The following is a 144,179-nucleotide window of genomic DNA, read 5'->3' as shown; positions in this document are numbered from 1 at the left end:
TGTTAGACAACTTGTATAGGCACAGACATAAGACACAATCCTGGCATTGTTAAAAACTGCATGACAGAAAGATTCAGGATTTCAACAATGCTGAAATATATAGGATATTACAGGATTATTTAAATAAATTACGGGATACACAAACCAATGGCAAAACTATGACACTGCCCTCACATGCAAGATTACAAAAATGTCTAAGAGCATGAGGCAGAGAGAAATCCCCAGGAGGATTTTGAGGATGATAAATAGTCTGACATAATAGAGAACGAAACCAAATGACATGAAAATTAACATAATTTATTATGCACTCTAGGACTAGAGGTACAAATGAAGAAAGGGAGGAAACAAGGGAGAAAGTACAAGAACCACCAAGATATTCAAGTGCTAGGACTACTTAATTTAGGCACCAGTCTCATGAGCAGTCAGTCATTGAGTTTCCACTGGCTACACTTCATTCAGGTTGGTTTCAGGCTTCAGAGGCATAGGCAATAGAAAATCTCAGGCACAGAGAAGCTTTAAGCTGTCTGAATCTCATTTTTGGAGTTTCAGCACTCTCATCAGATAATCATAGAATAAGATCTTCAGCCTTATTCTGGTACCTCTCTACCACAAGCAGAGGCTCTGAAAGCTTCATCTCCAGGAAGAGGATGATTCGGATCACTGTTACAGGCAGAAGACAGGCATAATGCTACTTCTGAAGGACCTCTGCAATTCGGAGAGTGAGTGTGCACTAAGAGGACTCAGTGCTGTGCGGCCATAGATAACAAGGAGTGCCATGGTCAGGGTCATGGCTTTGCAAAGTTTCCAGGCCATGCTGCCACTCATAGGGCTGCCCAACAAAAATGCTGTCATTCAGATCTATAGTAAGGTTTAACTCATACCATAAATGTGTCTATCTCTTAGTGAAGCTCAGAACCAGAGGACCTGAAAGTCATGGTTAGCCCAGACCATGACTGTAAACTTTGTGAGTGAAGAACAGGATCTCACTATAGTTTTTACAAGACCACTTAGAAATGTGTTTCTTGAAGAAACCTAGTGCAGTCTTCAATATAGTTATGCACAGATATATAACCATAAAAATATTTAGTTTCCTTTCCCAGCTCTAATTAAAACAGGGACTGGAGTAAATTTAATTGCAGAACTCATTTGGCCATTTAAAATCTAATGTAAATAATAATATAATACACATACAGAATGCTGCGATAAAATGAAGGAATAAAGCAAAAAACATGCCTTCGCAGCTATGAGCTCATCTAACAACAATGTCAATGTATTTTAGGATCTTGTTTCTTAACTGAGGGGATCAGGGTGTAGTTTTTCTCTCATCTACATCAGGTTTGAAGAACTGATTAAAAATACTATGAGAGAATCTTGATGCTATTTGATAAATCTAAAACACACAGACATTCTGAAGTATTTAATATTCAGTCCTTTCAGAGACCAAATCGGTGTGTGGTTTGACCTACTATACAGGTTTTATTTACATAATTAATTAGCTCAGAGCTTAGAGAATTAATCAGCTCAACAGTTACTATTATGCAATTTATAAAGAACACTATGTTTATGCTTTAACAGTAATGAAATAATTAAGGAGAATGTATAAAAATAGCTTTTTCTAAGAAGAGCAGCAAGCACTAACCCAGGTTAACCTCCTGCAACAAGATCTTTTGATGGCCTGCTCTGTGTAGATAATTTTCACAGCTGATTCCTTGCAATGGTTTTTTACACAGTTGGGAGCAGGGACATCAGTTAATGCCTGTTCAATATGGGAAATAAAAAAGTCTGTTAATAAAAATACTGCAAACATTAAAATACACAACCTTACCACTCAAACATTTCTGGGTTTAATTAGAAACAAACTGCCAATTTTTGTGATTTATGCAAAACCACAGTATTAGAGGACCTTGAAGCATGTACAAGGAATTCTATGGCTCTCCCCATGACACAGTTCCCAGCCCTTTATGACTCCTCCAGAGAACAGCAAGGCTTCAAATTGCTTAGGCTCTCTGATGGATGTCAGGTGATCCTGCAGTGACTACAATCTGCAGTCACAATTTATTTTGGAAAGGACATCTTCTGCCTTTCCCAGACAGTATATTTACAAACAAATTAAAAATAGAAGACAATTCAAAACCAGAAAAACATGTACAGGCACAGAATTTGAAGTCTGTAGTACAGACTTTCAGATAGCATTTGACAATGAGGTCAAGATAGCTCCAATTAAAAAAAAAAAAGGGAATGAAGAAATGCAGCTTTATACCATTCCCACTTCTTAAATTTAACTGATACACAAGCCAGCAAAAGAACTTTCCAACTTATCCTATAGCAGCAGTACTGCAGAACCTCTTTGATGAAAGAGAAGGGCAAAAGGTGCCTCTTCAAACAAGCACTCACAACTGCTATTATTCTCTTCTCCAAGAATGTAATTCTTTGGGCATATTCAGCTAAATGTATTGCTTTACAAAATTATAAAATCACTAGCTGGGTAACTGGAAAATGAGACTTTCCAGAGAATGTTGAGTTAGTTGTGAAAAAGAAAAAGTGTACTGGAAAGCTGTATCTGAGCAGGAGCCACTTCCACCATGTTCAGCCGCCTTTTACACCTGTAATCTCTCTTCCACACATGTAATCATCAGAAGTGAATCTGAATTCAGCCTTAGCAGCCTCACGAGCACTTCCAACAACTTCTTTTGCAAGCTCTCTAGATTCTGATACACAGATTGTGTCCTGAAAGCAGTAGTGCACTTAAGGAACTGCGATACCAAAACGCTAACAGAACAGACAGAAAATGCCAGAGCTTTGAGCCAGTGACAAGCAATTACCTCCACCAGCCGTCTGAGCTCAGAACCTCAAAGTTCCTCCAAGATGCACATGTAACCTTTTTCAGTATGACAAAGTTCCATGTCACTGATTTGGTGTCACGTATTTTGAATGTTTAGCAGTGCTGGTTACAAGGGCTGCCAGTTAATAAATGCAATTTATCAAGATAAAGCTACACTTTTAGAAATACGTATTTTTTAGAATAGGATGAAGAAGCTTGTGAGTTGAGACAAAGACAGGGAGATTCCTTACCAGTTACCACCACAGGCAAAACAGACTGGACCTGGAGAAAATTAATTTAATTTATTGCAATTAAAATAGATTTGAGTATTGAGAAACGACGAAAAAAAAAATTAAAGCAACCTGCTACCCTTCCCACAGGCTCAACTTCACTCCTTTGTTCCCAGCTCCTCTACCTCCTCCCGTTCATGCCTTCATTCCCAACTCCTCTACCTCTTCCCCCATGAGTGACACAGGAGGATGGGGAATGGGGCTTGTGGTCAGTCTGTAACAGCTCCTCTCTGCCACTCCTTCCACCTCACACCTTTCCCCTTCTCCAGCATGGGGTCCCTCCCACGGATACAGTTCTTCAAGAACTGCTCCAGTGTGGGTTCTTTCCATGGGGCACAGTCCTTCAGGAACAGACTGCTCCAGTGCCAGATCATCTCCGCAGGCTGCAATCCTTCAGGGTATACTTGCTCTGGTGTGGGCTCTCCGTGGGCTGCAGCTTCCTTCAGGGCATGTCCACCTGCTGCCGTGTGGGGTCCTCCTTGGGCCGCAGTGTGAATATCTGTTCCATCATGGTTCTCCATGGGCTGCAGGGTAACATCTGCTTGGGCGCCTTGAGCATCTCATCTCCCTCCTTCTATCCCGACCTTGCTGTTCACACTGAAGCTTCTCACACTTCTTTTTTTCCTTTCCTCCTCTGCCTTTGTGTCATTTTTTACTTTTCTTAAATACACTTTCCCCAAGGCACCACCACCTTGGCTGCAGGACTCAGCTGTGCCCTGCAGTGGGTCCATTTGAGCCAGCTGGAACCAGTGGCGTCCAGCACAGGGCAGGCCTGCCCTCTCCTCACAGAGGTCCCCCTGCATCCACCCCTTGCTACCAACCCCTGTAAACCAAATACAATACCACTCATTAAAATGCATGCAATAGAAGTTACATAAGCTGTATACAAAAATTATATACATACTATTCGTATGAAAAAGGAAAAATATCAAATAAGTCTAATATATTTCAAGATTTCAAGCAGGCTTTCCAATCCACTAGACCACCACAAAAATTGTAAATCCCCTAGGGACAACATCAGAGAGCAACTTAAGATGCAGTCTCTGTGGATAATACTGGAATAATACTGGACCTGCCAGATGCAGCAATCTGGGTGACAGAATAGCAATAATATTCTCAGATGTTTGTAAACACTCTACAGAGTTGAGCCTCTGTCTGCATATTAGCAGATGATGACTTTAGTGTCCAGAATCTCAGTTTGAGCACAGATGCCAGGCTTACCCCTGAAGGGTGTTTGCTGACTGCAGCACTGATCTCCCAGATCACAAACCTGAAGATAGATTGTGTGGTTAATTTTCTTTTAGTAGTCATGTAAGGTAGAGGGGAGAGAAAGAAGCATTTTTCACCTGACTTTTGACAAAAAGAGGAAACACACACCAAAAAAAAAGCCCTGAAAGCACAATATCACAGAGACCCCACCAACAGCTGACAGGAAACTCACTAATCATATTTTTAAAAATGTTAGTCCACCTCTGGAATTTTCTGGAGAGAGGAAACCTCCGTATCATACAAAAAGTTCAGTGTTTGATATGTGTAGCACTACAGCGTAATGGACGAAAGGAAAAAAAACTTTGGATGTATCTACTGCCATGAGGATAATACAGGCAGGCCTGAATTCATCGTCTCTGTTTTTACCTATTTCCTTTGTTTCCAGGCTTCCTTTAATCTTTCTGCCTTTAGACTTATAAATGAACATTTCTCCTCATCTCGCATCAATCAGTTTTTTAGGGAGAAGTTAACTGAATTGAAGGAATATGTATACTTTCTATTTGCTTCTCTGGATTTGCCATACACTGTTCAAACACATCTAGGCCTTCAGCAGGGCTGTAACTTAGATAGCACCATACGTCTGGGGATGTGCAGACCAATAGTTTATCAGTTTGTTAATTAAAGTACAATTTTATGGGGCCCTGTGTTGTTTAAATCCTAAAAGAGGTATGCATTTCTTCAAACAATAACAAAATTTGTGTTGTATTATCTATGAAGACTGCAGTTTTGGCTTTCACTTCATATGCTACTATATGTATTAAAAAAAAAATGAAATCTTTCCCAATAAATAGTATTTTTATAATATTACCTAACTTTAAAGAATTAAAATAACATATGAAGAAACTAACTGAGCAGTAAAACATACATAAAGATTTATGCCTTTTTTAGCAAGGCAGTTAGTTACAGGATGGATAGTAGTGCTCACAATTAAGAACTACAAGAAAGAAACACAAGTTGGGATGTATAAACTGAACACATTTTAAAAAATAACTCACTTCAGATTAATGTATTACATTGACTTGACAATTTAGGGACTGGATCAGTCATATAAAGAAAGATAAGTTTTTCATTTTCACATGTAACTTGAATAATTTTCAAAGGATCAGTAATATTAGCTTTAGTTATGTCTTCCGCATCTTCAAATGCATGAGCAGAGAGAAAGGAAGATGGTTTACAAACATTTGGCTTTAAAGCAGCATGAGGTTGTTCAGGAAGTGTTAGAGGTCTTATCCTATTTGTTCTTAGCAGTTGTGCATTAAAAATAAAGCAAAATACATAAACTTGCAGAGAAACACAAGAAACGGAAAACTGGTTCAATACACAGGAATGATATGCAGCATTTTGATTAATTCATATTAGTAGCAGAGGATGAGTATTTGTTTACAAAAAGATATAACCAAGGAAACATTATAAATGGAGGAAACAAAAGTAACTGGAATTGATGGTGTTTAGTAATTCCATTATAAACTTTTGGTTTCAGTTAACTTGTAACTTTACCATTAGCCCTGTTTGACAAAAACTTTCCCTTGGAGATACCTAAGCTGGGGTAGCACTGTATGAGTACTGCTGTGAAAGTGATTTAGAAGTCAGACACTAGCAGCAGCACAGATTCAAGTTTAGAATGGAAAACAAGAGTTAGGGCAAACGCTTTGACAGTTAACCTTTGCTAACTTCTGACCTACTACAGTTGAATTTCTAATGCCACTCCATTAGACCGTACGAGCAAGTGCACTAATGTTTCCAAAGCTAATACAGTATGCTGCTGTCAGAGCATATGCTACATTGTCTCTTTGCCCAAGGTGAAATTACTTGTGGAAATTTTCATTTGAAAACAGTTCAGCTATTTCCAAGGACATACGTACCTAGCAAGAGCCTGGTTAAAAATGAATGAGAGGATATGGTTCTTCACATAGGAAGAAGTAGATCTGTGGAAACGTTTGCCAAAACATACTGCAGATGCTAAGTTTACATGGGTTCAAGGGGAGGTTGAACAAGTTTATGGAACAGAAATCTGTAAGAGGTTACTAAGTACACACAAATGACATCTGGCTCAGAAAAAATGTACCAAAGCCAAGAACTTCAGGCAGCTGGGAGAGTGTAAAAACCCAGGTCTGCCCTATGCTTCTGTGTATCCAATGTCCTTACCATAAGAGCAGCTTTTGAGACTAGTTGCAGAAGTCTTGCAGGTTTCTGCACCATGCAGGGCTACCAAGAGCAGAACAGTGTTCACTGTCCTTTCTACCTCTTACGCAGCCCTTTGATGGTATCTGCCCTTCATTACCTTTCACAGCCCAGTGCTGCAAGTTCCTGAGCTGGCTGCTCTAGCCAGTTCTCAACCCATCAACACAGACAAAACAGCTTAAAGTGTCAGTAGCAAGAAACAGACCCTGGCAGAGGTCTATAATATTGCAGACTTGAGACACATTTAATTAGCCATAGTCACTTTCAGAATAAAAATAACATGCTCAATTACTGTGCAGATCTGATCTCCTAAACCTCCAGAAAGTACTGATTCAGGAACTGAGATTTCCAGTTCTGAGCACTGTACTTATAAACACCTGTATAAGTGTACTGTATAAGTGCACTATACAAAGAGAGTGTCACCTCCTCCTCTACTGCCTCATGCATAAAGGGCAATAACTTCTTGTTTGCAACTGTTTCTTAGTACAAGCAGCAAATATTTGTGCTGTGATGTAAAGGTTATTGGTCCCCTGTTCCTTTATCAGACACAACAATGACTTTTTGCCTATATGAAACAGAAATGTAGAGTTTCCAATTCATATAAACTATTATGAATCTTGAGATTGGGCAGCAACATTTCAGTCAGTAACTACGTTAGTTATATACTGCAATTGAAGTGTAGTATGTGCAATACATTATTGCTGAGCATATGCATGTATGGAAAACAAGGTTTTAGTATCCTGCAAGGAATATTCTTTTGTGGCAGGTAAGATCAGAAACCATTTAAATTGAAATACAAACACTTTTTTGATCTTAGCTTGGTGGGTCCAGTTGAAAATTCCTTTAAATTAGAACAATCCTTAGCTAACACACATTTGCCTTATAAATTCATTAAAAACATTCTGTTAAGAAATACTAAAGAAGACATCAGCATGTTGCTGAATATTATACATTAAAAACATCATTAGTTCTACTGACCTTTGTTAGCGACTAGAGAAAAGCTCCCAGTAGGCAGCACCAGGCCATCCCCACCCAGACCTCGGCACGGAATATTACTCAGTAGTCCAGTGAGTCACCATCAGTTTTAAAAGAATCATTCTGACATTTGTCTTAAAGTTTTAGACTATAAATGCAGCAGATCCCACTGCAGATCTTTTAAAACATATTAAAGCCTTTAACATACCAAGGGTTCCACACTTACAGCTTGCTGTCTCTTCCTTATTCTGTCCTGTAGTTCTCTGTTATGCACAAACCTCAAAGCACCTGCGTTCATTGCTGTGTGTTTGGGAGCCATACAAACCAGCCTTTCCCTTGGCTTGCTGGCATTATTGATAGTACTAAGTAGCTCCTCATTTGAGTATTTGTCACTTCTGCAGTTCTCACTCATGGATGACCAAGGAGAGAAGGATGGCAGGGAGAGCTTCTTAGACACCATTACCTGCAAATCAAACATACATTATCTGTTAAAGAAAAAATAATGAGGTTTTGGCAACTTCAAATCTAATCTGTACAACTTTAAATGCCTAGATACTATCTTCCTCCATAGTTGTACTGGTTTTGGCTGGATAGAGTTAATTTTCTTCACGGTAGCTTGTATGGTGCTGTGTTTTGGATTTGTGCTGAAAATGGTGTTTACAACATAGAGATGTTTTAGATATTGCTGAACACTACTTGCACAATGTCAAGGCCTTCTCTGTTTCTCATGCTGCTCCACCAGCGAGCAGGTTGAGAGTGCACAAGAGGTTGAGAGAGGACACAGCTGGGACAGCTGACTCCAGCTGACCAAAGGGATATCCCATACCATATAGCATCACACTCAGCAATAAAAGCTGGGGTAAAGAAGGAGAAAGGGGGGGACATTTGAAGCTGTGGTGTTTTTCTTCCCAAGTAACCATCACATGTGATGGAGCCCTGCTTTCCTGTTCCTGGCTGAACACCTGCCTGCCGATGGGAAGGAAAGAATGAATTCCTTATTTTGCTTTGCTTGCACATGCAGATTTTGCTTTCCCGATTAATCTGTCTTTACCTCAACCCACGAGTTTTCTCGCTTTTACCCTTCCAACTCTCTCCCACATCCTGCTGCGGGGGACTGAGCAAGTGGCTATGTGGCTCAGCTGCCTGCTAGGGCTAAGCCACAAGAATAGTTCAAACAATTTTGCTGTTTAATTTTGCAGCAGTTAAATGTCAAATCTTCTTTCTTCTCTTTTCAAGAAGATGAAGTCTACAAGTGTACATTTTCCAACTCTGTCTCTTCTGACTACAGAGAAGCCCCTCACAGCCCAGTCCAGAGAAAACAGAATGGCCTGGGAGAGATGTCTGCAAAGTCAGAGTCTTGATTAATAGGTCATTGATTTTACTTTGTTAAGGACCTCTTTCTGTGGGTGAGATGAATCAAAATAGTCAGCAGGTACTGCTTGAAAGTCAGAGAAAATTGGCGCACCCAAACACTGGGGCAGGGGGAGTTGCGGGTGGGGGCAGAGAGCCTAGCTGCCTACATATGCGAGGGCAAAGGAGATGAAAGCACCAGGGTAAGCACCCTCACCACCTTGATCGTGTCTGTAACCGGGATGTGGGTGTCACACTTGCCGCTGATGGGGGTGTGAGGCTGAGCCTCCTGGTTACATGTACAGGAGAAGGAGGCCTACAGTTCCCGGCGGCACTCCCCTGAGGATATCGGCGGGGCTCTCTCACGACAGGAACACCGGCCATCTTCTCTCCGCAGCGGCCGGGCCCGGAGGCCTGAGGTGCGGGTGGGAGGGGGGGCCCGGAGCGGGGCTCCCCCACTGCGGGGACAGGCGCTCCCGCGCAACCCAGTCCGTGCGTTGCCAGGCAACGGCGCCCAGCGCTTCCCGACAGCCTTCGCGGAGGAGGCGGTATCGTACGGCAACCGTAAACCACATTCCTCCTGGTCATCACGCACCTGCCACCTTCAACCAATCAGAGGCGCGCGTCTCCGGCTGCCCGGCAACAAGCTCTGCCCCGCAGGCACTGCGCCGCCTAGCGGCGCAGCGGGTTCTGGCGCCTTGAATGGCGGGTGGCAACGACGGCGGCCTGGGAGGGCGGCAGCACCTGCAGACTACCAGCATACCGGAGCTGGGCTGAGGCGTCCGCCGTGGACATCTGAAGTGTGAGGCTGCGTGTGAGGACTGGTGAAGACGTCAATGTTGGGCAGCGCCAGAGGGAGCAGAGCTGAATCTGCCCATGCCGGTTGCGCACAGAGACTCTGGAGAGCAGAGGGGTTCTGGCCAGGGCCCAGCTCCTCGCTCCCTCAGTTACAAGCAGGCCTGCCTTCCTGTGGCAGATGAGGCACTGTGTAGCTTTGAGGACTAAACACAGATCTAGGAACCGCTTGTGGAGACCTGTGACAGAATACCAGTGTTTACCACAATAATTAAATTAGTGCATTAATCCAACAAAAAGCAAGTCCATAAAATTACTTCTGGAGACTCTTTTTCAAGCACAGCCATATTGTCAGGTTTCTGAAAACTGAAAAAAGCTTTACCTGTTTTCTTTAATCTCAAGAGGCTTCAGTGTAGCTAATGGGGGCCTATCAGAAGTTTGCTGAAGATGGCATTTGTGTGACCAAATACTGCAGCCTTGCCTTTTGCTTTGAGATGGAGGGAAATGTTTAACGCCACATCTGGAAGGCAGAACCTCTCTGGGCCCCAGAGCTTTGAAATTCAAAGGACCTGGAGAAGGCACACCAATCCAGAAGGCATTGGACAGGAGGACATGCACTGTGTAGATATGTTTTGCCTGTTAATTGACAGCTGTTCAGGCCTTGAGCATTTCTGACAGTGTGCGTAGATTTATGACCCAGACAGGCTGTATTTGAAATGCTGCATGACATACAGAATCAAGATGCAGCATATGATTCCACTGGGTGAATAGCTGATTCAAATCCCAGATATAAAACCCAAGAAGAGCAGTAAAATCAAAGAAACACAACTGATAGTTTTTGTCAGCACATCAGGAAGAAAGTGATTTATCTTCAAGAAAGGCAGTAGGGCTGGGAGTGGAAGTGGTTTTCTTTCACAGGGGGAGGAGGTAATAGCCTGGGGTCTCCTAAAGTAGGGTCACAAGTATACAGGCAGCCTGATGCCTTCCTATGGTCAGGATGGAATTCAGAGCACTTGTGGTTTGATTTTCTCTGAAAGACTGATGATAAAAGTACTTCGAAGGATTTGTAGATGGGTAAGACTTCACTTCAAGGTATCCCTCACAAGAGGAAGAGCAGTGGTCTGGCCAGGATTCAGGGGAATTGGCTGCCAAGACTGTACACTGCCCATTAATTCCCCCAAACACATGATACCTTGGAAAGCTGAATATTCTGAGATAGACTTCCCATCCTTAATACAGATGATGCCTCTAATGGTTTTAGTCCCTAAGTGTACTTTTCTCCCACATGATTTTATCACTCCCATCCAAGCACTTATATATTTAAGAATGTAACACCCCCATGTGGGAAGGAAGCACCCCTAGGTCCCTTCTTAAGAAAACGGACAGCAAGGCACATATAGAGCAAAACTACTTGTCTAAAACAGTTAAAAGACCTGTGCCCGAGCAAGGATCTGAACAAAGTACTTCAACTTCCCATTTCAGTGCTTTAACCATATATATTTTCTTGTCCCACAGACAACAATATGACAAACAGAACAGCAGACATAGCACAAAGACACTCTGTATGGTATAGAAAATGGTGAGGATATTGTGGAGGCTTAGTAACAACTTTGGCATATTCACCTGAAGTCCACATATTTCCACCCTGGGTAGCACTGCTTCCTACAGAAGTAACAAAAACCAGAGTGAATATTTTAAGAAGACAGTTAAGAATTTCCTTCCAAATCACCATTCAGGGACTAGCCAGGCCTGAAGAGTGGTGAGAAAAATAAGAAGAAATAACTGCCGGATAAAGTGAGGCAGAGATATATTTGTATTGCCAGCTGAAATAATTTTGGAATAAGACGCCCATAGCTTGTACCCAGATTAGCTGTTCCAAAGTCCTCAAGCAATCTTTGCTCCCTTTTGCATGATGAATATAAACTTCTAAAGCACGTGGGGAACATCTAGTGTTAGCTGAGGCATACTGCATATTCTGGCATCTTCGTGAATGGCTAAACAGCTGAATCACTCATAATCAATGACTATAAAAGAGTTCCTATGAAAACCAGGTCTTCTTACCTCAGGTCAAGATGAAGTATCCCAGAGATCAGGCAGGCATTACCATGAAAGGCACACATCATGTATTTGCTTGCTTTTTCTCAATGCCTGAATGCTGTTAGTGTCAGTTCTACTGGTATCCTGTTTAGACTTAGTAATAAATAAACAATCAGGAGCCTTCGGAAAGCAGGCTAAAGGAACAGTCTCAACTCAAAAGTGATGTGTTTTAGATAAACAAGTTTCTTAAGCAACATGAGTAGTGCTATGTTGGACTAGCTACAATGAATAGCAAAGGTCCCACCTTTTAACCTGCAAATCCTAGAAAGTCTATATGGAGGCATGCAGAGTGTCTTTCTCCAGTATCAGTCTATGGTGATGGCCGCAGTCCAAGAAGCCAGAAATACGCTCATCCTGCCAGAGAGGAGGAGAATTACTGCCCTGCAGAACAAGTCTATTACTGAATAGGAATGGATGGATGGCTTGATTAAGCAGGAGGAACATAAGAAAGGAGGGCGTGCATAGAGCTTGCTCAGAACTTCAAGCAGGGAATTAAGAGATCATAGGGGATGATGTGCATGCTCCAGACATGCTCTTTAGGATGATGGGGAATGGGAGGAGGCTGTGTTGCAGAGGAGATCATTCCAAAGCCAGCTGATGCTGGCATGCAGAGGTCAGCACAACTCAGACCCTCTTGCTACCACAGGAGCCTTTACCCCATTTGGTGACATACCAGTCAGCCCATTTTCTCCCCCTTTCTTCTCTTGTCATGTGTGACCTTGTCACGCTTCTCTAATGACCATCTTTCTTCCACAGTGTGACAGCAAGGCCCTAGGACCAGCAAATGCCTACAAACTTTCTGAAGGGGGTTAGCATGGGCCAGATCACAATCAAGCTGTGGCTGAAAGGGCTGTTTATTTCTTTTACTGTGTGGGTCCAGCCTTCCCCTGGTGCTCCAGAACAATCATTTGTCTAAGCTGGTGAGAATCTTTCCCTTGCTCTGTCTGGGGACCAAGTCCTAATACTTGGGGAGATATTTGGGACCCCAAAACTTTTTATCCAGGCCTCAATAGTAGACAAGACTCTGTTCGCTCAGCATCACATTATACTGACAGTGCTTGTCTGCTGAACCCCAACAATCTGGTCAGGCCAAACACTATATTCACTAGTTTTATATCACAGCTCTGTACACAGTTAGGAGAATAAAATGTTCTTTACCTTGCCATTTGTTTCCAAGAGAAAATTGGTGGGGAAGGAGAAGGCAGGATGTGCTCAGCTGGTATTATTTCCCCAAACAAAATGTGTTGGTATGGCCTGAGACTAACAGGTCCCAAAGTCCAAGATATATAGATACCTACCTCCAGCAGGCACATCCCATATGCTGCTCATGTGGTGCCTGCAGACCAAAACAGCAATTGCTTGCATGGCAAACCATAGGTGTATGAGGTGCTGGGAAAAATGCCTCAGCTCCCTGTGTGGGATAATGGCTGAGGTGACTTAAAAATTAGAACTTATATTCACACTTTTAGGTAAGGCACAGCATTGAAGAAGCTCCCCAGGTGGAATGTGGCTGACATGTAAGGACTCCATTCCATGGGAGTTCCCTAGGCCTGCAACCTTAGATGTTGGTAACGCCAGGGGAACTTGGTGTGCTGACTCTAAGAGGCGCTGCCCGGAGGGTGGAGTGGTGTGGAGATGCTGCGGCCAGGCTCTGCAATAATAGGGGAACTTAAAGGTGTCATGGAACTGGTAAGCTGCATATTTACTACCCTGGGCCAACAGCCTGCCACGTTTTTGACAAAATGCTGTCCTTTTGGTGAACTTTGCTCATTATAACATCATTATAATACCAAAACACACCTCCATCCCAAAAGCTACCCGCCTCCAAGGTGCGACCACCCCTCACTGAGCTTGCGCTTTGAATTTTTCTAGCTTATACCTTTAAAAGCGAAGCGAGAAAACTTTACACCAATCCTAAACAAAGGTATGTATGACTAGAGTCACTCAAGCTCCACCCGAAAGGTGAAAGATAGTATAAAATAGCTTAAGAGAAAGAGAATGTTAGGGAAGTACTACTTAGAGAATGTTAAGGTTAGTGGTACACCATCATGTACCACTCTGACGTTTGGGATCAGTCGACGGGCTGAGCCTCTCTTCCCCCCCATCGGGACGCCTTTGGGTAAGAGTCGAACACTTGGTTATATCAAGTGCCTCTGCGGAAAACTTAGAAATCTCTCTATATATAGAGTCGCTTTATTATCTTTAACGTGTTTGTGTCCGGCCGTGTTACTCATATTCTTGATCAACGCGTTGTGTCCGGCTGTGTTATATACATGTTTGTGTCCGGCCGTGTTATTCATACTCATATTCTTGGTATTTGCATGTGCTTTGCAGACAGTGAATTTATCACCGGTAATCCAAAGAATCTGTGTGTCTGTTGCTCTAATAAACTGCACTCTTCACTGCTCTGGCCGTGATAGTTCCTTCAACACAACCAGACTGGGGGGTGTAAAAATTAATGCTGTCGCCTTAGCGAAAGCCCTGAACTAATGAGTGGCTATACACACAGTCCTTAGAAAATAAACTGTTGACCAAGTCTGAGACTAAGACTACACCTAGCTGCACCTAGGCTCCTCTCTGAGAAGGAGTTTAGAAAGCAAGGGGGTCCTGTCTGAACCTTGTGACTCAACGGGAGGGTTCCCCCCCCCCCCCGCCACTCCTCAGACTCCTATTTGTATGTAACAGTAACTCTTAACGAACGCAACACCCTGTCCCTGGGGAGACTTATCCCTGTATCTGCTCTGGGAGCCAGCTAGCAGCCACACTCCCAGCAAGCCATACATGGTTCGCAAGCTCTGAGTAAGCTACAAATAGAGATCCTGAGATGCTGTCATCAGCTTCCTGTTTCACACCACCTTGATGCAGCCCATTTGGCTCAGTGCAAGGTGCTGGTCAGGAGGTCAGCTGCTCAGCTGACAGCTGCATCAGGACATGAGACGAGCTAATAGCTTCAAGTGTCATGCTAGCCATCTTTACAGCATCACCTGCAGTTTGTCCTTCCATGCTGCATTTCCGAAGACAGGGATACAGTTTTGTTTCTTAGTTTTAGCGCCATGGACTTGGTTTCAGCAAAGGAAGTTTTAAAATGTGAATTTGATACATTTTGTGCCCCGGACTGTGCTCTTGCTGTGACACAAATACAAGCTGCCAACAAAAAAAATCACTTGTCTTTCTGTCATTTTGGTTAGAGAATGTCCTGTGCAGTAGGTCTTGTAAGGGCATGTGGAAGGTAAGAGCCTCTGTTCATTAAGGTTATCTCATCAAGGACCTTTTCAGTGCAAAGGGGATAATAAGTAAAAGAGGAAGTGATAAGCAAGAACGCATAAAGACACAAACCTGGTACAAACAGATAAAAGAGATGATGCCAAGGATTAAAAGTTTTTAGTTACTAATTGATGGATGACTGCGGGAAGCTCCCTGGCACAGTTTTGGAGATGGCCACCTGGACTTTGTAACTGATAAGAAAGGGGAAAGAAGAGGAGTGTGAGGATTTGAGGTATTCAAGGGGGGCCTGAGGGACTATGCAAAATTTACAAAGAAATATTAAGTGGAAGTGGACTGGGGAGGAACAAAGCGGGGGAATAGCCAGAAAGTGGTATAAAAGGGCCTGTTGCATGTAAAGCTTTCCTGGTCAGTACGCTTGTTTGACCACACCCTGTGCCTGATCACTGCAGTTGGTCCTAACTTCTTATTAAATCCTTTCTTAACTACAGCAGGTGGGGGTCTTGGCCACCAGCCACTGGGATGGGAACAGCGTGTGTCCCGAAAACCAGTAACTGGGAGGGACTAGGGAGAATAAAGTAGGTGAGGGGCTCGGCTCCAGTGCCTGGAGTGGGACCTCAAGTCACAGGCACATGTGCCTGGCACCAGTTGCTGTGAGGCGGAACAGGGTCTGTATCTTACACAAACCTGCCATGTGCAGGGGTGGGGTGTACTTCACTGGCAAACCTCAAGCTGTACCAATGAGCAAGTAGGAGGTGCTGGGCCTGGGCAGAGGTACCAAGTAGGTACCTGTGCTGGTAAGTGAGGGGATGGTGAGGGTGGGGTACCTGTGAGATGAGTGTGTGAGTTCTGGATCTGTTAGCTGGACGAGATGGTGAGTAGGAGACCTGTGAAGTGTGTAAAAGGATTCAGGATCTGGGTGGGGGTGTTGGATGGACAGAGGGGTGAGCCATGCCAGTACAAGCCACAGCTGTGTGTGTGCTTATGAATTGAGGGGAGAGGGAGCGCACACGCTTTCACTAGTGAACTTCCATCTTTACCAGCTGAAGAGGAGGAGAGGACTTGGCTGTCTGTGCTTATGTTTCATGTGAGTCCTGTATGTGGGTGCCTTTGAAGGCAGTGCCTTGTCTGTGGCGGTGCGTGTGACCCACCGTGTCAGTGTCCTCTGTGCGTCTGTCTGTCTGTCTGCGATATGTGCTCAGGTTCACTACTGGTTGAACCTGCAACTGGGAAAGCAGCAGCCACATCCCTCAATCTGGGACAGAGACCCCTGGCTCCCTGGAGCAGGCTCCAGTTGCCAGGCACGAGGAATCCCCAGGCTCTGGAGCTGCTAGAGGTGGTGGCCACTTATAATACTGCTTAACATGTGTCCATGCATTTCAAGCCTAAATTCTAACTCACCTCTTGATCTCCCAATTTGAAGGCTAGCCTCATCATATCAGAGGATATAAAATTCACTAAAACTTCCTTCATCCTTAATTTTCTAGTCCACCAGTCAGTCTGGATTGAACCGTATTTCTTTTGGATACGAGAGGTCATGAAATAACAGATTCCCCAGGGAGGTCTGGCAGGGTATGTGCATCAAGACAGAGGTGATACAGAGCATTATGCATTATGCTTTTCCACATAAAGAGCAGACTGGCTTTAAACACCTCTGGTTCTACAGCACACTTAATCTGAATTAAAGAAACAGAACTAATGCATCAAGAATTGCGGTCCCCAAATTGCAAGCATGAAGAAATTTCAAAACAAATTTGAGTTTTAATGAAATTCAAGTGTAGGAAATTCCAAGTCAGATCTTGAACACATTACCAGAGGAAGTCACTAAGACTAAACAGATAAAAAATTCACTGAAGAATTGGGTATTTGAGGAATATTCAGCTTGATATTAGCAGCCACCACTGAAATTTTTGGAAAGGGTATTTTTGTCATTTTCCAGGCTGTAAATCAATCTCTGTACTATAGTTCATCACTGACACCTGTCTTCCTGGGCAAATTATTGTGTGTTTTTTCACAGTGGGTACAAGTAAATGTTTCCTGGATTATCAGTTTCTATTCCTGCTGTCAAAGTGCTGAACTGTTGAGAGAGAGGCTGACAGCTCTTCTGTAAACTGCTTTATTTGCCAAATTTCCTTTCTAGCTATTGAGTTCTTGGGCTAACCACAAGTGACGTTTTCAGAATTCTGAACACAATTGATTTTCCTCAAATCTGAGTCTTACCATGTAAAAAAACCTCCAGCATTATGGCTTTACCTCCCAAGCAGATAATGGACAACTGCACCCACAATAATCAATAAATAAACAATGCTGTGAATTCAGCTGAGTAGAGTACTTTTATTCTGTTTAAACTCCAACACATCCAGGCAATTCAAGCTTGAAGAAGCTTGAGCAAGCTTGGAGAGGCTCTCCTGCTAGCCTGTGACCCTTCAGCAAAATATGAATGGATCCTGGGCCACGTTTGGTGATTTCTGGTGGCAAAGACTTCATATTTTCTTGTATCATGGTGAATACGAAGAAGTTTCACCAGAGTGACATTGGTCCTAAGTCACCTTCTAGGGAGCAAGTTCCTTTGCAAAGCACCATTTTCATGATTATATTCTAATGCTATATGCAGCACAAATTTACTGGTGAGCAATGTAGGCTACAGAGGAAGTACACAACACTGCAGAAAAGAAATAGTGCTGCATGGCATTTAAGAAGCTAACATTTCAGCATAAGTCTAATGTGGGGAAAACAGCCTATGTACATGCACGTCTCACAGGAGCCTGGATATGGGTTGTCTACTTAGTAATGGAAATGCCTAAGTTCTTCTGAATGGATGTGTTTGCACAGTAGCAAAGTGCTTGGAAACGTTAAAGCCCCAAGACAAATGGCTGTTTTATGTGGCCTGCTAAGTACTGATCTGTAACTGCTGTACTTATGTTACAAATCTTTTTACCTTTCATGACAGGGTAGGAGCCTGATATTCAATGTTCTTGTTGCTTGTAGCATTTCTGCTCCAATTCTTTTAATAGCCTTTGTCTGTTTGATCCACTTAGGTGTGAGTTTATATACTTGAAGCTATATTGTCAAATAATCATCCAGTATGTTACAAAAGTCCAGCACAAAACTTCATGTGCCTTCCACGTGGAACTGAGGCCTGGCACCCATCATCGGAAGGTCTCAGAAAATTGCCTTGCCCGCTAGCAAACTCAGGGGCAGGCCAGTGAGTTCATACTTACTTACAACATTCCACTATGTTGAAATCATACCTATGAAATGCATTACCTGGGATGTTTTCAAAAGCCATGTACCAGATGAATTCGGCACATCATCACAATAACATAAGGTGTGACTGCGTGCAGCAGCACTCTATTGCAATGCAACTTGAAAAGACCGGGCTTATGTTCTTCTATTGCTAATTTCAACATAATCAAAATATCTGATTCTTACTATTGCTTTAGAAGGGGCCACCTCCTTTCACTGAACTCTACAAAAATGTTTTTAAGATTACAGTGAATACTTACTAAATTAATAAGAGGGGCTTTAAAAAATTCAAAACTTTGCTTTCTAGAAGGGGGAAGGAGATGAACACTCTATGGATTTTTTGATCTGAAGTGTTCAGTGCAGCTTTGTTAAGAGCTCTATTTCCCTATTAATCACAGGGTCAGAGCTTCTTTGTCTCTCTGAGTATGTCTATACCACCTGCTGCAACTCCATGAAGGGAGTTACCAGCTCTCAGTCCTCAAGGACTGTGGCTCCACCAGCAGCTAATCAGACCAGCCTCAAGCTGGCCCACTGTGCCGTACTGAGAAGACATACTGAGTAGGCAAAACCATCTCAGACAGTGTACATTGTGTCACGTGCAGTAACTCTGAACTCCCAGTACTGCAAGTAGGCAAGGTCTGAATCATTCAGCAGGCTGATCATCAGTGTTGTTTGTATCTTTTGAGATACTCTGCCACCACTTGATAACCTCAAACATGTCCCAGAAATGTTTACATGTTGAATCCAGTGACTATCAAATACACAGTACAGAAATGGCTGCGGGAAGGTGGCCTTCCAGCAGCTGATCACAGCTGTCCCTGGTAGATGCTAGTAATCAGCTCTTAAGCCATGCTCACCCATTGCTTAAGAAACATTTATACAGTTCATGCACCCTAAACAGAGAGGAACTATCTCCCCCCAGTTAACTTCTCAGTGGGTGCTAGACTGCACCTGAAGGAGCTGTGGCTTCAAATCCCCCCCAGCAGAGCGTGAGCTGAAAACAGGTCTTACCCAATATTTTAGCCCTAGAGCTACCTGACAGCAAAAAGGCATTAGCTCTGCTCCTTGTTTTGTGCGGACCCCAGAGGCAGTTCCCACACTCCGTGTCTACATGTAGAAAGCAGGTCCCCTGACCACCTGCTGGTACTGCCTAAAATTGCACAAACTAATTCAGAGCCAGGGTGGAGGGTGCAGAGAGGAGGAGTAAGGAGAACTGAGACAAAGCACAAATAGTAACATTTGCCAGGAAACAAAGGCAAAATATTGTTTCCTGTCTTCAGCTGCATAAACTTATAGTAACTTGAAGGGACGGTGTTAAAATAAACAAAATGAAAGAGATAATGCACAAAAGACCTGTAGTCATTTGTCACAAGCATCTGAGAGAGAGCTGTGACAGCAAAGTATTTGTCATCCTGCCTATTCAATTATTTATACATCTACAGACAAATTATATCAAGACACATCAAATGACATTTTAAAATCCAAAGCTTTCGCTTTTTGCAGTGTAGGAGGGAAAAAACTCTCCATGGGTTTTGTGACCTGAAGGATTAAGTGACTTGAGATACAAGTTGTATAATCAGAGGTAATTTAGCCACGGTCAAATAGAGTGTTTGCAGGGTGGAGGTTTTCTGAACTGTTTGATGCCCAGTTCCCTGGACACCAACAGGAAACAGCTGGCTGTTTGAGCACTGGAAAACCTAGCTCTTGGATAAGGCATAGCTGAACACTGCTGGAAATAGACATATGGAAGGACACACACCTCAGAAAGATTCAGGGGACCAAAGGCAGGAGTCTCAATTCTCTGCCTAGACCATAGGTGTCTTCAGAGCAGTCTTCAGAGTATAAGTGCCAGATGGCTGTTACTATTCTGAAGCACAGGAGAACACCCAGCAACACTGTGTCCTTCTAATTTTATTCCATTTAACCCACTTGATCTAGCTGTGGCCTGCTTACAGGCAGGAGTGTTAATATACCGTGATAGAGACTTTTTCCAGCCTTTACTGATACATACAGTGTTCTCGATAAGGACAAACCTGCACCATAACAGAACTGTGATCTTGAAAGGCAAATTAATTTCAGCACGAGACCTGACCTGAATAAACCTCATCTGCATTCACTGGTGGTTACAGGATAGCAGTCTGGATGAAGTGGAGTAGAATGGTAGAAAATGGTGATCAGTTTCACCATTTCACCATTTCATCATTTCACCATGTATATAACAAGATCACCTTTTCTTTTATTAATTTTCATGGCTTAGATTTTATTTTTTGTGACAAAGGGTAAATGACATGTTTTGTCCACATTTTCAAGACCACAAGCCACTGGAGAAATAAATCTTCTAAAGCACATTCCTTGGTTATCTAAGTAAGAGATTTCAGCCTGATTTCTACACACTGACTGTGTCACAGTGTTTTAAATAGCAGATCAAAAGGGGACATAACAACTCACTGAACTATACCAGCTTTTTATCTTACTTACGGAGTAATTGCAGCTTCAACTCTACTGGGAGAAGAACAGACCAGCCACGAGACTACCCTGGTGTTTGAAGAGAGGGCTCTACTCTTTCAGTGCCTGGCTCTTTTTTCACCAGTTGAAGAGCACCGTATTTTCCCCTGAAGCCTTGTTGCAGAGGGTACAAAAGGAGCACAGAGAAGAAAAGAAACAAAATGCTTAGATTTCTTCATTTCTATTTATTTACCTGCCTCTGTAACTCCCACACTTTTTCCCTCTAATCCATTTTAGAAGTACAATTTTGGTATATGAATGGTTAAAAACAGAAAAAACACCCTCTTTCTAAAGTTTCAAAGTGAAAGGAAACAAATGTGAAGCACTGAGAAAGGTTTTTGGCATTACTCTGTGTTCTTTTATGCTACTGCACCTTTAAAATAACAAAACCATGAAAGCTCCTTAAGGAGTGTCAGAGGTTAGAGTGAGGTAATCCACACAGTTTATGCATCCCCTCTCACATTTTTATAATTATCGCTTAGAAGGGATGTGTACATTTTTAGACCCTATCTGAAGAACAAGGATTTTTTTTTTTTCTTTCAGTAATTTTATTTTTCACATCCTAATCTGAAAGAGTTTGAAAGTAAACTGGCACTGGATCCCCAGCTTGCTAAGGGGCATTCACAGTTCACAGAAAAGCTGTGTCAGATAAGAGCACATTACTGTGTATGAAAGCACATTGAGTGAAGTCATGCCTCCTGCAATGCTTCGCAAGAAATCCCAGTTGCTAACCAAATATCGTATCAGAAAATAAAGCTTCAGTGTATTAAAAGCGATGAGCAGCAGAAAGGAAAAACTGAAATTGCAGGAGGTAGCTGTTGGAAGGTCAACGAAGTTCAAAACAAATGGTGTCTAACGCCTGGTCCATTTCTTCAGCAAGTAGAAATAAAGTGCAAGTGCTGACTATCTCAGGAAACAGGAATTTATAAGCAAGCCCTTTTCCCAAGGAGGATGTTTGTCTGCCTTTTTTTCCTAGCTATATACATAAATGTGAAGTTTTATAATAATTAAAAAGCATATATCATAACGCAGTAGTTCATTAGCAAAGCTTAGTCAAGCAACAAATATTCACAAGAATTCACAATACACTGCTGAACATCAGTGATGGCTATAACCTATATTCTGTAACATTACAATTTAATCCAGGGGGTGTGTGGAATTATATTATCAAACCAGTACATTTTGGAGGGGGTAGGTTTTTAATTTCTGCTAATAACTTTGCCAATATCGGCCTCCCAACAAAGACAGAGAAATCTTGACCACAAGGAACCCATGGCAAGAGTCCAAGTCATCTCAAAACAGATCTCTTCACAGAGAACATCGGAGAGATGATTTATGAAAACAATTTAAGCAGGGAGGGGAACAGCAAAGTGCACAGGCTAATTAGTAAGTATAAAGAATGCAAAAGGGAGACCAGGATGTTCAGATATAACAAAGAACGCTTTGTTATAGCACTTAGAGGACATGGAGGCACCTAGCTCAGGAGACAACAGGAGATTTCAGCCCCTGGACTGAAGAAAGAAGTACCTGCACCTTCACAGTGTTTTTTGAATCAAGTCTGCTACTCATCACGAGCCTGACTGAATCTCAATTGCAAGGCAACAAAAGCTACCTCAGCTGCTTGAGGGGGACAGAGAGAGGGACAGTGAAATCTTCCAGGCACATGATGGGAATGCTTGCTTTCCTGACGCTCTGTGGCCCAGAGAAGGGTGGTACCTGAGCAGACCTTGGCCATTAGGATGGCTCCTTGGCCTGTTCCAATTCTGGCAAACTTTTCTTGTTCTGGAACTAGAGAGGAACAATTGGACCCAGACCTAGCACTCCCCAGTGGTCACTGTAAACAGCTGAGTAGCATGTGCAGCTGGAGTGAGGCTCTGCTCTCCATACCAGTCACAGTTTCAAGACCTTTGTGTCCCATGGCCAGTCGGCAACAACTGGTCTGGAAGAAAAAGTGAGGGGCAGGAACCACCAGTTTAGATCACAGGTATCAAGCCAAGCCCGTGAGACCCTCAAAAATACCTTGAAAAAATTTGATTACTTTGCAGAAAGACTCCCAGGATGCAGCCTCTGTAGGCACACAATCCATCACAGTTTAAGGACATCTCCATTTCCCTCACACAGCCAGGTACTTGGAAAGAGGTTACAAAATTAGTTACACCACCAAAACTGAATTATCCATAGTGCCACTTCAGGTCTCTGTTATTCCTGAGTGTTTTATAATTACTCTTTCCTCATGCCAAACTAAGAAAAACATTTGTGGCTGTTCCACTCGCCTCAGCCCCCCTCACAGAGGCGAAGCTCAGGGGCAACCATGGAGGAGGGAACAAAGGGAAAAGTCAGCCTGTGGCTATTTTACACAGCAGCCTTTGTCTTGTAATGGAGAAAAAAAAATGTAAGCTCTGCCTTCAGCCCCTTCTCCCAGTGCTTCCAGAGCCCTTTGGACCTGTGCCACACTTCATCATGCACTTCTGAAGGACAGAGGACAGGCACAGGAGAAGCAATACAGGTGGAGGAGAAGCAAAGGCTAGCAAGTGGCAGAACACACTCTGACGTAGTGTTTTTGGTGGCCCCCTCAGATGCACTGGTAAATACACAAGTATGTTCTCAGTTTGTCAGGCCTGCAGTGCATCTTTACAACTAAACCATCCCCCACCTGATCTGCTCTCCTCAGGTCATATTCAGGCCAAGGAAAATAGCTCCAGACCCACCAGGTCTATGACAGTTTACACCAGTGAAAGACCAACCTGAGAGAGAGACAGGGGAGAGCACATCCCCAGCCTGGCTGCTGTGTAAAGCCAAGGAAACCAGAATGCATTTGGGACCCTGAGGTCTTGTAGTATTCCCTATAGGAAGGAATATACGATGAAATGGTGCTGTCTTCTACCCCAGCCCAGATATATTTCGTTCCCCACAGTGCTGCTGCAAACTGCAATATTTAGCCTTTCTTTTCTCTGTTTTCCCCAACAAACTGAAGCTTTGTTCAGGTTCAGTCCTGAAGGGGGACTGAAATTTGAGATGAAGAGATGAAAAGCCTGTTAGGAAAGCTGGAACCATTTGCTCCTCCCCCTCCAATGTGCAGTAGAAGGATGAGAAAAAGAGGTACTTCTTATAGGCAATGAAAAAAGTAGTGAAACACGCGTACATGCATAGGAACGGAAAACTGAGGGTTCGTTTTCTCACTGGGGCAGGTGACTGCTGTGTTTCCAAGGTACCAGGCTCAGCATATTGGCTCCAAGCCCTCCCATGGATGAATCTTATGAGACCTTCCCAGGCAATGAAACCTTCCCAAGAGGAGGGAGGGGTATGTTGCTCACAAAATGAGTCAGTGTGATCACAAGAGGCTGTCCTGTACAAAGACAGAAAACCATACATCACGACTTCCAAGCTTCCTACATCCAACAGTCAACAGCATATCCTTTTTAAGTAGATGGCAAAGGACTCAATTTGGAAAGTCTAAGAATTTCCATCGAAATCAGTAGAAAACTTGCACAGATTTCCTAGAATGAAGTCTAACTGTGCAGAAAAGGAAAAGAAAGTGCTTTCTCCCCAAAAGGGAATCCAGCTATAAAACAACAATATATTCGTGATTTGGAAAGAGAGGGAAAACCTGCACCTGGGCTTCTCCAATCACCTCTTGAGAACTTCTTATTTTGGAGGCATCAAACAATATGACTGTGAAGCTCCCCAGGCAATTTTTTTTTTTCTTAAAAGTACATTAGTTTGTGCTTACGAGACTTGTACGGCCATTGGAGGTTCAGGTGTACCCATCTTACAACACCACCAAACAGATGGCAGAAACATTCTGTTCACAAGTCTTTACTGTTTTATTCCATTGTAGAAGGTGTTGTCATGAACCTTTATATGTAATCTGGAGCCCTAACAAGCAAGAATTAAAAGCACTACCAGTAGAGACATAAAATACCAACCTCTCTTTCCCAGCTGTGCTCATATGACCAAAATATTCTGTTCTAATAAACAAGTTAGTGGTGTGTAAATCCTCTTACAAGGCACTGAAGGTGAAAAAAATGTAATTTAGTTGGGCTCATACAGCTAAGCAACAGCTATGTTATAGCAACATTATAATTTCCCCAAGGCATTATGGGATAACATGAAATCATTCTTCTGCAAGAGAAGGATAAATAACACTTTCATTAAAATATCTTCTCCTGTATTGGGTAGGTCAAACCAGTTAATAGTGTTAATGATCCAGATTCAGGAAAAGGAGGCAGTTTAAGAACACCCCAAAGAACAGGTGTCCCACTCAGAGTCTTCCATTTTTGTTTTTTTCACATAAGTTTCTTTTTTCCTTTTTAAGGTGAGAGCCCTGCCACTTGGCTCCCCCTGTGTTTCAATGCAGCTTTGTCATATGCAAGTCAAAATCAGCAGCGAGAGGAAGAGAGAATGGGAAAGCTGGTGAGCGCTGCCAGTATCTGCATGAGCGTGACTAGACCGTCCGTAGCCCCGGGGCTGGGGTTCAACCGTGATGTAGCCATTAATGATGCGGATCCGGGGAGGAGGGTCGGTAGCACTGCAAGGCAAGAGAAGAACGTCAGTCCAGACCCAGTCCAGAACTGCCCGATGCCCACAGAGGAGGAGGTGGTCAGCCTCTATGCCCCACTGTCAGTCTTCTGGGCTCCTGGGAATGGTCTCTCATACCGGTTCCATGCTCACCAAAGGACTGCGTCTCCTAATGGCTGCCTTGTCCCTTCCTCACAGGTATAGGCAGCTCCCATGCCACCCCATGTGGATGAGGGCGCTGCCCAGCTGAGCTGTGAAGCAGTCTTGAGGGGGAACAGGGAAGAGATTGAGAAGGGTGACAACAGCACCAAAACACCTGTTCTGTACTCAGGTCTACCCAGCCAGCCTGCCCATTGCTGCCATGCAATCGGTCAGGTGGGTAAGATGACCGTATTCCTAGAGCCCTCCAGCCAGCCTTTCAGCTAAGCAGAAAATATGAAGAACAAAACAAGCTTTGTTGCAGAGGAGTGTCACTGCAGCAACACTTGCTGAGCACAGCAGAAGTGAGGCACCTGCTTTCAGCTGAATCTGTACGTGCATCTTAGCGTGGACCAAACTTGTTCCTATACTGCAGGTTTCCTTCCACAGGTCAAGAATTACAAAGGGCTTACATTACATGCTTTAAGGAGAGGAAGAGCCACTTCCAGAAACACATCCTAAAGTCAGTGTGAAAAGATCACCATGTCCCAGAGTATCTCCCAGTGGTAGTGAGGACTCTGAGGTGGTGATGAACAAGAACTGAGTCAGAGCCTACTTGATGCTGAACTCCCATTATGGCAACACATGATGGAGGAAAGAAATTTGTATCTCCAGGCTGCACCAACTGTGCTGAATTGGGCGAGCTCCCACAGCACGGCAGGTCAAGAGTCAAAAGGGCCAGATACTACACAGGTGTTGTTCTCTTTAGCCATGGATTGCAAGCCATGCTTGACCCCACAGCTGTAAGGCTGACATACACCCCAGGGCCTCATAGTGCTGTGTGGAACGAGAAGACAAATTCGGGCAAAATTAAAAGCAAGTCTACCTGCCAAATACAAAAGCAGAGTAATTTCTCTTGCACCCACTCTCCAGCTGCTGTGCACCATTCTCACCTTATTTTGGCCAGCTGCATTAAGCAAAATCGCTTTGGGAAATTGAAGGCAATTAGTATCCTTTTTAAAAACACTTACCCTTCCATACCCAAAGGCCCCCACAGAAGGTTTCAACAGTAACTGGAGGGAAGCCAGCTGGCAGCTCATCAAAGAAATACAGCTGACAGCTGATGCATACAGGAGCATGAACCAAAGCAATTCTGCCAAGCCCACTACAAGACTGTATTAAATCACTTGAGCTGCACCTTTCACTTTTCCAGGCTCACAGGAGGAAAGCTGTGAATGGCCCACGCATAGGAAACCTGACAGCTTTACCTGTGCCTGGGCACCCCGGGGAATGCTTATAGCAAGGGCTGAGACTTCCAGTGAGACGTGCCCTGCACACATGTGAGCTTGAGCTGAGAGGGGCTAGACTTAGGCGGGGACACATCGCGGCTATGCCACGAGGTGGGGCTGTCAGCTCGGCCCACGCCTGCCCAGGCAGCCCGCAAACGGCACTTGCACACGTGGGTGTCAGGGCAGAGAGGGTGGCGATTCCCCCTGCTTTAGAAAGACTAAGTCCAGAGCACGGGTGGGGGCTGTGCGTGAATGACAGCTGCCTCTCTGACACTCTTTTTACTGCTTTCCCTCTGCAGTAAGGGCGCAGCAATCTCCCAGGCAGCAATAAGCATCCCTTGTCTTTCCCAGTACTGTCGTGCCAACAGCTCCATCTCCAGAAGTGCAAGATCTCTGCTACTAAGGGCTCACCCCTAAAAAGATTCTGTCACCTAGCACCTGGGTAAGCTTCTAGCACAAAGGATGACTTAATTTGTAGGGGAAGAAAGGAAATATTACAAAAGAAGAAAAGGAAAGGAGGCATTTGCTGCTCCCATATTTATGCAGTGGTTTCCTAAGCTGCCATCATTAGCTTGGCTTTTACCTCACTGTTGCCTTGCAGTACTTGCAATCCAGTATGTTGCCCTAATGTACCTCTGATTTAGTCATAGTAGCACATCCTCCCATCTTCCCTCTTCTTCTGAAGGCACTGATGTGTATGTGTATCTCACATCAGGCTGCCCATTGACTCCCAAGCTTCACGGGAACAACTGCGTGTGATAAACTGAACATGTCAGTGTGCAGGCAGGGTGGGAGCTTGAGATCATAAAGACTCCAAATCCTTCCTTAGCATTTCAACTAGACTGTCAACAGAAGCTCCAACAACCCATTCACAAACAGCTAGTATCAACTACATTAACAGAAAGTAAATGATACACTAAAATACAAAATCAAATGTGATCAATAAATGGATTTGTTGTACTGGTCCGTCTTGGAGTGTGTGTAGGTCTGTCAGTGGGCATGCAAACCTCCATGTGCATTTGTCTCCCTTTCTCTCCAAACTACTCACACTTAGGTTGGAAGGAGGAGCAGAGAGAGAGCACAAAACTACTCTAGAAAAGAGGAAAAGGAGTCTGGTCTAAAAGGTCTGAGAATGGCTGAATGCTTGGAACAGAACAACAGCGGCTGCAACCACCTGCAGCCAGCCTGAGCAATGTATTACTCAAGGCAGTGGTACAGCTGGGACCCAGGGACCTGATAGGAGAAGCACAGGAAAACCCTGATATACTCAGTAGCTTGGGGAGCAGGAAAGTATATTCTTCAGAGAAAAAAAAAAAGAATGTAGAGGCTTCATTTCGAGAACTGATGACCTTTCTCCATCATTCTGACCTGTCTGGTTATTCACAGTATGACAAAAATAAAATGCTTTCAACTTGAGTATAGCAGAGATACAAACAGAGACGTAAAGTACAAAAGACAGCAGACTCAGGTCTGTGTGTTATCTGACAGGAGGGCAACATTAAGGTACACATTCAGCCACAGGCCTAAGTATAGCTAGTGAGGGAGAAGCTGGCTTTTTTTTGCAGGCTGCTGTAGTTCTTGTAGGTGAGTAAGCTCTTCTGGGTGAAAACTAGGGGGTATGTGTGAACCTTTGCCCCACAACACACTCCATTTTTTATATTAACTCCATCATCCATTAGGTTGTCATCCCTCTTTCCAGATCTCCAGTAATGCCATGGGGCTTTTTAAGACTGGAAGAAGACAGAGACTGGAAATACTGCATAAATATTGTCCAAATGCAAGGAGCACATATGCCAGATATGACAGTTTCCACATATAAAGCAGCTCTTGGATAAAAGTCCAAGGCTTTGATCTGTACCATCTACCACTGGACCCAGCCTTCTGTGATAAAGAGGACTACCATATGCTCAGAATCCCTCAAGCGCAAATGCAAAATGGTCTAGACAAGGCTTCCACTTGTATTATGCTTAATTTTTCACAAACCTAACCATGCAGAAGAAGCTATTTTGTCACTAAAAGCACAAGCAGCCTTGACTAAGCGTTTCGGCAAGAATCACTGTGAGGGAGAAGGTCAGATCCTGCCCTCAGCATGTACCTAGTCCCTGCAGAAGTTTGGCGTACTGGATTAATCAGTCTAAGTTAAAGACCAGTTTGCATGACAAACCCTCCTCCCTCCCCAGCCATTAGCTACCTTTCTTCAAGGCGAACCCAGAGGTCGTTAAACTGTCGCAGTCTTTGCTTCTTCTGCTGCTTCTTCTTCTTCTTTTTGTACTTCCTGTCTACCTTCTCCAGCATGTCAATGCCATCAGGGTGCAGCAGGTGAGGCAGGAGCTCTTCCTCCTCCTCCTTCTGGGGGTGCAATGGCAGTGGGAGCTCCTGGGACATGACATAGGGGCTGTGTGCCGGTGATGATGACGAAAAGGCTAACAAAGTTTTGGGGGGTTTTCTGCTGGAAGAAGGAGGGAACACAGATAATATTTGAAAGGGCTTTGAGGCAGAATCTTGGTACAGATACCATCAAGGCACATACAAAACAGGTGTTTCTCCCTGACATATTGACTGGATGCTTATTTCTCTGCCTTGTACTCCTGCCCCCTCTTCCTTAAGTCCCTATTCTGATCAAAATAGTTCTCTTTAATGAAAAAAGCTTTGGAAAAAAGGTAATCTGGAACTGAGGAAAGAATGCAGTCTGGCTCGGGGTCGAATAACTCTTCAGAATAACTTTGTGTACCTATAAAGAGGCAAAAAAGGAATCACCATCAAAGTCAGAGGAGGTCAAACCATACTCCTCTAGTCTGACATACTGCAGAACACAGACCAGATTATTCCTTTAGGGCAATTCCTGCCCAGAGCCAACTAACTTGGGGGTCAGGGGGAAGGGGCAGGGACAGGATGACTAAGGCACCCTAGCTGAAGGAGACAGTGTGGCTCCTTCAGCAACAACTCTCACTGGTGGAGAAGGTAAGTAATAAGCTAGTCACTCAGCAGTGACTATGGTCACGGCTGCAGAAATGCATCTTGCAAATTATTGTCTTTGAGGGGAATGGCTCAATATACCATTAAGAAATCCTTTGGGCCATCTAGTCTACAGCAACTGGAAGCAGACTAGCTGTCGCAGTGCCAAGTTCACCATCATCTCATTTTCTCTTTCATGAAGCCAGATGGTACAGAGCAGTGAATGCATAGCCTTTATAAAACATCAGGTCAGGGCACATGTCTGACACATAAGACCAGAGCTGAACTCACTATTGTGGCATTGACTTCTAGTGTAAGCATTTACTGCCTCCATGCTGATCTGCAAAAGAAGATAATGCTGTCCTGCCACTCAGATAAGCACACCAAGGAGCATGAAATGGTAGTTTTAAAGGGTTGTATCAGACAAGTATGGAGGTACACATGGAGGGGAGGAGGCTGAGCATCGCAGCTCTCCCACAATGCAGAAGTGAGCTTTGCACAGATTTATAGCAAGTAATGAGGGAGCAGGAGTCAGGCCTTAGGCTTTCTGGCTGCACAGATCCTGTATTAGTCTGGCAGCATTATCTGGACTTTTAAAGCAGCTCCACCAAGTGAGATACTGCAGTGAGACTATGTGCATGCACGAACTCTCTCACAAGGCAAATCTTGGGAGCTCAAAGAACCACTCACTCGAGCGCCCAGAAAAAGCTCTAAGGGCTACACTTAATCAGCTTCATGTGAAGGTGATACATTGAAGAAACAAACAATCGGCTCCACTCTGATTACTCAAGCTCTGTTTCATTATACTTATAGCAAGCAACATCTCATCTATACTCCAATGCAGGCAGTCTGCAGTCCCCTATCTACTCATGGCTTTGCTGGCCCACACTTCTCCTTGTTGTTTGGACAAAGTGATTCCCCGTCTTTACTCATTCATGAGCATTTTGGACAAACGCACAAACTCAATTCACTCTGTGGATAGACAGAGCACAACACAAATATCTTACTGATCTTTATGGCTACTGCATAAAGAGAAGAGATGCAGCAGTCTTCTGTAACAAAACAAAATTGGAGACTGGCTTGGACTGAAATTCAGAGATGTAACAGAAGACCACAGACCCCTGTGCAGAAACCTGGCTTCAATCAGTGAAACCTTCCCAGAACTATAGCGTGTTTCCTTTCTGCCTTGCAATGGCATCAAAAGGAGGAGGTCCAGAAGGAGACATGTTTCAGCATGGTTGCAGTTTTCAAGCTGTCATCTCTTTGATGGAGAATAAAGAGGGTCCATCCTGGAGAAGGAGAAATGAAGCTGTGGACAGGAACATGAGGGAGAGAGTAGATGGAAAATGAAGAGAATTTGATCTTATTTCCTGCAAAGAAAATCACAGACTGATCCTGTGGTGAACTTTATGTGACGCAGAATGGGTCTGGGGCTATCTATCTCTTTCAAAATCCTTGTGATTGTCACACTCTCACTTTACCACACCTGAAATGTCATGACCCTTCGACTCTCCTCCACAACATCTTCACATCACCCACTCTTTAACTCTGCCTTACAGAGTGACTCCCCCAGTTGTCTCCAGTGACCTGATTTGATCTTTCTGAAGGTCCTCTGCTTATGGTTCCCTTTTCCCCAATTTCTCTTCACTGTGTCTGTTCCTTAATTGTGAAAGTCACAGAGTGGGCACCAGCCCTCCCCTGTAGATTAGAGCACCTTGCTACCTGCAGCTTCCCCTACCAAACTCATGGCCATAGCATGCTGGAGCTCAGCATTACTACAGGCACAGCCAGGATGACCTCCATCCTGCATGGCCGGACATTTATTCTGATACCTGCAGCCTCAGAACACTGTTAACAACAAATATTCATATACATAACCTCCTTTGCAACACTTCCTGCAGGTAATTCTTCCAGGGACCGACTAAGCAACCACAGGAAAAGGCACACAGATGCAAAAGCACATCCTTCTTCCCCAAGGCCAGTTCCCTCTCCCAGCACAACAGCTAAGGGAGGAGTCAGGAAGCACCTTAATTACAGCTGTGATTATGTGATGAATATTTTACAATATATATATGCATTCTAAAATCAGGAACAACAGTTAAAGCCCAAAATAAGACAGTTGGAGCTTGATTGAACTTACGGCACTATTTATAAACTGTCCTTTGTGCTGCTGTGTGGTTGGAGCACCTCTTTTGCCTTCCTTGCCTTAGCGACACCACAAAGAAGGAGCCCTCTGTGACGGATGCACTCCTGTTTGAACTAACTGACCTTTGGTCCACGCAGATGCTCACCAAGTAGGCCTAACTGAAATTAATCCTATTGTGTGAGGCTATCAGTGAGAACTCAGCACCAAATGCCCAAAAAAAGGTTTGGCTGGAGACTGGGCTGATAAGCAGCCAAAACTGCATTAACACAGCAGAAAATGTGACTACAAATCAACCACTTTATATTATAAATAACTGCAGCCATCAGGGCCTGTTGAGCTCTCCCTCCATAGCAGCTGGCTGCATGGTGGTGATCTTCCCTTGAGTAGGGACGCCTCTCAAGGTTACCCCCTGAGGCTGAGAGATCCCTTACCTGACACCAGACATCAATGGGCTGGTAAGTGACAGTTTTTGCATGCGTGTAATATTTTGGATATGTATAGTAAGCTTAAGTGATCTTTGTATCCCGTACTAACTTTAAGTGTAGTAGAGTGTTGACCGCCGATCCATCTGTATTTATTAAATATTTTACATACCTAAATTTACTGATTAGAACTCCATAAACTAACTACTAGATCAGATCTGTCTGAGTCATCTCTGACTCTTCTCCTGGGACACTCTCTTGCCTCCACGCTCCACTACAGGCATTCACTGCCTTTCCCCTGCAGATGGGCAGGACACCTCCAGCAGCCCTGTCTGCAGGTGAAGTTGTGCAACTGTTACAGGAAAACATGCATAATGATCCTGCATCTTTCTGTGTTCCTACACACACACACCTACAAGATACCTCAGAAGGGACCTTCTTTTTAGCCAGAGTACAGGAAGCAGCAGACTGTGCTGCTACTGCACAATATCATGTTACAGGGAAGGGAGACAACTGCAGACTTCCTCATCCTCTTGTTTTAGGACTGCTCAGCTAATATCCCCTACTGTATCCAACAGCAGAACAGCCATTTGAATGCTCTGTCTCAGTTCAACCACTTGCAGGTTTTTCCTTTCTCAATTTTGTCTTGTGAAATAGTCCATGGGTACTGACTGGACTGTGTGCAGCACTGCTATCTAGGGCAGTAGCTGGATATGGTTCCACATTTATGTGGGCTGGACTGGGTTTATTGACACAGACTGGTATTTGCTCCTAGAACAAGCCCAAGATAGCAATCAAGTGAAACCTCCCATCATCTTTCCCCCAGGACTCTGACATACTCTTGCCACAGGTCTTTCCCTCACCTCAAATGCTCTTCTTCTGCAGAACTCAGATTTTTCTTGAAACTCGTTTCATATTTTTAAATGTTTCCAAGTCATCCAGAAATGTTGACACCTTTTCTCAAAGAAAACACTGAAGTGCCATCTTCTTTATCTTCTTCACTCAGCTTTAAAATCAAGACTCCAGGAAAGATGTTCTGCCCAGTAGTCCTAATGAAAGGTTTGAGATGCAACCAATGCCAAACTGAGGACTTTCAAAGGCACAAGAGTCACTGGCTGGACAACAAACTCCCATGATGTGGTCAGAGAACGGGGTGCCCAGCTACCCTGAGTATCATTGATACCTACCTTCCTAATGGGTGAAGATCTAGCCCTCCTTTCCACAGTTCTCTGCCCTTGGTTTCCTTACAGCTACACCTTTACACAGCAGTATTGGATTTTGTTTATTCTCAAGCACATATTAAGCTCTCTTTCTTTAAGCTTTAAGAATTTGCTATGGCTGTTTTTAGGAATACCTAAGCTAAGAATGTTCTGGGGGGAAAAAAAACACAACACAAAAATATCGGTGCAGGCAGGTTTTTGATTATCCCCATAAACACTGATACACTGAATTGCCTAGCATGGCTTAAGTGTTACAGGATCATTAAGTCTTGTGCTTAAGCACAGGGGGCTTCTCCATGTCAGACTACCTGCCCATTGGTGGCAACAGGGTTAGGGGTTGCGTTGATGTACTCATGGGGTTGAGTCTTGGCTCAGTTTGTTTCAGTGCAAGTAGAGTTAATGATGTATGTCCATGTCAAAAATCACAGCAAAACAGTGACCTGCCAGAGTTTGAATCTCATGTTCTGGAAAAGGCAGCAGAAGTGGTGCAAAGAGAAAGGTGAAGCAACCAGAGTATGAGAAAAATGTTATTACTTTGCACCACATCTGTGGAGCCCCTGGCACAGACCAAGACTCTGCACTGTGCCCCCTGCACAAAAAGGTGTCGTCCTGCCCGAGAAGCCCCTATCAGAAAAATGGGAGAGGAACAACAGAGATGTAAGCAGTGAGGGACAGCATGCCTGGCACAGAGGATAAAAGGGAAACAGTACCATAATTGGGATGAAAACTTTTTTCCACTGTGGTCTTTTAGCAGTGACTAAAGGAAGAGCGAGGATATCTGAGAGACACAAGAGCACATGTTTGACAAGAGTCTGGAGAAGGGGAGACAAGGATTGCAGAGGCTAAGCTGGTGGCAAGAAGTCCAGGAAGAGGTGAGTCAAAAAGCATGTGTAATTCTTGGCAGAGTGTGGAGGAGGAGATATTTGGCATTCTGTAGTTACTGAGACTATGGGGATGGATAAAGGCACCCAGTGAGAGATAAAAAGAGGCAGTAAGGGTATATCCCAAAGGACAGCTGCAAGATGAACCAGAACAGCAAGTACCTTGGCTTAAAAATGCAGAAGAGAGCAGGGGACATGAGAGCAATCAGTCATGGGGACGGCTTGCAAAGAGGCTGGGTGGACTCTGGGCAGTCAGATTCCAGGCTGAGAGAGAGCAATCAGAAAGAATCAAAAATAGCAGTGTAAGAGAAGGAGAGTGTTAAAAAGCAGGGTAGTCAAACACTTAAAAGGGAGGAAGGAGGAGCCTGGAAGCCTATGTGGTATGAGACAGCATCCAGATCTGATGAACCAAGCATGCATAATCTATGGCTGTTAGTCTAAGAGTTGAAAACTTACAGGGGAGCAAATATTTTTATTCTATTAAAACAAAACAAAACCAAAGAACAAAAAAATCCCCCAAATAAAACACCAAAAAACCAAACCCAAACCAAATAAAATCCTGTTTCCAAACTGGTTCATGGAAGAGAAAAGCAAACTGCTGGGGAGGAGAGAGCGAGCCCAGCTCACTGTTAGGTCTAGTTCCAGCTGCCACTACTTCTTCATGATTGTTTACAAACCCACCCTCCCAATGGCTGCTCAGCTAGATAAAAGCATGCATTACTTGTTGATGGCTTGTCCAGCTGGAGTGTGTTCTACCTCGTACCCTTCTCTCCTCAAAACATCAATCACTGTGTTGTTGCCCATGAAGTGACCTGCAGTTAAGAGAAAAATGACATCAGAACTCAAAGAGCACAGGGGAAGAGAGAGAAGAACAACAAAGTCCTTCCTCATCACAGGAGGCATGCCACACTCAGGGCCGACAATGCTTTATCACTCCCCACCAGCATGCACCAGAAACACAGGATCTCTAATGAATGATTGCTGAACTTTCCCAAAGTCACTTCAGTTACCACATTCTGCCTTTCTAAAATGCAGGTCTGGTTGAAATGACTCTGATCCCGCAGGTTGTTGCATCAGGCCACTGTGGATTTCTTGGGGCAGTAAGAGATGAAGTTGGGAGATGCCTGTTCAGGACCAGCACTGAGTCTACAACTGGTGGTGGTGCAAACCAGATCAAAATCTGGCTGCAGTGCGTGCATCATTTTAACATCCTCTGGCATCATAAAGGCACTGAAATGTCAGTCAACATCGTTAACAATTTTTATATGATTAAGTATCATCCAACTGCAGAGAATGGAAAATAGCTCTGAAAGCCAATGACTTAGATCAACCCCTTACATTCCTTCAGTATAAGCCACCAGGAACAGAAACTCCACTTCAGTCGTGTTGACAAAAGTTTGAGAAGGACTTAGCTAGCTCTGCCCTAATTCTGTGATTTATGTCTCCACTCCATTTTCAGACAGATGTGGTGGCTGGTCAGCCCATAATTTAGCATCATAGTGAATAAATGACTACTCAAAGGGTGCAGGATTTATTCCTGAAGGACTGTATGCTCTGCACGCTGACTGACTTCACCATCACTCTAACCCCTCATCAGACAAGGCTGCTGAGAAGCAGATGGACAACAGAGGCCTTGCACAATCCCTCACAGATCTAGCTTTCTTGAAAACATTTGTTTATTTAACAGCCTACATTAATTAAAATTAGGCTTGAGCAAATGACTTATTAGAGTGCTCCCTTGCCTCTGTAGATGTAAGCAGTGCTAAAACTGATAAGTAACTTCAGAAAAACTGTTTTCTGCTAATATTCTTCATAAATACATGGGAATAAAACCACCAGAATTATTCTAGTAGCCAGGAAAAGCAAGGAGATAGAAAGGGAAGTCCAATGGTGATGAGATTAACAGGGGACTAAACCCAAGGCATTTATGATTTTGCACTCCAAAATGGATTCAATAAATTGGAGCACAAAATTCTAGTTTCTCATGCCACAACAGAAAAGGGCTCATGAACTACCAGCTTAAAGCATGACAGTTGGATGGTATCATTTGAGCACAGCCATTTATCCGATGAAGTTTCCCCGAGAGCCTAAGAACACAAACAGACCTAGATCAAATGAAACTTTTTAACCGAACACTGCAATGCACACCTATTGGGTACCATATTTTCTCACTTAGTAACTGGATTTTCCCCCAGCTCCTCAGCCTAACTTTTGCCTTCTGATAGAGTAAAGCTTGACCATTTTGTGGACCTAACCTAATACTGTTGGTATCTGTTGCTTGCCAATGGTTCAGCCCCAGGTGCAGTTAACTGAGAATTTCCTCATGTCAGCAAAAAGACCGGATGCAGCAGGGAACAGGAATGACTGTAATTAAACGTTGTAATTGAGTAAAATTAGCCACTGGAAGGCCAACATTAGGTATATAAGGTGCCAGACCTAGTTGCTATCTCTCACCTTTAACACAGAGGAGAGGTATGTGCAAAGGGAAGGGGAAAGGGGATTCGGTCCTCCTCCCCTGCCTCCAGACAGCAGAGAAAGGGGTGCTTCCAAAGGGCAATCCACCCCTTGTAAGTGAGAGTGAGGTAGGAAGGACAACTCAGACTTTTAAAGAAGTGCCTCTCTATTGATGAGGACAGGGGCAGTGTATAGAGCAAGTTCACACTAGCTACCCATCTCATGTGGGAAATGTTGGATGGGCTGAGTCCCATCCTCAGCAGTGAAAAACAGTGCCAAGGCTCTGAACTCATATTTTCTTAATCCAAGTCCTTCAGGAGGAAAGAGTCAAGACAAAAAGATAAGCAATCTATAGGGCAATCTATAGTGTTGAAATAATTTTCCTCGTGCCAGTTTAAGAGCTTACAGTCTCACGTATTTCAAGAGTGAGCTGTTGAATAGCTGGTCACATCACACCATCAAACGCACGATAATCTTCAGCTACTCTTGCTCAGAGCAGTGATTTGGACTGGTACGTAGGAAATTACTGTAGCACATGGATGAATCCCATTTCAATCAGTCAGCCTGCTCAAGTGATTTCCTGAAGCTGGGCCTTAATCTTCTTTTTAATTTGATGGAGTGATAAGAGTATCTTTTATATCACAATTACGTGTACAGGCCTTCACAGGGAGCCTTTGCTCACTGTTGCTGATGCAATGAGTTATGTCTGCATGTGAAAGAAAAATAGTGTGCTAATACTGAGCAAAAGAGAACAGACCAAATGAATAGATATGTGTAAAACAGATGCATACAAATACAAACAAGCATGTCATATTAGATTGTTCACAAGAAGTGATCAATCAGGAGCCACTCAGGCTAGGTACATAAAAGGATTAGGAGATGTCAGTGTTTGCCATCCAAAAGGTGGGCCACGTGTGCTCCATGAGACAGAGCTGGTCTGGGGCTCAGCAGACCTACAGGCTCAACCTGAGCTAAGTGCAAAATGAAAAAAAGACAGAAGGGTGAGGGTTTGAGGTACAGGACCTCAACAGGAGCCTCACTTGAGTCAGCACTTCTGTGTCTTTTCTGGGAACTGTCACAGAAAGAACTTGGTGGTGTGTGAGAGACCTGATCACCAAAAGCAACTGTAAAAAACATGAGAAAGATTCACTCTCCAAGGTTTAAGATCAAGCAGCTATGCTGCAAGGGAGACTTAACCCAAAGTCACATGACAGGGAGCAGGCCTCTTTCACCTGTTTTCGATTTTAGCCTAACACACTTGAATGCCCCCCAAAAGAAAAGCCCCAGGCCCTGTCCCATCAGAAAGCCCGGTCCTTTCTTTCTGTACACAGCCTGCATTATCCTCACACCACTAGGTGAAGAGATGCCTCTGAGAGGTCAATTTACTCTGGCAGGGGGTGGGGAGCCATGAATCTCTATTCTTCTGTGTTCAAGCTCAAAGAGAAACTAAGAAGCTGTTGTGTGCACCAGCTCAGCCATGCGCTCTACTGGAAAGTAAATAAGACCCCAGCCTTTAATCTGTACTGAAAGGAGGTGGTATGCAGGGACCGCAACAGGCAATACGCTCAAACAACAATGCTGTTTGACTAAAGTGCACTTGCAGACTAGTCCACGCACTTGGACATGCGTTGAGCACTCCTGACCCTCCTCAGTAGCAACACCCAATCTTGCAGAACACAGGCTACTACTATTGCCATGAAATCCATTTCCCCGGCTTGCAGCTTTTACTGCCAGTGCACGCAGAGTTGTTTTCATCTAGGTAACAGTGCTAGGACTGTGGGTTTCAGCAGAGGCTCCTAAACCCAAATTTGAGCCATTGCGAGGCTGAAAATTTTCTGGATCTAGTGAAATGAATGAGGAAATACTGCACAACGGAAGTTCTGTTTCTGTTCCTCAATTTTTATTTTTCATACAAAGCAAGGTTGTAAGACTGAAGAAAACTATGTTCCTCTCTGAATTTCAACAAAATCCACAATTCCAAGCTGATACACAAATCTCCTTGACTTTCTCTTAGTCATGTAAAAGGAAACCCCAAGCCCACATAATTCTTTATGTCTGCTGTGTTTTCCTTAGTAGAAAGACGGCACTTCCCATCTGCCCCAGAAACATGCCAGGACCTCACCATCTACAAATATCCCAAGACAATGAATCACTGCACATACATGTAAAGAAACAAAAATGTTTGTTAGGAAACCTGATCTGGACTGCTGACCTCCAAGAAGTGGTGGGAACAGCTACAGCACATGATCATAACAGTACAACCACAAAATAACACAAACGATTCTAGCCACTGGGGACATCATAAAGCAGGATGTTTATCTCTGACTGGGCTGAGAGTGCTCAGATGGGCTTCTGGTGCCAGAGACTCTATGGTCACTGAAAAAAATATTTTCAAGAACATTTTAGAGGTACAGATCTTACAATTATTTTATAAACTTCCTGGAAATGCCCATGGCAATGATCATCTGCTATGATTCTTCTTAGACTGCTTCCAAGAATTATATAGATGAATTCATATAACATGCCCCAGAAGGGTGAACAGGACACCTGTAGGTGACTGGATTAGAGCTATTGGCCTGTAAAAAAGGCATGACATGAGGCTGCTGACTACACTACCCACGAAAAAAAAAAGAGAAACTTCAGCAAAAGTTATCAGTTAACTGTGAAACACAAAGGACAGCTCACCCCTCTCTATATGCCTCCCATGGCAGGGGTGTTCTCCTACCCTTTCAGTAATCAAAGTATCCTCCAATAGCAGTCTGTGAGCCAATAAACCCATGGAGAAGGGTTCAAAACTGCCAGTGCTCCCTCAAAGAACGCAAACACAAGCAAAGGAGAATTCCTGATGGCTTGGAGAGCAGGGACATACATGGCCCAAGTCAGTCCCACAGGTATCTGCAGTGAAGAGCTGAAAGTTCAGCATGGCAGATCCAGCCAATGACCTAGAGAATGCAGAGTACTGTCTTAAATCATTTCACTGGATAGAAGCCAAAGTGCAAAACAGACATCCTACTCCTCCTACTGGTCTGGATCACTTTAGCGTGCATCAGCCCATGAGGTGGACAAAGTGATCCTTATTAACATCAGGTACCTGACGAAGCTAAAATGAGTTCCTGGAAGACATAGCTCTTAGGACACGACTAAGAATGAAGACACAGAAAGTACTCTTGTGGCACCCCCACCCACAGTGTTCCCACTGGCAAGAACCCTTACAGAGCAATTTTCTTCATCCCACTCCATAGTGTGTTATTCCCTGAAAGGAGCTGAAATGAGTGAAACAGAAGCAAACCTGTGGAAAGAAAAGGATGCTCCTCCCTATCCCTAAATCTCTACTTAGTTTAAGCTTTTGGCACAAGGACAAGGGACTGCTCATGCTCTGTGAGGCATGACAGGCAAAGCCTATTTTTCACACATATCACAAAATGACCTCACTGCTCCCATAGGTATTAAGAGAGAGGAGAAAGATGACCCTAACCACGTCTTACCGGCAGAGCTTGGCAAGCCATATTGGAGGCAGTCATACCATAGCAAGCACAGAGAGAGTCCTCCGCTTTCTGTAACAAACTTACTACCAAACCTTGTTTGCAAAAGACCCTGTGCAAAACTGCAGGGGACTTCCTATATGGGCTGACAACATCAGCAGTGGCAAACATTCACAGCTGAGCACCCTTGAAGAAACCTGTACTTGGTGTTCAGAAATCCAGGGGCAAATTTCATTACTTTGCCGCATGCATACACATGGTTATATTTTTTAAGTACATGTTGGGATGCAAAACATGGAGTCATTTTAACCCAGTTAGTAAAATTATGGAGGGAAAAAAGCTAGACAAAATATTTCATATGATCCAAAGCAAAAGAAGAAAAGCAGGTGATGTGATCAACTAAGTTACAGATTAGTTTCCTTTAGATGCATGCTTTCTGTACACACTGTTCAAGAGGAAGACACTGCTTTAAAGCATGAGCACCGTGCACCCACATGAGGTGAGCTCGCACTTCACTTCTCCCAGAATCAGAGGGAGGAAGTCCTGTGCAGTTACACTAGATAATCCAAACAACATATGGAAAATAGGGGTCATTGATAAAGTAGCTGGGATTCCTGATTTGGGATTCCTAAGTTAAAACAGTTTCTCAAACAGAAAACATGTAACACTAAAGCTAATAGAATCTTCTTGCTTCTAATGGCATTTCCAAGTCAGGAAGAGCTCAGATACCAGAACACAAACCAAAGGACAAAGAGCATGGTATTCTCACAAATTTAGTGCGACTGAGTGAAGAAAATTACAAAAATTTAAGGGGATGGGGGCAGCCCTAGGGGTATCATAAGTGAACTTAAAGATTCCTCAAATTCACATGAAGTGCAGGAGTATGAGGATGTATAAGGAGTATAAGGAAGTATTACAATACTTCTGCATACATGGAGGTCAAATGCCCTGCAAGCAGCCCTCCCATGCCCTCCAATCTTTTTGAGACTGCAGACTTCCAAATGTACTCCTTCCTGTGATTACCTGTAAGATGAAATATTACTCCATAAACACTGAACTTCAGGTTTACTCCACTGAGGCCAGGACAAATGTTTGTCTTCAAAAAACATGATTTCCTTCAAATCTCTTTTTTAGTATAAAATCTTAGTGGATCATACTTCACCACCCTCAAACCAAAGGGGAAAATCTGGTGGGCAGGACTGTGCAACAGTGGCATTCTCTATGCCCAAGAAAATATTTTCACTAGACATGGAGAGACTTAATGAAAGAGCTTCAAACGTACATTCATTCAGGAGGAAACAAAAAATAACCTTCCTTTTAAATAAAAGTGATGTGCTTTGCTAATTAACTCACCTATATGGAATTACTAGGACTCATTTTCCACATTTGTTTGTAACAGAATCATGTAAACATGAAATCCTTCTCAAAATAGTTGATGATGAAGGCCTTGCACAACATGGGAAAAATTGCCTAATACCACGGAAAAGAATCATATGAAGTTACAATTTGCATGAGCCAAAATGAAGGCATTTTTCTTGTGAAAGACAACAAGACACTCTTATCTACCAGGTTCTGTCAAAAACTAGGTCTCTTAAATGTATGACCTGAGTACTTTTTGGTCCTGGGGATTCCCATTTTTACCTTTGGGCAAAGTCAAACTTCCTGATAACTACATAAATTGAAGCTAGAAAAAACTTTTCCACTGATTATAAGGCCAAATTTATATCAAAGTTAACATAAGGAGAAAGTTTACAACCATATATCGTTTACTTTGTAAAAACTGAATTAAAAGAAACAGCTTCTGTTCAGGCAGCCTAAGCCACTGGGGCTCCATCTGCCCTGGCATTTACTGAGAGTTTTCCACTGTTGAAGCCCTAGGCTCATTAGGCAAGGAGACCCTCACACAGGTGAGTGGCTATGCTAGCTGCCAGCATTACACTACCAGAAGGGAAGGAAATATCAGTGCTATGTCTGAGCTGCAGTACTCACAGCCACCTCTGCCGCTGGACCTGCTCGCATTCCACACCACTGCTTCCTTTCCAGAAAAAAGGTATTAAGGACTTGAAATCCCACTAGCTTAAAACATACATTACAAGATGAAAGTTTTTCTACTGTAGCTGCCCAATAAAGGTAGCAACGGGTAAACCCCAGCACAGATAAGAAGCTGATGGTCACCAGACTGTGAGTACCTAAAGCAGAAACAGCACAGTTGTTTGACCTGGCTGATTTTGACAGTTGCACTAATACATTGGAACAGAGGCTTCTGCCTCTAATGCAGAAATGCAAAGCTTTCCTCATTTCATGTGTCACAGATGTCAGGAGGAGTGCCCTTCACGTGAACCCTGGGGCTTTGGATGTGGGTCCTGCCTCCACACAACATTATCTATCCCCTTTGGGGGTTGTTGTTCTAATAAACCCTGTCATTAGCATTCTGCAGACTCAAAGAGGCTACTAAGGAAAACAGTCTCAAAGCTGCTGGGTTGTATCTGGCATTCTCAGATTACAGAGGTACAGGCACACCTTCAGGGACTCAGCCTTTCCTCCCACCCAAGGAGGCTAAAATGATGCCGCATTCCAGAGACAGAAGAAGCAAGCAGGCAATCAGCAAGCCCTTTGTGCCTAGGGAGAAGTGAGGTGGCCCCACAAGACTAATTTAATCTGTTTTATCATTATGTTATCTTTCTGCCCCCCCCCTTTGTCCTCTTCCAGGATCTGCCAAGATTCAGCTTCTTGTGGATTTTTCAGGAACTTCCTCATTATGTATTTCAAATCCTTTATATGAGGCATAGATAAATTTACACTCCCTGTGCACACCCACATCTCCAGTCCCAAATGTGCACTGATGGCAGGTTCAAAGTTTCCATGCTGGGTTCTGAATTCCTGCTGAATTTCAAGGGCAAATTATATCCCATTTACCTGGGCAACTTTCACATTCCCGTGGCAGGTTGTTGTTTGGTTTTGTTTTACAGGTATAAACACCTGCACAAGATGAACAGAGACATCCTGGGCTTAGCACTGTTAATTATTTTTACAAACATTGGTGACAGGTCCTTTCTCCAATCTTTTCTTTTCCAGAGACAATAAATCTTGTTCTTGCATAATTTTCCATCCAAAAATGCCAGATGGAACAGCAAATTTCAAGAAGTAACAGCAAACAGCTCTACATGGAAACACCACCTAGCACACCATTCAGGACAGAGACTCAGCACAATTCCAGTTTCCCCTGGAAATCTGGTGTTTGGTTTTGTTTCTTTTTTTTTTGCTTTTTATGACATAAGGGGCAAGGGAAAAGGCACCAGACATGCCTGTGGATCCAATGCACTTGGCACCTGAGGCTGACACATAACTGACCAGTCCCCACATCCCAAGGACTGCCTCAAAACCAAGAGAAGTTGGAGAAAGCCATTTGGTGGTCTATGGCAGGCTCTGGAGTAACCATAGGTGGTACCATGTTCTCTCTTTTCCTTGTCCAGGTGGCTAACATGACAGGTTACACACTTATCTTCAGCTCAGGGTCAATTATGCTTCTGCAATGATGTCCAAATCCTTCTTCTGCATGTTGTTGGATCACACGTCAACCATCCAAAAGTTAATTTTAGTTTAGTGAGTATCAGTTGACTCAGCTGCTGGGAGGAAGACAACTAAGATCTGGAGCTCTTAGCTGAATTGCTAATTCAGATATTGGTTCATCAGTCTGCTCATAACAATTCTTCTTTCTGGGAGGTCTTGCAGGGGGTGGGGCTAAAGACTGAGAAAAAAACAGCCAGTCCCTAGAGGTTTGAGTCCATACAGTCTGAGTAAAGCTGAATAAACACATTCATTATTTCCTTTAGTAATTAGAAGGAAATGGTAGCCGAAGAAGTTTTCACCATCATCCTTCTTTTCTTAGTGTTAATGGTGGCTTGCCAACATCCACTATACTTTAAAGCCTCAGAATGATGCTTTCTTCAGGAGCAGCAAAGAAAAAAGAGCTCTGAGAGAAAAAGGAATTTTCCAGTGTTTACAAGATTAAGAGGACCAACTTCTGAAGTTGTCACATCAGCCAGCGTCTCTCAGTGAAGTCAGTCATTTCATCCACAGGGATATAAGGCATCTTAGATCCCTCCATGCTTCTTATTCATGAGCTGGCAATTCTGGAGTTTCTCAGCTGTTCAAAGAGGCAGGAGAGACTGGAGGGAATTTAAACTTGGCTCCTAGAAACTCTGGCTTCGCCTGAGGCCTTGCCTGTCATAATAAAGTCAGGATCTCATGCCACTAAGTATGCTTCTTCCTGCGTAAAAAAAGCAGCCCTCTTTTTTTTTTCCCCCCTCTCTTATTCTTTAGCCCCCCCCCTTCAACAGAAACCATAAGTACGCTAAAGCAAACAAGCCATGCTCACCCTGGGACAAAAGTGACCATGCAGAAGGAAAGGCCATCTAGAGTTGAATCTAGTGAGAAACATCAAGGGAAACAAGGAATGCTTCTGCTGATACCTCAGCAGTAAAATGTAGACTAGATAAATATCAGCCCAGTGCTGAAGGGGGCAGGAGACCTGGTGACAAATAATATGGAAAAGGCCAAGGTATGCAGTGCCACTGTCACCTTCTTTACTGGTAAAACCAGACTTCAGGAATCTCAGGTTCCTATGACTAGAGGGAAAGTCCAGGGCAAAGAAGGTTCACCCTGGGTGGAGAAGGATCAGGTTAAGGAACATTCAAACAGACCGGACATGTACAAGTTCTGATAGGATACACCCACAGGAACCGTGGGAGCTCGCCACTCTCCATCATCTTTAAAAGGTCGTGGCAATTGGGGAAGGTCCCTGAGGACTGGAAGAAAGAAAGAATTGCTCCTATCTTCAAGAAGGGCAAGAAGAAGGATCTAGGAAACTATGAACTGGTCAGCCACACCTCTATTCTTGGGGAAGGTGATGGAGCAAATTATCCTGCAAACCATTTCCAAATGTGTTAGGGATAAGCAGATGACGGGGACTGGTCAGAATGGATTTATGATGAGTGAATCTTGGCTCATGAAGTTCAGCAAACCCAGTCCTGCACCTAGTCAGGAATAGCTTCAGGCACCAGGATAGGCTGGGCACCAACTGCCTGAAGAACACATTGGCAGAAAAGGATATGGTGTCCTGGTGGACATCAAGTTGGCCTTGAGCCAGCAACATGCCCTTGTGGCAAAGAAGGCCAATGGCCTCCTGGGCTGCATTAGGAGGAATGTTTCCAGCAGATTGAGGGAGGTGATCCTTCCCTGTTCCTCAGCCCTGCTGACATACATCTAGGTCCAGTGTCTAGCTCTGGGCTCCCCAGTTTAAGAGACATGGGCATACTGGCAAGAGTCCAGCAAAGGGCCACAAAGATGATGAACAATTAGAGCATTTGTCATATGAGGAGAGGCTGAGAGAGCTGGGACTGTTCAGCCTGGAGAAGAGGAGGCTCAGGGCAGTATAATCAATGTATAAATACCTGATAGGAGGTTGTAAAATGGAGCAGAACTTTTCTCAGTGGTGCCCCATGAAAGTACAAGAGGCAACAAATGCAAACTGATATACAGGAAATCCCACTCAAACATAAGAAAAAGCTTCTTTACTGTGAGAGTGGTTAAACGCTAGAATAGGTTGCCCAGAGAGGTTCTGGAGTCTCCATCCTTGCAGATACTCAAAACCTGATCAGACTCTGTCCTAGGCAAACTGGTCTATATGATGCTGCTCTGAGCAGGGGCGTGGACCAGATGACCTCCAGAGGTGCCTGTCAGCCTCAACTATCCTGTGATTCTGCCAAGGTTTAGCCAGTAGACAAGCATCCTTGTAAGACTTGTACAAGTGGTAAAACTCTCCACAGCACAGTAGGACAATGCAGCCCTCTCTACATCAATGTGCACCTCTTGGACAAACCAGAAACCTACAGTGTTATCTAGCTGGCTGTCTATGGAATCACATGTGCCATCACTTACTTTGGCTTAGCATTCAGATCCTGAACGCTCCACTTACAGTTCAGAGAAATTAAAAATGCATATAGAAGGAAGATTTCTTGGGAAAGATTATACCTGGCTTTGCTTCACACGTTGTTCCACTGGCAACAGGAAGTAAGTCTGGCTTGTAACTCTAGTGCCACCATACAAAAAGGCCACAATTAAGATAAAATCCTTACTGAACCTAGAGGAATGCTGCTGGCATTACCATCTCTCTCTTCCCACACTTTCCTCTAATTCCCTCAAACATACTTATTTTGGCTTGAAACTTTCCATGTTTGCACTTTGTCCAGAAGCAAAGCTTTTTGAATAGTTTGAGCAAAACTTGTTATTTTTTTCCTCTCCACTTCTGTGCAAGCTTAAATTACTTCCAAACAAAAATAGTTCCAGAAATGAGCTCTGACTGTGAAACATTTTCAACAGAATATAGGGGGAGTTTGTCTGATCTGTTAAAATGTAGTAAAAACATAAAATATGCTGGATCTAATGATCAAATGTATTACATTCCAAATTATCACATGTCATTCCATGTAAGAAATCAACATCTATAGACGTGCAGCTGTATTAAGACCTGGAAAGAGATATGAGATTTTTTTTGCACAATGTATTACACATCTCTGAACCACATCAATCCACTTGGAACATAAAATAAATCAATCTTTTCTGATTTTCACCCATTTAAAATAAAAATACAAAGAGTAGTTTAAATAACAAGAGGGGGTATTTGTAATACCACAGTCACCCACAGACCATGACCTTGTTTGGATATAATTGATGATAAAAGTGTTTTTTTCAGTGGTGTTTGATTAATGGAAAAAATTGAACTTTCCTTACAAAATGCCTAGCTCTTTTATAAATAAAAAGCACTGGGTGAAAAAGAAACAACTAAAAGTCTTCTCCCCCTTCTAAGCTGGAGACCCTTTGATATCCTACTACCATTTTAACACAACCTCGTCCTGCAGTTTATCAGCCACTGCTGGGAAATACTTTTTTCACTGGTGGCCAGGAGAGGGAAAACCACAATGCAGTGATGATTTAGTCCCATTCGCATAGCCTTCCTTTTTCTCCTCTTCTTCTACCTTTTGCTGCAGCTCATTCTAACCTGCTTTGTGCAAGCTCTTTCCTGGAACCCTTTTCCAGTAATTAACAACAGTACAATACTCAAGCAATTCTCAAAACTGAACACAAGACATTTGTTCATCTTCACTGCTTGCTGGCATAAAAATAAATCTTCCACATACTTATCTATCACATACAGCAATCTGGATAAACAAAAGGCTAAATTAGCTTGCTGGAAAACAATAAAAGCCTGCACTCATATTTGTAACGTGCACTCAGAAAACCTCAGAACTGTGTAGAAATTGATCTGCTTTCTGCATTATATCCTGTGATGTTACTTATCTCATTTAGTCAATTAATACGAAACAAATAAAAAAAAAAAAAGAAACCCCCATGCAGTCAAACAAGGGGATAATAAGGAATTGTTCTGCTAAAAGTGGGAGGCTGGCATTGTCCTTTGAGCAGAGCTATTTGGAGGAGCAGATGAGAACAGAGGCCGAACTGGTATCAAAGCCAGACTGTAATTAGAGACAATGTCAAAGTTGATCTAGAGCCCCCAGAGAAGACAGGGAACCTGTCTCGATTAAAAAGTATGATGGAAAAGCATAAGAAGAGCACTCCTGGTGCTTGGAGATCAAGCCATGTGCACATAAGCCACACATCAAGGGTGTTTGTGTAGGCCCAAGGCTCCAGGCAGCACTGCAGTATAGCAGTGCTGAGTGAATCCTAACTCTGCTCTACTCAAAGAGGCAATCAGGGGACAAAGAAGGAGCAACTGGGAAAAGAAAAATAACAGGAAGGAGGAAAGCGAGAATCTAGAAAGCCTGGGAAGGGTTTTAGGACTGTCATGAAGGTTGAGGACAAGAGAGATTGGGAAGGACAGTAATCTGTACTGCTCCTGCAGTGCTTCTGGGCTCCGGGGCAGAGCTGTGCACAGTAATGACAATGAAGACAGTCTGGGGCAGAAAAGTGGGAAGAGAAGGAAATTGATGGGAGGGGAGACAAATGACACAAAGGCATCTTAAAGACATGTGATTGTCCAATGCAGCTGCTGGGATGCAGGGTGTGTGTGCAAGGAGGGCAAGAGGCACTCTTCTCTCAAAGGATCCTGCTCCTGGGACAGCGCAGACTCAGAGTGACACTTGCATACACATCCATCCATCTGCATGGGCTGCTCATAGCTCAGTTGTGCCCAGTTACTGGAGCCCCAATATCTGTGACTAGCTCCTGACAGAAGACTAGCTACCTGCAACTGACACAACTGGCACTCAGGGCTGACATATGGGCTGGTCAGGAACATCAGTCCAGCAGGGACAAGTGTGATCAGAACACATCAGCAGTGGAGTACAGCAAAGCCCTGGTCTTGGCTTACAGACATGACCAAAATCTACATAACCTGCGTGTACTTCACTGTCCCTCGTAACACGGAGTTGCACAGAGCAGTGACACTGCAGGAAGATAGCGCATTACAATCTTCACGCATGCCTGAACAGACATTATCAGCCACCTTTCATTACCTCCCTGCCCTCACACACAGGATCCTTGTTATGATAAGTTTGTAACCACAACTCCCTGCTGAAAGTGATGAGATTCTCACAGACTTTGAATACCAGTGCTTTTAGAGTGTTTAAGTAAATACTTTCCTTGCTTTGTCTAGATCTTCCATCCTCACTAAAGCAGTAGCCACTGAGACGAAAGACATCACATGGATCCTGACATCAGTTGCAGTTCTCTCCCTTTCCCAAGGCCCATATGGTTCATGTTGGAGAGGATGCGATACTTCTCTGGGAATTAGCACCTGTCTTTTCAAAAACTGATCCTCACTTATTCTCTTCCCTGGAGCTAGAGCAAAGGATGGGAGTCATGGCAAACCAATCCTGTTTACACCCTCCACCCAGCCCTAGTCTGAAGTGTGGGTGTTAACCTCACTGAGTTGGACGCGCTGCTGGATGGGCCTATGGATTCCTGCTGGCTGCTAAGAGGCAGAAAATGAAATAGGTTTTCCCCATCTGAGCCAAATGCTCTGCTCCAAAACAGTGGCAGACAAAACTTGTAGTTGTGGAAGTGCAGTGAAAGAGGTAAGGAGCCGCAGCAGGAGGAGAAAGGTGAGAGTGTGCCTTGCCTTCTCCCCTTGCATTTATTGAGCCCCTTAGATTCACACAATTTGGCATGTTATTCTTTTGGATGTGTTCTTGAAAGGTTTATTCAAGCACTGGTGCAACCTCTGACTTGCTACCTTTCATCTCAGCTCCCTGTTTCTCCTACTCATCTGCCTTGGTTGGCCAGAGCATAAACACTTATGTCCAAGAGCTGTTCCTTTTGTGTATGCACTGTAGTTGGTTCAGTATCTTTGGCTATGCATATAACAAGTAAGTCTGTAACTAATAAATATTGCAATCAATGCACACACTGTGACCTCCTTGCGTACTGAAGAAAAACACTCTCCTACACTGAAAAAGTTTTCCTACTAGAGTACAACTTTGCCTACTAGGCCAAACGTTGCCTACTAGGCCAAACTAGGCAACTTTGCCTACAACTTTGCCAACTTTGCCTACTAGGGCAAAGCTATGTTCTGTGTCCACCATGGTAAAGGTACTGACCCTTCTTTAAACTGAGGCAAGTATTTGTAAAAAGCTTCTAACAGCTGCGGGAAGAATGTGTTCAGGTTGAAGGGCACCTCAATCACATACCAGCTCCAAATGCAAAGAAGAAACTCTTGTCTGGGTACTCTTCCAGCAGGTCCTTCACCCGCCTGCCCATTCGCTCATTTCGCTTGTAGATGAGCTCCTGACGGAAGTAGCTGTCTATCTCTTGGGCAGTAATGCGTTCATGGGCTGGAAGCGTAGCATTAATGAAATTTGGGACCTAAGGCAGGAAAAAAAAAAAAATGCCTTCATGAAAGGGGCATTTATTTCACAGGCAGCCATCATGCACAGGCACTTTGCTCCATCACTGAATGTGGCAATTGCCTTGTCCCACAAGGCACATCCAGTAGGACAAAACCCAAAGAAAGCTAAAAAATGATTCAGCAAACTTCTAGTAATGCATAGTGCTCCATTTCTCTCAACATATCATTTCATAAGCCAGCCAGCTGCATCTTTTTTGATTCAAAGTCAACAAATACTCTCAGTTTGCCACACTGTAGATCCCAAATCGTGATTGCTTGGCTGAAGAAAGTAAATATTTGCCTCTGGCTATCTTTAGCTACATACCTCTTCCTTAAATTGCCATAGGTATGACATAACTATAATGATAATTAAACTCTTCTAAGAGAGTTTGACTGGTATCAGACCCCTCAGGCCATCAAAGAATAACTATGCAATTTGAACTAGTTAACAAAAACATCCCCAAACTTTCCAAAAGAAGGAAGGCCAGATTTTGTCAGGAAAGAAAGTATTACCACCTCTAGTTCCCATGTCCTCAAGGTATCTTTTAAAATAGTGGCTTCCTCCCCTGGGGCCCCCAGGATAGCTGTGGCTGCACACTACCCTGACCTCTTGATAGTGGAGAGAAATGTGGCTCTGGAGTTGCAGACATCCTGGCTTCTGACAAGTCGCTTTGGGCATTGCAGCTACAGGAATGGTTAAAAAAAGGGCCTGCAAGCAGTGGTTTCTGGGAAGCAGAGCCACTAAGCCAGGTGCTTTCCCTTGCAAGCCTGCAGCTCTGGAGCCACTCAGAGAGTACTAACACATGTTTCCAAAGGTTTCTTAGCCCACAGTGGGTCATCTACTGGGCAAGCATGGGGTCAAATACAATTTACAGAGAAGTTCTACTTAAAAACATAAGCTGATAAGTGTTGCAGGCTATTACTACTCAGCTCTGCTGTGAGGGAGAGTGCCCTGCGGTGGAGCCCCTCATGTAAGAAAAGGGCACTTGCTCCCCCAGAGACATGCATGTCTGGGTGAGAGCTGTTCTCTCCAAGGACCTCAAGGCAACACCAGCTGTCTGCAGTCTGTAACACCTCAGCAGAAGAGCAATGCAGTATCTGTATGCTCTTACAGTGCTGGCCTCCTTTGAGAAGCCCTTTGAAATCTATGAAGTGCACTGTGTAAGAGCTAAGCAGTGTTAGCGACCAGGTTGCCTGCACCTGTAGGCTGAAGGGTGTGCAGGACAGGAAGGTAACAACATGCACGGAAAGCTCAGTGCCGGAGAAGCAAGGGTTAGTATGACAGTATCTCCAGTTCTGCAGTACTGCACCATATATATCAAAAAGCCATAGGAAAATAGTCATCCAGCAGGGAAAGCCCAGGTACCAACACCCACTTGTTCAGCACTGTGAGGCTAGAGCCTACGTTTTCATTGATGTGCATGAATTGCCAGGCAGTACCTCGCGGACAAGAATAGAGAGGCCTGATATCTCAGCCTGAGGTTAGCTAATCTAACAGCCCAAACAGGCCAAATTGGTCCCTGCTGGGCATTTTCTTGTGGTTTAAAGATCAGAGCATTGCATTCCACTGTGCTGCTTAGGAAACCGTCTCCATAAACCAAGTCTGTGAGGCCTCAGAAGGTTTTCTTTTCCTTAACATTCAGTCTAAATCTATCTTTTCTTTGTTTCACTCCATTTCTCTTCTTTGGACCTTGCCCATAGTACACAATCATACTGAAAGGGGACATTAAAAAGCTTGCAACTTGCCCAGCCTTACACAAGCGTCCAAGTCACGAGTGCATTTCTCTGTCGCTATTTGCACAAAAGAGCCTGCTGCTGCTCTCTGTTGGTGCTAAGTTCGCTGGTACCTAAGCTAGCATAATTCCACAGGATCCTTAAGAAAATAAAGGATTAACTCATAGAGCTTTGACGCTAAAGCAAACATGGCACTCGCCCAAAAGGGAAAGCCAGGTGTCCCTTCGCTGCTTGCATGCAGCAAGACAGCGGTGAGGTGGTGCAGACTCCTGGGACAGGAGGCGCAGGAAAATGGACGCTCCAGGGAGCCAGCGATGTGCCCTTGGCCCTTGCATACAAAGGACCTGTCTGAGAAGAGACGAGCATGAGTGAGACAGGGGTTAGTGCTACGGGGACGTGTGCGTAGTACAAGGGCTGTGGCGGCAAGACTCACTTGAGAAGTGTCATGGTTGAAGATGATGGAGCTGAGGTCCCCACAGTTGTAATGCTTGATAAGGTCTTCTGTCGTATAGGGGATCTGGAAACTGCCTGCTCGGAGGCTCTCCTGCTGCAAGAGAGTCTGATTCAAAGCAAAGACCACCTGAGGGAGGGGGAGAGGGAGGAAAAGACAGAGTTCCTGGTGAGTTCTCGTCTCGCCCGGTGAGAAGGTCACAGATATAAAGCCGCCCACCGAGGGCTCTCCGTAGCTGCTCCCGCTCCAAAGCATGCCAGTCCACGCGTCGCCAACCTGTACCTCCTCCAGGTCTGCAGATACTCACACCTCAGGTCCCACTGGCCTGCTCATAGGGAACTGACTCACCACACGTAACTCCAGGAGGCTTTGCCCATGACAAGATTAACACAGAAGATACAAAGGGGCAGACTGAAATAGGGGCAGTCTTGCTCCCCTAGACAACAGTTTGCCTGATCGCCACAGAGCCATCACCACAGAGTGGCAGCCACCCTCCCCTCAGGTGAAGTCTGAGGACAGCAGCCCCACAGCAGCCCAGCACGCTCCCCTGGCTGACTGCCTCTGCAGGCATGGGGGCTGCCGCTGCCTGTGCTCCCTCCTCCTCCTTGGCGTTCACCTGGGAACACAAACACTCCCATTCCCTTCACCTCAAGCTGAACCAGCATGGCTGCCAGAGCTCCCACCCCCAGGGAGCCTTTCCCTTGGCCAGAAAGGGAGGAGATCAGCAGAGGTCTCCTCCAGGTGTTGCTGCTTCCCCACCTCCAGCACAGCATCGCTCTCCCAGGGCAGTGGCCTCAGGGCCTGACCCAGAGAGAGCTGCCACTGCAGCTGCCTCCTGCCTGCGGCAATGCACACCCCATGAGGATCACCACCATTTAAAGGGCACAAGAGAACAGTTTGGAGCAACACTTCACAGGGGCCTCTGGAGCCAGACAGACAATGCAGCACCTCTGCACCTCTCCCCAGCTGCTCCAGCCACTGCAGCAGGCAGCCACCGAGCCCCAGAAAGGCAGCGAGCCACGGAAGGGCTTGGGGCAGAGCTCCCCAGGCTGAGCATGGGATGCCACTGGGAACATGGGTGGGGCGCAGAGCTTGTTACTCGCCCGTGCAGACAGCAGCTCTCCAAAAGCATGCAGCAAGTATAACACCGCCATCTCTCCTGAACACAGCGCTTACTCAAGCTACCGCTGGTTTGCACACCAAGCCTAGAGAACTGTAACAAGCCTTCCTACTACCTTCTGGCTTATTTTTTTTATTTGTCAAGGAAGTAAACTGAGAGATATTGCTGAGGTCTTGAAACACATTTCAAAAGTTACTCTTGGGAGAGTTATTTTCCAAGCTCTGGTGACCCTCTGCAGCCTGATGAGGGCTCTGTGTAATTAAATCCTTCTGGATATTTGTCTTGAACACCATCAAAAGCACTCTGGAACCAGAGGTATTCACCAACACCATGAAACCCATACATGAGTAAGCATACTCTTAACGTACTGAGATTATGTGAACCAAATCTTGGGATTACAGCACAGGGCAGATGTGGGAATGAACAAGTGCAGTTTTTCCTCCCCCAGTACAACAACCTGTCTCCTACAGAAAGGTGCGGGTCGCACCACACTTGAAATCACACTGTCCCCACTACAACTAGAGCTGCCCGTCTGGATCCAAACCACTGTGTATTTAACCAAATATGAAAACACATAACTTAGTATTAGTTCTGGAAGGGTGTTCATTAATAGCACCATTGACTCCCATCTCATGTTTTTAAAAAGGGCAAGAATTCACTTTGTTGGTACAAACTGCACCTGATTGAAAGAATACCTGCAGGTAGACACTCAGGAAAGTTACATCAAACTAAACAGTAGCCGTCTTGCAAAGGACCTCTGTTTAATTGGGAAGTAAATTAAAGAAAAACAAATTGAAACTACTTTATGTCTGAACAAAAGTTTGCATGCAGGCTGGGGTTTACTGCACTCCGAAGCCATCATTTTCCATTTGTTTGGCCTCAATTCCCACACAGAGAAGCCCTAATGGATGTTAATGACCAGACAAGATTCACTGAGAGGCAAGCCAAATCCATGCTGAAAATGTGGGGTATCTATAGCCAGGACTACTAGGTCATGCCAGGAAAATCTTGTATGTACAATCAGTCCAGCCAAAAGCACTTCCATGGGAATGGCTTATTTTGTAAGTTATTTGACTACCATAGCAGCATCTGCTTGGACAATTTACCATTAAAGCAATACGTCCCTTTCTAGACTCCACAGGCTCTGAAACAATGACCAGATAGTTCCTGTCCACAGAGCAGGAATAAGACCTGTGATGGTCTCCTGAGCTGGTCAGGTAGCTCTGCTCAATGTAGAGTAAGCACATCAAAGAGGTTTTGCAATCTTTACTGTTTGATTTTCATCCGAACACAAGCCAGCAGAGGGTAACCGGCTTCTGTGGAGAAAACATCAGCCTGCTGGGTGAGGAGTGAGAACAAAGCAAACCTTCCTCTCTCTGCTGTACTCCCACAGCCTGCACTCCTGCTGTTGCTTGCTCTGCGTGCTACCCTCTGCTCCACACACATCTCATCCCTCCTCCATTGCAGTGTGCCACGTGAAACAGATTCAGTCTCTCCTCCAAACAGACCTGGCCTGACCATAGCAGCCAGGTTGAGCCACACAGGCATCTTCCTTCCTTGTGCCTACCCACTGGCCATAAGAAACTAGCACACAGTGAACTGCAAACAGCTAAATAAATCTGTCTCAAGAGCATAGTTTAAAACCACAATGACTACCTGCAGTTATGGAGGATTACTGCACACATTTACACAGGAGTAGAGGCAACTCACCCCCCCTCCCCTCATATTTCTACACTTACTGCTGGCATGACACAAAGCTGTCCTGGTGAGGCAGCTGTGGCAGCTCTCTGGTCTTTGCTAAGAGTACATCTTTCTGGTGCAGAGGTGGGAGAGTTGATACTGGACACGTGAAGAAATCTCAGGATGGCAGCAGCTGAAGGCCTTGCCTGCCCCACTGGGGAAGCACAAAAGACATTTCACAGTGAGGTGGTTCATGTTTCACCTCAAAGAACAAACAGTGTCCAAGCTCACTACCCAAGACTCCTACAGCCCATCCCAACCACAACTTCTTGGGGATGGAGCAGCCAGCAGGCTGCCGTGGACCCCACAGCCCAGTCAGTGGGTTTGCATGGCACTGCATGGGCTGTTTTTCTCTGTCACAGAGGACTACAGAGGGCTGTTTCCTGCCAGGTCAGACATCTTCCCCAACTTGGACCTAGACCTGCATCCTGTCACTGTGCAGAGCATCCAAGAGAGAAGTCACACAAGAACCACCTGAAGCCCACCCAGAGAGGGGACTTTCACCTTGGCATTGTGAGGGACAGAGGTGGTCTCAGCTCCTTTGATGACAGCAGCAGCCCAAGTCCCTCTGCACCATTCTCAACCACAGCCCAAGCAGTGGAAGTAAGAAAAGTCAAGATACAATAAATGGGCAGAAATCAAACCAGCATCAATGTCCTTGACAATTAGCCCTCCTTAATGAGTTACTTTAACTCATGTCATCAGGCTTTGCACAGCTGGAAGGCAGGGGATGCTATTGCCAAAAATACTCTCATTAGCTGGTCTAAACAGAATGGTGGCATCTGCTGGAAGGGGATCATGCCACACCTACTGAACAACTACACAGGATTATGATTTGGCGTCAGTGTGTGTGTAGAGCCTCTCAAAGGCATGTGATAGCTTCTCTCCATTTCTGTATCACTCGTACCTTCTTGGGGGAAGTATAACTCCCCAGCAGAAAGAAAAGGGGTGTGGAGTTAAAGAGGCAGGAGCTGTTTGCAGTACCAGCTGTTGCTTAAAATTGTGCCCTGGTGAAAAGGTTATCTTCAGTAAACAGTAATGGATAAACACTGTCAGGATTTCAAGAAAAGGAAGATTCCTGAACCTACTGTTCTTAAAGGATTTAATTTTCTGAGGTAGGTCTTGCTCAGAGGTTGATAAGAGTTATCTGTCATTATTTCTCAAAGAAAACATTAGACTAGATGTAAAGTGATACTTAAGGAAGACCACAGCTGTCAAACTCTGCGGACTGGATCCCAGCCTTGTTTACCAGATGTGAAAGTCGACAGAGGATGAGAAGCAGGGACCAGATCAGCAGTTGATCTGCAACTGCTATATTTGCTTGGCACAAATACTGCTTGCCTTCCTAGCTCCCCATTCAATCCTGCAGTCCTTTAATTTCTAGTAAGTCCAAGAAGTTAAGAGGACAACAGAAAAGAAGGAAAGGTTGCAGAAAAATTTTCAATTTTGCTTAGAAATCAAACCCAAGAATTTGTGCTGAGCTGAGCTCCTCCAACAAGTGGTACAGAAAGCATCCATCTGTCTTACAGGTATCTCTTGCATTGCACTGTGTTTTACTAATTCCAAAATCTTTCCTGTGCTGGAATCCACAGAAATCACTCCACGTTCCTCCTCCTTGCAGAACTATTCTTCCTTACTTCACACCTCCCCCCCCAGCAACTCTACCCTACTCTGCTCCATTAAGTGTATTCATACTAGCATCAAAGCATCTCCTGAAAAGATGTATTCGGAGAACAAAAGTAACAAGTTTATTAGAAAGGGATTTTTTTCCTCCCACCTCCCATTTCCACTGTGATCTCTCTGTCTTCCCCCGACCCTCTCCCTTTTTGTACTGTGGAAAAAATCGATTAAGCTCTCTGGTATACATATTGCTGCAAGCCTCATTCTCCTCCTGGAGATTTCTTCAGCTGTCAGGACACACTTGTCCCCTTTGCTAGCATTGTTGGAGTGGCCTGCTAGGCTAAGGGGGTGGGGAAAAGGGGGTTAGAGCCCAGCAGATGCCTTTTTTGTCAAAGACAAAAGACCCCCTGCCATCCTCTCCACTTTTCAGCACTTTCATCCACACTGGATCAAAGTGCTATTCTGCATATGAAAGGAACCTGGCATTATGCGCCTCAAATTAGCCTATCGCCATCCCGCTAGCCTCCAAGTCTTCCCAACAAAAGCGCTCACATCTGTTCCATCATTTGCCTCATCTTCTGGGTTTTTTTCGCTCTCAGTTCTTGAGGGCCATTCAGCCCCTTGAATTATAGTCTGGGGGAGCATCTTCCTTGCTCTGGGATCGCTCAGCCGGACAATTTGCTTTTAATTGTCTTAAGGAATCATAGGATGCTTTTGGGTCCTTCCCAGCGACTAACTGCATCCATTACAGCTTCCATTCAGCCTCTTCAGCCAATTCTTTCACCTTTCCTCCTCCTTCTCAAAAGCGTGTTTCTCTCCATGCTCTTCACCTGGAGGAGACCATTGCTTCACTGGGCCAGCAAACACTACTGCCCCAAATCAAAGCGAGCCTGATATCAAAGGCATCATGACTATGAAAGTCAATAATCCTCCTTTGTCATGGTAATGGTCCAGCAGGCCAAATGCTGAGAAGAAAGCGGGATTCCTCGCTCCAGTATGACGCAGCTCCTTAGATGTCTGGTGCTCATGCCCCAGCTGCCTTCGAGGCAGAAATTTGGGACTGGCCTTCTCAGAGCCTGGAAACCTGAACCCACCTGCCACAAGGAGCCCTGCAAACACCAGCCTGCACACACAGGCAGGAGAAGTCTGATTTTGGCAGGGGCTGAGGATACCAATAGGAGATTTAACCCACCATCTGCAGCCTCCGGAGGAGCCTAAGTCACTTTCAGGGCTGTTGCACCAGATGAGATGCTCCCTGTGGCCCCTGCAACAAGCTTCTGTAAACAAGAGAGAAGCAACTTCCCAAACCTGGACCACTTTTGTGAGAAAGCTTGGATTCAGGTGACGAGAAAAGACAGGGTATCCAAGGGACTCACCCAGAAGACAAGAGACAAATAGTACAACAAGTCACTGAAACAAAAGGAAATGGAAACTATTCTAGGTTACCTATGAGCTACAAATTTCCCATGGGCTTGGTTTTATTCTCTTGTTCTCAAAAGCCAGCATGAGAAGCAGAGGGAGCACCTCTTCTCTAGCATGATCATCCAAGGCACTTAGATGACACTCAAACCACAGATGCTGGCAGAGGTAATGGCAGTGAAGAATTTGATCTTTGGTCTGCTGACAACAAACTCACCCTGGCACAGCTGGTGCCATATTCTTGCAGCGTGTCTTTCCACAACCGAACAAAAAGATGCTCTGAAGGTTTTGGGTGTTATCCGAGATTTATATGGGAATACACAGGCCAACCCTTCTCCAACTAGGAACTATAAAAACAAGGGACTCCCAGTAATTTATCAGGCACTTCTGAAGCAGTGAATGAATTTATCATCCTCCTCTTGATGCAGGAGGATGGTAGATAAAGCTGAAACAGAGGAACACTGCTTACAGCACTGCTGGAAGAAGTGCAACTCATTTACTTGTAACAGAGTGCATTCATACATAACCTTTTGTCTGAGTAATTTACACTGATTTACAAGCTTTTATGTTTCCACTGACAGCAGGAGAAATAAATACCCTGCTATGTGCTGAATGTGGAATAAGACCAGCAGTGGAACAGATTGTTCCATTTCACAGGTCAACTTGCAGTTCACAGCAGGACACCTCCACGACCTTGCTGGGACTTGCTCCCATTTTTCTATAGGGCTAATAGTGTGGCTATGAACCTGCTGCTGCACCTCATCCCTGAGAGCTCTCCATCTAAGTGCTCACTGGGGTTCCTCCTCATGCTGCAGAAATACCTCAAGCTTTCATGAAGTTCATCCTTGTGCAGAAAATCTTTGCTCTGTGCTGGAAATGAACTGGTGATGGATGTTTGCATGTTACTGGAGAAGGATTAAGCTTTTTTTTTAATTTCATCTTTGTTAAGGATTTTGTAAACGACAGCAAAGTTTGTTTTTAAAACCTTCACAAATCAAACCTTCATCAGATACATTTTTACCTCATCAAACAGAACTAGGAACTAGCCCTTTGTATAATTTTCAGCTTTCTACAGTCCTGAACCATAGTTCAAAGCAAAAAAAATGGACTTTCAACACATTACACTTAGAACTCCTGCCTGTCTCTTACTCAGCATTTCTTCAGTTAGCAATGTCCAACTTATTTTGGATTAGCATTGCTACGTAGCTCCTAAACTCAGGTCAAGATCAGACTTGGGAACAATTAACCAAATGAAAAAGAATTACTAGCAATCCAGATCTTCTTAGGGTATGTCCACTTTCTAATTTACAGGACTCTCTAACCAGTATGCTAGTAGTAAGGGTTTCTTTCTTTTGCACAATTATTTATTTTACAAGACACTTAACACAGACATCTCAAAATTGTATTAAAAGAATAACAGAGTTGCAAAGTGAATAATCTGAAACTAGGGTTCCTGGGGCTGAGAGTGGCCATACTTTTAAAATTCAACACCTGCAATTAATGTTTTGTTTTTTAAAAATAACCTTCTACTAAAATAGGAGTTGCTTTAGTCCACCTCTTCTTCACTCTTTTCCACTGGATACTCTTAAATTTAGTGGAAGCAAAACTAAAATACTGAGGTTAACAAAGCAAACTGTTTTTTTAATTTTTAAAACAACTCTACAGGAAAATTTCCTTTCTAGGAAACAATTTGGCTTTCCAAACTGTAGAAATGATGTAAAAAATGTAGAAATGATGAAGACATCACTGTGTCTGCCACTGTAAGGAGTAAGCTAGTAATGCAACCAAAGCCCAACCTATCTCCACAGCTTCAAGTACAACATTTAGCCGTACTTTTTATCTTCCTAAAAAGCAATCAATGAAACTAAACGAACTTGGTATTGATGACCTGGGATTTGGCCTCCAGTTTTCTTTCACTGAACCACAGATGCTCTTTGGAGTGCTGCTAGATGAAAGAAAAAGTCTTACAGGTCCCGTCCTGTTTGCATCGATTATTTTTTCACTTGTCCTCTCTAGCACAGGCCATGCATAGCTTAGGACTAAACCTGACAGTGGTTTGGAAGATTGCTAGAAGTAGCGTGTCTTAGAAACGCAGAATACTGAAGTTTGAAACAACTCTCACCAGTTCTTGTGCACCTTTTTTGGTGGAATGGAATAATTCAGAAAATAAACTTTTAATTGGCTTGAGTGCTTCCCCCTCTTTCTGTAAAACTGATGTACATCACTTGCATAATTTATGTAAGCATGACCAAATCAAGACTATAAAGTTAATAGAGTAAGCAATCTAGCCTTGCAATGTGATGAACAAGCTCAGACAGTTATCGTATGCTTTCTGGTAACTGTGCAAGGAGATACTTCAGATTTTCTTGAAGTTCTGCCAGCTGGGAAAGCATGTTCCATATAAAACACTCAGCATTGATAAAACATTTTTCCACTCAGCAGAACAGTTAGGCCAGGACTCTGGCTGCTGTTCTAAACAGAACAACTTTGAACCAGTGTGTATGTCAAAAGCAACTCAGAGCATCTTTAAGAGAAGCTTCTGGCTTCCAAATGGAGCACAGCAGAGCAAGATGACCTTTTCAAGGTACAGGGGTGAAAGGGAGAGTTTATATTAGTGGTAGACTTGCCAAGAAAAACCTCAAAGAAGAACTGCTGAAATGGTCCCTAGCTGGTTTCACACAGATCAGAGGCTGGAAGTTCTCAGTGCAAAAGCTGTCCAAGAGAAATAGCTGACAGAATTTTCACATAGTGAAACACAGGCCTAAAGCTGTGCTCTTCATAGTAACTGTGACCTTGCCACATAGAAAATTGACTGTATCCCAAGATAGGGTGGGAATTTACAAGACACCAGCTGTGCTATGCAAATCCCCTGAGAGGATGTTCTTGGAATGAGTAAGCTGGCTCCACTGCCAGGCAGCACCTCTCCTCACCTCTTTGACTGTCCACATTAGGACATGACCAGTGGTCCCACTTTAGCCGACACACCAAGCTGCCTTTGTGGCAAAATCTAAAATACTCTGATTTTCAGACCCATGAAAACCCACCTGCTGCCAATGCAATCAGGGAACTGCTGGGTGTTTGGCACTTCTGAAAGATAGGCTGTATATTGTTAAAAAGTATGTGGATTTGTGGGGTTTTTTTTGTTTTGGGTTGGTTGTTGTTTTTTTTGGGGGGGCGGGGTGGTTTGGGGGTTTTTTTTGTCTTTTAGTTTTGTTCTTGAAAGGGATTGCTGCATGCCAAAAAGTACCCCTCAGGAATTTTAAGCAACTGTCTAAGTTCAACTGATTTGCAAGAAATCTCACAGATCAGGTAGGTAAGTTATTGCTCTCAAAGTATGGAATATTTTAACCCGTGGATTCTGTGCCAGTTTCAGTGCATCCAAAGCAAGAAAGGATACTTATTTCCCCTGCTAACCCCAAGACTTATCTGCTGTACAAGAGGCTTTATTATTTTCCTTACCCTGCTGACTACATTTTAAAAAAAGATGTTAAATCACCAAAAAGTAACTGCAGTCCATCAAAATACGAAGTCAGAAGGATGTTAGCTCAAATTGGATCACAGTAGTTTTGTAATAGGCATCTACCAATACTGTCACTTGGAATGGATCAGAACAAAAAGTGTACAGAAAAGTTACCTGAAGATTTTGTCAGGCAAGGAAGCCATGGAGTATCTCTGAACTCATACTCTTCAGACCAACCGAACAGAGATTTCTTAATCACCTCAGTGAACAAGGTAGACAGCAGTCCCAACAATGAGCTAACCCGGTCTTCTTTAGCCCTTTTGAGCCCTGGAATAGTCAAATCATTTTGTTAAAGGCCAGGGCAGGTCACCTTCCCCACAGCACTTCCAGCACATGGACACACACACTCACTGTCAGAGTAAGTGTCCTAGGTATACATTTGCTCAAGGACCCCTGAGAAAAGTGGAGGTATCTGCCAAGAGCTCATCATTTTCATGAAGTCACTAGGATTACAAAAGTCTGACTGTTAAGATTAAGATGGCCTAAGATAAGGAGGAAGGCTCTGGGGCGTGATGAAATGTGGTGGTAAAACAAGAACAAAGCATGACAAGATTTATCTCATGGGCATGTCGTACTTTAGCCTTGGAAGGGAACACCTGGGTAGTTTTCCTGGGCTACAGAGGGCAATGCTTTTTCAGAAGTTATGTGGAAAAGCTGCAATGCAACTGGTAGCAACTCAACCAGCAACTCCATATATGGAAACATGCAAGAATATATTGGCTTAAGGTCTGTAACTTTCAGCACCAAAGCAAAAAGCTCTGGTGCACTCAGAATTGTGCAAACGATTTTAAAGGCATGATGGCATATGAATCATCCTTCTCCAAATCCAATTTTGGAAATAACAGACAAACAATACTGTACAACAGCAGTTGCTTGGTGAGTATCTGCTAAAACTGTGACAGAAACAAAACAATAAGCAGGTAATCAGGGCAAAAAAATTCAAGTGGCTGAACTGTTCATCCTGCCCAAGTTGGGTAAGTTCTGACAAGCTGTACTTTTAGACTAACGGTATCTTTCGCAGGGACTCCCAAGTGATTTAATTCCATTTTTTGGACAACAAACCCTCAAGAAGGCCTGTACAGCACAGACATGAGGCTTGCACTCCAAAAAGTCTAGTCTGAAAACTTGAATGAGAACATACCATATACAAAGTCTTGGGTTAAGCTTCATTACTACTATCCTAAATATCTGCGGAAGGATGCCTCCCTCCTGCATCATTACACATTTACACATCATTACTAACGTGCATCTTCTTTGTGTCAGGCAACATCTACTGGAACTCCTTATGCTCGAGTCTCTTCTGTTAAAATCTGAGATGCAGGTCCACAAGCCTTGTGTCTATGCAGTGTTGTGACACTGGATTAAGGATAAAAGAGTTCAGAGATCAGCTCACTCTGGATTGCGACACAGAATAGATAACAGAAAGAAGCTATCCATCCATTCAAATACACTGCAAAGCCTCCACCATAAAGCTCTACAGGGTTTTTTTAAACATTCATCTACCTGAAAGGATTAAAATGCTACCCACAAACTCATATACAAGGAAAATAAAGTTGGCATTGAGAAACTTCTGTCAAAATCCAACAGACAGAAGAAACAATCTCTTGTAATTCACGAATTCCTACAAATTCCTCATTTTATCATCTTGGAAAAAGTGCTGCCCTGTTGGTACTTCTGATCAGTCTTCATCTTTAACCTTTCTAAATAGAAACAATTCTTAAGACAAAGTTGCCTCCTTAGAACAGGACATTGGTATTCGCTACCCTGCAATGTGCAATCTCCAAACAGGGATGGAAGCAACACTCTCTTACCACAGCCATTAACAGTGAGGGACCCCACTGGACTAGCTCATGTCACAGCTCAATGGCAGCTCAGCCCAGCCCTTCTCAAAGACTACACACACCAGTATGCCACAATACACAATGCATCCTTATGTTGGTGTGTTTTTCCACCACACCCTACCAGGATTCTGTTTCCAAATTTGCGCTCATTCGCCCTTCAGAGCAACCCTAGCTCCAAACTTCCCCTTCCTTTTTAGAGGCTACTCTTTTCCCAGGGGCATTAGCTTGCTTTTTTACTCAAGCTCATCTTTGGGGTTTTTTTGCCTCCTTACAAATGAGCAGGATAGGGAACTCACTGAAGACAGAGAAATGTCAATATTACCTCTTCCCTAGTTTTTCCAGATACAGCAATATTTCAGCTTGGAAGAAAAGCCCACAAGAGCCCTGCTGGTCTAGGAATCTTCCCAGACATTGCCCTAAGAACACTCATCCAAAAATAATCATCAACCAATACCAGACATAAGTTGCTCTCAATGATGCCCGTTTTTCAGGCTCTGCACCACTCATGATTAAATACAACTAAACACAAACCTACCAGGACAACAGAGATTTCCTGTGCAGAACATGTGACACTTAGTATGTTGTTCAACACACTTAGTGTTGGAAAGTAAATTCACATCAAACAAACATTTCGTTAGGGAACCTTACGTAGAAGAATATCTGTTTGTGACAGATAACACAAGGAATGAAATCACCATCCCTCAGAACAGCATTTCAAACTCTTGTATAAATCCAAAAAAAACTTAAATGGGGTCAAACCTCCAGAACCTGCTGAGCAATTTGCAATTAATGCAAAAAGAAAATTTAAGTTTCCCCAAGAGGTTTCAGAAACTTCTGGAAGTTTTGCTTATCAACCCCACTGTGATCTCTGTGAGCCCAGTGGAGATCTGTAAACTACTGTGGGTACACATGTGAATTCCAAGGATAGAGGACATGAAAGCCTTTTGTCATGTGCATGCACACTACTGTCCAAAAAGTTCAGTCCTAACCAGCTACAGCCTTCCAGCTGAGCACTGCTGCAAATTAAGTGTAACACTCTTTCTAGTGTCTCACTTCACTGTTTCTACTCTCCTTCTTGCACTTAGAAATAGAATTTCACACTATATGAGCACACTGAGCTGGTTCTGATACATTGGCTGAAGCCCCTCTTGCTACTGCACAAATCTGAGCTCTAAATAAATTCCCTTCCTTTACCATTCCAAGCCCTCTCTTCCAGACCTAGTCTTCCCCTTCTGCTTGTTTGTGTGTGACCTGCTGGCATTCAACTTGATTGTGGGACTATCCGAATCAGCCCCAGTCAGTGGAAGTGCCCTTGGTGGGCTGGAGACCTGACAAACTCAGACAGAACTCACTCAATTCAATGCTCCCAGTTTTTTGCTGCTCCAAAGGTGGGGAGGAGAAGACGAGGGTCCATTCCTGATGGTCACATGCTCAGTGCTTGACCTCATATGCTAACTGTCATCACATTTGCTTTTTATAATCAGGCTGTCCATACCTCCCAGACTCGATGGCAATAGTTGTCAATGTTTCAGTATTGAATTCAAATATGAGTTGCAATACTGATATATCAGATTCTTCTGACACAATAGTATTGATGCTCTGACAGGTGACAAGAAGCATTGAAGAAGGAAGTGCTTCCACACCCATCCTTAAATAGTGAGAGTGAGATCCAAGGGAGACAACTCACTCCCTTGATATGTCCTCTGGTCAGCATCAAAGCTTAGTACCAAACCCAGAACCCCAATCCTTTGCAGTCCTGACAGCAATCCCCTCGTACAATCCCTTCCAGGAGACCTTTCAGATGAAGCAGATAGCACTGCTACCAGACAAGTGTCCTGCTTGCCCAACGTACACACCAGGAAAGTGTGAGTTTACAAACATGAAAATAGCAGCCCCACTGGTTAAGAGGTGCAAACCTGAGTCATACACCAGGCTCACAGCTAGTATGTCCAATTGCACATATGTTCCTAAACATTTCAAACCAAGTAAAACGAAACTTGAAGGCCGTACACCCTGGCAAATAAATCCCTCATGCCCTATCCTCGGCTATGGAAACTGACAACCCATCCCAGCTCTGGGACCTGGGACTTCTCCAAAGTTCTCTTTTTGCAAGAAAGATAAAAAAATAAATGTAAATCCCAATCATGACAATTCCCCTCTGAGTCTGTCTGCTACAGATATCCAGCCTCTGCTGGGACTATATTACCCCTCTGCAGAGGCCCTTAATAATATTATTAGCACCTTTATTTTGCATCCAGGAAGGAACACACAGTCAATTTTACTTATGGTCCAGTTAAACTAGCCCCATGTTTTCAGTTTACTCAGCAATCACATAATTCTGCTCCAGAGGCCGTCAAAGTTTTGTCAGCACAATCTTTTATCTTGAATGACCTCATGATACTCAAAAGCCACTGGGCCAACCCTCAGTACATTGTGTCAAGGATGTATTTGGTGCAGCTCAGTGTTTATTAAAATTGTGGTCAGACAGACCAGTCATCCAAAGACATCAGACGATGGTCCATGAAATGACTGTGCATTTTAAAAGCCAAAAAACAGACCCAAGCAATCATGAAATAAAAATAATTAACACTTTAAGCCTAGCATGATTTTTCTCTGCTGATGGAATCGTTGCAACAGCACTGCACAAGATGGCCTGCAATTCTCCACCACCAGAAAGGGCTAATTCAATTTCAATTTAAAATAGCTGAAAAACACTGTTTAATATGAGTGCTGCCATGCTTGACCTTTTGTTACATTTCAAAATGGTTTTAATTCAAACTGTCTGCTTAACAATTTCCAAGGACATGCTTTTATCTTGTTAAAGGCTGTTACTGGATTTGCCTAGTCCGGTTTTCTTGGATCTCACTTGTTCTCCATGAATGTTCAAAAAGCCTGGCTAGCAGTTCATGGTATCCTGTACTGGTTCCTTTAGAAGCGTTGGCTGTGTCATCTGGTCCTGCTGGTTTTGAAATGGTTAGTTTTAACAAGTATCCTCTCACCCTTCCCTCATCAATAATTTGCTGGCTAAACAATTATCAGTCCTATTCTTTTCCTGATGGTCCGTAACAGCACTGTTTCTTAACTAAAACATTTGCTTGCTTAAGCCTTTCCTCCATTCTCAGATGCTCCAGAGCTGTTCTTTCAAGAGCTTCTCTCCTTTTCCTTTCCTACCTCCACAGCTTTTGCTCCTCTGCTGCAAAGTGGTGCAATTAATATTTCTGCATCACAAGGGACTTTGCACCAGTGCAGACCTGCTGGTGAAGAGTTCTCAAAATCTGACCACCAGAAAATCCCTTTTAAAACACTTCTTGCTTCTACCCACTCCATTTTCATATCACACTCATTAGACTGCATGGCTTTATCTACCGTAGAAGCAAATTCTTCCTTTAACAAGTCACGTAAAAAGTGATGGATTTCAATAAGCACAAATCTGTACAGTCAATTTGCTTCATTTAGAAGAGCACATAAGCAACAAAGCATCAGCTGCAGCAATAACTGCTTTGGTTAAACGCAGAAAGTCCTCTGAAACTTTTCCATGGTTTTGAGTGGCAGCTAGGCATTTACAGGCTACTCGAGGGGGGTGGGAGAGGGCAGCAGAAGGCAAGTCCCATGTCTTCTTCTGTAAAGTTTTTTTTACAGTCTTTTAAATTCCTAACTGCTGACACAAGAAAATACCTCTGCTTTTGTCATGAGGGGCTTCATCCTCAGTCCTGTTCTCTTTAAAAACTCCGTAATGGAGGATGGAGTGTCTTTCAAAGGTGTAGGCAAGCACTACAGCTAACACACAAAAGAAGCTTTTGCAGAAAGCACACACTCTAGAGGAAAAAAACCCCAAACAGCCCAAATGCTACCATCAGGTTCCCCTTTCACAAACAGTGACTGGATGGATGCACCATGCCTGCTGAAACAGCTCACCAGGAACTACCAGAAACTTGGACCATGGGCTGGCTGCTGGCACTAACGCTCCTAACTGCAAAGGTCATCCTCCTCCTCCTCTGCGGATGTGAAATATCACGATCTCAAACACACTGCTACAGCTGTTTAGGACAGAGCTCCCAAAACATTTGCTGCTCCTCTTTTCATACAGCAACACATGCCAAACACGGACTTTAGCTAGAGTGCATGTACCACCCTGTGCTGCTAGCCACGTGGGTGTGCCATGGCTGGGGGAGTCCATAGTCACACACGGCTTGCGACCTATGCAGCACTGCAGGAAGTCAGATACCGTGATCCAAACACTCTGTCCAGGATCACTGCACAAACCAGTACAGCTGAGTGCATTAAAACATAATCCTTCCACATTTCACTTTATCCTTGATACGTTCTAACACTATTGAATAAGTATTGCCTATCCAGCAAAAGCTTATGGGATTTACTATGTTAATGGAATGAATGTGTAATTACAATTCATTTGCACATTTCTGACAAATGTGGGTCTGTCGCATCTCTTGAGCTTCCAAACCAAAAGGGCACTGAAATCAAAGGACTTTTCATACTTACAAACCGGCAATATGTTTAAGCAAGCTAATTCATGAGGTCTTCCCAGGACAGGGGCTCTCACTGCAAACTGAATGTGCCTTTCTGTAATAGGCTAAGGAGCTCAAAATAACAAAATTGATTGTGAACTCCTGGCTCTCTATCTCAGTACATGGAAATTTATTATGACAAATGCATTTTTGGGGTTTTGGGGGTTTTTTTTGTTGTTGTTGTTAATTCCAAGGTCAAAAAGGTCTTCAGAACTTCTTTGGAGACAGAGCAATATTTCACAACAACTATGGTAAAATGAAAGGATAATCTCAGATGGATCAAATGAAAATATGGGAAGAAAAAAATCAAAATCGATACAGAAATAAATGTGAGGAATTACTGGGAAGGTAGCCATACTATCACACAGGATCTGTGAGTGGCAGGGCACCGGAAAATTTATGAGTCAACAACACGATGCTTTTGCAAAAGGCAATTTCCAAGAGTGTAATATGCAAACGTTGTGAAGTAATTAACCTGTCCTATCCAGCCCTGTCGAGGCCTCTGCCAGAGCCTTGCATCCAGTTTTGGACACTGCTGAGACAGAAACAAATTGAGAGTCCACAAGAGAAAAGGAAGACTGTTCAGGGGTTTGGAAACATAAGCTACAGGAAAGGATGCAGAAACTGGCTTAGAATTTAGAAGAGAGAAGCCTGAGGAAGGTGACAGGTGTCACCACATTTCACCCTGCCTACAAAAGGTGGTTAACAAAGGAAAAGGCTGTCAAGTTGTGGTCCACAGCCTGGGGATGACAACAAGACATTCAGCTTGCAACAGAGTGTGTTTTAGGTACAGGGGGAAGCTAAGACGGGAAGGAATGAAGCAGGGATGGATTCTCCAGGGTCACTGTACAGTCTCCACCACTGGATTTAAGACACCATTAGCCTCATTTCCCAGGCATCATTTTGGTGTACTTCTGCTTTGGGACAAGAAGATGAATTGGGTCTCCACAGCTTCAGCAAGTCTTTTTAGCTGTCATACCCAAATGGTCACACACTACAAGCGTGAGTATTGTCTTCCTCAGGTAGGAAGACAATAACCAGAGACAGAAAGACACACTGATGTTAGGAAAGACTGAGTGTGCAGACCCTGGATGCAAAGCACGTCTGGCCCTCCTGCCACCGAGCTCCCGCCACACCTTGTAACTCCCTATGAGCCACTTGAATGGTTTCCCCGATAGCCACGAGGTTAAGGCTCCTGTCTTTAGGACTCAGTGCATAGGGGATGTCTTGATGTGGCCTGCTAATGTTTTCTACTGTACGTTTCTGTGCTGCAACACACATGTGATAGTTTCTCAGCCTTTGACATCTAAACCATCATCTGCTTACCATCCTCCCCAGGCTATATTCTTAAGGAAAGGACACTCAAAAGAGGCTAATTTCAAACAGTAAAGTAAGTAAAATACTAGGTACTATCTGTGTCCAGCCAATCTAAGGCAAAAAGGAAGCAAGCTCTGTCTTTATAAACTGTGTTACAAAGCATGGACAAAAATAAACAAGGTGCCTCAAATAGGCATTTCCTGCTATAGTAATACCAATTGAATTGTTCTAGTCTGTCTTCATTGTGAACTGACAAAATACTTGAGCATTATCTCTTTTTAAAATGTTTGTTGCCTTATTTTCCCAGTTATCTCTGCAATGTTCCCCATCTCTAGGCCTAGCTACTTTGCCCAGAAATTTCTTGTTTCAAGTGATACCAGAATAATGGATCTTTCCAGCACTGGAAAATCGAGCACTGAAACAAAGCCAACAGTCATATTGACTGACAGGTTGCTCCAATATCTAGTCTTTTTTGTATATTTGTGGCTCTTTATTTAAAAAGTTCCAGATGCTGCTGTAATATGAAACTGAAATTGGCTAAAGAACAGAATATTGTATGCACAATAATTAATTAAGAGCCATTTAGTATGGGGGAAATAAATGTATGCAGAGAGAAACTCAGTGTCCAAAATAATAAGATAATCTCCCCAAAGATTAATTTCTGAGAAGACAGGCTATGGAAAAGCATACTCTTCCTGGTAAATTCATTAAACTCAGTAAACCCACAAGATCTGAAGTGTTTCTGTTTGTTACAAGACAGAATAATTTCATCTTGGAGATTGTCTACATAGTGGTGGTTAGCATTTTCTCTGGATCATGACACCTAATGACAATAAAATCATCCACATCATTGAGCTCAGTACCCACAGAAGCTGTCTGCAACCCAGCTCAGTCAGGAATTTTAATAACTGCCAACTGCAGGCAATTAATTGGTTCTTCAATTTCAATTTTATTAAATGAATTAAATCAGTTTATTTATAAACCTACTTAACATACCAAGTGTCATTGTTAAATTAGCTGTTAATTTGGTTACTGAACAAAAACCATTCATGCACATCCGCAGAGCTCACAGGTCACTCAACTTGTTCCTATAGCAGAGAGATTCACAACATATTTCTAGGAACCAGAAAAGGTTGCTGAAAGTGTGACTGCAGCCAAGGGACTGCATCGGTCTCTGCCATGCATGGGTCCCATTCACAAGTCTTTACGGAAAAGGAAGAAAAAAAAAAAAAAAAAACAAAACCCAAACAAACAAAAAAACCCACCAAATCTCACAAGAAAATGTATGATTTCTCAGTACTCCAGTCCTTCCTGATAAATCACCTCTGCCAAACCCTGCCCCTCGACTCCGTGTCTTTCTCAGATTCTCTTCACACATCTGACCTCCCATTGTACTGCTGCTCTCCCTTAGCATGCTCGTGTGCACACACACGCTCCACTTGCACACAAACGTGTACCACCAAGGGAAGTCTGAATGCAATTTCAGAGGAGTGTCAGGGAGCAGCTGAGGCTGCTCCCCAGCACAGGACAGCTCCAACAGAGATGGATACAGTGCATTCACCTTCCCTCTGAGACTCAGACATGGGAGGCAATGCACCCAGCACTGACGGCCAGTCCTAATGCTGCTGAGGCAGAACAGCAGCTGCAAGACTTCACCCGCACTAGTGAGCTTACGCTTACATGCACTCGCGCAAAAAGCCACAACTGCAGCAGCATCAGCAGCACCTGAAGCTGCATCCCTAGCACAGGCTGCCTCAGGTTTTTACTTGCAGACAGCTGAAAAGCAGGATGAGAATGCGTGCAACACGCAAGCGCCTGGATGCCAGTGTTGCCACGCAGCGCGGAACCTGGGCAGCAGGTTGAACAGCAGAAGGAATAACGGTAACCAGCAGTTTGCACACATTTTGCCATGCTGCCACAAAGCCAGCTCCCACATGTGAGAAACTCGGTGGCCAGAAGCTTGACACCATCAGCAGCAACAGCAAGCTGCAGGAGGAAAGGCTCCTGCTGGAGAGGACTGGCAGGAGAGACAGCAGAGTGGAAGCAAAAGCCAAGTTTAAATCTTGGTAGCAGATCGGATATGCTGCCAAGGTGTTGCAGCATGCCTGGTCTTTACCACGTGTGCCTGTTCCCCAGTGGCATGGAATGGCACCAGCTGCTCTTACCTTCCCCTCAATCGTAAAAGTTCACATAATTATGGGAGAGAAAGGCAGACAGAAAAGGATTCTGTGCCATAGAATTTACACAGACCTCAAATTCTCCACAAAATTGCTTGCAACTTCCAAATATACCCAGAAGTCTGCTTTCAGTGTAGACGATAAACCTCACATTGCCTTCCTTAGTACTGACTTTCAGAGCAATCCACAGGCAGACACTTGTATGGGCTTTCCCTACTGCCTTACATAACCAATGACTTGAAAGCCCAGAAGAAATTTGCATACAACAGCTGGATCTTTTAATGACCGCCAAGATAGCAAGCAAACAGGTGCTCTGGGAAATGCTGGGCAGAAGGAAATCAAAGCTATTGGAGTTGCAGAACAAGCCCAGGAAGTCAGCACAAGGCATATCCAGCCAGCTTTCTGAAAGTCAGTGCGTTTTTCAAAACTGGTTCTCCAAAGTCATCTATGTTCAAGTTTCTGAAATGCAGCCTCTTTATATACAAAACCCCTGTGCCTCTTTCAGCCCAATTCAAATCACTGGGAGTCAGTACCTCTAAAACAAAATTTAACTTTGACAAACAAATACAATGGGATAACAATTTTAAAATAAGTCATTTTGGAGCTACCAAAAGGATTTTCAGCTACGTCAAAGTACTTCTAGGTCTCCAGTTCTCATAAAATTGAGATTACAGCCATACACTGCAATTCAAAAGAGAGAGATGTTTCCACAGCCTGGAAGATTCTAATGGAAAAAGAAACCCTTTCCCACCCACTTTTACGTATAACATTAAAAGCCATAGCTGAGAAAATATGATTCCTTGGCCTGGGGCTATGAACAACAGTGGGGAGAGAGAATAAGCGTCAGCTACCAGGACTGGGCTGGAGGACCATTTAAGCTGCAGAACTCAAGGACATGGCTTGTCTTCTCCAATTCAGGCTCCCTCATGTTTTATTTCCTGTAAGGACAATGCTACACCCTAACAAAAAGCATGAACTGTATGTGCAAAAGGTCCAAATTTCCCTTGATCCGGGTTACACCAAGCCCACGTTTTCAAAAAGCCAAAAAAACCCCCCACCCAGGATCACTGGAAGGTATTTGTTTGCACCTGTCTTTGCCTATCCTGCGGTCTCTGCTGTAAACATAATCCTTGGAAAAGATACTCAGCAAAGCACCTGGAAAGCAAGCCACAACCTTCACCTCTGCTCTAGGCCAAAAAGCATGCTGACACTTTTCCTTTGCATCCTTGTTACATAGCAACACAGCTGAGAGCTAAGCCAAACCCACAAGAAGGAAAGAGTCTTCTCACCCCCAGAAATCTGAGCAGATACATTGCACTTTCCTAACAGCTGGAAAAATCACTTGTTCACAGCTCCTTCTGCATTGACACCTGATGATGGGACTGTCACAACACAGGCAAGGTAACTGCAAGGAGATTCAGAACTAATATCCTCTTACAAACTGTGTCACTGAAAAGAACAAGGGCGCTTTAAATAGCTCCTTCAAAATCCAGTACTATACAGATTTTGATCTATCCCAGACAGCCCTAACGAGCAAAGATTTTCAGATGCAGACAGAGGATGTAGGAGTCCAAATCCCACTGAGACTAATAGGACTTGTTCTTCTAATCGACTTAGCACTTTCCAAAATCTTCTTCAGCCAACACGTTTACTTATCTGGCAAACATCACATCCAGGAGCAAAGGGTGTGTTCTGCCTTCACACTGCAAGAAGCCTATAGGAAAACGTACAGGAATTTCAGAAGCACTTTCAAGTTACTTCTCAGGTGACTTCTGCACGGATTTGCCGGCTGGTGTTCAGCACACATTGTCAAATGGTCCTCTCTTCAGCTTTGCATCACAGCTTTTTCCATCTTCACTGGGCATCACTCCCTGCCCTAAGCACAAACCCACCAACATGACCCACAGGCTTGAAGCTAAAAGTACCATAACCCAGCATCACTCATTTAACCACAGGAGACAAAGCATACAGGAACATTATGTTCAGGCCATACAGGAGCATCTGCCAGAACCGCCCCTAACTTTCATAATCTGAAGGGATTTACCCCCCTGCTATTTTTCAACATGCCCTCTGGTGACAGACTGTTCCAGACTCCAAAATAATTCAATTTACCCTGATCAGAGCCCTGAAAATAGAGAAATCCTGAGGCATCACCTACCATTCTCCCCCTAGAAGTATGAAGAGAATCACTCTGGTGCAGCACTATGGTCTAAAGTAATTACGTTTTAGAAGATAATCTTCTCAAACGTGACAATCTAATTCCTGCTAGAGGAACAGAGATCTATTAAGAGGCAAAACACAATAAATACATGCTACAGCTGGGTCTCTGCAATGCTGGGCCACTGTCAATCCTAATAAAATCCGTGCTAAAATTAAGCTAACATAAATTAACAAAATCCATCTTCACTAAACCATTTAACAAGAAAACATTTCTTACAATAGAAAAGATCAGAAACAAGAGTAGTATCACGTGATGTTAACAGACATATTAACAGGATAGTGGAAAGAGTAAGCAAAACAACCCTATTCTGGTATATCCTTTTCTCCTCGGCAATTTTTTGGTTGTTGCTTACAAAACAGATTCTGTACCCATTCTCAAAAGCAGATCCGTTGTAATCCTGATGAATGTTTTCTACTTTTTGCCAGTCCAAAAAGGCATTCTTAGCTACTGAAAGAAAACATTTGAAATCTATTTTATTAACATAGGTTCAGTGCATGTGAAAAATCTAGACTTACTTGGAGGCTAAATCCACCTTCATTTAAAGCAGTTGGACTACCCCACATGTCTCCTCAGCTTGCTTTGCAGTAAGAACCCCACTTCCACCTCTCTAAAAGGCTACTGAAATGGCTTGTTACTGCTCAGTTAACTGGATTCTCAAGCTAGGAAAGGATCAGCTTCTCAGAAGTCCTTAAAAAACTGAACCTAGAGTGTGACTAAAGCATGTGGACAGGCTATACCCATTTTGGAAAGCCAACAGCAGAAGCAGCATGCTACCACCCCCTCTGTTCCTGTGAACTCTTTTGCTACTGCTATTTCCAAGTACTGGATCAGTGTATTCATTGCAACATCTTCGTAACAGCTCTGCAGAGCACTGTTATTCCTGATGTTATACGAGGAACAGAAGGCACGGAAGAGGCAGGAAGGCAGTGGCAGGGCCAGGAATTAAAGCCAGGTCTTCTTATTACAAGGTTTCAGCCTGGAGACACTAGGCTCTTTTTCCATTACATACCATGCCATGGCATCCTTCAAAGGAAAACAATGCTTTTGCCAAAAAAACCCAAGTAACAGTCCTAGAAATTGTTTCTTTCAAACCATCATCAAGACTACATTTGATAAGGTTTTTTTTCAAACTGAAGACTCCTTGACCTTTTGACAAAACTTTTGGTAGAAAAGAGTCCACCTCAAATCCTCAGAGGGCTAGTCAAAGCCCTCTACAGACCTGCCAATGAGGAATTACAGTGCAGCCACAGAGCTGGCCCAGAAAAGAGGCATGAGTGAGGCATGGAGGGCACCACACCACATTGTCATCCTGAACAAGACATACGAAAGTCCGCAGGAGCATGACAGCGTTTGCTTCCCCTCTAGCCCACCTGACCTGTTTGCACAGACTTGCCTCCAGCCACCACTTCCAAGTAAGGGTCTCCATCTCCTTCTCCTGATTACCAAAACCTGCCTCTACTCTAGACCTTGTCTTGCAAGCTCTGCTTGGTGTCCTTGTACGCATCCTCTGGGCTCAGCCTCCTTTCATTTTTAACTGGTGGCAACTCTCCAGCATGTGTCAGAACTAATCACTCTGAGAAGACACACACAGAGAGAGGTAAGGGAGAAGAGACCATTCATCCAGGTGTCCTGACACCTAGAGTATATGTTTGGAGCATCTGATTCCTCCTCTCCCACTTCACATACCCCAGTCCTACAACAGCATAGGTGCTCTATGCTCTTCTCTTTTCAAAGGAAGATGCACTTTGCATAGGTAGGGCACTTGCAAAACATGCTACACTGCAGCACGGGGCCCAGGCCAGCCTAGATTATACGTGAACAGTTAAGCTGGATATGTCAGTGTGCTGTTCCTCTGAATCTATTACAGTAAGCTAATTATCCAATAGCATTTGTTACACTTCGATTCACTCCTTTACGGGACCGCATCTTGTTCAACTTTCCCACTCAGGGCAAGATGCTAGCCAGGCCTCGGCTGGATGCACCAGCTGTGCTACCAGCTTGCCTGCTGCTGGGAGTTCAAAGCCTACTTGCTGCTCTTGTGCAACTACATTGTGTCCCAGCTGCCCAGTGAAATGCCACACTGTTTGCCTGCAGCACCAAAGTAAAAGCTAGAAAACAGTGACCTTAGAGGATACTAAACCTGAAAGACATTTAAGAAGAGGCCAACACTTATTTAACTCAGCTGACCAGATTCACATGCTTTGACCTGTTTGAACAGGTAACAGTGCTTATCAGCAGGTCCAGATCAGCAGCCACAAAAATCACATTACAAGGAAGGTGGTTGAATGGAAACTCTTCTCTTGTATATGCAGTCCCAAACCAGCCGCTTTTCCTGGGCTGGTTTCTCATTTCTAGTGAAGTTTTCCACTTCCAGTTTGAAAGATTAATGGAGACAACAGATGAAGGGCTCAGTCTGTTAGACACCTCATTCTCCTGTAGAAGACAGGATGATCTATTTTAACAGTACACCACTGATAAGAGTACATCTGGCTCTTCCTCTCATCCCTTCTTCCTTCCTTGTTCCTGACTGCATTTTCCTGCATGCATTTTCCACCATGCTGTCTCTGTCACCACTGGACCCTTCTCTGGTTTGTAAGTCACTGAAGTGTGGCTCTTTCCAAGAGCAGCAACAGGGCTGGATGGTTGCAAGGTTTTCTGAGTAATGCAGTCCCTAGATTTGGGAATTACAAGCCAGCAAGGACTTCAAGGCCATAACTGACAGACTACCCTGCAACCCAATGGTACACTGCATCCCACAGTTGTTTGCCATGCCCACATACTGTCTCCTGCCTGCTACTTCCTCTCGGGAGTTCTCCTCTGGCTAAAAAATCCAGTACATGTTTTGTACCTCCAAAGCCAGAGTGCTTTTGATATGTGGCTCTGGAAAGGTTACCTGTTCCTGCCTTGCTAATGTAGGCTAGCTTCCTCTAATTCTTATTACAAGGCAGCGAAACAAAGCAATTCTTTCATCTCTGTGCCTGCCTGGTCAGCATCTTCCGTGTGCTAGCCAAGTTCAGCAGAATAGCTGTAATGCATTCACTATCCTTCAGCAATAATGTACCTCTAGCTCAGGAAGTCCCTACACCTCTGATAAACAGAAACTGGGAGATCATGCAGGAGGAAGTAAATTTATGCATGTTGTGTTGCTTATGCTTATTCCCCAAGTACCCAGTGGGTGAAATCTAGCTGGAACCATGACTCCTAATTTTTATAGTTAAGCAGTGAATGCAAAGCTGTCATTAAAGAGTCAGGCTGAGGTGGGACAGTGGCAACTGCTGTGTTCGCTCTCTGTCCAGGAATTTCATGTTTCACTACTCACTGGAAAGAACATAAGTTAATAAAATTTGTCTTGTTGCACAATTTGCAGTTGTAAACACTCCTGGCCCAGAGGAGGGGAACTGATCTGCAAAGCGGAACAGGAGCATCCCTTGCCTTGTCTGATTAGATGGAGCGCAGAACTGCATGTTAAATTCATCAGAGTCCACAGAGTAGCAGCCTGCAAATCGGAGGCAGCTGGATGGGTTGTTTCAGCACAAAATGAGAGAATGACAAGGTGAGAAAGACTTTCGCCAACTACACAGTAAGAGAGCTCTCTGCTGTCATAGGCTACACCACTAAAATTATTGATGCAACACTAGGCAATCTTTGGCACACTTCTCCAGCCAGCTTGCTTGCATTATAAGCTTGCACTCAAATACAAATCATAATGGGCTACCCCTGTGTCTGTTTCTGCTGTACGCCCCATCCCTGTCTCTCAACACCACAACTGGACTGCTTCTTCCCAGCACACCCCTCTCTTGATGTACTGAATCTACAAAGCCCTGCCTAGCTACAAATTAGCACAGGGAGCCACTGGCTAGCAAAGCCACATGGTGTCCTCACTGTCTCACTAGGACAGGTTGTGAGGCTTTCCATGGAGGCCCTCAAAAGCCCTAGACATCTGAAACCTTAAGTGACATATGAAGAGTGATGGAGAATATCAAGCACCTATCTCATAAGCTGTACCCTGTGTCTTTAATTCTGCAGTTAAGCATTGCTTTCTCTAGTTGCCACTCCATTTGCCAGATGATGCACAGCACAACAATTGACTCACCTCTGCAACATTTCAGTGGCAGAGCCTGGTGTAAGCCAAGACCAGTCACCTTGAAAAGCCTTGAAGCCAAATTCTGCAAGGTTACACATTGCTTGAAAATCAGATAAAAACAGTATGAGCAGATATGCACAAAGTGTAAACACTTAAGAGCAAACAGACCTCTACAGGACATGCTAAGTGATTGCCACTGGCATAGCCTGGAGAGAGGTAGAGGAGAAAGCAGTGATGCCAAAACTAGGAGCTGTTCTCTTGTGCTATTTTCGCTGCACACTCTCTCACTTACTTGATGACTCTGCAACACCTCTGAGGCTTAGTAGTCTCCGTCCTTCAGAAATTTGACTTTGGCCTTCTCCATTCCTTCACCAACCATTTTACAACCCATCTTCCCATGGCTGCTCATGCTGTGCAGTTTCGAAGCTTAACCCAGCAATCCCTTTGCTGTTTGACTCATGCTGGGACAGAGCTGTTTCCTACCACAGTTCTGCCACTCCTCTATAAATAAGATGGCATGTGACTGAAAATAAGATCATCTTCCTGGTTGGAGCTAAGGCTGAGAAATGGATTAGTTTCAGGCACCACTATCTGAGACCTAGAGACTTTACCTGATTTTCATTCCTGTGAGTCTTAGCAACAAGATAGTACCTTAATTTTCCCCTGCCACTCTTATTAGAAATCATAGCAGAGATAAGGGACAACTGCTTCTTCTCAAATCAGTCTGAGACCAGTACAGTTTCTGCCCTCATTAAAAGTAAATGCAGCACAGCTTTCAGAAAGATGCCTTCCCAACAGCATTAACTCTCAGCTATGAAAGCCCATCAATAAAATCCTCTGCTGAAACCTTCTGTGGCCAAGATAAAGTTCTTTTTATCAGCTAATTAATCTGCAATTACTCTCCTGTAGGGACTGAAGTGGATGGAGGAAAACATCTTGGCCAGGGCAAATGCAATTAGAAACACAGTAAGTTATCTACAGGGTGTTTGAAAGCCCCACCTAATACTTACAATACCTAAGGTGAAGACTCATACATTGGTGGTGTGCAGGTTTCCATTACATGACCTGTGGCTAGACCCTGGATGATAAATTGACTCATTTCTAGGGGAGCCAGGCTGGATTAAGAAGCAGTGGGAACAGAAAACAAACTGGAGTTCAAGCAGACCAGCAACGCCAAAACACACACTCATGCTCTGGCAGTGTAGAGGCAGGCATTTGCAAGCAGAGATGCTGGGGCTGAAGAGGATCTTGCTCAATCAGGTGTGAGATCCCAGCTTCAAAGCAGATGTTCCTCTTAATTCAGTAGTGCTGCACCTCTGCCTGGCATGGGTGACACGAGAAGGAAGGAAAGTGCTTTTTATGAAAAGCATACAGACAGGCTCCGAACAGAAGCACTGTGTTGTCCCCTGGGACAAAAAGGCAATGTGGACAACCTCTGGCTCATTGTGGAAGTCCTTGAGATAGGTAGGTGAGCACAGAAATCAGGCACCTCAGCTGGGGAGGAAATGCAGCAGCACCAGAGCAACTGCCTTGTTCCCAGCCTTGCAACAAGTTACATTTTTGCTCCACCTACCAAGTGGAAGTTGATAGGTGTCTATGCAGCTCCCACCGCTGCAGACCCTGGGAAGCTCTTTAACCCCCTGGGGAATGGCATTGTCTACATGCAGCACATGCCCTGGTGAACCCATTTCACCTGCTCATGCTCTGCCCTCTGTTTCCGAGCTGGATGAAAGAGCATTCCTTTTCACCTCAAGAGGGGCTGTCAGTGAGTGGAAACCTAGGCCTTATACCTCCCCCTCCCCATATCCTCTTGATGGCTCCCTGCAGCTCTGGCTGTGCAACCTGCAGAGCATGCAGATGAATGAATCCAGCCAGGACCACAGTCCTGACCAGAGGGCATTTTCCATGTAGTGTGTAACAAGGTCATAGGAGATGGGCAGTTGGACTGGCAGGAATCTGGGCCTCCTTCTCCATCATCTCCTGGCAGGTAGGACCACCACCTTGTGCATGCATGCTGTGGGCAAAAGCACAGTGGGGAGACCTGCTGCCCCCAGCTCTGCACCCATCTGCCAGGACATCACACGTGCTTGCACCCAATGCTGGAGGAGGAAAACTCCAAAAGACACCAAATCCCAGGAGGCCTGCGGTGCTCCAGCACCGAGCTGAAGAGTCTTGGCACGAGCAGCAATGCACTTGCAGAGCTGATGCCTGTTACCTACCAGTCCAGGAAACTTTGCTTAACGGTCACCTTTGCTTTTAAACATGAACCCTGGTGCAGGCCAAAGTGCTTGTTTGCTTAGAGTCAGTCCTCAGGCACTCCAGCAGTTTGTGTTAGACCTGTCTTAATTGTCTTGGGAATAAATGTGTCTGTGTATTCCAGGAAAAAAGAAATAAAAGGAAAAAAAACCAAAACTCTGGCCAAGTGTTTACATTAAACTGGAAAAAGGAGCCAGCACTAATGCAGTTAAAACTCAGTTCTAGCTCTGCCCCCTTGTGCTTACTCCAAAAAAGGGCATGAGCCTGGTATTTGCAGGGGAAAAAAAGAAAATTAAAAAAAGTCTGCTTACCTTGAAGGGGAACAGGACTGAATTTCCCAATGCCTGTGGAGTTCAGAGGCAGAGGGGAAAGTGACAGCAGCAGGATCATACATAGTGCCACAATACCAGGGTGCCAGGCAAGCCAGACCTGACTGAGAGTTTACAGAAAACCAAGCCTTGGATGTGGGACGAAGTGCAGAATGACAGCCCAAGGCACAGACTGGGAGTAACTCCGATCTCCATCCCTTTGCCTCTCCCCTTCTCCTGCTGCACACATACCTTGGGGGCTGGTGCTGTGCATACAACCATGTGAGTGCAAAGTAACATTTCATTTAGCTTCTGCATCAGCAGTAAAGTCTGCCTAGACCACATTTATGTTAAGATGGGGAGAGAGAAAGGAGAAGAAAACGCAAGCCAAAGGAAAGGAGAACTGAGCACAGAGCGTTTTTCTTAATGCTAGGTCTAAGGCTCTTGGCCACATAAACTGGACAAGGAGTGAAGTTTCAGGGACAGCAGGGAAAACCTGATTGACCTGAAAGAGCAGGATTCAGGAGGGTCCCCTTGCAACATTTTCCTAATGAGCCGAGATCATTTGGACTGGTTGTAGCCCATGTAACGCAGTTATTCAGTCCCCATTCAAAATGCAGGCACTGTATGCATGAGTACCCATATAAAGACTAAAAAGAGAGAGCTGAGTGTGAAAAACTTGTATATTTCTAATCAAATCAATGAATCAATGCTGATTTGCAACCACTGAGCATTTGAACGAGTAAGCAGTTTTCAGGATATAAGCCAGTGTGACTATGGCATGTGACTACAGAACTGTACCCTGCCATGTTCCACTACAGAAACGTATGCAACATGTTCGATATAGGGAATTGGTGCTTTCCCTGGCTGGGACACATCTCAGGAAAGCAGTGTGCAGGGAGGGATAAAAAGTGTCAGCCCCACCACCTGCACAGAGGAGCAGCTGTAAACTCAGTATACACCAGCTGTGTTTTCCAGAGAGAGGTATTCTCCATGAGGCCAATGGGTCCCATGTTTGTATGAAGAGATCTAACATCAGAATTTATACCTAGGACTTTTCACATTTCTTCTATAGGGACTGAAGCAGAAATCCACTGATGTCTGCAGGAGATTCTTTCCTGACTTACACAAGCTTTGTATCAAGAAGCAGCAGCTGACTTTTCACAAAATCCAAGACAAGACTATTGGTACCTTTCCAATTTCCACGGTCTACTTGGCTAACTTGGTCTGCATGCAGAAGGAGCTCTTTGCCAGGCTCTGAGCTTCACCAAGGCTGGGCAAAGAGGAGGAAAAGGAAAATGGTACCACAGCCTAGGGCAGCTTCCCTGCAAAATTTAGAATAGATCTGAAGCAGCTCACCCTCTGTCTGGCTACACAGGACCCTCCAAGGATTGCCCAAGAGCTGCAGGACTCCTTTTTCACAGTCTTTCCTAAGCCAAGCCTATTCTGGCTTGGGGGACACATTGTGGATCCACCACTCTGGCTCTACATCACATGGCAAACTGCCTTATTTAGGGAGATCTAGCACCCCGCAGCAGCTCTACAGACACTTGATCATTTTCTACAGATGTGGACAAACAGCTTCTCAAGAGATCTCCAGCACCTATCTTAAGAGCAAGAACAGAAAAGCTTGCGGCACATGGGATCACAACTGTGTAGGCTAAGCAGATACCATCGAGTCATCATCATCACTCCACTGCATTGCCTGGGAACCTGCTTTATGCCAGCATACAGTCCTGCACAACCCCTTCCAAACCACAGCCACCAGCACTGAGCTTAGCAAAGAGCATGCAGGGTGGCTTCTTCCAGACAGACATCGCTGGCAGAAGGGTATATAGAAGTATCAATTATGGGCGAGCACACATCTCTTAAAGACAACGGTGTCTGGAAACACCTCTGTTTCTCCTGTCTCACAGTCACACAGCGTCTGATGCGCTTACATTCCTGAGCTGCTGAAGGATGCAATTCCTCTAAATTTTAGATGTCTGCTTAGCTACTGCATGTGCACAATCACACATGATGGCACTGGAAAAACAAAACAGTGCCTTCTCTCAAGAACTTCCCCCAATGAGCTCACGACTTCTGGAAGTTATGAAAACATTACACTCCAGCAGCCACAGACAATGGGCTGCTGTGCAGGTGACCCGGCTTCCCTAATCCACCACGACAGGGAACGGATACATTCATGACAGGTCTTCAAAACACCGTAATGGACTTGAAATGCTACCAGCCTGAAAATTGCGTGAGCAAGGCAATGTGTTTGGCCAGGTTCCCAGTCCTCACTGAACACGGGGGGGGGGATAGAAGAGACATCCCCAACCTGTCCACAATGCTATCTATAAGTGGCACCAGAATGACATTTTGGAAACAGTTCTGCAATAGCGGTAATAAGCTCCAACTCTTGCTTTGGCCAGCTGGCCAGGATTCAGTGCAGACTGAAGAATCCGGCCTGGAAATGTTAGCTCTTAATGTCAAACTGGACTAGCCTAAAATAACAACCAAATTTTAGGCAAAGGAAACTGGATTATTCCCAGAGGATTCATTACAATGCTACTGTGCAGACATGCTGTAGCTTTCCCAGACAGTATGAAAAGAGGAGCAACTTCTGCTACTTACCAGCACCACTGATGCCTCAGTTTCCCACCTGTATGCATCACAGGCTCCCTGCCACTGTTGCTGTCCCAGTAACTACCGCAAAACACTGCTCTGGGGACCAACTCAAGCCATCTTCACAGGAGCACCCAGGAAAGTGTCTTGTGTTCCAGGATAGCCTCGGGCTAAAGGGACCTAGCAACACAAGTGCTTTTTAAATAATTCTTCATCTGCTTAATGCTCCCTGTGCTCAGTGCCACAAATCAATGGCAAGCCAACGGAGCCAACAGCAAGGGCCGTCATCACTTACCAAAACCCCAGCCCTCCGCTTGACAGCACAGGGTATGGAGAGGGCTTTTGTGAACGAGGGGAGCAGTGCCATCCTGTACGCTCGCAAGGCAGGGCGCTCAGTGCCCGCCTGCCATGCATCCCCGGAGCAGCCATGCCCTGGGGACCATCCCCTGCCCTGCGCCAGGTGGGGACAGCAGTCCCTCCCCTTTACAGTCTCCTGGAAAAAGACGTAAACCACGGAGGTTAAGGCGGGGGCTTAGTGAGATGAAGGAGGCATTGAACTCTAATGACTCACCCATGACTAGCCTGAGCAGGAATGTGGCTTCCAGGCAGCATTATGGCTTTATGGTCCCATTTCATTCCTTGTTAAGCAGGTAAACAGAACCCAGAAGAGCTGGCGCCTGCTCCTTTGGGATCTTCCTCTGCAGGTATTGTGCCACTGAACGCAGCCCTCCAAGTCTTTTGGTCCCTCTCACATGTACACACACATTTGGCTGATGCGTGAGGGCATTTGGAACTGGCTAGCAAAGGCCTCCAGTACCTCAAGCACACAACAGAGCCCTCTGCTTGGTGGTTTTGTTTCAGTACTCCCAAAAGCTCAGCCCATTTGCAGAGGATGTGCACAGCTTTGACCTGCAGCTCAAAGCCTCAAAAGCTCAAAGCCCCTACTCCTACCTGCCCTCATGCTAAAGTCACAGTACCTCTGTTTTATAACAATTTCTTGTCCTATGTCTCATTGTCAAAAAAACCCCCAGTCTGGTTTCAGATTAGCATAAAGAAAGTCACATTGGCACTGACAACAAACTTACAAAGCTTCAACCTGATCTACAGAAAAGATCTACAAAAACCCAAGAATCTGGAAGCTGCTTGAAACTGCTTGTCTAGCCTTAATTACAGATGTCTAAATGACCCAAATTGGTATTTTATAAGACAGAACAAAATGTACATTGATTCCATGCATGAATCGGCAGCCCTTGAACACTACCTAGCAATCTTTCTTGTTTCAGAGAGCTATTTGGTGGCGATTTAAAGCCTGAATGATGGCAATTCCACCAGGTCCTAAGGAAATTTGTTCAACTGGCTAATTGCCTTCACTAGAAACCAGTTATATTGATTCTGATAGCGTGCATCCTCAGCAGCTAGGCCACTGGACTTCGGGCTTTTGCTGCATTGTCCCTCTTCCTCAGACAGATATCCAAGCATGCTCATGAAATGACTTGTCAGTTTATCTACAAACAACTTCATAGATCAAGGTTCTTTACTCTCCTGTTGTACAGGCATGACCTTCAGGTCCCAAATTAATTGTGTAGCTCTTTTCTGACCTTGCTCAAATTCTTCAATGCTCTCTGAAGCGCTGACACAAGGACTAAGCAGTGTTCCTGCACTGGGCTCCCTAGCACATTTCTCCCCTGTTCCTACCACTTACCTGAGGACTGCAATCTCCCTCTCAGCTGCAGTACTGGGCTTGGCAGTCATATTCGCTAGTTGTCTTCCAAGCCCTTTGCACCATCAATGTCTTCCAGATAAGGCCTCCAGCCGTACTAGCTTGACCCCCATGCTTTGCTCCTAAATGTACAGCCTTGCATTAACAGCGCTAGAGGAGCCCAGCTTTCCAGGTGACTCAGCTCTGCTTCCACAACTGACCCATTGTTTACCTCCCCTCCATCTGCAGGATCTCCATGTTTGTGCAAACAATTATTTAGTATTTACATCACTGACAAAGCCACTGGTAATGCAGGGCCAGGAACAGATACCTTCCATACTTCTTTATGAGCATCTTCTAGCTTCCCTCCTCCCCGGTGCAAGATGACTCTCCATCTGCAGCCATTTTATGAGAATGATCACTTCCCCTGTGACTGTTTACAATATGTCACTTCAATTTTGTCTAGTGTGTACTCTTATATCAGAGTTCACCAGGAACGAAGTCAGAAGCCTTCAAATCTATGTATAATTATGTCAACATGACGACTTTTATCACCAAAAATCACACTCTTAGCAAGAAGTGGGATCATGTTTGTCTGACAAGACCAGTTTACCATTCAATGGAAATTGGCTAGCATCATCCTGCCTTCTCTCAGCTCTTTACCAGCTGCAGAGCCTATCAGCCTTTTTATGCATTGAGTAAACTGAAGTTTGGGTAGCCTGACAAGCTACTCACTCATTGTCCCAGAATAATGCTGATACAGTAGGTTTGTTCCACTGCCCTTAAGTTTTTCAAGTGCCTGTATTAATGATTCAAAGAGCTTCTTGGCTTAGTCTCTAAATAGTCTGGACTGTAAGTTAACCATTGTTAATGTTTTGTACATTTAAAAACACTGACATTTAACATTTTTCCTAATTACTGGAAGTAATTTCTTACTGGAGCAGAAAATATTCCCATATGACCAAGCTATGAACACACAGTCTTCTCCTTTCCAAACACCAAGAAACAGTTACTGGTTATTTCTGCCTCTTCTATTTCATAAGCAACAGTTTTGCAACCCTGTTCAGTATGGAGTCTGTACCACTGCTAGAATTTCATGAATCCCTGATACATTTAAAGAATCCCTTCTTATTGTTCCAAACCCACTGCCCAAAGGCACTCCATTGGTACCCTTCAGTTCTCTCATCAATTGTCTGCATTTCCTTACAGATTACTTGTCCACGTCGCTTCCTCTATTTTTCCATTCGTTGTATTTTGGGTTTTTTATTGCTGCTTTCATCTCCTCTGTTAACCAAAACAGCTTTTTTTAACTAAGCAATTCATCTTTGCAAATGCCGAATTGTGGTTTCTCAGGGATCTAATACAGGGTTCTTGAACAACTCCCAATTATCATTCACATTTTTATGCTTAAGTTTTTCCTCCCACTTTATTTGGCCTATAATTATTTTTAGCTTGGGGAAATTAGGCCCCCTTAAAGCACCAATCATACATATTATTGGTTGGGACTATATATTCCCTTTTCACATAGCAAATTAAGTTCAGTCATGATGACTTGTACCTAAGCAAACACTCTTTTCAGTTCAGTGATTAATTCATTTTTATTAACGTGGATGAGGGCCGAAATGGCATTACTCCAAGCCAGCTGTGGTACCTTCTAGATATGAGTGTTATTCACCTATGTGTTTTAGGTGAATAGATTTCTTCCAGTGCTGCAAAAACATACCTGAAATACCTAAATGGAAGCATAATTTTTCTCTCTCTTCTCCTCTGGCAGATTTTCAAGGAGCCGCTCACCCAGGCATTGCACAATACTGATAACAAGTACTTCCATCCCTTGTGGTGTTGATCAGCTACAACTTTGAGCTTTCCATGTCTTCTTCTTTTGACTTACCAACAGCTTCACAGCAAATAAAAAGATACGTGGTGTCACCCTCTCTTCTTTCTCCATTTCGTCCCTCCTAGAAAGCATGGCTGTAGCTACTTTATTTTTAAACATTCCAAACATGAAACTCATCCCACCAGACTCCAGCTGTAACAATAGCCCATTTATCTTAATAAAAAGGCCTTATAAATTCACACAGGCATGAAACTTGTGATCAAATTACCCTGGCCTAACAAGTTACTGTACACTGGCTGAGCAGCAGAGACTGTCCATGAGCCCAGACTTAGGCCGGACTGTATGAATCGTCTCAGCAGTAATGCCTCCCTGCGCAGCTCCCAACCACTCCTTACATGCCTGCATTTTGCAGGGTCAAGCCTTTGTGCAGGCACTTGGGAAACTGGAACTGCACTTGGGAAACTGGAAATGCAGTGCTCAGTGCAATTTGTTGAAACACTCAAGCTGTCACAGACCACGGACTGGTGAGAGGCTGGGAGCAGCAGTCAGACTGGGAGGAATGGGTCTGCTTAGACACCTCTCACCAATGCAAGACTGAAAGGTACACTACCTGTCTACCAAGTAACCACCATGGACTCAAGGATAGTATAGATATACCTCACCTCAGGATGTCTGCAACTGCTTGAGTACAGAAATCTCAGCCCTAAAAATCCCCAGAGACCTACCAGACATACCTACCAGATTTACCAGACATACCAACAGCAATAGGACTTCAGTTCCTCTCTCAAAATGCTACAGAGGAATTTGTATGTTTGCACTTTGGGGGATACCCTGAAACTCCATGGGCAAGAATTTCCCCAGGCATAGATGGAAGTCAGGGGGAGTTCCTCCATGGTTATAGGCATGGGATATCACAAAGCTGAGGTTAATCAATACACACAGGTGGTCAAACTGCTGCACAGTACCAGCAGAATGACTTGCTTTGGCCAGAATAAGGTCAGAGTTTCAAAACTGAGCTCAGAACATGAGTAGCAAACCTCTATCTGTCTAGCGCTGGCTAAGGGCATGTCTTCCCTACTGAGACAGCCCTGGTCAAGCACGCTAGCAACTACAGGGTCAAGCCTTCCCAAAGCTGCACAGCCCTGAGATGTCTAGTGACAGACCTGGGAGAGTTAGTTTTGTGCCGATCCTGTGCAACTGTAGAAAGCTAAGCTGCTTTAGCCCTCTTTACCATTGGATTCTGACATACCTTACCTGTCTTTCTGGGTGCACAGCAGAGGGGTAAAACTGTGGGATTTTCAGCACCTGAGTGATTTAGCCAGCTCCCCCCTGCAAAACAAGTAGAAGAGAAGCCCAAAGCAATAACAAAACCTGCTTTTCACCCTGTTTCTTCAGGTGTACGAGGGAGCCAGGACTTAATGGTCTGATGAAAGGTTTGCAGGTGGAGAGGCAGGGAGGTGCTTAGGACAATGTCCAGATGAAAGTTCAAGTTTTCTCAGCAGTTAAAATCTTTAAGCAGTTAATCCAGGACCCCCAGCAAAGGTAAAGCTTTTACTTGAAACAACTGAAAATTTAGCTTACACTCAATCAGAGGAATCCAGGGCTGTAGCGTCAGCAGCAGGGTCCTCAACAACATCCAGCAGCACATCACTGCAGGGCTGCAGCTCTTCTGCCAGTTCAGAGCTTCTGGTGTTATTTATATAATTGCTTCCTACAAGAAGTCCAAACACTTCCTCTGAGCTTGTAGGAAGGTCTTCAAAATGCCACAAGGTGCCAGAAAACAAAGCCAGGGAGATGTAGTGATGCAGTCCCATGCTGCCTTGCCTCAAGCGTGAGTGAAAATAGGCTTGAGTCATGCTCAGAGCGGGCTCCTTGCTCAGCTAAGTGGAGCATACGATGAAACCGATTTCCTTGGTGGGGGTAGGATGGCTCATCCTGTGTGACATCCCAGTAAGCCAACAAGTGCCACTTCTGAAAGGTGGAGGGGGCTACCTGTACTTGGGGCACTCTCAAGACAGCGGCAAGGCACGACGCTCTCCCCATGAGCCACGTGCCTCACTGGAGTCTCTCACTACAGCTATTGCAAGTGGCCAGTATGAGGATCTCAACACCAGACATACCCATCAAAGGCAGCCAGCACCTCAGCTTTTACCTCTAGGAGAGAGGAATACTCATGGGATGATGCTTGCTGTCTGGATCAAGTAGCACCAATTTATGTGCAGCAAAATCAGCCAGATTTTATGCACAATTGCAAACCCAGTTGATTTGAGCTTTGACAGCCTGATGGCCCATAAAGATGCATAAATATTTTTCTCACATGGTACTGTTTGCGGGACACGAGGGAAGTGGGACACTGATAAATTTTAAGTAATCCACACCAAAATTAAGGGTTTGAGTAAATAAGATGAAAATCAGACTCTACCACTGAGTCCACTGATGATGCAACCTCTGTGCAAAAGAACCATGCTCAGAAAGCAAAACAGGTCAACACAAAACCACATAAAAGCTGCCATTAAAAAAAAAAAAAAATATTTGCTAGAACATTCCTGTAATGTGTTTATCAGATGCTTCATGTAAGTGAAGTCTGAAACAGTGCATCTTTTTTTGCCAAAGATTAATTTGAGTTCTGGCCAAAGCTAGCAATCCTGATAATCTTGTTAGAGCAAAGAGACTGAGAAATGCACAAAGCCAGCTACCTAAATCTTCCTTTACACAGTTATATGACAGGATTGTGATCACAGTAAATTGCAGACTAAACACTGTTATGCATTTGGCTTTAATTGACAGGACTGTTCTTAAGTTGCATGGATGGATCCCTTCATAAACTTCTCCCTGGTTTCAGACTGCACAGCCAACTGCTCCCCACGTGCTTGTCTGTTCACATTTGACCTCTGCATGCTCAAGAAAGATAAGCCTCATGAAAAGGAAGGAAATGTGAATGTCTGAGTGCTCCAGCAGGGACACTGCCAAGCTTAGGTTGGCTGACCTGTTCCTTATCAACTTCCAAGCCCACCTCCTGTTGCCAGCGAGCCAATAGAGCTTGAAAGCTGTTGTGTCTGAGCACTAATTTTTATTGCCACTTGTCTCAGGTCGAGTCTCCAAGCACCCACCTGCACAGACTGCATGCTCCAGGAGACTGGACAGATGCATCATGACCCAGAGCGCAACCTGGACTGCAGGCGCTGCATGCAGGACCGTCACACGTGCCAGGGTCAGGCTTTGGAAGGAAAAGGGCTGTTGCATCCCCAGGAGCACCACCTCACCTGGCAACCTGACAGGAGGAGCTGCTACTTTCTGAGGGCACAGCACACACAGGGGTGACAGCAACACTCACCCAGAAGCCCAGCCTGCCCTGGCATCTCTCTTCCAAAAGTGAGCAGGAAGACCAGGAGGAAGGAGAGCGGGCAGCCAGCTACTGGCACTCCCAGCACAGCCCGGCACCAGGCAAGTCTCATACAGAACACCTAGCCAGGCCAGGTTGATATACATGCTCTATCTCCACAGGCACTGCCGGCATAGCTCAGTACCTCCAGAGAGAAGTCATGCCCTTTGTTTCAGCTGCTCACTTTGGCCACACCTCTGGGAAATGCAGCCTCAGCTATGTTTTGGAAGTACGACCTTCCCACACCTGCCCAGTGGGGCAGAAGTCCAACACTCTATCTCCAACAACGGCAGAGCACCTACAGAGCAGTTCTTCCCCTGGCACCTGCCTTCAGTTCAAGCTCTGAGGGGCTGAGGGACACCCTGAGCCAGAGACAGCACTTGAGACATGTATGAGACTGCCTGGTGTGACTATCCTTCATGAATCTGTCTAATCCCTTTGAAACTGTTCCCATATCTTGGTGTCCGAGCATCCTTCATCCAGGCATACTGGAAATGAATGACGTCTTGTGTGGACACGCATCTACCTGCTAAGCCTGCTGCCAGATAATTTTATTGAGTGACCCAATCTTTCCTCCATTATAAAAAACAGTGAAGAATTGTTCCTGCTGGTCCCTTTCTGCATTAGGCAAGATGAAGCAATAGACATCTTAAAATTGTTTTTCAGCCTCCTCATCCTACTTGCAATCAACCTTTCTAACTAGCTAATAAAAGCCTTCATGAAGACTACAGGAAATAATTATAGGATTATAGAAAATTGCAAGTCAACAAGGATAATGGAAACCATAACCTTTCCAAAAATCCTGATAAGCTTTTTGCAAGCTTTCAAGTCTACTTGGTAAAGGCAATAGCATCAGTGAACAGACTTCTGAATAGAGTGTATGGCAGTAGGAATTTAGAGAAATAAAAAACCAACACATCACACACTGAAGACAGGGGAAACAAAAATGGTAGGTTTTGTTTCATCTGCATTCACCTAAAAATGTGAATGCAGATGAAAAACAACTGTGTAAGTTACTAAAGACCTCTGCAGGGGTAGTTCTTTGCTGTACAGTATTCAACGTACACGTCAACAACCCAGAGGGCAAAAAAACTCCAGCAAACCCGAACTCTATCATTAATGGATTTCACAGATAAAACAAAGGTCAGGGAAGCAAACTAATTAGGGGAAGAGGGCAGAGGTGCTGTGTAATCTGAATCTCTTTTTAAAACAAAGATTGTCTGCTGGCTTGCAGTTCGTCTTGGCCATGGAGCAGACAGGGACTGGACCACAAGAAGAAGGGTAACACACTCTCTTTCCTGGGAAGCAATGAGAATAAAAAAGACCTTGAATCCCCCAAGCATGAGCTCTCAGAAAACCACCGTGCCTGAATAAGCCACAGCCAAACTCAGATGGATAAACAAGGAAAGATGAGGATAGTGACAATACCACTGCGCCAAGTACACACGTGACTGCCATGACGCAAGACAGATGCTGCTAGGCCTGGGAAGAGCTGAGGGAACAGTTAATACGTAGAAAACGTGCCCCACTGGGAAAGGCTCAATGGATTCCCTTTGCTTCATTTAACAAACAGAACATTAAAGGACAAACCGATTACAGTTACAGTACCTGCACAAGGTAGAGAAAGGTGATAGCAGAGGCTCTTTGGTGGAATACAAACCCTATAAAAAAATCAAACAGCTGAAAGCTGAAGCTGGGCTGTATTCTTGGTCTGAATGTGTCCGGGTTTGTTGAAGAAAACCAAAAATTAGTCTTTGGAACTGCTCCCATGGGACAGAAACACTGTCACTGGGATTCAGGAGCCAAGTGGGATCCCCATGGACCTAGCAATCCCATCTGGGCCAAAAATGAACCGTCCTACAGCTGCTGGATGGGAGGATGACAGCACTGCAGTCCAGTTCTTAGATCAGAAAGGAAGCTGCCTTCTACAACTCTGCAGGCATGTGCCTTTAGGTTGTCCAGAATGGTTGCAACCTTGCTGTCCAAGGGAAAAGCTGGCAGCTACAGTTCCACACTTTGAGTTTACTAATGGGCAATAAGTAGTGAGCCCTCAGGACCAGGCATCAGACAAAGCCACAGCATCAGGCTACTGTGGCTGATCACCCCAAGTCTGCACCAAGACCTGAGAACATGCAGACCAAAGCTTAGGACGGAGGCACCCGACTGCCTGACCAGCTGAACAAGCCAAGCCCACATCGCCTCCCTGCTCCACGCTCCTCACTGTTGGTTGAGTTGCTCCAAAAAGCATCCAGCCCAGACCTTCTGCGTGCTCCCTCAAGTGGCCTCCAATGCCCAGGACCCCTCTCAGCCCACTTGACAGGGCTATGCTCCTCTGCAGCAACAGTACTCTCACCCAAAGATAGAGGATCTCAAGTGTCACAGTGTGTGTCTGCCAACCAGCCCACCAGCCTAGTGCTGACTTGTCAGAGGAGAGCGGGATAACCCAGTCACGAGCACCCTCAGAGAGGTGTACACAACTCATCGCCCAGCCCTCACTAACTGGGAAAAGGGGAAAGCGTATTGGCATGCTCATGCTGTAACACTGGGAGCCAGCCACAGGCAAAGTGCCGCCCATGGGAGCTGCAAGGAGAGACGAAGCCACATTTACTGCCTGACGTCTTCTGTTTCTGCTGTGTAATATGCTGAGCAAAGGGCATTTTTAATGGGTAAATCCAGATAGTTGATAGGCACGCAGAGTGCAAATGCAAGGAGCTTGTAATGGCACATGTGACTACTGCAAACTGGTGCCACAGCAAAATCTGCAGTTTGGGATTTCAAAGCCCTACCACAGAGTCCAGACTGTTTGAAACAAAGTCTCCGCCCTTCTGAACATAGAGGCAGCAGATCAGCAACTGAATTCCCCTTTTACTCTCACCAAGAGAAGAACCCTGAACTCCCCAGGGAGTTAATAAGATCTTAATTAAACTCTAATTATGACAATAGAAATGCAAAGCCTTAGCTATTTTGGTTCCCACCAGCTAGCCCATTCCCCATTCCTGACGTCTAGACCTGGAGGCTGCAGGTGTGTCTACACACAAATGAAAACAAAAACAAATCTAGGTCACAGACTCCAGCAGCCAAGGATGCAAACAGGATCAATTCAGTTGTTTCAGCTCCAGTTGATGTGCAGAAAACCCTGATGTTCCCATCACCTGAGGAGGGAGGGCTGTTCCTCACACATACATCTTGAAGTTACACCCTCGGGGCAGAAGATGTAATCAGGTTACGCAAGTAGTGTCCCGTCCAACTTGTTCAGCAGTGAGTGCTCTGCTCCTCTGTCAGCTTTCATCAAACAACTGCTCTTCGCCTTGCTCCAAGTTTGGATCTGAACTAGTCCTTGCAGAGCTCCCACCGTGTGCCCCTCCTTGCTTTTTCCTTTCTCTGAGGTTCTCTGTTACTGCTGTTGCCAAAAGTGAACCTGAACCGGGGTCTCATGAATGGAAACACTGCCAGATCTGACCTCATCGCCCCAGAAATTAAGGATAAACATTATAATTGATCAACTCAATGTAGCAAAAAAGCCCTTTGTTCGAAATGAGGAGACTAGCACAATTCTCTCCAGTTTCATATCATATCTGATTTCAAGCCATCACTGCTGTTTCTCTAACTTCCTTACAAGGGGAAAAAACCAAACCAACCAACTCTCCCCTCCACATTTAACAAGGCAGTGGTGTCTTGGCTTCCTACTTTCCCCACATATGTGGACTGCTCCTAAATGATAGCTTTATACCAGGGGCTATCAAGGGTGGCCCCTTCACCAAAGTGGGTACATAGATTAAGCAAGAAAAATTATGTTGCTGTTAGTCAGGAGGCTTGTATTTGCTAAGCAAGAGTCTACAGCTCTCAGAGTCGTGTCAGTGGTCCAGAACTTGGAAGAGCTGGGAACCCTCTAGAAAAAAGCAGGAATCTCTCAGCGCTTTGTTGCTTGCAGAGGTTGCTCTTTGAGTAGACACATGAACAATTAATGTCCTAATTAATGCAAGACGATCGATCCTAGAAGCTTTTGCTTCATTTTCTATCTGCAACTAACTATATGAGGAAGTGGCTGAAAGATGCAAAAGACAAGACTTTCAATGCTCAGTCCCAGAGCTGGAGCCAGGATTTCAGAAGCAGTCAGTCCTTAGTGGCTCCCTGCTTTCTACTGACACTCAAGCAGCTTTGAAGATTACTTTTGAAGATGCAGCCATGTATTCAGATGCTCAGGTAGAAACACAGTGTTGTGGCAAGGTCTGGACACAGGAAAGCCATGTCTGGAAAACGGTTCTCAAATCAGGAACAGCTAACAGGGAGGGTCTTCCATCAAGTGTCCCAAGCTTGGAGAAGCCAAACTGGCCAGGGTCTTGGCTAGGAAGTGGTGATGGCTGGACAGCGTTTACATGCGTAAGCCTTGGTCCCACACAGAGGGTAGACACAAGTCCAAACTTCTTGTGTTCAAGCTCAAACCAGTCTGTGAGAAACACAGCCTGGACACCACCCGAGTGTGCCAAAGCACAGCCTGTTTACAAGCACATGGCACGGTACGGGCCAAGGCCAGCTCATTTTCTGAGCCAATACCAAACTGATGTTCATGACACTACCGCTGGAGCCAACAGCAAAGCTATACGGGCTTTAGGCTGGAGCACTAATGCCTCCAATCCAGCAAACATGTAAGCACATGCATAACTTGAAAGGAACAGTTGGGAGGTTTGAGGGACTGACTCCAATGCTGGAAGTCAGCAGTGGCAGATTGTGTATAGCTACAAAGCCTTTTATCTTCTAGAAGCCCAGATGCTGCTAGGAATGAGACGCAACTTTATAGGGTACTGCAACAAGAGAGGCACTACCCATGAAAGAAGGTGGAGTGGGAGAAAAAAGTCTTTTAAGACAAACCAGGATAGAAAGAGCATGAAACAGAAAAATAAACTCCATGGCCCTGGTATGGAGACAGACTAATCTTTCCATACTCCCTGAAGTTGCATAGATTTTGGAAGAAGACAGAGGGATTAAGGAGGCAGTAAAGTATTTCACAGATTGTGTACACATCATTGTGTACCATATAGAAATGATACTTTTATGGCCTGGCTATGCGGGCAGCCAGCCTGAGTTGAGCAAGAGAGAGATTTGGCAGGTAAAATAAGAGAGTCATAAAACAAAAGATAAAGAGGAAACTGGAACAAATACAGTCAAAGAAAAAGAGCCACATGACAAGCAGCGTTAGCTGTGGTATGTGTGGGTTTTTTTGTTTATTTTATTTTTTTCCTCTCTCTCCTCACAAGGAGGAGAAGGAAGTCTCTAGCTTGGGTTTGTCTGTACTTTGCAGTTACTGAGCATTGTGCAACCCCATGGAGACAATCAATGATAAACTGTTCCAGACGTTCACCTGCAGTAACATACCCACACCAACCAGGCCTCGCCCGACAGTATGGATCAGAAGAGGGACCTAGCTAATAACAATGTATTGCTTGTAAGTGGCCTGGAAGTCCTCCTCACCAGGTAGTACAACCATGTCATAAGTGAAAGAAAGAAAGAAAGAAAAAAAAAAAAAGAAAAAAAAAGAGACATAAATTGAGAGCACTGAACTTGCTTCTCTGCCAAGTAAATCACCTCTCTGTGACTCTGCTGCAACAAAAAAGCATTTCTCGCACACGATTAGACCATTCCTTATGGTTTTGTGTCCCCATTTTCCCCAGCAGAAGTTTGTAAGTCGTCCATGTGTGTTCGCTCACTTGAAAGGCAGACACAGAAGTGGTCTAATGCTGGGGGTTCCCAGACAGCAGCACAATACCAAAGGAAATAATTTTCAAAGAGCCTATTTCAAAGTCTTTGTTTGGTTTATATTAAACACATAATTAACTCAACTGCCTGAACAAACTAAGAAGAAAGCTCTGAAATCAAAGATTTACAGAATTGCCAACCATGAGAGTTCACAAGTCAGGTTCTGAAACAACCATGAAATTGGCTTAGAAACATAAAAACCATCTGCCTCTGGTTCTCCTTTTCCTTGAGCTGCCTGTACTGGAAATCTAGTAGTGGGAGGAAGTGAGGGTGTGAATTTGCAGTGCAGTAGCTGCTCCAGACCTGCTCCCATAACGGACAGTCTGCTCCTTCTCCCTGGAAGAGAGGGAAGGTGCGGGAGGAGCAGCAGCTCGCATGATGCACATCTCCACCCACCGCCGGGTAATCAGGGGCTGTGATTTTCCCAACTAGAGCTAAGTTTCTTCTGCAGTTCTGGTTATCCTGACCCACTCAGCTGGACTCTCACAACAAACGTCACCAGGCTGGGCAACCCTGGATGTTGCAGCTCTGTATCTCCACCCCACGCAGCTTCCCAGCTCACATGGTATTTATTCCAGCTGCAAAACAGCACAGCAACAGCCACTCTTTGAAGAAAGATGCATGAAGGCCTAAAGTAAGCTCATGCAACTGTTGACACTTAACAGGGACATGATTTGCAACCTATATTTTTCAGCCTCCCTACCACTATCTTACAAGGCAGCAGAGAAAGCACATGCCCCCCCCCATCATGCTAAACCAGAGGGGCAGCGTCAGCAAAAGAAAAACACAGGCAATAATGTTAATAAAGCCTCCACCGGGTAAGAGCTCGAGGAGATGGGACTTCCCTGCCCATTCCTAGGGTGGCTGCAAGCAGTGACAGTACAAGGATTCAAAGCACAGTTAAGCAAAAGACTGGAGATGCAAATGAGGTTGCCTAGCTCCAAACAAGGGAAGAGGAGTGCAGATGCCCTGCCTGCAGTTAAGGACTGCACAAGCGATGCACCCTTGGGCTGCCGTGCTATTCCCTGCACCGTGGCCCCCTGCCAAGATTGGCCTGGGTAGCAGCACTTCGGTCGTCTGCCCCAAACTGCTGTCCCTGCCCTTGCTGAGCTGCCCCTCCCCTTCTGCTCCTTCCCTTCCAGCACAGGAAACTGCATCAGTGATGGGACAAGCTTCAGGATGCAGGGGAACGGGACAGGCATCAGGTGAAACTCCCCAGCCCCATGACCAAAGGTCCTCCCAACTTGGATTACCAGGGCATGCTGCAACAGCAGGTCTCACCTATTCCTAAGCAAACGCCACTTCCTCTCTCCAAACTAGCACCTCCCTGCAGCAAAGAGAGCAGGCCAGAGAGCACCCCAGGCCAGAGAGCAACCTTATGCCTCCTTGTGATCCCACTGGGCAGGCAGAGACAGCAACAAGATGCTGCTCCCTGGTGTGTTTAGTTCAGAGAGGAGAGCCCACGACCACCCCATCCAACACATGGATAACACAGAGGTCGTTCTGTTTGCCTAGTGTGACACTGCATGAACAACAGTGCTAAACTCCAGCTGGTTTGCAAACACAAAGGCACTTGCACAAGGGCCTGCACTAGCCTGTGGAGCTCCCTGCAGGAAGGTGTGCTGTGCTGACCCTCACCTGGTCTCAAAGGAAGGAAAAAAACAGGAAAAAAAACCCCACCACAATACCAAAAACCACTTTTTCCAATGTAGAAGATGGGCCCCTATTTCTGAGGACAGTGACAGGTCCACCAGGATACTTTTCCAAGGTGCTTTACTCACAGCACCTCTGCTTCCCCCAGGTGATCACACCTTTCTTCTTAACTAGCTATTACAAAAGCAAGCTTAGACACCAAGCCCCAGCCTGCCCCGGGCTCCTGCAGGGCAGGCCAGCCAGGGTCAGAGAGCAGATATCCAAAGATCCAGTGTCGCTTAGGGTGAAGCCTGCCCAACGCTGCCAAGGAAAGAGGAGAGGGGTCTCCCCAGGCCAGGTCTAAATGAATTTAGGACATGGACTGAACTCCTGCAGCTATCAAACTCTCCCGAGGGCACAGGCAGAGGCATGGGCTGCAGGCAGCAAACGCGAGTCTCTGGGTAGAGAGCACTTACCCCATGCTCTTGCTGGTGGGGTACCCACCCGAGCAGCCAGCCTGGCACCCTGCACACCACTCTGTCTCACCTGGGAGAAGTTCAGCCCATTGAGTGGGTGGCACTGCTCCTCCACTTTCTCCACAGCACCTGTCTGCTTCCTCAGCCGCTCCGCTTCCTGGGCCAGGTACAGATCCAGGACAGGCACGCCTCGCGACTTGACGTCTACCTCTGTCAGAGAGTTCACCATCAGCATCACCCACACGGGCCTCTTCCGCTCCCAGTTGCCAGCAATGGCGTTGAAGAGGTAGTCTGCGTACAGCCCTTTGCCCCGCTGGTCTGGAGTCATCCAGGACGGCATCATGAGCTTGACGTACTCCAGATGCTGCTTGAGCCGGCGGTAGATGTCGCGGGGCAGCACGTCCTGGAGGTTCTCCCCCTGTGGCAGGAGCTGGCAGCTGGTGAGAGCTGAGATGGTGTAGGGGTCAGTGAGGTCCAGCTCGAAGTACACAATGTGGCTCTGCTGGAAGGCCTTCTTGGAGTTCTCTGGGATGAAATCCCAGACACGCGTGTATGGGACATGGATGGTGCCAAAGAAATAAGATGGGGGATCTCTCTTGATGGTCCACAGGAAGGAGTTCAGCTCGCTTTGCTGGGGGAGAGGGAGACACAGCTGAGTAAGTACAGACATTCACGCCAGGCCACCGCAGTACAGGGCTTAAGGAAGACATGGTGCCAAGCCAGCAGGTCACCTGGCTCAGCAGCTTGCCAGCATGGACTTTTCCTAAAGCAGCTTTGCTCACACAGAGTCCTCTTTGACCATTATTTTTCTCAGGTCTTGAGGTCAAAAATCAATTTTCATTAATTAAAAACACAAGAGGATTGGCCCTGGCTTTCTCCTCCTGAAAGGCAACACTGGGTCTTCTCAACAGTAACGCCACCCCAGCTCATCACCCAGGTATCTCCCAGCAGCACAGCAGAGCACAGCCCAAGCAGGCCATGCTCCAGGCAAGACGCTTATCCAGCTTCCACCTTTTATCGAGTCAAAAGCTGGCATCACTTTGCTGAAGCAGAGCAGGACAGCAGGGTTTCAATCACCTTCACCTTGACGCCTCTCACTTCAGCACAACAAGGCACCTTTCAAAGAAACTGCTGTGACACTTAGTCAGAAGGTGCTGCAGCATCTTGGAGAACTTTCTGCTCTGAGCAAGACACCAAACAAGCGAGTAACACAAAACACAGCTGGCAGGCAGACTTGCTGGAGCAGGCAGAAATACGGTTTTACAGGGATGTAGCACATGGCAGACAGACACACGGTCAAGACTCCTCACAGCCCAGTTCTCTTTCTTAAGGAGAAGAGAAATGCATGCAGTACCTTGGAAAAGAAGGGAAGAAATGCTGCAGGCTAAACTCGGCCTGTGGTTCCAGGGCATACTCTTTTAAAGACAGAGAAGGAAAAAGCTTCTTTCTTTAGATTAGCTTTTAAAATCTCTCAAAAACCACAGTCATCAGGAAGTCAGAATCAGAATTAACGTTTGTTCCGCTGCAAAATGTGCCTCACAGCATCCCCAGGAACACCAGAGTGCAGGGCTGTGCTCAAGCCCTAAGCAATCCCGCAGGACAGGAGAGCAGATGGGGCAAAATGGATCCTGCCTCGATCCTGCCAAGTCACTTCACACCAGGAGCAGGCATGACCTCCATCGCCTACAGCATGCATCCCACTGGTGCAGTGGTCCTTACTGGAGCGATGGACACAAACAGTTTCTGTCTGTCTGTCTGCGCAGACACGAAGAGGTAGCTTTTGCATGTCTAAGTAAGAGGACAGGCTTCCAGATGCACTCAAACATCTGGTCAGCCTTTAGCCAGCAGATAACTCTACCCTCAGCTCTGAGGCTAAGTGTGCATCTGTGCTGTTCTAAGAAGCCTGCCTGACTGCCAAATGCAGAACAGGCTGCTTGGAGGAATTTATTGGAAGCACATTGCCTATAAATTTCTGATACTAAGGACCCAGGGTCAGAAAGGTTAATCTTAAAGACTGCTCTGCAATGGCTCATCCCAGATAATGTTCTCCAGCAGCTCTCTACCCAGGCCACAGATCAGGCAGCACTTCAGCAAAGTGCTACCACCAGTCCAGCTTACCAGCACGGACCAAGAAATCAAGTATAATCCAAAGAGCTCTTCAGACACTTCTGTAGCACGCCAAGAGTCTGAAGGATACCTCAGACCTTGGTAACACCATGCTACAATTCCGGATCCTATAGGACAGTCCTGGAATGCACACCTGAATTACAGATGACAAAAAACTCTCCTGAAGACCACAGGAAGAAGGGAGAACAAACATGATGCAGCACCGAGAGGTAAAGAAGATACAGGGCAACAGGTGAGTACGAATCTGACATAGACCCAGGAATAATATAGGAAAATGAATATGTAAAGTAAAACAAGAGGGAAAACAAGAAAGGGTTGCCTCCTGTCATTATTCACAAGGGAAAAATGGAAGGACACACCCCTATGGCGAGAAATGAACTGGAAGTAGTCATCAGTCAGCAAGGAGGAAGGACCAGAAGTGCTGCTTTCTATCTACAAGCAAGCGAAAAGACAAAAGAGGCACCTGGGACAGACACAAGGTCGGGAGGTCAACACTCCTTCACTTTGGACAAGTCTGATCATGTACGTGGCAGTGCACAAGAACAGCCACGACTGCAAGGAATCGTAAGGAACAAGTGGTCACCAGCCAGCTTAAAACTTCAATTCAGCTCCTGAATAAACCCACCCAGAAGCCTCAAGCCCAGCTTGATGGTACAAGGCTTTAATGAAGATCATCAGCGCTGCTCTGGACTACTGCACACAGCCCAGCTAGAAAGATGTTTGGCATTGCACTCTCACTTTTTTTGCTCTGCAAATCCCCCCAGCTTTCACAATCGGATACTGAAAGCAGAGTAATACTGCCAGCTATTAGTGGTACCACTGAGGAAATCACCCAGGCCATCAGGCACAGAGTAGATAAAGTCTTCCTTTAAAAAGTGTGCAGCACAGGCAGAAGAAAGCAGGCTGAGACCTAGCAAAACTTCTCATGCAGTCCTAGAGACTGAGACCTTACAAAGCAGAGCAGCTGGGCATTCTTGCTGGCACTTCCATGCCAACAGGAGCAGTCATGCACTTGGCAACCCACCTCAAGTGCCATTCAGACCTCCCTTTTCAGAATTGCTTGGAACCAGTGTGAGGGGGCAGAGAACAAGCCTCTGTTTCCCACTATTGATGGGAAACCTCCCCAGACCCTGCAGAACCAGTTTCTGGGCACCTGCAGTTGGGTATCATCACCAGGTGATGCTACAACGGGAGCTCACAAAGCTCACTTTCCCTCCAGAAGGCGGCATTACAGCTGCTCAGGACACACTGGTGCCTCACACACCTTTGGCATCTCCTTTTCTTTCAGAAGGTGAAGTCTGGAGTCCCAGCGCTGCTCTGCCTCCATGCCAGACCCCCGCAAACAGCCTGGTGCTGCTTCGCATGAGAGGGGATGGGGCAAAGTCCTTGGTGTGCCTAAGCAGGTCTGTGCTTCCCCTGCTGTACCTTCTGGCACTTTCACGTCCCTGTGCACCTCCTGGAGCTCACGCATGTTTCACTGCAGCTTCAGAAAGGGAAAAGCGAGTGTATAATCTCTTCCCAAGACCGTAAAAGGGAAGCTGTTAAACAATGCACTAGGTGGCTGTGAGATAGCACAGGAGCAGTGCTGAGGCTTGTTCAGCATCGCAGTGTACGCCATCACTGGCAGCGCCTCTCACCTCACTTCCCTGAGAGCACTCAGTAGATAAAGGTGCTACAACTCAATTTTTCTTTGCAGTAGGATCCTTCTACACAGCTGTTACATCAGAAAGAGGTGCTTTAAAACCAGCATAAATTAGTCACAGTGGTGTCGTGGAGGCTTAAGAGAGCTGGGTTGCATAGATCCAGGAATTTCACTTTCACCAGCGTAACAACAAAAAGTCAGGTTCACGTATCGATCAAGATGCGTATTTGTCTCCACTCTCCAATATATGGGTGGTACTCAATGCATTACTTGTGATGGGAAAAACTAGGAGCAAGGGGAAAAAATGGAGGGGCAGTCAAAGAAAGAGAGCGGCAGTCCCACATGAGAACACAGGTCTCCCTATTTGCTGCTGTACCAAGACCTAAGACAGTGTCACACTAACCATACTACACCTCCTCTGTGCCTCAAGATTAACCTCCCACTATGTAGTCCCAAATCAAGGTATTTCTGAATGCTCAGCACTATGGCACAGTGCCTTCTCCCCTACCTCACCTCCCCAGACGAACAACAGCTGGCTGTGAACTGATTCAGGGTATCAGCCCAGCCAAAAAATTGCTTGGAACAAAAAAGGAGAAAGGCTTTTCCCCAGCTAGCAGGGGAATGAGGGAGAAGGAAAAGGAGCTGCTCAAGCTGACACTGTCACAGAGACAACACACCTGGACCTATGGGATCCACTCCCTGCCATTAGGCTGGGAAAGCCTCCCTTCCCAACAAGGGCTGCACAGGGAACAAACTCCACTGCCCACCATAAGATGTCATGGGGACACATAAGCCCAGACAACGCTTCCCCAAAATAAGTGGACAGAAGTGTCAGGCATTGCAGAAATCCTGGAAAAGCACGGTGCACGTCAAGGTTTTTTCCTCAGGAGCTCAGGGAGGGTCTAGGCAGGAACAAAAAAACCTTGAAGAAAGGGAGAGTAAAGAGATGTATTGCATACCAGTAGCTGAAACCAGAGCATGCTAGTCCCATATCCCAACATCTGCCCTCTAATCACATAGCTGGTTGTCCACAGGTGGCACTGGAAGCTCCCATGACCTCCTGCCTTCCATCTGCTTCAGCAGAACACAGGCTCTGACTGAGAGGTACTTTCGTTACCTTTCCAACAGGTTTCTTTTTTTAAGATTTCGAAAAACCCAAGCCTCAGATGATGCTCATTTTAACTACCTCCAGGAACTTGCTCTTCCAGCAGTATTTATAGGTCCAGCATAGGATGCAACCTGTAGTCTTCAAATACACAAATACTACTGCATTTGTCAGACATCACGCATCATTTCAGGTGAGGCAGCAATGATTCTGCCAGAAGAGTGATGCCAAAGAGGATCAGAGAAAGTGTCATCTTTCTTCTGAGAAACTAGCTCAAATGGGCCAAATGACATACTGACTGTCAAGAGTAAAATTATGGTAAACATCCAGAAAATAATACAGCAAAAAACAGGAGGAACAAAGAATGCATGTAGTGGCAGCACTCTGAATGTCTAGAAGAAGAGCATGGGAGTTTAAAAACCAAAAAAAATTCAAGAGGAAAGGTTGTGCTGATATGGGGAACAGAGGCTCAGAGGGGAAGGAAAACTGCTGTTCAAAGACTGAGGAACTGAATGTGAACTCCAGAAACCTACACCTGGTCTGCTTCCTTCCATCTTCTGTCTGTCTCATCTATGTAGACTATCCATTTTCCAGCACAAAGTGTATGACTCGCTGTCCAGGTAGGTGCCCTCTGTGGCTTCAGTGTCTTTCAGGACCCCTAACTCTCATACTCGCCACTTAAGACTGTAAGCAGAACTTGCCTGGAATAAACACTAGCTACAACTATTAAAAGAACACACATTCAGTCTCCGTTTGCCAGAAATGATAAACAAAAATCAAATTTTTAACTAAAAAGCCAAGGGTTAAGAGCAGACAGATTACGTGCTCTGCTGAAGTGCATATATGGGGAAGGGTAGCCATTTAAATTAATTGGCCCCCTATCAGGAACAACGCATCATAAAATACTAACCAGCTACAACCACAAGCATTCTGCTGTTAATCCCTGGATTCTGGCTTTAAATTTACCAATACACTCCAATATTAAGCAAAAAGAAAGCACCACCAGACCACATTACTTAGTAACTGGAATATAACCCACAGGATCCCACCATACTTTATTTTAGATTAACTTTTTTCAAAGCCTTTCTTTTTTCCTATGAAAAAATAGAACGGGGCACATTATTGGTTGCAGCTTTAGCTATAATTTGGAGTGATGTTGAGAAAGCCTTCTGAAGTATTGCATGTTCATTCCTTAAAATAGCAGCTTCTCTCTTTCAGGTACTGATGCACATATTACTCTCATGACAAAAGCTTTAGGTAACCTGACAAAAAGAAGAAAGGTATACCTGTAATCTAGAGAGGTAAGAAAAGAGTCCCATAAAGAATTAAGATAAAAACAAACAGAAAAGCCTTCCCAGATGATGCAGGGACAAGGAGCAATATTTTTTCCCAAGGGGTTGGTGTAAATATTCCTAAGGATACACTCAACAGCTTTGCAAATAAGGCAGATGCTGCCATTCCTAGGCTGCGGCTACCACCACTGTCCTAATGACCCTAGGAAAGAGCCCGGCAATACCAGAACTATAGCTGGTCTCACATTTTAATGATAGAGTAATCAGCAGATAATGAGATATCATTAACACATTTCACCTCCAGTTTTGCTGGTAACTGGCACAAGTCCACTCAATGGCTCCTGAGGAAAACTCCCTACGTGTCCCACCAAATGAGTGAATTACCCATTTCCACAAGTATGACTTTTGCTGCTCAGGCTTTCAGGGGCTATCCCCTTCCTTCTTCTTGCTCTCACTAGCTCCTTGCAGTAGATTCACACCAGCCCACAGCTTCTGCACTTCATGCCCTCAAGGGGAAGGGGCACCCACTCCAGAGGCCTGACCTGGCTTTATGGCAGTGTCACAGCTGGCCACCTGTAAATCCAGTTGACAAACTGGTTCCAAGCACAAGCAAATTGGTTAGGCACCTTCCCCCAAGGTAGGGTTAAGCTCTGTCTAACGCAAGCTCAGGCAGACACCTCCAGTGAGGCACATGTAGCTTGGCATATGGTTGAATTGACAGTGCCCTAAATCCTAGGAGGAGATGTCTCAGCCTCTACGGCTGCAAGGGGGGCAGCAGGCTCAGCTGGTGGCAGCAAGGCCTAGGGACCAGGGGCTACATGTAGGTACACATGCAGGTGAGAGAGAGAAGAAAAGCCACAGAGCAGACCTTCTTCATAGTTGCAAAGCTTTCTCACACCTACCCTTGCACACCTGCTCTGCAGCAAGCCCCCTGTGGCTTTGGCACCTCACCAGTGCAGCAGGTCTGCACTTACTTCTCAGGGCTTCCAGTTCACTTAACAGCTGTGCTGGACAAAGTAACCCTGCCTGGGACAGCAGATGAACACAAATGGCAAAACATGTATCCCAGGAGCATCTTGGGTGCACAGCACCTCTGGTCAGGCTGCTTCCGGGTACAAGCAGATGCCAACAGACAGCACGGATGGTCTGTTAGCACTAACAGACACATTAACATAAAGTAAGTTCAGGGTGGCTTTTCCTACATGATTTTTGGTACTTTTATCTCAGAAACTTCAGCAAGAACTTTTTCTCAGTGTCTGATTTTTAATGGAAATGACACCCTGCTTGCAAGCTTCACGCTGGCCAGAACATCACCCCTAACTCGCAGCAGGGACCCTCAGCAGCGCTTACCACCCATCGGAGCCAGGTCAGCCCACGCTGCTCCTGGTTACTACAGTCAGGCTGATGAGGTTAGAGGACGAGCAAAACCAACATAACTTATAACCGTGTTTCTGCTTTAGGGCACGGCCATTTGCTGGTCCGAACCTGCTCCACTGTGCTCGGTGTTCAGCAGCAGGGCACGAGACTACCCCCAGCGAGGGATGCTGGCCGCAAGTCACGCCAGGCGAGCCTGTCCGGTTGCGAGCGGCGCAGCTCGTCCCGCACAGCGCAGGCAAAAGGTCCTGCTGGGGCTCATCCCGGGGTCCTCCTCCTCCGTCACGCTCCGCCGTCAGCACCCAGCAGCGGTCGTCCCACCTGGCGCACAGCCCCGAGAAAACACCCTCCCTCCCCTCCCCTCCCCGCCCCGCTCCCTTACCCCGCTCCCGCCAGCCACCCGCGCTGGGGCGCCCGCCGCAGACCGGGCTGGGCCGCTGCCGGGGCGGTCCCGCACACCGCACCCCACGCTGTCGCCACCGCCCCCCGAGGGAAAGAGAACGCCGCGTCGTGTCCCCACCCCGCCCCGCGCAACTCCCGCGGGGCCGCGGCAGCCCCCGCGCTGCAGGCGCCGGCGGCCGGTGCCGTGCGCGGGGCGCAGAACCCCCGGCGCCGGCGCTTACCTTTCCGCGGAGCTGGCACGCACCGGCGGGGCCACGGCTCTGCCGCGCTCTGGCCAGCAGGAGGAGGGAGCCCTGCAGCAGGCAAAGCCAGCCGGGGTGCACCATCCCTGCTCGCTCCCAGCCTTGGCACAGTCTGGGGACGGCTTCCCTTTTCTTTTTTTTTCGTTTTTTTTCCCCTCTTCGCCTGCTTCCACACCTCTCTCTTTTTTTTTTTAAATTCCCCCTCTTTTGCTCTCCCACCCCCCTCTTTTTTTTTTTTGGCCGGTCGACCCAATCCTAGAGCCCTCGCGGGAGCGGCCCCGTCCCTTGGCCAAGCTCTCCAGCCGCTGCCCCCTCCTCTTAAAGGGTCCCGTGCCGGGCGGGGGGAGGAAGGGGAGGGCGCGGGGCCCGCCGCACCGGGGGCGGGCGGTGGGGCGGCAGGGGGGGGGTCCCCCCGGGCCCGGCCGCCGCCTGGCTGAGGGAGGCGGCGGCGGGGCCGGCGGGCGTCGCGCATAGCGGCGAGACCCCAGCCTGGCCCGGGGGGGCGGGGGTGGCTGCGCCCCCCGCGCCCCCCGCCCCGGCAGCCCTCGGCTCACCCCGCTGTGCCCGGGGCCCGCAGGGAGCGCAGCGCCTCCGGCCCTACCCGTCCCCTGCTCCTACCCGACCCCTGCCCTGCCCTGCCCTGCCCCGCCTGCCCTCTGCCTTGCCGGGCCCTGGCCTTCCCAGCCGGGCCCTGCTCTGCCCTGCCTGCCTCGGCTTCGCTGCTCCTGCCTGCCCCCTGCCCAGCCGGCCGGTCTCTGCCCAGCTTGCCGCTCTCGTGAAGTGCATATGATATTGAACACTGTGATTCTTCCCAAGTCTTTTTATTGTCAATCAGCTTCAGACTGAGGACCTATTACTTTTGACTCATACTTGTTTTCTTGTTTCAGGACGTCTGTGCCAAAATTGTGTGTCCACTGTGCTTTGCACAAGCAGTGTGATCTATTTAAGATCAAAAATGCACCAAAGAACGTATCGCCATCTTTGTAAAATTCAGCCACATTTTCTGAGGAGGCTGGTATTTAAAATCTCACAAAAGTACATATTGCTATTAATCACAGTCTTAAAGATATTGAGCAAAGCCAGAAATATGCCAGTTTTTAGTCTGGTGCAAATTAAAAGAGTGAACTTTGAAAGCTCTCAAAATATTCATAATAGCATCTTCCTGATAACTTTAATATGGCATGTGTAATTCACATATAGAAAAACTGTTAGCACTTCTAGGGCTTAAGCTAAGAAAACCTTTACAGTTAGAACGCTAAGTCTCCATTGCCCACCGTGGTGTATGGTGCTGTTGTATGCTACCTTCCCTCCTGTACCATCCCCAGTTATTTTAATTAAGGACTTCCAAACACAGTAAGAAGCCAAAATATGTTGAGGCCATAAATAAAAAGACAACAGAGGTCAAATCAAAGGGAAAAAGTTATGCCATTCTGTGAACCAGCATCTGCTTGTAGCAGAATAAGGTGTTGCTCTTAATGTAGACCTTTCTCCACAATGCATTTGTCCATCTTTTCTCAGCATTCAGTGATAGTATTTTTACCATTCCTACTTCAGTAGTCGGTGTTATGCTCACTGTCCTGTGGGCATGGATGGGGATGCCTCTGCCTTTTTTTTTTAATAGCTGGTGGACCTGACCTACCCGTGGGCTGGGTACACTGTATGCACAAAGATGGTCTTAAAAGACCACTATAATTTCTTTATAATCTTGACCATTCCTTCTAGCTGTGCATGTGAAAATACCATGCACAAAGCAACTGGGCAAGCTGCAAACCAATTGTTTCAGGCTCTTTGCAGACTCAGTCATTGTTTCTTTAGCTTTACCCTATTCTTACTTTTAAACTCATCTTTTTCAATCCCAGAGATCCAAATCTCTGTCCCGAAGGTTAAATTCTGGTTCAGAGTTAATGGCAAACTTCCCACCAACTCAAAGAAAGTGAAGGTGACATTCTTTACTTTTGCTAGGAGAGCCTAGTTTTGTGGTGCAAAGTAACTGCCTCCAGAAGAAGGTAGCCAGAGCCAAAACCCTTCATTGTCTTGCCTTCTGTTATGTGCATGACTATATTTCTGAATAGTGTGGATTTTGATGAGCAGAATGATACTGGTAATATATGAAATGCGTCTTCTTTTGTTAGGTCATGCCAACCAGGTAGAACAAAAAAGCATTATCTGACAAAGAATATGGCATTTATGCAATGTATAGGAGTTATAATCCCTAACTATTTTAATTATTATTCCTTTTTTACAGCAGGGGAAAATACTGCCTGCAATTTGCCAGTGCTCTAGACATTCCTGTACCTATCAAAGCAAGAGTTGAGGATGAGACATCTTTCTTCATCATCCTCAAAAAAAAATCCCTGATTCAACACCATGGGTTCAAATAGTGAGTTTGCCCACCACTCAGAGACAGTTAGGCAGCTTTTCCAAACAAACATCACTCTTAGCAGCCAGGTGTAAAACATAGCAACAACTTTTTTCTGCCCTGGAATGCAGTAAGCCAGACCCACATTTGATCGTATGTATTTCTGGGCACAGGAGCCAGATAGCATTCATACAATACCTAGATCAAGCTATAGAGAATAAGAATAAATCTTTCATGGCACAGTGCTGCCAGACTGATTAGGTACCTTTTGTGTGACCATTTTTAGTTGCTTGTGGTTCTAAAGTAGCAAAGTACATAACAGCACTTTCCAAAACACGCAGCTCGCAGGCATACAGACAATTCAGATTAAGATGTTGCTTGGCTTTATTTTTGAATTGGTGGGAAATGCATTCTTTGTGGTGAATTGCTGATGGAAAATAGGGAACGAGAAAGGACAAAGGGAATGTTTTATAGAGACTTTCAGTGTAATTTATACTTTCACTGCAACATTTCAGTAGAAAGCCACATCCTAGGCCTATTAACAGAAACCTAAGAGATAAACCCAACATTTTTATTTAATAAAGTTCTGTCTGTATAGTGGCTGTGATTTGTTTATCCCAGTCCCTTGCAAAATTATTTCAATAGGATTTCAGCATGTGCTTAAGGCTAAGCATGTGCTTATGTATATTGCACAAAAAGGGTAAATTGAAGCACACACTTAAATGCTTTTCTGAATCAAGGCCTTAGACCACAGAGAGTCTGTGACCTGAGTTGTCTGGTTGGTAGTTAATTCAAGGTAACTGAAGGGGCAGGCTCCGCAGCTGTGTCTCTTAGAACAGCAGAGTTTAAGCAGCTAGTGTAAGCAGCTGTCACACACAGGCAGTTGCTCACACTCACATCCCACACTTTTAGGTGTGCGTACAGGTGGGGCCAAGTAGTGACCTGGGCTGTGTGTAAAAAATAGCTACTTTTTTTTTTTTTTGTCAGCTGATGTTTAACTTCTGTCAGTTTCCCAGGCTATAGGAGCCGTTATATGGAAATGGCTGAGAGGCTGTCAGAGGCATAAGTCGCCTCAAGTGGGTGTTACTGCTGACAGATCTGCAGAGGGTTACAGTCCAAAACTCCTTCACATGCTAATTTAGATGGCATGCGTCTGTGTGCACATGCAACACAGTGCACGTACAGTGCACGCAGTCATGACAGACCTCTCCAGCTTGTGCATGTGCCTTTGCTGCCTAACATTAACCCGCAATGGGAAAGAAAGCCACCTCATACATCCAAACACAGTGAGCCTTGAGTGAAAGAAGCTGCCACAAAAGAGATTTACACAGACTTCAGGACAGAATGTATTCACACTCTGTTAACAGGCAGGTCAGCTGTGATTCACCCACTATCGAACATGATTTGGCTGGTTTTGAATTCAACATAGATTTTAAACACCATGCATGGTGTTTAAAACTAAGCATGAGGATTTCTCACCATTTAAAATTATGAAACAGATATCATAAAGCAGATAATAAAGGAGGTAAAGGAGCTTTCTTCATCAAGTTGAGAGAAAGTACTCTATCTGCATTTGAAAGGAAGTTTGCTTAGAAGGATTGATGTGGACTTCAGAGATTCAGGAACACAGAGCCTCAATTATGCCTCTAGATAAAAAGGGTCAGTGAACTTTGTAGTATGTTACTGTATGAAAGTGTTAGGTCAGCTGGAAGGGAAATATGGGGAATATATTACAAAATGAAGTGGTTACATGTAATTATCAAGCATAGTCAGCCAGAAGCCAAAAATAAAGAGTAAAGAGTGGAATTCTGTTCTCTAAACACATCTTAATAATAGTAATCTCAATTTGAATGGAGAGAGAAAGCTAAACAAAAATAAATCTTTTAGGCATTGAAAGGAGGTAACGAGAAAGTACATGACCAGAACAGGGAGCTCTGAATTGCGCTAGGCCCCAGCACTTTAGAAATAAAGGAGAGGATCATTTGAAGCCAGGCTGGAAAGAGTTAAGGGAGGGCTTACAAACCCCTTTCCCCATTTTGAAAGTATTCTTTATAAGAGTGCAATCAAAAACCAAACTGTTTAAAAGGTGAGAATAAAGTGCTAACAAAATAGTATTCTTTATAAGAGTGCAATCAAAAACCAAACTGTTTAAAAAGTGAGAATAAAGTGCTAACAAAATAGTAAAAATAGTGTGAATTATTCAGCTATTAATTCATAATGTTAGGAGGAAAAAATGCAAAGTGTTGTCAAAATGAATATGATTCATGCATTACTTTATTAAATTCAGTAAATAGGGACCCCATATCTCATGGAGATAGAAAGTACTGTATATCTTGAGGTGTTTTAAAGGGGTGGCTGAGTAGCATTGTCATCATACTGCAACTGGAGAAGCAGAAACGGACCACAGCTCCGTGGTGAAGCTCAGGTAGTCTGACTGAAATTAACTGATTTTCTCCACCAGAAAGGATGTTCCATCCCGATCAGCCCATGGCTCACCCTCTCACCTGATGCTTTGGTACTCCTCTGCGTTGAGCATGGCTGCATCATGAAATAGCATGCTGGACAGTAAGCACGTTGCCCAAACCTGCTCTGCAGGGCTGGAAGGGAAATGTAAGTCCCTGAAGGCTAGTCTGTCTCTCTCTCTGGGAACTGTAGCCCCACCGCTAACCTATATATGGCCCTCAGCCCTGCTGGCTGCAAAACAGCTGCTTAGGCATTGGAAAGGAGGGATGCAACTGTCCCTTTTCTCTTCCCACTTCCTTCTCAAGCACTTCGCTGGGTTGGAGGAAAGATGCAGGAGCAATCAGTCCTGGAAACTCAGGTGGATCCTGATCCTGTGCACATAGGCTTCCGTCTGGGAAGCAGCTGGAAAGTCTGAGCCCCCCAGGAGGGATCCACAATCTATAAAACCTTCAGTTTACATAGGTAGATTTCTGATGTCTTCCAGGAAATATCAGGACAATTTCGCTGTGAAACAACTGAAGAAACTCTAAAATGGGTAGAAATGCATTGAATTCAGCTTATCCATTAAATTAGCATGATTTTTGGCAGGATGTCTTTGGGGGAGAAAAGCTATCCTGATTTTTTAGCAGCTGTAATTAAAGATTTCCGCAAAGAGGGGAGGAATTTCCTGTGAGAAAACACTTATTTTGTCCTGGTTTTCTAACTGGCTCTAAAAAAATATTAGCAAAGCTGTCAGGGTTGAAGACATAGTGTAGGCAACACTCTGACTTGTTACAAAATGTTGTCTTAGCAGTGTGTAAGGTGCCTTTTTTTGTAAAACCAGATAAATACATGATGAACATCTCTCTGCAGGTACTAAGGCGGAAACAGACCCAACAAAGTGCATCATGGAAGTGAAGCTCCAGCAAAAGGGAAAGCGCACAGTTTTGATACTGACTTCAGTGGGGCTGGATTTTTCCTCAGGGTGGTGGAGCTCAGGTCAGGCATTTGTGTCACCACAGAATTGCCATGCATGTGCCAACCCATTCAGACCCGATTTCTGAGAAGCACTTGAATGCGTCCTTGCACGGCAGTAAGCCACTGGTGATCCTGCTGGGTTATTTGCTATACAGACGTGCATAGCAAATGACTGTCCCTGCCTCAAGGCGTTTAAAGCTCAGATCCTGCGAAGATTTAAATAGGCAGTTTGCTTCACACACTGCAAAATGTCCCAGGAAAATTAAAGAAACAGCATACTGAAAATGTTTCATACAATTTTGGATTAGGCTTGAGCTCTCTCAAGAGACCACATAGCTGGATATGAGCCTGTCAGTGATTATCCTTCACGCAACTGTAGAGAATCTTCTATCTTGTCAGCCCATCAGTGCAGCAGAGCTGAAATTAAGTTTCTATTCTAGCTCTATTTTCATTGGTAATTTTCTTTTAGTCAGCACTTACTTTGCTTTCAGTCAACTGGGAAATTGCTTTCTCCCCACTAAATATTGAGGAAAATTACTTCAGTTTCTCATCAGGATTAAAAAAAAGGAAAAAAAAAAAGAGCCAATAAATGTGCTTTCTACTTGTTCTAAGAAAAGGCACAACTCTAGCTTGACATACAGTTCTCGCAATTTTTAATGCCAAATTTATTTGCTGAAACAGCATTTTGGGGTGGGGAGGAGGGCTAATAACTGCACTTTAGTCATGGCTATTGCACCTAGCTTTGCAGAACAGGTAATCTTGAGGAGCTGGAAGAATGTCCAACCCTTATCAGGTAGGGTGACCATTTCTGCTGGGAAAGCTGTGTAACTTCCTTAGCCAGTCTGGATCCGATTTGCACTCCCTCCACTGAGCGCTCTGTCCAGGACTTCAGTAACCACAGGATTACTCCCTAAATCCTGTGTTAAAGGTATACTACAAACAGAGGCCCAATGACCTCCTCTGTGCCCACTATGATGACATAAAACAAATTTTTTCATCATTGTGGTGTCTTTGAAGTAAGTGAGTTGCCAGGGACATGAAAGCAGCAGGAACATGTTCAAGCTGCAGACCAGGAGGGTTCTTGGATGCATGCTTAACTTGAAGCAGATGGACAGTACCACAGCTGAACCAGATCTCCACTTTGAGGCTGAGATCTAGTCAAACACCCTGTTGTGAAGAAAATAAACCCAAACCAGAACAATCAAAGGAATCTGAACCCTCCATTGCTCTATGTGGTTAATACTGAATACATGTAAAACCATTTAGGGTGGAAGTTCCTGGGGAGACAGTTCTTCCCCAAGGATATCTCCCCATCATGTGAAGGTGAAAGACCTGGTACCGAGCCATCTGTACCACACCATTAGCAAGCCAGGACCTGGTACCAAAACATTAGCAAGCCAGCGCATTCTTCCCTGGACCCCAGGCCCATGCACTAAAGCTACTCCACCCTTTTTCTTTGCCTTGCAATGGTGGACAGGGCTCCTACCTAGTTGCCATGACTATCTGCAACTACTTTAAACCAAAGCTTCATTTTTTAAACCTCAGAGGCATTTGCTAGGATGAGCCATGAGCTTTCACATTTCATGGTGAGATTCTGAATGGAAAAGCCTAATTCTAACATATGAAGTAGAAGCAGAAGGACCTGTGGACCTCATCTAGCCTCCCTTCAGCCAGACAGGGACACTTATTCCATAGCTGGAGAATGTCCAAAGCAGGACTTCCATGAATCTCCCAGGCCTCTTCATCTCCACAGCTGGGAAGTAGTTGAGCTAGCTGCTACTCCCTTATTCTCCACAGGCCATGGGTTGGGCTTTTATCAGTCACAGAAGCCCACCCACAGGCTTATCTCATCTGCTTTCTTGATACTGCACACAAAAGGTCAGAGCTACTTTCCTGACTCAGACTGCACAGGATTGCAGCCCAAGTGCATACCCATGCAAAGGCAAGATCTGCGCAAGATACTGAGGGGGATTTTAAACAGCACTCAACATTGACTCCAGTCTTCTTTCTCTGCAGATAAAAGGATTTGGGATATATTGTTCTTTGCCCCTACTCCTCTTCTGATCCATAAAGACACTCTGACCAGAAGATGGCGTCATGATTTCTGTGGGTGCATCCTAAAGGATGGGACCGTACTTTTCCTAGGCTGGTCTCTTCCCCCTTATCCATCTTCATGAGATTTGGGCCACTTTAGCGGGCTTCAAGCCTCACTAGGTGCGCCAGTATCTGTTAGACATTACGAACCATCTGCCCCTGCGTCCTTTTGCTCAATAGCTGCCAACAACACAGGACAATAGCAGGGCAACATATAGACTCCACACAAAGCATGCACACTGGTACCAAGCATTCAGTGCCATGGTGAGTCAGCTCTCACAGCTCTGCACAGAAGGCAGGAGGACCATACACTCAAATAAAACCAGCTGGGCTCAGCACAGGAAGCAATCTTGCCCAGTTCTACTAGAAGGAATAAGGGACGTACTCGGTTTTTCTGGACTCTAACTTCCTGGTCCTATATGACTGATTTATAAATGCTAGTCAGTTCAGCATTAAGAAAAGTTACAGGTAGCATTTTAAATCCAGTTAGAGAATGTTTCTTTCCTCTGCTGTCTTCTTGATTGTGGCTCTTTCCATTGCCAAGCAATATGACAGCAAAGCAAGAATGATCAGTATCTAGATGTATCAGGCTGTCTCTGGAGAGGTACAGCAAAGAGGGGGAGTGACATTCATGTAACTGAAGTGGACAGAAAATGTTTTAATATCAACAATACAGAGACTGTGTTCTAAAGATAGCAAGATTTTGGGGAGAAATGGCATAAAAGACAATAGCATTTCCTAACTGTCTAAAAATTTAATAAAATATTTTCAGCCGAATACCAAGTCTTGTAGGGTATCCTGGTCATTCTCAAGTCAAAAGATCAGACAGATGGGGAATTCAGAGCAGGAAGAGGTTGCATTGTTTCTCCAAATGTTTGACTGTGAATAACTCATTAAAACTGAACAACATTTTCATTACCTATCCTGCAAAGTTGGGCCTCTGAAAGCCATATACAGGCAAATGCACCCTAGCAGAATTTCAGTTCTGCTAGGGGGAAAGACCCCAACATACCCATCTTGAATTTTGGGACTAGGGTGCAAGAGTTTTTCTGCATGCCACAAAACCCGTGGCATCAGAACGTGGCTTTTACCACCTCTTTTATCCCCTGACTGCTGTGCACACTGATTCAGCAGTCTTCCTGCATCTGCTGCACTTCCAGTCTTTGGATTGCCTTGTTATCTTTCGCATCACCCACATGATTGCTTTCCTGGAACTAGCTGGCAAAGGAGAAGTTTTCTGCCTGTTTGTACTTAGCACACCCCCAAGATGCTCTGCTAATAAGGACTTCTTTCTCCCAACCTCTTGCTCCTTCATCCTCTCTGGCAGCGCTGCCAGAATGCCAACTCAGGCCTGGCAGGGTTTGTGAATTTGAGCTCAGTGCCTTGCAGACACAGCAAAATCACTTCTAGTCCCTGGCTGGCCGCGTGAGGCCCCCTGAAGTGACTACTCACTGGTAGGGTTTAGCTGCAGACTGACTAAGCTGCAGTGGATACTGGAGCATCAGTTATGTATGGAAGGGGTTTTCCTTACCATATGCTTACATCAAGTCAACCTTTCCATCTAAGATAATCTCTTTTAAAAAACATCATCACTGAAAGGATAGACCTCTGATGGGGGGTGGCGGGTAGGGCACAGAGGGTGAGGCCAATGCCTTGGGAGGGGAGCAAGGAAGATGCCACAGTTCTGGTTTTGATGGTGAATCCTAGGTGTGTCAGAATAGCAAAAGGTGACTGTGTCCCCCCACATCCCCCATGACAAATTCATCTGCAAGGTGGTGCTGTTAGAAACACAAGGGCTAACTCAGTGGTAACAATTCCAGGGCTGTGCTAAAAATCATCCTGCAGGGAAACTCCCTCCACTCGCTCATCAGGAGCAGCTAATACGCCCGTAGTGGAGACCATGATGAGGATCAGTTTTGCCAGGACATGTTCTTCCTGTGCTGGCACAGGACAAGCTCCCGGCCGGTTCTAAAAATGGCCTGCAGGCTGTAACCCTAAACGCAGGGAGGAGATCGCACTTCCTCACGAAGCGTGCCCCTGGGCCCCCATGAATTACAGAGGGACCCTCAGTAAAGGCTGGAGGGCTGGCTATTTGTTTTTCCTGCAGAGCCTGGGCTGGTGTTGATTCATGACACTTGCTCAGAAGTGCTCTTTTGGCGCATATGCTTGAGACAGCAGCAGTGCGTGGGCCCTTGCAGATATTAAAAGCACTGCGGGACCTCTCCTAAGCAAACAGGGGTGTTAATCCTTGGCCAAACCCCAGCGGAGGAAACAGGATAATTTACACCCTGCTTCCTGGGATTTTCCCCATCGTTCCTGGGGACACAATTATACTTTGTCACTTCCTGCCAGGGGTCAAGTCCTCTGGCTTCAATGCACCCTTCTTGCTCCCCAGCACCTACCCAGAGATCAGTTTCTTGCCGGACTCCAGCAGATTTTCATGGGCCTGCTCTCTCTGATCCCCTTCAAGAAAATTTGCAATGTAGGGATGGAGACTTAGTGTGTGTTTGCCCCTTGTCTGCTAATAGTAAGTCAGTGCCTGCACACCCCAGAGCAGGCTCTAGTCTCCAGAAGCATTTTCACAATAATTTAGCCCACCTGTTTGTCCTCACACACCTGTTCTGGCTTCTGAAGGCAGGTCTTGTTGCAGATAGTGAAAAGCTGAGACAATGAGTATTTGCAAACTGCCTGATGTGTCACAACAGCCTAACCAGCTTTTGGGATTGGTCACTTTGCTCTAACCAACAGAGCACACCCTGTGAAAGAAATCGGATCATATTTTTGCAGTTTGTGTTTTCAGAAAAGTCAAGGGATGCAGCTCGACACACTGGTGTTCAAGTTTTCTTGAAAGCTACAGGGGATTAGGGTCCTTGAATACACAGTGGGATGAATATGCTATTACATGTAGTGTTGTGCTGAGATAACAAACTTAGTTCAAAGGCTGGTAGGGCTGCAAAGCTCGATACTGCAGCATATGCAGGGACCAGGTTGTGTGGTGTGTCCATGTGGCATTGTGCTGAAGCATCTATGCTACTTCTAGACCTGTCTCTGTGATCCATGCTTAGCTTTGGTGGCCAGGGTCACGGAGCCATGCTGAGTCAGGATGAAAAGTGCCCCCAAGGTGAAGCATTGCAATCAAGCATGCTGATTGCAATGGCAGCCACCTATGGCAGCCACCACTGTCACAAATGTTATTATTCAGTGTTATTATTCAATGTTATTATTCAAAAGCAGAACCAAGAGCTTAGGACTAAGACTTTCTTACAGTAGTTGCCTTACAGACATAACAGAGACAAGCTGCCCTCAAAACTGGGGAGCCTGACAGAAAGGATAGGAATGTTTCCTTGGAGCTTTGGGATTGGATCCAAGACCTGTCTCTGTTTATATGATAACTTACTATTTCTATAGTAAACTGACTAAAATATTAGTGAGAGAGAAAATGTTCCAGTTAAAGCTGAGAGTAAGAAATATGCAGAAACTCTCTGTACTAGTTTCCTCTTGTGTTCCAGTAAACAAGCCATGTTTACTCAGCTAACTAGCTCAAAATCCTATGCACCTAACCATTTGCCTTTTACCCTAGCTGCATCACCATGTGATAGAAGAGATCACCTCTCCTTGCAAATCTTGCACTTGAAATCAACATTGCTGAATTACTGCCTGATCCAAATCTATACTGAGGTATTTCTCACAAACAGACTACCTTCAGCTTACATTAAGATGTCCTCTTAAACTGATTGCACAAAGACATGAGGGCAACTCAGTCTTAGAAATCTGGTTTTGCTTGGCTTAAATAAAACAAGAGTAAATCCAGGAAAGTAAATCCATTTAGTCTGACTTGAACACCCTTCTGTTCCTTCATACAGAAATTCCCATTGCTACCTTCAGTATTCTGGCTGTGTGATGCCTAGGTTGCCAGGTGAATTAGTTCCTCCTGCCTCTAAAGACACATCACTTCTCCACCCTGCAAGAAGATGGGCCAATGCTATTGGAAATCTAATGGCAATTGCACTTTCTCAGTTGTTCATGGCACATTGTGCACTAGAGTAGTGGAAGACAGGTGGATCCCTGAATGTTTCCAGTTTTCCTGAGTCCTTTCCCAAAGGAACTGAAGAAAACTGCTGCTTTCAAAGTCCTTGAGGACAGAAAGCTACTCCTCTCTGCCTACCACCTCCCTTTCTGTAATGACTGCTTCAAAACAAGGATTGTGGATTTCTGGATGCTTATTCATTCAGGTGAGACATTTTGCAGAGCTGCTTGCAGCTTGCCATGTTCACTTTTCTCTGAAGCTGGATTTTACTACAGAGCAGAGAGTCTTTTACCATCCCTGGTCCCAATTCAGAGAACATACCCTTACAGCAAAGTTAGACCGTTATTTTTTTCGCCCCAGAGACAGCCTGAAACTTCCTTCCCATCTACATGAGAAAACTCTCTGCCCTAATCTAAGCAGTTCTTCAAGCAAACCTAGCTAGGAAGAGGAGGTGGCAGGCCTGTTGGAGCTCACATAGTTTTCACTGAAGCTAGTAATGCCCATTTCATTTAGCAAGGACAAGGACTGATAAGAAATTCCTCTGGTTTCAGGAATAAATCTTTGGCTGAGAGGAATCATCTTCTGGCACTATCTCTGTCTGTGCTGTGTACAAAGAAGCCCAGAGGCTCACAGTAGCTCACATGAGAAGATTGACTTTCAGTTGGTAAAAGCTGGGCAAGACAATCTCTCTGCCTTATGTCACTAAGTACTCCAGTGTCTTCCACCATTCCCCCAGGAGAACTGACATTTTTTAACATCAAAATTACTAGGTGATAACCATAGTACAAAAAAGTTTCCCACCTCACTGAAAACTATGGCTGCACCTCCACAAGCATGAGTAACACAGGTGAGAGCAGCAGAGGTCAATCGCCACAGAAACCACTGGAGACATGGGACATCCATGCTGCAGTGGTCAGCTCAGTCGTAAGTGGAGTGTTCTTCAGCCAAAGTCACCACACTGCTCCATGTGCACATTTGCATGTCTTCTAGCCATAAAGCCTCCGCTAACTCCGGGACATGGTTATCTAAAAGGTAGTCTGTAAATACTAACAGTGAGAACATAGGATCTCAGGTAGGGTCTTGCTATGCAACTGATTATGCACAGGCTAGGTTGACCCCGGCACCAGAATCCTAAACTAGCCCTGCCGTGGCAGCACAAGGCAGAAGACCCCTCCAAAATGGCATTGGTATCTCATGTAACATGTGTTCTGAGGCCAAATTCACTTTTGGATCAGCTTCAGAAACTCCATGTCTTTAGATGCTTTGCACTGTTCTTCTCAGTGCCTGTGTTCTTCCTCAAGAATAGATTATTGTTGCTGGAGAAGATCCCAAAAGCTCTCATAGAGCCAAGGTTGACTTCCACAGGCAGCAACCTATCTCAGCAGTAATGTTGCTCCTCATTTCCAGTGCTGCATGCTCAAAACAGTGAGTAGGACTTAGACCAGACAGGCACTGGAAAATTGCCCCCGTGTCTATCAGTACATCTAGAGAATGAATCATTCAACATTAGGGGCTGGTTTTGGGTCTGGCCTCCAAAAATTCCCTGCAAATGAAGCACAGTGAGAGCCATCTCTGAGGCCTGGATTACAATCTTCCATTTCTTATTTCTACCTAGCCGCTTGCTGGACATTTTATCATTACCTATTCTTTAGTTCAGTTAGAGGCATCATTTCACAATCCATCCGGTCCATCACACTGCTGTTTGGTACCAACAGACTGCAAGCATCTGGAGCACGTTTCCCCCATATAGCGGAAGGGAAACATTCTTGTTGGCTTTTCATTTTGTTTATACTGCAGAATTACTTAGTTCTGAAGCAAAATTGACCAAATCTTTGCTTGTGTTTCAAGTTTAATAGATTGTAACAGGTTGTTATTACTGCTGATTATTTGGGGACATTTCAAATTCTGTTCTTCCTCTACTTTTATGTAATTTATTAGATCTGAGCTGGGCATGCTATCAGCAATCTCACCTGTGTCAGGTACCAGTCAAACTGTCCCCAGGCATAAAGGGCAGAAGCAAAAGGAAGATGTCTTAGAGTTTTCCTGGGAGAAAATGCTGGAATACATTGCTTCTTTGTTCCCAAGGACAACATTGCAAAACCACCTCATGCACTAAGTGGTATTGCCTAGTGCATTGCCCTGTGAAGCTGTCTTAGATCTAGATGACCTGATTGATATCAACTTTCCAGTGCCTCTTTTTACCATGGTTGTTAACTGTGGGTAGTTGCTAATGTGCTTCCATGTGTCTAACAGAGAGGAGCTGCACAAGAGTAAGCACTGCTGCTAACCCAGTGTCATGGCTAACGCATTTCACTACCACGTGCCACTGAGCTGGTGGACTCTGCTCCCAGTATCTGGGTGGAGACCATGCTCACATTAGATTGGTCTGAAGACATCCCCTCACTCACTGGTCACAGAATCACAGACTGGCTGAGGTTGGAAGGACCTCTGGAGGTCATCTTGTCCAACCCTCCCAGTCCAGTAGAGCCACATAGAGCCAGTTGCCCAGAACCATGTCCAGGTGGCTTTTGAAGATCTCCAGGGAGGGAGACTCCACCACCCCTGTGGGCAACCTGTGCCAGTGCTCAGTCACCCTCACAGTGAAAAAGTGTTTCCTGATGTTCAGAGGGAACCATTGGTGTTTCAGTTTGTGCCCACTGCCTCTGGTCCTGTCACTCAGCACCACCGAAAAGAGACTAGCTCAGATTTATTTGCAGCCTCCTTTCAGGTATTTAGATACATTGATGAGATCCACACTTTCCTCCCCATTTGTGTTTTTCTGTTGTTTTTTTTTTTATGCAGAAAGACCTTTCCAGCAAAGGAGGTTTCTTCCTCCAGCTGACATGATACAAATAAAACAGTTCATGCACACTTACCTGGGCCACAACCTTTGATGAGAAGATTTCCTTTCCCATGTAGACATCTGTGATCTCATGCAGGGTATGCCTACAGAAGAGGGGATTCATCTGCTAGGCCAGCCAGCTGCTGAATGACTGCTCTGCTCTTACCAGGATTAAAAGGCAGTCTGCAAAGCACTTACCCAGACATCACAGTCACACTGGGAAGTTTGAACTACTGTGCTAACAAGCTATCCTTGAGTTGCAGAGGGAAGATCATTAAAGGGGTGATGGCTCTGATTTTAAACTGTGTGGCAGATCTCCTCTGTCAGCTATAACAGCCACAGAGTCCCACAAGGCTGTTAAAGCAAGCTTTAATCTCTCTCTGTCTCAGAAACGTTGGGGTTTTACCAATACTGCCTGTGCAGAAAGACTCCATTCCCATTGCTTTCAGAGCAGCATAAGGAACTAGAGCATGACATGATCTCAGCAGAGAATTTGGTTGCTGGCTCCCCAGATGGGGCACATCAACAGCAGTTAGAGTCAGAAAGATGTCTGTATAAAGCTATCACCTTCTAACTTACTACCTGCCACCTGTATCATGTCTGGGTGATCACATCTGCCTGAAGACCTCACAGCAACATGCTGCTATCGCTTCTCATGGTGATGCAGAAGCAATGTAGAGGTGAGTGAGACAGATTATTTTGTCCTTTCATTTGTCCTTTCATTTGTCCTTTTATTTTGTCCTTTGTCCTCCTGTTAGGAGACCTGCTACTGAAGTGAGAATGGCTGAATCCTTCTCTAATTGCTGGAAGGGCAGAGATAAGCCCCAGGTCCAGGCTGACTTTGCAGTACTGGGTAATACAGCGATTGCTATGACAGATATACAAAGTCATAAGCTAGGCCTCATCATCTTACTCATCACATTAAAAAACTAACAAGGAGAGTCTTCTTAATCCTCATCATGCATGTCTGCACTTCCAGAGGTCACTAAAGAAGGAGCCAGAAGAGCAAGAGTATTTCTGATGATGACTGCAACAATTGCACATGCATGTGGCCCAGGCAAGTGGGCAGCAGGAAGCAATGAGGAGTGGGGGTGACCAGCGTAAATGCGATCAGGGATTACCAAGACAGAAAATATGACTTCAGCTTCAAACAACAAGCTCTAGTATCACAACTGTGTTTGATTCAAAGTGATTTAAAAGCCAAAGGAGAAGATACCCAAAAGTGTTCAAATCTCTGTTACAGAAACACACCCAAAACCCTCCCCAGTATTCCTGCTGAGATCCCAAAGCAGTTTCTGGAAGCTTTCATGACATGTTTCGTTTATACTTTTGGTGATGGTAATCACAGAAACAGGGTTTTTTGCCAGGACCAGCTGTGTTCCTGCCTTTTTGAAATGTGGGCTTTCACTCTCCTATCCATATTCAACACCATAACTGCACCATGTAAGAAAAACAACTGCAAAAACATGAACAGAGGAACAAAAATGTAGAGCTAAAAAGAAGGTGGGGTGAGGGGGAACAAGTCTCACTGTGCTATGTAGTTTCTCTTTTCCTACTGGTTGGTTACCCAGCCCAATCAAGTGCAAGTCAATCAACTGACATCTGATGTGTTTTGCAGATGGATCAGCAGCGATGCATATCTGACACACAGATGTTTCAACTTGGATTTGCTAGCTATCCAGCAATCAGACAGAATCCTGATGCTGATCATTCGCAGATGTTGCAAAAAGAAAGAAATTGCTCCATCCACTGCAAATGAATTTATACCTTTTACTCTTGTTCAGCCACAGCAGTAGTCTCAGCTAGGATGGAGGAGTTTTGCAGTTGGATGCATTGTAGGTGTTGCTCCTTTGACAGGAAAATCCCTGAAGCCATTTCTGAAGCATGGGGAACTTTGTTTTAGCTGTTCAAAAGGCACCTTTGACTATTGCCAGCACCGAGTGTTGTGTTTGAAATCAAAGTCACAGCTGCTAAACTGGCTTCTTCGTTCAGTGGGGATATTCAACCAGTCCATTGGAGAGCATGTCCAAGGTGCTGCGTAGCCAAGGGGCAGCTACACTCAGGGCTGCAGGTGGGGTGACACACACCAGTCTGACAGCAGTACTAAAAGCACTAGACTGTTTAGCTTAGCATTGACAATATCTGCACCATCAGTTCTGGTTCCTGAAAAATCATGGGACAGGCCTGAAAATATCAGATAGAAAAATAAATAGAGGTGGAATTTGCTTTTGAGTACTTGATGAATATAGTTTTCACATTCTTCTTAGTGATCACGGCTGTTATCAGTGCCTGCTTTATGAAAACTGTGGTTGTCACCAAGGACTATGTGACTCTGGGCTTGGGAAGACACTACAATGCAAAGTCCTATTTACCTCCATGGGAGCTATTAAATCCTGCACCAAAAAACTTCTGAAGGCAGGAAAACCTCATCAAAACTATTTGCCTGTGGCAGGGAACAGTGATACTCACTAGCTGTGGGGATAGTGACTGTCTCAGGAGCCTAAAACAGCATGCCTCCTACACCATTTGTGCTCTCCAGCTGGTAGGCTGCTGGAATTCCCTGCACCCATGACACTCACACAGCAGACTTAGAAAGATGTAAATTCAACTCTTGCCCTTCCTGGCTTGCAAGGGTCAAAAGCAAGCAGCATTGGTCCTCACTGAAATAGCCAGTGTGTCATTCAGAGAAGTAATCCATCTTGCACTTTCTCGTTCAAACATGCAGTACATCCCTTTCAGACGGATACCTCTCAAAGACAAACCTGCCCTTCCTGACACAACCAAAGCCATAGCCAAAGACCACCATCAGCTCATTGAAGTGAAGCTAATCTTCAGCCCTGCACAACCTGCATTCATGCTACCATGTAGAAATTAAACCATTTCAGAGGACTGTTGGATAATCTCCTTTTGGCAGGGACCAAGTAATCTGATCTCTTTTTCCTGGACTTCTCAATAGCATTTGAACACTTGTTGACCATCAGACTTTACCTGTTCATCACAGAGAAGTCCCAGAGGACAAGCTAAAGCACTCAAACTCCTTCCTTATGGAATATACTCAATGCATGGTGAAGAGCAGCCATGTCTCCACCACTTGGTCCTTTACATGCAATTCCTGTTTAGTGATTTCCATTTGGAGGCCTCTTTTCAAGCCCACCCTTTAACCATGTACCCACAGAGATAAAGATCACAAAAAGTACATGAGGGAGCAAAGGCACATGGGACCAGAGTGAAATAGGAAGGGACTTAAAATAGGAGGGGATTTCTTAGTCCCGCTGGTTTTCACACACACCTATGATCTCAGAGCAGGAGACGAAAACACCATACCTATGTGCATACTGTGTGGTGCTCTCAGCTTGACAAACCTCAAGACAATGCATCCCTGCAGGATTATCCCCACCAAATCCTTCCAGCCTGTGCCACTTCCATAGACCTCTGCAGAAGTCACATAGTAGGGTTTAGTGTCTGAGGGGGTGTCACCTCCACAGTAAAACAGATCCATTTCCAAATTGTCGTAGCTGGCAGCAGACAGGTTAATGGCATGAATCAGTCTGCAAGCATGGAGCTGTCATCCCAGAAGGGAAAAGGGCACTCTTTAACTATCAGATCTGAAAAGCACAGAGGACCCTTTGGCTTTACCCTGCCTTGGCCCTTGTTCACTGCAATCCTTAAATAAGCAGAGTAGCCAACAATGGCTTTTATGTGCTGAAAATCTACACACGGGTGCCAGTGCTTTGCTGAGGCAGAGTTGGAAGCCTGACCCCACGACACTGCAGTCTCACATCACTGTGTTCCTCAGGACTCCTACAACCAACCTAGGCCGCTAAACCCCACGTGGAGAGCGCAAGGGAACAAGGGCAAGCAGCTGTTTTGCCCTGTAAAAGACACAGACTGTGTACAGGGAAACTCTTTCCTGGAAGGTGGAGGTGCTGCAGGGTGTAGCAGCTGCAGGAAGGAAGAGTGGGATGTGTCAGGGCCTGGGCCCTTTGCAGTGCCATCAGCACACTGGCAACAGCCGGGTGTGCAGTGACAGGCAGCGCTGCCCTCACTAGTGAAGAAGGAGGATGGGAAAGATCTTTGAAGTCATTTTGCAGTTATGAGGGGGAGTTACTGCATCTTTACAGCTGTGTCTAGCTGCCCCCGCTGGGGGCAAGGGGCAGCTAGACACAGCTGTAAAGATGCAGTAACTGGAGGGCATGAAGGACCACCAGCTGGCCTGAAGATGGTTGGTGGAGACATTGGTGCATGGGGAGAGCTACAGGGAGACATGACTAAGCACTCAGTGGAAGAAGAGAGGCCTCACATGAAGGTGGAGTTCCATAGCCAGGCATCTTCACAGCCAAAGGAGACCATAAGCCACTGCATTTGAAACAAGGCTTATTTGCCACTTGAACACAATACTTACAAACTGGTCCCATGATGCTGCTAACCTGAATTTCCAAGGCACCCAGCTTACCCAGTCCTGCCAGAAATCACATTCCAGGGTCTCCAGGGTGCTCCAAGCATGACCAGCTGGGGAACGGGCAGGACTGCATGGGGCTCCAACAAAAGATGTCATGTGGAGAAGAAGGGGCAGTGAAGGCTTTAGGCTGGGATCTCCCCACTTCTCTTTAAGTTATGCAAATACTTACTGTGCAGAGGTACCAGAAGTCACAGCATAATTTACAGGTACAGCAAGGAAATGTTGCTAGTCTGCCACAGCTTCATATAGGCTTGCTGAGTGGCGTTTCTGGTTCCAGGGAAGTGTACTTGGGGAAGGACAGCAGACAGATGTCACCAGCCTCCCTTCCCCTCTGTTGTACTATATTCATGTAGAGTTACTCACCATCTGAAGGGGGAACACTTCCGAGGTGTGTATTATATTACTGTCAGCCTACTGCTCCTTTGATCACACCAGTCCTGCATGTCCTTTTCTGTGTGACTCAAATATAGCGTTTATGTTGTTGTTGCACTCTCTCTTCATCACATTTCCCCCAAAGTGGTGCCAGCAGTGAGCTGGTTCCAGAGAAGCCTTGCCTGTCAGAGAGGGCACAGGTGCCACCCAAAGTCAGCAGCGGGACTGCGTGCAACCTGTGCCGCCATTTGCCGTGACAAAGCATGCTGTTGAAACAGAGGGTCTCAGATCTCTGCTTGAGGCCCTTGTGTCACCAGATGAGGACGCTCCTGTGGCAAAAAGCCTGGCCTGTGCATGTGTGAGCAGCTCCTGGTGACCCCCATGCATGGCAGAGTGGAGCCCACTTTCCAAGGAGGACACCTTCAGCAAAAGCCTTCATGAAAGCAGCATCAAAAGTCACATCTCAGGCAGTCAGGAGAGGTAAGGGAAGTTAATACCATGCTCCCAGAGCAGGCAGCAACAGCCAGCAAAGGCATATGGTCTGCATGGCCCGGGGAGACAAAAAGTTAATAATTCATTTGCATTAGGGCACAAGGGCTTTGTTAGCACATGCTTATATCCAGGCTGCTGCTGAAAAGCACTGTTGCCTAGCACACTGGCAGGGCTTCAGCACACATGCAAAATTCAGCCTGTACCAGGCTGAAGTAGGTCCTTGGCCTAAAAGCACTTGAAACCAGTACAAGTCTCCCCATTGCTCCTAATACCCTCTGCCATGTTTTTCAGAGCTGATCTACTCCCCTCCAGCAACATTTAGTAAAAGTTGTTCCTCACAGAGGGGAGGGAGGAGGCAATATCACCCTCTGCCCCCAGCAAATCCTTCAGGGATACATAGGAACAAACCAATATCAGCAGATAAGTATTACCACTGCCTCTGTGAGGCAACTCAGACAAGTCCAGCTATACTCTCCTTGGATCACAAAAAGAGGAGAAAAAAAATCTCAGCTGCTGATTCCATCTGGTACTAGAGGATAGTTTGACTTCTCCCCTCCCAAAGCACTATTTCAAGGGCTGTTTGTAAAGAAAGCTCCATGGTTATAAATCTCCCTGGAGTCACTTGCACACACAGACTCCATGTTAATGTACCATGACAATCTTTCCCCTTTCCTTTTAGCAAACAAAGGGTGAAGGTGTATAAACCTGAGTTTCTGAGGTCACTGGCTCACAGGGCAAGGGATATGACATATGCTTTACATTGCTTTAAGCTGCAGCTCTGAAGCCTGTTGGGACATTCTTGTTTGGTGCTGGACTCCCTCCTGCTCCTCCCCTCTAAGTCTTCTTACTCTCCTTTGGGTGGGATGCTGGACACTGGTGCAAATCAGGAGCAACTTTGCTAGAGCCAGTAAAACTATTTTCATAGATGTGAAAGCTATGTAAACAAGAATGGCATCAGGCCTCACAGTTCAAAAATAAACCACTTCTGGCAGAAAAAAAGCAGTTTTTTTCTGAGACTACTTATCCTCTTGAAAGAAAGCACACAAATTATTCAAACATGTTTTCACTTAAAATCCTGTCGAAGGAGGCTTTGTGACACACAGACTGACATCATTGTTAAGCAGGAAATCATTCTAAGTGTCACGTCCCCACTTGCCCTCGCTGGCCTTCTCACCCCCTTGACTTCCTCTTGCCCCTGTCCCCTCTCCCTCTTATGCACGATTTTCAGAAGAGCAGTGTATTTCCCCTTCCTAAGGCTGGAAGCATTACATTTCTTCTCCAAATCAAGAATTTTTCCCAGCTCTTCTTTTTAAGGGGGCACTTAAACCTTCTCAAAGTCGAGGATTATGGACGGGAAGAACATTAAGGGGGTTTATGCACAATGGGGTGTGCATTTGGGCGTTCCTAAGAGGGGGGTTACAAGTCTCAGTATTTTTGAGGAAAACCAGTCTTAGGTATAAAAGTCCCTAAAGCTCTCAGAACAGCCTGGCAGCACGGGAATCAGGACAATATTGCCTTCTTCCCATTAAGCAGCCATTCACATCAAACAGTTGCAAAAGAGATCCAAAGGCAGTTTTCCTACAGATGCTTTTGGCTTCTTCCAGAAACAGTAGTATTTCAGGCTGGGATTTCGAGGTAAGAAATTTTGAAAGGCCTTTTCTCCCACCTATACATAAAAAAGTCACAAGACTGAAAGATTTACAGACCAGGAGGCTGCTCAGTTTTTATCTGGGCTGTTGAATGTGTGACGCTTCTCTCAGAGAGAATAAAAACACCTACTTAGAGTCAAAGACATATAATGTGGTTTTTCCTTTTGTTTTTCCTACCCAAACACAAACCAGCCTCTTTGACATAGGACACCTATTTCAGGCACATGTAAAAGCAGCAAGAATAGGCAGCTGGATTTTGAAAAAAAAAAGCCTAGCAAACCCCTCAAAACAGAGAGCAGAAGAATGAATGGTCCATCTTTAAACGAAAGCCCATCGATGAGGAAATCCAGCTTCAAGGTCCTGTTCTGGTGAAGAGACACTGAACAACACAAGAAGCTCACCCATCCTAGCTCACAGCAGGGCATCTTGGAAAGGGATGCTCTCAACTCCCTCCATTAACAGGACTGCATTTCACTTAGAAGTTTGCTAGACTAGGGTTTGGAGTGCAGCTTCATACCTCCATGCTGTATCTGTCTTGCAGATCTAGTCAGGATCCAAACCATATATTAATCTGTTGTTCTGAAAATGTCTCAGGTCTATTTGGCAGGGCATTTAAGCATTTATATGGCCCTGATGAATTCCTGTGTCTAAGCCAACCTGATTAATTTGTGACTTTTTATAGAGAGCAAAACAGAAGGCTGCAGCTCTAATACAGCAAATAGCTCATCCAAAATAAGTTCTGGAGACAGCATTTAACATATTAGGAATTAATGGCTTTCTTGCTTGTTAGACAAAAGCTGCTAGCAATACATGGAGGCAGGGAGGGAGGCTCCAAACATTACAAAGAGAGAAAGTTACAGTTCAGAAGGGATTTTTCTAAGGCATTCATCATAATTCTGCCACAGAAATCAGAGATGAAACGCCCACTGAATTAAATGGGGACAGACTTAGGCCAGCAGCAAATGGTTTGTTAAAGCTTCTACCTAGGGATCTGACAAAATGGCAGTGTGCTGCAGCAAAGCCTGACCTTCAATGTTTGGCAATGTGTATTACAAACCCGAAAGCATGTATCATCTCATTGAACAGCAAAGAGAAATTGCTGCTCAGAAGAACACAGGGGCTGCTGAGCAGCCTGAACCAATCTGTTTCGTAACCAAAACTATGGCCACATCCAATATCCCAGGTATTTGGATGGGGAGACTCCAAAAGGTCTCTCCCCAGGCTGCAGAGCTCCTGCTTCTTGGATGCTTTAGGCTCTGAGGCAGAGGTTAGTGACAAAATTATACTCTGTTTTGTAAGGGTGTTCTATCGAGCTTTTGGGAAAACACCTTGGGTAAAAACACAACAGAGAATCTCTCCAAAGGCTCTTTTGCAAGCTCAATGCTTTTCCCTGCTATTAGCCCTCCATAACACCTTGCATCTGTCTGTCACAGCTGCAGGGCATTTAATCTCCACTCTGCCACAGCAGGATGAATATTTTCTTCCCCCAGGTCAAAAAGCCAGAAGCAGTTCTTCCTGGCCTTTTCATGTGCTCTTGCATCAGTAATTTGTTGTGGTGAGATGCCATGCTAAAGCCTCACAGAAATTTCTACACAGACAGACTGAATTCAGATCCTGACTTGTAATGGTGCCAGTGGGAATGGTTTTTGCCTCCTGCCCATGAATATCTTGCTGCAAAGATGCCAGATAAAGCCTGGAGGGAGTCTCACTGATGGCATTAGATTAGATTTCATGGTCTTGTCTGTGAATCAAGCAGAAGTAAAAATCTCGATTCCCAGTAGATGGCACCACCTGTTTCACTGAATTTTTTGTGGTTAGTGCAACAGCAGCTCACAGGCAACTGAGCCTGCAGAGCAAGAGCTTAGTGATCGTAGAAGCCATCAGCTCTGGCCTTTACTGGAGACTGGTGCGAGAGCACAGCAAACCGGGATCAACATAGGGATACCACACCTTTGAAAGGATGAAGATGCACCAACTTTTAAAACAGCGTAGCCATAAAGAAGATAATGGCATGTAAGGGCAGCTGTCCTCTGTGTACACAGGGATGGCTGCATGGGCAGGACTCTGACCTGTGCTCTTCAAAACTGCTCCTTGCAGATCAATTCCTTCCCTGGGGCACCATGGGCTGCATTGCCCCTGCCCACGGGAGGATGAGATTGCGGCTCCGGGCAGTACAAGACAGCATGCTCCATAGCAGCATTTCCTCACTTGCAAGGTGGTAGAGAAATCTGTGATGCCAGCAAGGCACCAGCAGCTCTGCCTGTCACTACCTGGAAGTCCAGTGCCTATTCAGGGCTAACAGCTCCCATCTTCCTTAGGGAGGTGTGAGACACACACACACACATAAAAACTGCAATGGTTAGTTTCCATAACGATTGAAAAATACAGCATAGTCATTGTATAAATTTATTCAGGAGACTGACAGTTGTCTAAACATACAGCAGGCTGAGAAAGATGGTTTTTCTCTCAGAGAATATATTCTTTCTTGCTAATTAATTACAGGGGAAATGGGAACATGCGCTAGTGTTTAAGCAGAGAAAAGCCAGGCTAAGTGTAGCAGGAAGGCTCGTATTGTTGAGATGTGGTGTCCCAGGGGACTAGGGCACCATTTCCAGTTCAGACACACATTTCATATGACCTTGGGCAATGCACACAGCCTCTCTGAGGCTTATGTCAGTGCCATTTTACAGCACAGGGGTCAGAGGTGGGGGTACATGACATGTCACAGCCAGTCTGTCCGTGTGCTGATTTGCACATGCTGTGTCTAGTGCCTCCCAAACAATTGCAACAGTCTGGCCTCAGCTCCCCTTTTCCAAAGCAGGCCTGAATTTGTGAATGGCTGCAACCCATCTCCTTAACAGTACTGGTTAAAACAAGCATACATTGGCTCTTCTCTTGACACAAAACGCAGTTCAGAGTCTCTGTCCCCCTATTTAAAATGCCCCTCAGGAATATTTTTTAAGAGTCTAACAAGACCCCTTCATCAGCCAGTTTGATCTATGAAGGGGAAAATCTAATTGTAACTGCTCAGCAGTGGTAATTTGTGACTGAAGAATGATGTGGCATGGAGGGCAAGAAGGCCCAACTACAAGAAGAGGTTAAACTGGCTGGAAGTAAGAAAGCCAGAGGACAGAAGGACTCCTTGCAAGAGGGTGAAGTTTCCCTCGGTGATGAGATAAGAAACAGCCTCAGCATTGTCTTGTAGCCACCCTGGAATGGGAGCGGTCAGGGGCCCAAGCTCAGGGGCCACCTTTGGGCAGCAGAGCTAGGCTGGGGGATGGACCCACAGCTGGGCTGAGGTGCCCCATGCAACTGCTCTCGGGACTGCTGCTGGTGCAAGTGTATATAAGGAATCTGCTTGTGATGCATCTTTGCAGACTCCACGTAGAACTGCTCGTTGCCACAGGACTCTGCCCAGTACATTGTTGATTACATTTTTCTTTTATATTTAAGCACAAAAGGGTGTTTAATTTGCCTTGAGGAGTACCATAAACATTCCCCAACATCTACCATGATCATTCTTCCAATGAGTTATCTGATCATGGCTTATCAGAAATAAAAGGCAAACTCACAAGGCTGATGCCAAGTTCTGGACATATGCACAGAACATACTACCAACAAGTCACCTTCACTGACTGGGAAGGAAGAGAGTTACTTGCCCTTTCCCAAGTGGAAGGAGCTCACCTTGTGTGACAGTGTGCAGGACTATGGATAACCTCTGTAAGTACAGAGGAGTGTCTTATCAAGTCCGCTCTTGTCTGACTTTCTTTCTCATACCTGGAAACTTTAAAACCTTCTCTAAGGAAGCTTTAATAGGAGAACATGAGTGGCATAGGACATGAATTCTCTTTCCTACCTGTGGTGATCACCAGACCTCCAAGCACAAGGTCAAGACTTGCCAATACCACACTGGGCAACAGAGATGACGTGGTTGCTCTACCTCCTTGCCTGTTAAACACCCAGAAAAATTCCATGCAGCAATAGAATTTTCCTTAGAGGCTAGATTATAGCTGATTTTTTAAAGAACTGTCTAATCTCATTTTAAAGCCCTTGAGTACTGGTAAGTTCCAAACCTGGTCCACTGCACTATTCAATTACCCTCACAGCCAGGTGCCTGCTGAGACCAGTGCCTCCTCCCTGTGTGCTGAGGGAAGGCTCCTGGCTGGAGGTAGACTTCTGGTGGAAAATCTCTTTTCCAGGGGACAACAAGTCAATAACATACTTTAGAAAAATAACCTGGCTTCATCTGCATCATTTTTGCCAGCATCTTTGGAGCAGTTACTGCTTTTCCCCACTTTGTTTCTGATGATGGAAGCTGTATTTGCATCGACAGCCTCTGTTTGGTTTTATTGAATATTTGCAGGATGTCTCCATTTTACTCTGAATCTCCCCAATGGATCCAGCAGTTAAGTCTCTAATTTCACAGCTTGCATGGAGGCAGCTGAATGTTTGCTGGAGCTGAGACTGCAATTTATGCAGTGCTGCTTTCCCAGAAGGTCAGGCTGCTGTACTTTTTCCCCTGCCCTTCTCTCAGTCCACAAACAGTGCTTTTCAGACCTTCTCCTTCTAGGTTTGGATTTCACTCCACCCAGGGACTGGAGTCTTTTCCATCTACAGTAGCTTGTGTAAACTCCCATGGTCACTGATATACCTTTTTATAGGTCCCTCCTTCAACTGGCAAGGCAGACTCCGTTGTATAGGAGACACCATTGCTCTCAGTGGAAGACTGCCCACCTCATCCAACTACCAGCCCAGGATTAAAACCATCACTTGGATGAACAATGGTAGGCCTGAGCCCAGTTCTCTGTTAGAGGGACATAATGACATCCATCAGCCCCCAGATCCTGCTTGATCTTAGGGTACATTCTGTAAGCAGGATAGCTCTTACTGTTGACCCCTGATACGAAAAGATCAGAGGTAGCAGGACAGTAAGAATGCTTTGATAAAAGCTGGGGACAAAATGTCATTGCTCCCAGCATCTCCTGCCTTCTAAGTTTGTATACCCTTTCTACAGCGGCAAGCAGAGCCAGAGTTTTCCCAGACCTGTGTATCTCAAAAGGCAGATATAACCCCCTTCCACGTTATGGGAGGCCGGCAGTGGCCTGTCGTTTCCATCCTAGCACACTTCTGCCCCTTTGTGTCACAGCTGTGTCAAACCCATCTTTGCATACAGACACTAGTCATGCTCCCTTTCAGGGCAGTCTACCCTTTTGCGTCTGAGGAGCCTGCGTTGCAATATCCACCCAAGGGTGGATATCAGTGAACAGCCCTATGGTAACTGCTGAAGTTCAGCAAGTCATTTTCTGCATGCTAGTTTCAATGGGCATTGACATTTTTTGCTCCTCAGCTCATCCCTTGCTTTGTTCAGGTTATGTCACTGTTCACGGGCTTCATCCTAAGGGCTAGTTCTTTCCTCACCCCATTTGCATCTTCCCACAGGACAATAAACCTCACACTGTTTGCTTTCTCCTTCTGTGTCCAATGTCATCTTCTAGTCAATGACAATGGGAATCTTCTCACCTCTGTTTTGCCTATACCTTTATAACTTTCCCTCTGACTGCAGAGTACCCATATGTTATGACCCTCTACCCTTCCTACTTTTGAAACCCTAATGAAGTTCTGGGCCTGAGCTCAGCCCAGCCCCATCACCACCAGATGAAGCCATACCTTCTCTGTAACTCCAGCAGCTCTGAGTGGCCAAGCTTGCTCTCACTAGCAAAGGTGAAGGGGAAGTTCAGGATAGCCAACTGCCTTCTAACCCCTGAAGGACAGCCATGATGGAATGGAGGTACTGGGCTTTCTGGAACGAGGAAAACTTGTCTGATGCTCTTTTCAGTTACCCAAACTTCATGAGCATAGAGCTCCACTGGGTTGAGCTGTGATTTGCCCTAGGTGAGAGAAATAAGGTGCTCATCTATGCCCATGACTTCATCTCTCCACTTCACGCCAAACAGAATTTATGCTGTACCACAAGCCTCCCCTCTCCTGACTCTGCTTAATGGGTATGCACCAGATGACAAGACAGTGCCAGCCCTTTGATTCCTTTTGATCATGCTTGATTACCTTCTCAGAAGACAAGAAAGTTACTTGTACTCTGGAGGACAGGTCAGAGCTGCAAATGAATGCAACCTGGCTTCAGTAAGAAGAGGTCACTTCTAGTAGAGCAAAGGAATGCTTTATTTATTGGTTCTAGCATTTGATGGGCCTTCTACCACACGATGAGGGTGCAGAGGGGAGGACAAACTTAATTCTTTCAAAAAGCTACAGCAACAAAATGTCCAAGAGAAGGGGAAAATGGAAAAAAACTATCAAAAGAGTCAGTTCAATCTTGGGAGGGGACAGGCAGCAGTAAAACTGCAACAAGAAAAAGCAACCCTTACCAGCATAAATAAAAAAAAGAAAAAACAATAAAGCAAGGCAAAGATAACAAAAAATCAGTCTAAGTTGAGGTCCCCCCCCTGCTCATCAGTTGGTAGCAAAGGAATCCATCCCTCCAGCCATTGTTTCTTGCATGGGGTAAGGTTCCGGCCAAAGTAGAGTCCAGCACCATGAAAGAAAAAGAAAAAAAAAAAAGAAGGAAAATATGGAAAAATTCTCTGTCAAGGAGTCTGCCATCTAAAAGCACAGGACCAGTGGAGGATTTTTATCTATGTTTTGCAGGCAAGAAACGGAAGCATCAAGCAACAACGTGGTTTGACCGAGATGATGCAGAGAAAACATCCACAGTCATGAAATAAGTCATTTGAATGTTGGCTCAAAATACCATTTTGAGATAAGGAGAAGGTTTAAGAATCGTGGAGCTATGCCAGTGGAGAACATGAGAATAACTACAAAAATCCTGCCTGCAACATGTCCTCCTAACACTGTTTTCAGCTAATGCAGATGTTAAGATCCCATTCTTTCTTAATGCCAAGATACTGCAGGCTTACAGTGACACTTCCTTTCTCTGGAGAGGCTTTGAAATTACTGAGCCATCTGTCTGCTGCCATCTGTTGTTGCCTTGGAAATGAATTTGTCAGGTCAGTTGGAAACAGGTTTCAAATAAACCACTGCTCTGAAGGATAATGCACAATTGCAGTTGGTGGTGTCACCCTCCCATCGTGGTGCATCTGCCTCCCAGGAATTCCCAGCTGGCACCTGCTTCTTCTGTGGGGAGTGTTCTCCTTCTCCAGCAGGACCACTGCTGCTTATGTGCATCTCCCCCTTGCAGTGGGGCTGCTTGGCACGTGGGCACACTTCGCATCCCACCCGCACTTCCCTGTGGCCTTCTCCCCACCATCCACCTGGAGATTACACATGAGCACGTCTCATACTCCAACTCTGTGTGCAAAGGCCAGGCAGGTCCCGCCAGCTCTCCACCAGAGGAGAGGCAGACATACTGCCAGGGCCAGAGTGTGAGTCTGCAGCCGGAGTGGCCAGAGGACAGGCCAAGGGTGCTGTGCAATGGGGCACAGACCACTTCTGTGGCAACTGTGAGCCTGTGTGCACAGCCACCTTTACTGTGAGCAGCCAGGGCGCAGTCCTGTGGGGCACTTCTGGGGAGAGAAGAGTCGAGCCCTCTGGTGGGACCAGCCATGTCCGTTCCTCCCCAGCCCCTAATTGCAAAGTCATTTTGCAAACCCTCCATTACTATTGCACTTAGTGGCTCCTCTTGTGTTGTGTCTGTTCCCCAGGTCTGCAAACCTTTTCCTTGGAGAAGATGGAAAAAGGGTCATTGAACAGCACATGCTACTGTTCCAGGCCAACACCTTGTCTGGTGCTTGGACATTGGAGTCTCTCTAGCTGTTGGAGAAAAGAAAGGCACATGGAAAAGCAGGAGGAGGCATGGGACCTGCCTTTTCCTCCAGTGTAAGCCCTGCACTTAGAGCAGAGTCACAGTGTCAGTTCCACCCATAAAGGTGCTCTCAGGACAGGGATTCAGCCCCTGTGGGATGGTGTAGGGTGCATTATATCTCTGGCTACCCATGTAAATAAGCAACAGTACATTTAGATAATCTGGGGCTCACAGAAGACATGAAAATCTGCTTGGGAAGATGTGTAGGCTGGAATGGGCTCCCTCAAGGCTTCATGCGGTCTCAGAGCACTGCCAACAGCACTCATGCTACCTCAGGTAGTACATGTACACGAGCTTGGAGTCAAGCTCTGCACACCCTTGCTGCATAAAACTACCTACACCACTCAAATTCACTTGCTGGTGAGTGGCAGGACCAATCCGTGTCCACTACGGCATAAGGAACAGGGAATCATGTGTGAGCTAAGTCCTGAGGAAGATGTCCCATTACTGTGTTTGTAGGACCATACCAAATGTTTTTTCTATATACACATCCTTTGCAAGGGTGAGCTGTCCCACAGCTACTGCTCATATGATGGTTAGATTCACAAAAATGGTCAGCAGACAGGGAAACTTTCTATATTTCCTCTGGGCACAGATCAGACTACACAGAAAGTCTGAATTTGAAGGTGGCTTTAAATACGGTCCTAAACAGACAGCAGCAGGTAAACAGCCACCTCCTGGAAAATGGGTAACTAACTGCTGGTCCTTTCTCACCAGTTGTATTGCTTCACTGTTACACAACAAAAATCCAGTGCACCCAGGCTACTGTGGCTGTGAAGGAAGAGAAAGAGGAGCCACTCTCTGTGCCAGTGGTCCACCTGTTCCTCCCCACCTGTGGCAAGGAGACAGGAATCTTCCCTTAATTGCCTTTGCCTGGATGCAGGATCTGAGCAGGAAAGGCAGCAGGGCTGATCAAGACGGCGTTATATTACTGTTTTTTCACAGAAATCAAGTCCTAGGCACAATCCCACCATGCCACAAATGCAGAAGGCCCATCTGAGGTGATCACATAAAAATATTAACTGCGTGTTTCCTGCAGAGGAGAGCCGAGTGGAGCAGATGATTCCCAGTGAATAATGTGAGCAGAATATTTTCTGGAGGGCCACACCACCTGACCTGCAGCCCACTTGGCCAACACTGTCAGGCAGAATTCCCAAGGGAGAGGTGCTTTTCCACAGGAAGGTATGGAAAGGAAACACTACCTTTTATGCAGAGCTAGAACAACTTAAAACTGCACTTCTCTGCCTTAATCTATACTCATAAATCAGAACACTCACCTTCCTGAAGTGCACACTGAATAGATGAGCTGGCTATGGGCAGAGCAGGAAGGGGACTGAGCACTGGATAATGGAGAAAGACAGTGCTCAGCCAGGGTCCTGCTGGGAGAGAGAAGCCATGTCAGTTTGCTCCAAAGGAGAGCCTCGGCTACGTTCTTCAGAAATTGCAAGCAACTTGGAAAACTAATATCCCAGTTTGAAGATGACAGGGGCACCCAAGTCCTTGAAGCTGAGGCCCCAGAAAGCTACACATGCTGGAGCCGCATGCCCACTTCCAGCCTTCGATGCCAGAGTCTGCAGATGCAGGTCCCACTGGCCTCGGCAGAACCGAGTTGCTCAGCATTGCACAGTGTGGCCAGGCACTGGTGTGCATAGGTGCCAATAGCCCTGGCTGGGATGGAGATAAATTTTCGAACTTGTCACCTATGTTATTTGAAGATGAGGTCAAAATCCCCAGCAGTGCCTTCTGGCAGTTCAGCATGGTCATCTCCTGCTCTGTGCAAGTCAAGGCTACTCAGGAGGATGCTCTGGCCATCAGGCCGGAGATGACAAACAGGCATGTTTCCTTTTTTCTGTTTCCAAATGGAAGGACCTAGAGTACTGGCAGAGGGGAAGGGGCTCACAGCAGAAAACCAGAGCAGCATAAAGTGCCCAGGTACCTTTCGTGTCACATTGTAATTCTGTCCAGCACTCTCTGCTTGCTGATTTGCATCCTCTGCTCCAAGTACCAGCCCCCAAGGATCCCATACCTGCATACCCTGCTCTCTCCAGGAACTACATGGGTGTTTGGCTCAGTGCTGAAGAGCCACAGGCCACTATACTCCCTCATTGTGTGACTTTGGAGCTTTTGGGAAAGAAAACCTATTTTACTTCTGAAATAGGAGGTAGGTGAAGTTAAAGAGGTTCCAGCAGGTAGAACAGCTTATGCTGCTGTTACTCAGAAGAGAGTGGATATTTATAAAGCAATGCCATTTCATGATACAGATGAGCTGCCTTGCTCGCTTGTGTATACTGATGAAACTTTGTGGGAGTGAGTGAAACAGCATCAGTTTTACACTCACTGACAACACAGATGAGCACCTCTCTGCCTCAAACTTTATTACCTGTCTCATCCTTTTAAGCAAAAGAGTTTCCTCCCCCCTGCAAAACATCCCTGTTGTGTTACTGAATCATTCTGTATCTTCTGTGACTTGCCATGGGTCCTTTTCTTCAACACACATGATTCAGTTGCTTCCCTTTCTTACTCCCTTAGCAGTTGACAAACCCATATTTAATTTGCTGTCAACACAACATGCCAATATTTCTTGATGCTTTGCAGCTTGCAAACAAGTGTCCTGCTCTGTTAAGTATCAGTGAATGTCTTTCTTTTTACTGGGTCTGATCTTCTGTTTGTATTCTCCCCCTGAGATACTTTTTAGAATGTCTTCTTTACAAGCCATTTGGAGTGTGGAAAATCTGTCTTCCGGAGAAAGGCTTAAGAAGCTCTTGCGGTTTAGCTTACACAAGAGTGACTCAGTCGCAGTCACGGGCTATGTACTTTGGGACCAGACTTCCAGAATCTGAGGTCTTGTTAATCCAAACCCCTCCAAAAAACCCCTCCCACCCACAAACCCCAAACCACAAGCTCTCCCAGCCTCCCCCACACACCCAACAAATCAGTAAGTTTGAACCTGAATTCAGAGAACAGGGCACAAATATGTAACTGCTGTAATTAGTCAGTGGGATGATGTCCCTGGCATACAGAAGAGCCTGTATGTCTTGAGGATTTTAAGACAAAGCTGGGTGTTTCAGAGGTGTCCCCACTCAGGCAGAAGGTGAGGGCTTCCTATGGGATTTTCCAGGTGCACTTTTGTAGCCTGAGCTGCGCAAGTACAAGAGACAAAAGGATCATTCCCTTACGGCGGTCTGGTGAACGACATCTCTATGCTCTCCTTCAATGGTGTTCATTTCCCTGGCTATGGACACCCAACAGCACAAAGTCCATTGTCTCTACATTTGGAGCTTTCTACCATGTATCAGACAGTAAGCAAAAAGGCTATTTTCATTGACAAGGCAGTAGCTAAAGAGTGCCTCACGCAAATGTGAATGAGGCTGGCTGGCAGCATCAATAAGGCCAGAGCAAGTATCCCAGCTCACTAAGAGTTACCCATCTGCAGTGACAAATTTCAGGAGGAATTTCAACTAAGACATGCTTTATGGTAGCTTTTTCTATTCCACAATTTGCAGTGTCAATTGAAAGCCAGAGATGACAGCGATGTTGGGTTGAACAGCTCAGAGGTATAATTGGATATAAAATAAGAATTGGTTTTGATGTAAAAGGATATCTCAGCCACATGCCCTCATATACTTACCATGCTCTCACCCTGTCCCCAGATCTCTTTATTGTTGCCTTTTATGGAGGAGCTGAATCAGACCTCCATCTTCTTTATTGTGTCTGGGCACTGATTGCTTTGATCATGTTGAAGTGCGGTATTGCACTAATGATCGCTAAACCCCACTTTTGATGTTGCTTGTGAATGTGCTGCTTTGCCAGTGGAGAGAACTTAAATGCTTTTGTTTTCTGGTTATTGTCTGTAATGTTTAGAAACAACAACAGCAAGACAGGGGAAGAAAGTGTGAATACTTAATGGAATGAAGAATTCCGCTGCTGCCCGGCTCCCAGCGTTGACTGTCAGGCAGTTTCTGCAGAGGCAAAGCTGAGTGCTTGGCTCTGTGCTGAATCGCAGGGAAAAAGGCTCAACCAAGCTACGTGCAGCGTTGCCCCTGCAGATCATGGCCAGCACACTGGTGTGGAAGACCACTGTAAAGGCAAAGCACAGCAATTCCACTGGCAAGGGACACACTTAGCTTGCTGCACCCTATCCTGGGGCACTGACAGGTGTGGAAAGAGCCAGGAGCTATGGGTCTTGCCCCACTGCTCCCCTGCACAGATATGCATTGCCTGGCCACGGCCCAGCCGTTTCCAAACTGTCTGTTTTGCTGTAATCTGTACTGGCATTTACACTATGCTTACTCCCATTGTATCCAACTGCTTTACAGTACAAGAAAGTCCACTCTGTGGCTAGATGTGTCACCAGTGAAAAACAGCAGTTACAAGAGCACTCATTGCTTCCATGTACTTAAATAATCCTGATGGATGGAGCTCCAGAAGGCATAGCAGGACAGCCCTTGGGTCCTGCAGGACCAGCAAAGTGTGTGCAGGGTGAATGGCTTACCTGATGTAGCTCTTTCCTTTGGTTATTAGCCCTGCAGGCTACTGATCACATTTACAACAGCTGAATTCTGGCCTGAGCCTCTTGTTTCTTCCATGCCCTCAGGTCCTGGAGCCTTTGTAGGTTAGTCACAGATGGCTATGAGGAGAAATGGTGTTTTGGATGGTGTTTGGTGACTGAGAGCTCATGTTCTGTGCAGCATGGACTGAACCTTTCCTACAGCCCTAGCCAGCTAAACAAGCTCAACATCTCACCAAACCATAAAACCCCTTATTTGGAAAGTAAGGGCCCGTCTTCCTACTTGTACCAGGAGCTTTCTCCATCATCTTGTTGCTGTAGATTTACTTATGTTGCCAGGATCATCTGAACCGTTGCATCCGTGTCAGATAGGTCTTTCAAGTTAACTGAGAGTCAGACTTTCCCTGCCACTGCCCAGCTGTTTCTTGCATTGTGGGAAGGATGTTTGTCACAGAATCCTATGAGGTCAGGACGCAGCAGTCAGTCACCTCAGAGAAAGCAGAACCTTGTCATATGAAAGTGCAGTGAGGCAACAGTAACAACCACGTGAGAGATCTAGTCTACCTGACAGCTCTGTTACCTGTCACAGTAAATCCTTTCAATAATTTTAAATGTGCTTTGCCTCATTTGGTTATTTCATTTTCCTGAGTCCTGTCATATCACACACACCAACTTTTAGATTTGCCATCTCAAATAACTTCTTTCAAAGCCATCTTGATGAAGGCCAGTACTGGTTTCCCATATGCCTGTGAATATTTAATGCTAGAATATTGTTAACTTTTTGCTAAAGATATTTTTAGAGAGACATTGGCAATGGCTGGGGTTTCTTTCCATCTATTTTAAGGACAGTAGTTTTGCTTCACTAATATATTTACAGCATCAAATATCACAAATGGTTTCTCTGCTGTCCTTTCCTTGGGATGACATTCAGCATGTACTTCAAACGAATATATACACGTTACATGTGTGATGTGCTCATATTACAGCAGCTCAAACCTTTCAGGCAGAACATTTCCGTAATGTAATTATACCAGTTATCAAAAAGTAAATATTTCCAAAAGAGAAACACTGATTTTAGTTACACTAAATCATGCAGAATGACAGACTGGCTGAGGTTGGAAGGGACCTCTGTAGGTCAACTTGTCCAGCCCCCCTGCTCAAGCAGGGCCACCAAGAGCCAGTTGCCTAAGACCATGTCCAGACAGCTTCTGAATATTTCCAAGGAGGGAGACTCCACCACCTCTCTGGGCAACCTGTGCCAGTGCTTGGTCAGCCTCACAGTGAAAAAGGGTTTCCTGATGTTCAGGAGGAACCTCCCATGTTTCAGTTGGTGCCCACTGCCTCTGGTCCTGGTCACTGGGTCACTGGGCACCACTGAAAAGTGCCTGGCTCCGTCATGTTTGCAGCCTCCCTTCAGGTCTTTATATATATTGATAAGATCCCCGCTGAAGCCTTCTCTTCTCCAGGCTGAACAGTCCCAGCTCTCTCAGCCTTTCCTCACATGAGAAATGCCCCAGTCTCTTAATCACCTTCATGGCCCTTTGCTGGACTCTCTCCAGTATGTCCATATCTCCCTTGTACTGGGGAGCCCAGAACTGGACCCAGCACTCCAGGTGTGGCCTCACCAGTGCTGAGAGGAAGGATCCCCTCCCCTCCCTTGACCTGCTGGCAACACTCCTCCCAATACAGCCCAGAACACCATTAACCTTCTTTGTGGCAAGGACACAGTGATGGCTTATGTTCAACCTGGTGTCCACCAGGACCCCCAGGCTTTTTCTACAAATCTGCTTTCCAGCTGGTTGGCCTGTCCTGGTCCACAGGGTTATTCCCTATACATACGTGAAGCAAACCAGGCACTTGGAATAACAATACCTACCTTTAAGGCACACTGCAGACCCAGCTCCCTGGCAGGTGTGTGTTAGGAGAACTAACAGCAGCTACCAGGCTGTGGGGGAGAGCTTGTGAGCCCGCCAGGCTGGGGAAACCACCATGTCTGAATGCACAAATGAAGGCTTACAGACTTTCTGCAGAGCAGCACGCTCTTGGGTATTTGTTTGCATCCTGACTAGGCTTTTTGGATCCAGTGTTGAGCTGCACCATACACGTATACACTTCAGCTGGCTGTCCTGCCTGCCTGAAGCCTCTTCGAATAAGAGAACACTATGAACTTATCAGACCCTTGCATGGCCAAACTATGGTCCTGACATTGTTTCTGTCATGGTGGTGTCCAGAAGACCTCCAAGTCCCATCTCTAGGGAGAAGATGCAGGCAACTGTGCTTTTCAATCATTTTTGCAAGACTCAGAGCTGCTTATTCTGTGCAGATACAGTAATGTAAGGTTAACAGGTCTCAGAGCTTGGCAGGATTGCTTCAGATTCTGCGCAAGCTACTTTGAATCCTGAGATTGGACAGTAACTTTGGGCAAGGATACATATCCCCTATCCAGGTGTCCTTCATTCCAGAAGCCCCCTTCAGAGGCCCACTTGCTCCTCATCTCCCTTATCCCCAAGAGCTAGCACCCCTACAAGCATCCTTGCTGTCATGTTCCACAATCTTTCCTGGCAGACTGCAAATGTGCTGCACCTCAGACCACTAACTGCTACCCTGGGCTGCTAGTTTTATATCACAAGGCAGAGTGGAGGCTAAATGGTAGAAAAGGGAATACCACATCCTAGGAAGAGGTCAGAGATGTTTAGTCTTGCTGATGATTCACCTGCAGGGGCTGACACATAGGCTCCCTGGTCCTTCCCTTTCCAAGGGACTACTGCTGCCCCACGCTGTGTCCATCATATTCCTACAAACTTTGGGCTTCGTCAGGGAAACTCTAGCTTGCCAGGGTGGCCAGAAGGCCACAAATGACATAGTGATACAAAGATGAAAAAGTCAGGCCCAGAGTGATGTTCTACCCCTGGCATGCTGCATGTCTCTCCCTTGTGTCCTTGTACAACTAACATACACTCCCCACTTCACTCCCTGAAGTTTTCATAGCTCTGTTACTCCATGCCAGCTGTTCCTAACACAGGATTTACTTATGAATCCTGTTACCTATGTGACATAGGGCACAGTCTCCCTTCATCCTCCTATTCAAAGGTGTCCCTAACAATGTGAGGGGACCGCTCTAGAAATTGAGGCCTCTTCAAGGAAAAAGAGTCCAAAAAGGAGAGCTGGAAGGAAGAACATGTCAGACTTTTATTTGTTAGAGGAAAGTGGCTCAATACAACTTCTGTGTCCATGTTTCTGTTAGTATCACCATGCACTGAGACAGCCTGGCACAAACAGGAGAAATATGAGAGGATATGTGATGACTCTGAAGTTAGGAATTCAACTGCAAGTATGTGGTAAGAAAACAACCATTTTATGCATGAAACTAGGGACAGAAAAAAGGGTTGTCTATGAAGGAGGCTCGTCACAAGGACCAGGTATGGAGGTATGGCCTTGAAGCAGGAAAGAATAAGGCTTCAAACAACTGGGGCAGCTCACCACCTTTGTGCTGCAGAGACTCAAATTTACCACACTCTGTATAGCATCAGGCACATCAACAAGGTTGAAAGTTGATGGATGCCCTAGAAAAATTATCTGCTGCATGTCAAGGATTGGGATGTGAAAACTGTATAAGACAGACACAAACTTAGCATGCTCAAAGCTGGGTACTGTGCTTAAAAGTTTAAGGCATTTTTGTGTAGACTCAGACAATGTTATTCTACAAACAGGAGGGGTGGGCTACTGGAATTTATTCCAACTTCTGTCCCAGGAGAAAGCATTGCCATTAAAGCTCCAGCTACAGGGATGGCTTTTGCTCAGTAAAGATGGTAAGTCAGATGTTTGCACAGTCCTCAGCAACAGATGAATTTGTAGTGAAGTTGCAGCTTAGGGAATATTCTTTTATCTTCACTTCTAGGGGGGCTATAGTACAAAAGAAGTACTTGTGAAGCATGGAGTATAATCTTTACTGTGAGGGGAAGATTATCTCCCATCTGGCAAAAGCACAGATAAAATAAGATTTGCCAAAGGTCACAAAAAAATAAATAAATAGTATAAACAGAAGGAAGAAAAGTGATC

General features: G+C 45.2%; 1 protein-coding gene across 1 annotated transcript; it reads right to left on the bottom strand.

Annotated features, from left to right (window-relative positions):
* Nucleotides 1–25,113: 25,113 nt before the first annotated feature.
* On the bottom strand, nucleotides 25,114–106,149 carry TRABD2A (TraB domain containing 2A). The gene is made up of 7 exons (XM_072860008.1): nucleotides 106,045–106,149; nucleotides 97,952–98,512; nucleotides 52,328–52,474; nucleotides 49,964–50,138; nucleotides 35,042–35,132; nucleotides 28,888–29,142; nucleotides 25,114–25,279 (listed from the first exon to the last, which is right to left on the bottom strand). The coding sequence occupies exons 1-7, from the start codon at nucleotides 106,147–106,149 to the stop codon at nucleotides 25,114–25,116; spliced, it is 1,500 nt and encodes a 499-aa protein (XP_072716109.1).
* Nucleotides 106,150–144,179: the final 38,030 nt, after the last annotated feature.

Source organism: Ciconia boyciana, chromosome 4 (assembly GCF_034638445.1).
Source record: "Ciconia boyciana chromosome 4, ASM3463844v1, whole genome shotgun sequence".
Classification (NCBI taxonomy): Eukaryota; Metazoa; Chordata; class Aves; order Ciconiiformes; family Ciconiidae; genus Ciconia; species Ciconia boyciana.
The sequence above is the reverse complement of the archived record's forward strand: the minus strand, read 5'-3'. Positions and strand labels throughout refer to the sequence as shown.

Bases quoted from the DNA above. Each gene is read 5' to 3' on its own strand.
- TRABD2A (XM_072860008.1), bottom strand. From the start codon at position 106,149: ATGGTGCACCCCGGCTGGCTTTGCCTGCTGCAGGGCTCCCTCCTCCTG. The intron at 98,513-106,044 runs GTAAGCGCCGGC...CCTCTCCCCCAG, and splicing joins CGTGCCAGCTCCGCGGAAAG to CAAAGCGAGCTGAACTCCTT. The intron at 50,139-52,327 runs GTGAGTCTTGCC...TTCCTGCCTTAG, and splicing joins TCAACCATGACACTTCTCAA to GTCCCAAATTTCATTAATGC.